Below are 142,252 nucleotides of genomic sequence, written 5' to 3' on the forward strand. Positions count from 1 at the left end.
AAGCTTGATCTCCGTAGTGGGTATCATCAGGTCCGTATGCACCCGGATGATGTTGCAAAGACTGCTTTCCGTACACACCACGGACATTTCGAGTTCCGTGTCATGCCTTTTGGATTGACCAACGCGCCGGCTTCTTTCCAAGCTTTGATGAATGATATTCTGCAGCCCTTTCTTCGCCGGTTCGTTCTCGTGTTTTTGATGATATTCTCATTTATAGCTCATCATGGTCTAAGCACTTGCAGCATGTCAAGATGGTTTTCGCAGCTACATGCTCACCAACTTTTTCTGAAGAAATCCAAGTGCTTCTTCGGTGAGCCGTCGGTCACGTACCTTGGCCACATCGTGTCTGCAGCCGGGGTTGCCATGGATCCCAGCAAGGTGGCCGCGGTGGACTCTTGGCCCCGACTGCGTACGCTGCGTGCGCTGCGCGGCTTCCTCGGTCTCTCCGGCTATTACCGCAAGTTCATTGCTGGTTATGGCGCGATAGCTGCGCCCCTAACGGCCCTCCTCAAAGGCACCTCATTCCGCTGGACGGACGACGCCGAACAGGCCTTTTCTGATCTCAAGCAGGCCCTGATTCATGCTCCACTTCTCCAGTTGCCGGACTTCACCAAGCGTTTCGTCGTTGACTGTGATGCTTCCGGTACCGGTTTTGGCGCTGTTCTGCACCAAGGTGATGGCCCTATTGCCTTTTTCAGCCATGCCGTTGCACCTCATCATGCCAAGTTGCCGGCCTATGAACGGGAGCTTATTGGGTTGGTCAAAGCTTGTTCGCAATTGGAGGCCTTACCAATGGGGGCGGGCATTCACAGTCCGCACCGACCATAGCAGCTTGAAATTCATCCTTGATCAACGGTTATCAACGATACCTCAACATGCATGGGTGAGTAAATTATTTGGGTATGATCTGATGGTGGAATACAGGCCTGGCAAGCAAAATGGGGCTGCTGATGCTCTCTCGGCGCCATGAAGATGCACTTGCTGTTCATGCTCTCTCCATGCCATCATTCGAGGTTTTTGATGCTCTGCGCCAGGAGCTTGCTGCCGATCAACGTGCCCAGGAGCTTTTTAGCTTGCTCAAGGATGGGACGGCTCCTGCTGGGTGGACTGTTGCTGATGGCTTGCTCCTTTTTCAAGGGAAAGCATTTGTACCTGACTCCTCTCTCCATTGGCCTCACTTGTTGGCTGATGCGCATGAGGCCGGCCATGAAGGTGTTCAAAAGACTCTGTATCGTTTAAGCCAGTCCTTTTACAATCCTCACATCCACCGCCTTGTTCGGGATTTTGTGAAGAGTTGTGCTACATGTCAACGCAACAAGACCGAGCATCTTCATCCTGCTGGCTTGTTGCAACCCTTGCCAGTTCCATCAGGTATTTGGAGTGACATTGCCATGGATTTTGTTGAGGGGTTTCCAAAGGTGGGTGGCAAGTCTGTTATACTCACAGTGGTGGATAGATTTTCCAAGTATGCGCACTTTATTCCACTCGGCCATCCATATTCTGCTAACTCGGTCGCTCGGGCCTTCTTTGATGAAATTGTCTGCTTGCATGGGTTTCCTTGTTCCATTGTCAGTGATCGTGATCCATTGTTCACCAGCAGCTTTTGGAAAGAACTTTTTCGATTGGCGGGTGTTCAGTTGTTGCTCAGCTCGGCTTTTCATCCTCAGACCGATGGTCAGTCAAAGGTTACTAATCGCACTATTACTATGTATCCTCGGTGCCTCGCTGGTGATCGCCCGCGTTCTTGGCTTCAGAGGTTACCTTGGGCTGAGTTTTGCTACAATTCCTCCTATCAAACTGCTATTGGTGTTTCTCCGTTCCAGGTTGTTTATGGGCGGCCTCCTCCAACCTTGCTTCAGTTTGAACCTGGCTCAGCAAAGGTGGCTGCAGTTGATGCTCAATTACGTGACCGTGATGAATTTCTTGCTGAGATCAGTGATCGGCTTGCTCTTGCTCAAGGCGTTATGAAGGGACAGCATGATAAAAAACATCGTGACTTGGTTTTTGCGGTTGGTGATTGGGTTTGGTTACAGCTGCATCATAGGACTGCTGTTGGCATCACTCCGGCGCGAGCGACGAAGCTTGGTCCTCGGTATTTTGGGCCATATGAAGTTGTGGAACGCATTGGAGCAATGGCCTATCGACTCCGCCATCCGGTCAATGCTCGCATCCATAATGTCTTCCATGTTGCGTTGCTCAAGGCTTTTGTTGGGACTCCTCCGACGGGAGCTCCAGTACCGTTGCCTGCTATTGTTCATGGTCGTGTGGTGCCGGCTCCCGTTACAGTGTTGCGCGCTCGCCTATATCGTGGCGTCTGGGAGTTACTGGTGCAATGGGAAGGTCGTGCTGCTGCTGATGCTATCTGGACGCCCCTGGATGATTTCAAGCTGGCCCATCCAACGTTTCAGCTCGCGGACGAGCTGTTCCAGGGGGAGGGGGGTAATGTTGTGGACTCCTTTTACTATCCACGTACGTATCAAAGGAGGAAAAGGAAAGAGTCCACAACGGCAACAACTTCTACACGTGGCTGATTTGTTTCTTTTTTAGTAGATATTGCTTGGGAGAGTTATATTATGTTTGTTAGGAAAGTTTGCTCGTGAAGTCAGGCCTAATACTATAAAGGCTAGTAGATTGTACTAGGGTTGTTATCGAAGAATAAAGACTCTCCCAGTTTGGGGCGAGTTATCTTCGACGGTGGCGAGGAACGCTTCCTCGCCGGCCGACGAGATAATGTCGCCGCCGTACTTGCTGCATTCGCATTCTCAAGCCGCTCTGCTCTTACGCTCTCCTCTACGCACTCCTCGCAAACCCCGTCGCCATATCAGAGGCGAGACAATGCCCATGTGCATGCAAGCAAATGAAGAAATTAATCAGATACACTATCAGTCCACTATCATGCAAGACAAATGCCCATAAGCATATTGGGAGCCCTTGCACTTCAGTCCACTATCATGCATCAAACATATTTTCTAGCAAAAGAAATCTATCATGCCCTAGGTTACTGAACTTGCATATGAATGATAGATAATTCCCAATGAACTGTGTAAGAACCACCAAGTTAGCATTTCTAATGAACTAGTCACTACTACAAAACAGGCTTTTGTTCCAGGCCATTTGTCCCGATTGCCTTTGGGTCCGGGACAATAGATGGCTTTTGTTCCGGGTCCAACAGCTAGCCAGGCCAGCGGGGGACAGGGGTCTTTTGTCCCGGGTGGAGGCACCAACCGAGACCAAAAACCTCTCTTTTATCCCGGTTGGTGGCTCTACCCGGGACAAAAGGCCCCTCAGCTCTTTTATCCCGGTTGGAGCCACCAACCGAGATTAAATATTAGCCTTTGATCCCGGTCCATATTTCCAACCGGGATAAAATGTGATGCCACCGACGGTACTCAAATTTTATTTAACACCTGCTCCCTTTCTCACCGAAAGATTCCTCTCTATCTCCTCACAGCCACATGCTTGCTTCTTCCTCCCGGTTCCCTCTCTCCATCAGCTACAAGCAGGCGGCCGGTTCCCTCTGTCCATCAGCTCGCTCCGAGCAGGCGGGGACGAGCGTGCGCCGCGCTACAGGTCGCGAGCAGGCGCAGCCGCGGGGCGGCGGGGACGAGCGTGCGTCGGGGCGCGAGCAGGTGTGGCTGCGGGCCCTGCGCCGGCGGGGACGAGCTTGCGCCGGGCAAGCCGGCGAGCTGCCGCCGTGTGCGCAGCCAGGCACACGCCGCCTGGGACAGGCCAGCAGCCGCTGCGCGGCTCGGCTTGGGCTGGGGCCGGCGAGCTGCCGCCAGGACGGGCGCGGGTGCGGCCCGGCGAGCCGCCGCCGCCGCCGGACGAAGCCAAGCACAGGGGCAGCAAGGGGCAAGGCAGGCGACGACATGTGCTCTGTGATTTTTTTTTCATTTTTGATTATGCTGGTGATGAGTCTTTGTGTAATGTGAATCAAATCGATCTCTGTGTTGTGAACTGGATCTTGTGCTTTCTGGTGTGATGTCTGTGTGATCTCTATGTGGTGATGAATCTTGATTTTGAGATTGCAATTTTGGTCACCTTTTGGATTTGGAGAAGCTAGCTCCCGGATGCGGAGCTGGCGAGCTGATTTTTTTTGTTGATGAAAAAATACATTTATCCCGGTTGAATAGCAGCCGGGACAAAAAGCATACGCACATTTGTCCCGGCTAGGTGTTCCCGGTTGAAAAACCGGGACTAAAAGCAGTTTCCAACCGGGACAAATGTGTGTTTCTGTAGTAGTGAGTTGTGGTGCTGCAGGTTAGCAAAACAGCTGTCTACTATTCAAGATCACAGAACCTGCAGTATGATGATTGATGAATCTAGAACACCGGTGGAGCATTAAAAAAATTGAAGTATTCTAGTTTCTGTGTGCTATCGTTGACATGGAAATCAAGAGGGTCAACTTAATCTAAAAATAACACTGGTAAATAAAACTCATGTCAGCCCTTATCACAAGATTGTCCTAAATTCTTCAAAAAAAAGGTGAGGATGAAGACTCACAAACATAAAAATTAGGTGTTCCTTGAGGCAACGTATTCAGGACAAACGACTAAATTGATTTAGCATGACATATGCAATCACGGATGGACTGACATCAAGATGGCTAGAGGCATGTGGTGCTCACGGGGTGGCCGTCGTCCCGCAGCTGCCGTTCCCGTTCGCTGGTCCTGGAAGGGTCACGGCCGCCCCTCGCGAGTCGCAATCTAAAACCTGCCGATGATCCAAACTCAGATGAGGAGCGGCAATCACACCTATCTATCTGAGGACCACGGATCCAAGCGCGCAGGGGCTGCTTACCAGGAGGACAGTCCGATCCAAGTCCAGATGGAAGTCCGCTCCACGGCGCCCACGGAGAGGGGCAAGGAGGCGGCGGTCCAGGCCTCTCCTCGAAGAGATTCCCAGCGTGGCCTGTAGCTGCGAGCGTGGTCGGCGAGGCGTGGAGGTGGAGGCGCGGCCGGCGAGCGGGGCCGAGGCCGACGAAAAGCAACCTGGGCCGAGCGCCGCCCTCCCATCCCCGGTCGCAGCGGCGACGACGGCGCGGGCACCCCGGTGGAGTCGGTCGCGGGTCCCAGCCGCTAGGACGAGAACTGGCGCGACCTTGTGGACGCCCGGCGGGAGCTGCACCCTCCACGGAGCAACCATGAGGCGCGGGGTCGTGTAGGCGGCCGGCAGCGTCGGGGTGGTGCGATCTGGGAGAGGAGGGAGAGAGACGCTGGATGAGTATGGGAGGGAGACTCTGGAAAAGGGCGGACGTGAGTTGTATTCCACTGGAGTTGATAAAAAATTCGGGTCCATGACTAATGGTGACGCATTTTCTGCATGTGTGTCTCCCCAAGAACACTTTCTTTATTGGAGACGGGTTTTATTGATCCGCGTCTCCTTTATACTCGTATTAGAGACACATTTTGTTATCTAAAAGTTTAGAGGATATATTGAAGACGCATTTTATTAAAACACGTCTAGAAAAATATTTTGAAGACGCGTTTGAAAATATACAGTCTCAAAAAAAATAATGACTCTAGTAAAGCCGGCCGTACGTTAGTGCATCCGCACGGCCGAATCCATAACCTGACCACACACCCACGAGTCGGAGGTCGGACAATAATATCTGTCTAGACCCACTAGCCTGTCGCCCGTCCTCCTTTCCTCTGCCTCTCTCACTCCATTCCCCATTTCGACCCGTTCCCTAGGGTTGGCGCTCCCTCTCGCCGCCGCCGCCGCGATGGACCCTTACCCGTCGCCAGCCCGCTCAGGGCACCTGGGTGAAGAGTGCGCCGAGGCCAGCGACAGTCGCCGCGGCTGGGCGCCAGGGCCAAGTCGGCGGCCGCCTGATGACGAGCTCCGAACCTTGAAGATACCCCCCCCCACCCAATCTACTGCTGCCACGCCCACCACGACATCTTCGAACTCCGACGACCTCTCCACGATTATTTGGGACACAGGTTGATTTCATTTAGCCTTCCTCTCTCTTGGCTAGGTCTCTCTCTGTATCTCTCCCTACATTCCCAGGATGGGGGCTCTATTTCTCTTCGTGTTCTCTCTAGACCCCAGCGATTTGTGAAGGGGAATCACAAATCGGAAGCAAAGAGAGGGCCACACTCGAGGTGAGTCCTTGGCTTGTGCGAATCGACTGATTTCGGAGGTTCTCTACTCAGATTTTTGGTGGATTGCAAAGCGCAAAGCCTGAGGCCGAGGGGGGATCGATGCAAGTGAAGGTTACTGCTCCTCTCGTGGTTTTATTCTATGCGGATCTTTTACCCAATCAATCCAGCAAATTAACTGATTCGAAGATATTTTTCTGTGTACATTTTAGTGGGCACGGATCGATACTTGGAGGTAGGAGCAGACCAAGACCAACACGAAGGTGAGTTTTTCTTTCGGGGTTATTGGTATTCATTCCCCATTCACACTCCCTGGTCTCTGAATCACTTGATTTTCTCTTTGTTTTTTGAATTGGCAGAGGGAATTGAAATTGGGGACAACAAGGGGAGATGGCTCAACTGGTTTGCACTGATTTTTCTAAAGCACGTGTGGAAGGAGCTGAATGCGTTGATCGGCTCAGTTAAGGTTTGAGAGCTCATTGCTGATAGTTACATTTTGTTTTGTAAGATGCGTCCTAGTTGTACATTTTGTCTGTGCAATTGATAGTGTTTTAATAATCTAGCAAAGATAAGAGTTAGGAAAATTCTAAAACTAAATATTCAGTTTTGTAATATGTTTTTTCTACATAACTGTGGCACCTCATTGTATCTTTTAGCTTTGCACTTTTTATTCAGCTTAAAAGATCATGCCATTAGGCAAAATACCATGGACCTGATTAATATAGGTAGGAATCCGGTAATAACATTTTTCTAGATAAGCAATAATATCTCATGTTTTTATGCATTATATTTCAAAAAAGTCCTTGCAAATACTGTTCTAGAATTAATTAAGCATTACTTGTTTTTGTTTCCTTTTGTTTTGTGCTCAGCGACCTGAATGCTTGGCTTCTATTCCAAAAGTGCAGTGTCGCATGTCTAGGTTCCTTATCTTGTATTCACAGATTATGACTTGAAAGCTAAATGTCTCAAATTTGTATTTTTTTCCTAGCTGAAGCATATGGATGAATACTTATGCATTATCGATACCATCGGAATAACCTTTAATTTTATATTTTCTAAGTTCTAACTGAACTAGTACAATAACCTAACTGGGAACTTAACTCAAAACGATTTAAGTTGATTGTTTTTTCTGATGTTTTAAATGCAGTGGTGAGTGAAAATCAAAGAGCTCTAGGGAGGCAGTGCACATAAAGGATGGGTCTGCTCCGATCCCAAATCTTGAGGTGTTCCTGGAGGCTGTCGCTACACATTTGTCATGGTGGTCAGGTCTCTTGGTGAAATGCCTAATGCACCTCTCAATTTATTGACACCAGGCTGATCGTAGCATTTTTATATTTTTCTATTCATCATTTTTTTGGATTTCGTGTAGGCAACTTATGGTAAACAAATAGGCAAATTATTCATTTTAGTTTAGCATTTTTTGTTTTCTGATTTAGCAATTTCATGTAGGCAACTTATGGTAAACAAACAGGCAAATTATTTATTTTACTTTAGCATTTTTATTTTCTGATTTAGCAATTTCATGTGTATATTGCTATAAGTAAAATTAATATCTCACCCTAATTCTTGGACTCTCATTTTGCAAATTGATATCATTAAGTTGCTTTATCCTTGTCCAACGTATGTTACTGTCGGTATGCATGTATTGATCTATTGGGTTCCAGTTAATGTATTGATCGGTATCCTAATTATTTTTGTGTCATTAAGTTTTTTCATTGGTCAGTAGCAGCTTGTGTAGTACAACAACTCCCTGGTTATGTGTTGTTCAGTTTCTTCAAGGGACACAATGACTTATCTTGATCTCTCTGATTCGCAGCCCGTGTAGGTAATCAGCAATAGGCCTATGAATTTTTATTTTTTATGATATAGTAGAAATCAAGTGTTTGTGAGATTCCATCAGTGGTTTAGTTTATTTGGTTCCACAGTGAAGTAATTTGGAGTCTAATGACTGATTCAGATTGTTTTTTACTGAGATAGCTAGGCAAGGTTGCATGCTTCATGTAGCATAACATCAGTAATTCAATGGCTCTTCTTTTTTCTTCAACACATGCATGGATTACAGTACCAGCTAGGCATATCTTGATAGGGGCTGGTTGTGGGCAGAATGGAGGTTTTGCTTCAAACATTCCTGCATTGATTCCTATAAAATCATAGTGTTCTAGGGGAAGCTCATTTAAATACATGACCCTGCAGCTTCTACTTTGTCTCCTACAATTCAGTAAGCAAAATAGTATTACTCATGCACTTGGGGGGGGGGGACTGCAATTCAGTAGTAAAATCTTGCAATTTACATCCTTTTTTCTCTTATGTGGTTGTCACTACATGTTACATACATGGAATCTTTTTACTGTAACATTTTTGTTAGGTGATCAAAATCAGCAAAATACAGTAGAGTCTATATTGCTTGGCACAGTATCATAAGCAGTTCAAGTAAATCAGTTGGATTATCATTCATCTACTAGACGTATGCAATGCACTAAATTGCTAGAATGTAGTTTATGCGTCATGGAGTTTGTTGTGTGTATGATTGTTTCTTATTTTTGTGCAACTAAATGAATTTCCTCTAAGCAGATTAGTGTAATACAACAGGCAATTAATTGAATTTCCTCTAGGCAGATTAGTCCAATATAGCAACCAATTAAATGTTGTTTCATAGGCAAATTGGTGCAATAGAGCAAGCAAAACAATGGATCTGCTACCTATTGTATATATTCTTTATTAATTTATGATATAGAATGTTTACTGTTTCTATTTTTGTCATGGTGCAGGAGATAGTAGGGATCAGTAAATGTTGTACAGCAAAAAATGACACGCAAGTAAGCACTAAGCAGTAGATAGTATGGGCACTTCTCCAATCAAGTTGTTTTTGGTCCCTGGATTCGCACAGTGCAGTCAGCGAAGCTTCATATTTTGTTCTCTTGGCTAGATAATGCCGTCCAACCTCCCTCCTAGTACGCAGTTCTAGTAAATCAAAATCAGTTTCTACACAGTTGTCTTCAGGCATGTTTGTAAAGTGGATCCATGAACAGAAACAAGGACATGTTCTGTGGTTTTGTAGTGATTTTGTGGAACATGTGAAACTTTTCCTTGCTATGGAAAATCTATTGGAACAATCTACTGATTTAGAGCTATATTTACGCAATATAATACTAGATCTGGGCAATTTACATGTGATGTTGTCAGTTTTTGCCAACCGCTTCTGATTTGCCTTGGTATTTCTGTCGCTGTCGCCTAGTGAATATCACCTTGACAGGCTATTTCACCCAGGCTCGTCATGGGGGCCACAGAGTTTGGTGCTATTTATTTTTGCGTGTAGAGAATCCAGAATTGCTAGAAAAGGAAGCTGCCAAAGTGCCCACGTGCAAAGATTTCCTAAAATAGTAAAGTTGTGCTGTAGGACTATATTATGGCTGGCCGTAATATAGTCAAATCCCTCAAAAAGAAGTGTCTTCTTTGATTGTTTTTTACATAGTGGGTGTCCCTTGCGCTGGAACGGATTGGATAGATATAGCATAAGGTGTCGTGTAGGTGTAGCGAATTCAGATGACGTGTGGGAGAGCGAGCAATGCATATGCATGGCTCCGAAGAAGGTATTAAGGTGACGCCTGGCCGGCAGGCAGACTGGGCAGCTCTAGGCGGTGCATCATGCTGCCATGAGAGACGACATCAGCAAGTTAAGGTGGGGGTGCCAGGACGCACGCACGTACGCCTCCGTCGGATGAACTGCTTGCGTCGCACGGCCGGACACCTACCTGTACCTGTGGTTTAATTCGGTTAAGTCGGCATCGTCGTTGTTTATTACTCGCTTCGTTTTAAAATGTAGATTGTTTTGAATTTTCTAGATTCATATATTTTGTTATATACATAAATATATGTTATATCTAGGTGTATAGCAAACATTATAAATCTAAAAAAAATATAAAACGACTTACATTTCGGAACGGAGGAAGTACTTACATTTACATAGTACTCCTTCAATTCATCGGACGAGAGAGAGGAATCGGAACAAAATAAAGTGTGCGCTGCCGATTTGCCGAAGAAGAATTAATCATGGCGGTAGCTCCGACGTCGCCCTCGCCCAAGATGCTCCCTCCGTTAGCACGCACGGAATGGAATACAACGGAGCGGAGCGGAGAAGAACAGAGCAGAGAACGAGAGTGGTGGCCGCTAGCTACTCATTGTTGACATCAAAATTGGCAGAACTAGTCTGGCCGGTGTGTTCAGGCGGCCAGACCAGTCGAGACGTCTGTAGCCATCTAGCACGACCAACTGATCTGACTGATCCAATGGATCAAGGCAGAGTTCTAGTACAACTTGTGTTTTTATATATAGTTTTAGATCTTGTAATAGGATTTCATGCGGACAAATCCACTCCACCCTATAAATATAAAAGGCCACGGCCAATTGAGAAAAAACAACTCAATAGAATCTATTAAATCAATCTATTATTTATCATCCTTACCTTTATCTTTACCGTAATTTTTCCAACCTCAACGTATTGTTCTTCCTTTTCATGACATTTGAGGATGTCCTAGCTGGCTTGCCGAGCCTAGGGCAACCAAGGTACGCCTGCCCCGACAGGGTCCCTCCTAGGCAGGCGTTCGTTGGATCCTCGTCGAGCTGCCCCGACGAGACCGGTCTGACCGGTCCACCATACCGGTCTGACCAGTTGGTGCCGTGGCACTGCAAGGAGCGTTGTTGCGTGCTGCATGTGCAAGTGCTCTCGTGTGTCGTCCTTAAATCGGCGCCAACATATTTTGGCGACTCCGCTGGGAACGAGAGTCAGGCTATCATGGTCGGTTTGTCAAACCCTAGCATTATGACATCGCATGATAAGACATTTGAGGAGTATAAACGAGAATATAGCATAACAGTCAGAAGTCTAATTTTGCCCTATACAACAGAGCAAGGTTTTGTTAAGATAAAAGAGTGGCTGCCACCATCCACCATCGACATATTGATGGAGATGCAATCCTGATACTCTATCTGGTCTTGTTCAGTATTTGATTGATCAAGAAAATAGTTCAATTCCAGTTTCTATTATTCAAAAATCAGCTAATAATTCTTTCATTATGAAATTCGGCCGTCTCAAGCCGAATTTATTGACCCAAAATCCCCTAGAAAGAGCACAAAGATTAAATCTAGTACTTCAACGCTAGGGGGCAACAAAACAAAGGCAATGGTGCAGGTTGCACTGCAACCGGTCTGACCGGCTCTCCAATCGGTCTAATCGCTTCTCTCAGAGTTTCGCAAAATAAATCAAAGCCAAAGATGGTTAGACCCAAGAAACCCAAGATTGGTGTTTGGAAAACTATTAAATCCAAAAGCCGTCATAGGCATGAAACGGAAAAGCCGAAGCCAAATAAGAAGCTTCCGGCTAAATCATGAAAGCAAAAGGATATCAAACATGCTAGTCGGGTTAAAAATTCCAAGCAACCAAAATCTGTTCCAAAACAGAAATTCCATGGTCAGAATTGGCAATGGAATCTATAAAACATATAAAGAAGCTCCCCACCATAGGTCACTAACTCTATTTCTCTCAACATGCAAGCTATCCACGTGATCATCCACTATGACCTTCTATTTATGGCTTCTATCGATTTTCTATGCACAATCGCAAGCCTTCAATTCTAGCACAAATAATTCCTCCACCACAACAAACACACATGAAAGGAGCTGAAGAAATCAAAGGCCGTCACTGCAATACAAAGAAAGTCAAAGATCGTCTCTGCAATCAGAGTTTAAATAACTCCACTCCACCTCCGGCATACCCCGCCCTACTCAGCACGGCTGTAGCTAAGGGCACCGTCGATTTCATGTTTGGCAACGCCGCCGCCGTGCTGTAGGGCTACAACCTCCATGCCCGCCGTCCGCTCCCCAACTAGAACAACATCTTCATGACACGGGCCCGGGAGGACCCCAACTAGAACACAGGTGGATCTGGCCGTGTTGCCGCCGGGGCGCCCCGCACGTACCTGGGCCGTCCGTCGAAGCAGTATACTCGCGCACCGTGTTCCCGCAATCATAGCTAGACGCGATGGTCAACCCCGTGAAAGGACCTCGGTTGTCACCTAGAAGGGGGGGTGAATAGGCGTTTCAACAAATTCTGCAAATTACAACACTTAAACCAAATTGTCAGCACACTGACCGGTCAGACCGGTCAGGCAGACCGGTCAGACACTTAGACGCGGAGCGGAACAGGCAACCAGTCAGACCGGTTGGAGAGACCGATCAGACCGGTCCTATGCAGAACCTGTACAAATCAGAGTTTTCTCCCCTCCTCGAGCTCTAGCACTAAGATAACTTGATGTAGTGTTTCTGCAGGTGAATATAAATGTATTGCAAGTCCCTGCACACACAGAAACAACACACCAAAGTAAATCGATGCGGAATTATAAAACAAATGCTAGAACACAAAGTAGTGAGGCAAACTACAAAGGAGACATAAGGATTTGTTTCCCGAAGTTCAGATTTACTACTGTGAATCCTACATCTCCGTTGAGGAACTCGTTGGGTGTGAGTCTCTTTCAACTCGATCCCTTGAGTTGGGTCTCTTTCAACCACTTCTCCGATTCCACTATTTTGATTCTTTCCACCAAGGGGGAAAGATCACGCCTGCACAAACTTGCCGCTACTCACCACACCGTCGGGAGCTAGCCGGCGACACCTAGCCGTCTAGGAGGCAATCCTCCGAGAGTAACAAATGCGATTTGAAAGCTTTGACAGATCTCAAAGGTGCTCAAGCTATGCTTGCTCACTTGCTGATCAAAATGCAGCTCTCACAATGCTCAACAATCTCACACACGCTCAATCTCTCAACCCAATCCAAAGTATGCAATCTAGATGGCTTAACTCACAAAGAGTGTTGGGGAGAGCTAGCTGGTCAAGAAAATGCTTTTAGGAGCTCAAGAAAGATCAAGGAATCAGTAGCCCATGCAAGAGGGGGCAGAGGGGTATAAATACCCCACATCTAAAAACTAGCCATTGCTCTGTCAGTGCAGACCGGTCAGACCGGTCCCCCAGACTGTAACATCTCAGGTGTTTAAAAATAATTAGTAAGGTCATTAACCATGTCATCGTGCATAATCATCAAGAGGAAATAATGCATTTCTTGTATGTCTACAAATGCATGGGTATGTATGTATGGGTACATGTGTATGTGTGCAAGTATAGTGTGACTTTTTAACTTTTCATAAACAACTCAAATTTGGCTAGTGAAATGCATCTACACATCCCTATTAACAGGGTCTACAAAAGTCTAGTTGACATCATGATCAAAATAATAATGACTCCACATGAAATGACAAATAATTTGAATCATAGTTTTTGAAAATTTAAAATAACTTTCAAATCATTGCTCGAATGAAATTTGGCTTGAAAGGAAAGTTGTAGGATTTTGAATTTTGAACAACTTTCGTGTTCAAACTTTTTCGAGCTTCCATGGAAAATTTTGAGAAAATCACGAGTCAAACATGTTGACCTCTCTTCTCTCTCTTCTCTCTCTTTCTTCCTCCTCTCTCTCCCTTCTCTGTTTCTGCACGGCAGAGCAGAGCAGCAGCGCTAGTGGTGATAGGCATGCCGCTGCTTGCTGTGTCGTCGCTGCAGCCACTGCCGGCCATGAGTGCCTCTCTTACACGCCCCGTTGACCTTTGCCCCATCCCATCGCCGCTACAGCACGCCTCCTCCACGCTGCGCCCCTGCTCGGCTTCGATGGCACACCGCGACGCCGCCGTAGCGACAAACGAGCCCGGCCACGCACCTGCCCGAGCCGCTGCCCACGGCCGGCCTTCAATGCCGCGCGCCACCGACACCCCAACCCCTCCTCCCTCTCCTCCCTTGGCTCATCTTAAAGGGCCCAGACTCCCTGCGCGCACGCCAAAGCTCGCCACAGTCCGCCATGGCCGTCCCCTAGCAGGTCGCCGTGGAGCTCCCCTCTGCCCTCTCCTCCCCGTTTACTTTGCCACCCCCCGTTCCCACTCCTCCCCTCTCCATTCCACCCCAATCCAAGCCCCCACTCCCCTCCCTGCATCCTGGAACACCGCCGCGACCACCATTGCTGCCGCCGGCCATAGCCTCACCGTGGAGGTCCCCCTACAGGCCACCGCCAAGCCAACCCAATCCAACCACGAACATCCCCTGCATCCGGCGAAGTTCATCGGCCTGCTCCTGCCCCCCAGACCCCCGCCGGACCACACTCGCCGTCGCTAGCCACCGCCGCTGCCTCCTTGCCCGCCGTGGCCGGCGCGCCACAGGCCATACCAACCCCGTCCAAGACCACCCATGAGTAGGGTTCGGCTTCCTCTTGCTCCTCCCCCTCTCCTCCCTCGCCGCCGGCGACTCAGATTGCCGGAATCCGGCCGGGATTCCCCTCCCCTTCTCCTACCTCCAGCCAGGGACCCCTGTGCGAATAGTTTTAGATTTCCAAGGGGTTTTGCGCTAAAGTCAAGGGCCTGTCTGCAAATCTCGTTTTTCAGTTTTCAGTTTCAAACAGCGAAATTTTAAATTCATTTAAAAATTGTATAAAAATCAGAAAAATGCGAGCTCAATTTTTCTGAGTTCCTCATGAGTAGATCTACACTTTTTGTTACTAGCACATTTTATTTTTGTCAATGGTTTTTGCTCTAGATTAATTGAAAGTTTATTAGTCCTTTATTTAGATCTCAAGTTATAGCCATGATCTGTAGGTCATTTTTGGACAGATTGTTGTAGAATGTAAGTGTAGAATTCTGTAAAAATTTGAGGTCCATTTGACACTCCAAACTATAGGTTTATTTAAATTTTGCTTTATGTCTTGATTAATTAGTTTTGTTTGTACTTGCTGGTTAACTTTGTTTCATGAGCTGAAACTTTTACAAAACCTTTCAATTGATGTTTAGTTGCTGTAAACAAATTTTTAAGAATTTTTAGATAAGTGGAACCACTCCAACTAATTAATAGCATGGATATTTACACTAAATCAAGGAAAATAGTTCCTATGCATGGAAAAATATAATATTTTTACCAGAGCTGTTATTTGAGTACGGTATCATTTTGGAGAAATTTGATCCTCTAAAACTCAGTAGAACTACCTGTGTAAATCATTTTCTTTTACCATAGTTGTAAATTGTACTATTTTTCATGCCCTGTACAATGCTTGTTTAATTGTGAAAATTTTATGAAAAGCTCATATTTAGGTAAACAATCTTCAGTTAAAGTTTCGTTACCATCACTTACACAGTTTGCTCTGTACAAATTAATCTTGTTCTTAGCAGTGGCTGTGTAAAATAATTATCATGCTTTTTCTGCTATATGAAACTTACTTAAATTCTTACAGTAGGATGTTAATTTAGTTTCTTACCATGTGTGAAAATTTCATGACCAGAGGATGCGGTTAACTCCACTTTCACTTTATACCTAGCTCGCATATGTTATATGACTAGGAATGAATTAGTGGTGTTTTGGAAAATCACCGTAGTTCTTTTATGAACTAAATCATGATAATTAATACTCGATAAACAATTGCCCAATGAGTTGAATAATGAAAGTGTTTTGTTTTCCAACTTGGGTTTTGTTGGATTACAACTTTATAGTGAAGTAAATAATAACTTGTTATCATCACAACAGCTCATGCATGTGTATTTCATATAGATTCGACTACTCTCGCTGACGGTACGTATGAGCTGGTGCCGGAGTCCGAGAGTGAGCAGCGTGAAGCTCAAGTTAATCTAATTGAAGTTGCTAAAGACCCGAACCAAGTTTCGGAAGAGCCCAAGGCTAGATACGCTCAGGAAGGCAAGCCCCGGAGCATGACCTATTACGTTCAACTTTATGCAACTTATTATTTCTATATACTTGTGCATTTAAGTTTGCAGGAGTTGATTGAAACCGTAGTTGCATGATCCTAGGTACCTATGTTTGAATACTAGTATGTGTAGGTCGCTAGATAGCTATGCTAATGATTCGGTAGAAGTCGAGTGATTTTTTGTCACTCGCGAGCTTATAGGAGTTGAATGTCGACTAAATGCTGCAATTATAAGGTCCATAGGTGGGGCTATGGTACTTGTTGATGCCCCGTCTGTTTAGTGTAAAATGTTAAGGCCGCAGTGTGTGGTAGTGGTGGTTAAGCGTTTGAATGTACTATCCACATACCGAGAATATGGTAATCGGTAAGCTCGGTACCTGATTGGACTGGCAAGTGGACTTCTCCCACCCTCTTGAATTCGTTCCCTGGCTAGTGCACGTGCCGCTACGACCCGACGTTGCACCGTGGTCCGTGGGGACATGTACTCGAGGGAGTGGCCCTGATCCACGACCCAGAAAGAAAGGGAAAAGGTTGCTTGGGGTGACCAATCGGTGCCCCGGGCGTGTGTGTTAGGTTTGCCTTGCAAGGTTAATAAAATCGATTCGAATCGTTCCGGCGCTCACGGACAATGAGACTGCTTAACACTTTTGCCACATAGAGTAAGAAGTGGAACAATGATGATGATGAATATGGTTGAAAGATGAAAAAAAATTATTTTCCACCATGTATGCTATTGGATAGATGTTCACTTAGAAGGGTTAATTGAACTAGAATTTTGAAGTTAAAATCGGAAATTAAGGATTTACTCTTAGTTGCTTTTCGGCGAAACAAACCCCTTTAGCCAAAAACCTTGCATGTCTAGGTAGTGGGCTAAGTATACCCGTAGTCGGATAAGCCTTGCTGATTATTAGTATACTCAGCCTTGCTTGTGGCTCAACTTTGTTTTCAGGTGATACGTTGGAAGATCAAATAGCTAGCTTGACTTGGCCGTGTACTTTACCTCCTGGTTGGTCGGTGGAGTGGGATCCGACTCCGGCCAACGATGACAATGCCGAGTGATGTCATGTACGGGCTTCATCATGACATCTTGTATCGTCGTTTAGAACTCGTTTTATTTCCGCTGTAGTTGAACTCTAAACTACTTTAAATTTGAATTTTCACGTACCTTTCTGAGATTTCAAACTTGGTTTGTAATAATTAAGCTAAGACTCGGTAATGTAATATATTTGTGAAATGTTGTAATCTCTGGACTCACCTTCGTGTGAGTTGCATGTAAGCTTTGGGTTTCGATCGACGTGTACGTGGATTATTCGGGATTTTACCCGACAGCGCTGCCGGATTACTCCGTTTGAAGTGCATGTTAACCCGTATTGCCTTTATGGAAAGGGTTAGCGCACTTGAGCCGGATTAATTCGGGTGGTTCTGCCACACAGACCTGTCAGACTGGTCTGTTCAAACTACTAGCCGTTTGATCCTAGACCGGTCACCCAGGCCGGTCAGATTGGTCTGGGATAGAGAAGCCCAAACCCAAGTTAATATCGGTCTGGGCTAGAGAAGCCCAAACCCAAGTTAATATGATTCACTTGGTCCACCAATTCAACACTTGATCATCCAAGTAGCACAAAGTCAGTTCTCATAGGTTTTCTCTCAGAATTCTCACTTAGGGTGACATATGAGCACTTTTGACCAAGTCAAAAAATCAATGATACATCCCTCTTGATAGTACGGCATACTTATACTTAAGATTAAATATCAAGCACATTCCAACCACTTGAGACTTGAATTGCTTCAGCTTTGTCATACTTTAACTTTCTCAATTTTGGAATTCCAACATTGCAGAATATTCCTTAGAGCAAATCCATACTTGAGCTAGTGACTTAGAGTTCCAAATCATTTTGCAAAACTGTCCTTGAATACTCAAGTCACTCCACAAAAATATTTGATGCATTGCATTGCTTCTCTCAATCAAGGCTTGGATATGATACTTCGAATACCCCACGGATATTAGCACTTCACCTTAGCACATGCACACATGGTAAGCCGTCACTTCACTAAAGCTTGCTTAGTCCCTCGCACTAGTCATCTCGGTTGGTTTCTTCACCACTTACGCTTGCCATGTTGAGTTAAGCTTTGCACAACAACAATGAATTTCATATATCATCCACATATTTTCATTTCTTTGTCTTGCTTTGTAATCATGAACCTTTGATCCTTTAGACAAAGCATGCTTCATTTTTTACAAGCCATATTTAGAAACCATCGAATAACTCATGAGCACTTGCTTCTACCTTTCTTCATAATGTGCTTGTCTTGCTTTGTAGTCATGAATGATAACCATATTTCAAGTATTGCAAGCTTCTAAATATAAGACCAATATGTAGCACATAAGTGTATGTCTTCTCTTTTTGTTTAACTCCATGAAGCCTTGCAACAATACTTTCAATAACTTTTTATATCTCAAATATACTTCAAATATGTCAAGCCATGAATAGAAACCATTTGTTGTCATTGCATGAATACTTGTCTCTTTTCTCTTATTACAGCATGCTTGACTTTGTCCAATAAGATTTCTTTTATTTGATTCCTTGATTCATGAGTCAATACACGAATTGATATACAAATAAATCCCTGCTCATGATATCTCATATAAAGTGTTAGTCCTTTAATCATGTTGTTATTCAATTCACCAAAATTCATTAGGGGCCTAAATGTACTTTCACCTCGTCGGGTGGATAGTCTGGGATGGAGAGTTCGTGCCCAACAAGTTCTGATCGCCGACAGCTGACGGCGGGAGGCGCTGGGATAGGTGAAATTCCAGCCAGAGGGGCGGAGGATGCAAACTAGAAATTGGAGGAAAAAGGAGATGAAAGAACTTTGGTGGTGTTTACGCTCATCTTTAAGGTGTTTTGTTTTCAATCTCCTTTTTATGGTTTTCTAATGAGGAGGACAAGAGGTGGACAAATAATAATGTAATAATAAGAATACAATGATAAGGATTAAAGGGAGAAAAAGAAAGGAAAAAAAGGAAAAGGTAGAGAAAATAAATAGAAATAATAGAATGAGAGAGAGAAAGAAAAAAATAAAAAGAAATAAAAAGAAAAAATTGTCTCATACTTCTCGAGTGCTATTTTGTCATTAATCTTCTATTTAGCTAAAATAATCTTTCTTCTATGTCTAAAGTCCCACAGCAACACACGGGGAATCACCTAGTAATTTTCCTACATCGATGCCGTTTTCATCATATGGATCCCCTATGAATATGTCATTGGGTGCTTATTTCAGTACGCTTTATTCTTGTGTACCATGATTTCATAATTTATATATCCATCTCTTCCTATATATTTGTGCCTAAATTATATTACCTATAGGGAGCCAGCAATTAGTAAGCCATCACCTATGAATAATAGCCGTTTTTTCAGAAAGATCGGTCTATACAGGAAAAGAAACACAAGGTGGTCGAGCAAGTCTATCGTGTCAAAAAAGATAGGCGATTGAATAAAAAATCAGATTTGACACGGGATAAAGAAAAGCCAACTGTTCAAGAAATATCGGCTAGTTCTATTGATCAAATTGTCCCCTGATGTTGAACATGTTTCAAATGATATGGCTGAACAACAATCAAGTTCGGCTGGGGGGCAAGACAAGAAGAAGAAGGCCGACAACAAGTTGACCAGTCTGACCGGTTCCAGTGGCGGTTTGACCGGTTTGTCCGGTCTGACCGGTGCGTCCAGTGAATCTGAGAGATCCTCTAGGAGCAAGATAAGACCGAGTTTTAAGAAACTCTTGGCCAAATATGAGAAGCAAGGAGCTACTCAGAAGAAGAAGCAACAGCCAGGTGAAGTCAAGGATATGAGATCATCATCGAAACTTTAAGAGCAATCGATTTGTTGTCCACATCAAAATAATTATGTCGTTGCGCATTATGAGCCAGTTACTCTATGGTTTTATCCTTACTTTATTTTATACACTCATGGATTATAGTAGAATACATATGCAATCATATTACATTCAATATCATCTTATGTATACAAATCATGCGTCGCCACAAAAGCCGACTCTTGCTAGCAATAATCTGGTCAAAAAATATTTTAGTTGCAGCAAGGAGAGTGGAAAAGACATCAAGCAAGATTAAAGGTATTTACAGCTGAGGTGGTGTCCCTCAGGCTTGTCTCATACCCAAAAATGAAGACTGCAATCTTTGCGCAAGCAAGAATCAATGGAGCAACAAGTGGAGGTCGAGCCAACAAAACCAGTAGTCACGAAAAAAGTTTGGAGACCGAAAGCAAGTTGCTTCATCATCAATTTGAAGAAAAGTAAGACATGACTCATAATTTTTTTTTTTGCCTTTAGCAAAAAAAATGACGGATGTATTATTGATCATCGTTCTTAGACAATTTTGGTCCAGAGGAATGTTCTTTGGCACGCAAGCTTTATCAAAGAATAGGGGAACATATGTTGACGAACAAAATTGGTAGGGACCGTTCTGACCGGTGTGTTCAGGCGGTCTGACCGGTCGAGGCATCTGTAGCCGTCTGGCACGACCAACCATGGGTCGAGTCCTAATACAGCTTGTGTTTTCATAATTTTAGATCTTGTAATAGATTTCTTGCGAGATAAGTCTACTCCACCCTATAAATCTATTTTTTTATCGTCTTTACCTTTTATCCTTACTCTAACTTTTCCAACCTCAACATATTGTTTTTTCTTTATCTTCATGGTGTTTGAGGACGCCCTAGCTGTCCTGCTGAGCCTAGGGCAATCCAAGATACGCCTGTCTGATATGGTCCCTCCCGAGTCGGTGTTCGTTGGATTTTTGTCGGGCTGCCCCCAACAAAATCGGTTTGACCGGTCCACCATACTGGTCTGATCAGTTAGTGCCGCGATGCTGCAAGGAGCGTCGTTGCGTGCTGCACGTACAAGTTCCCGTATGTTGGCCATAAATCGGCGCCAACACTCACGTACGCTGAGGCGCGGTCGTCGACGACCGTCTGCCCGATCACGGATCAAGGGACGAGCAGCACCACCGGCCGTCTCACTGGCCGGCGAGTACATGTCTGTTGCCGCCGTGGTACGTACTGCGCCGGTCCATGTGTGCTGCCCGGCCCCAACTTTGGTCTCTCTCTCGATCGAGAGAGAGATCATCCGTTCTCTTTCAGATTACGAGGACGGCACACCATACCCAAATTCACTTTCACTTTGTCCTCTCCTCACTCAAACTTATCTAATTTTGATCGGTTTATAGGAAAAAGGTACCGTTTCTACAATATTAAATTAGTACCATTAAATCCACCGCAATTTATTTAGAATTGCCAAGATTTACGTATAAAGTTGGTCAAAGTAACACAAATTTTATGTGATACTTAGTAATTTGGAACAGACACGGGGTACTTGCAGGATCTTTACTGTCATAGGTTTAGGGCCGGGATTGCAGTGCTTGCACCCGTGACATCTGTGTGACCGTGCGTGCGTCCAACATACCAGAGTTTTTCATTGGACCTCGCTAGCTAGTTTACGGTCGACCATACGGTTGGCTACCGTCGGTCTCCCGACCGGTTTTTCCTTTTTGGTAATTTTTTTGTCGTTCTGAAAAAATATACAAAAAAATTCAACAAAAATTTTGTAGGCACGAAAAAAATTTAGAGAAAAATTGGAGAGACAGAAAATTTTTTCAAGAAAACTTTTCGACAGAAGAAAAAAATTGACGAAAAAATATTTGAAAGAAAAAGTTTTACAAAATCAATTGAAAAATTTGAAGAGGAAAATTTTTACATCCAAAATAAAAAATTTCGGATAAAAGAATTTTGTTAAATTTTTTGTACCAAACAAAAAAAAGGAAAAGAGAAAAAAAAAACCTACCGGGCCCCGCTCCCGCTCCCGCCGCCGCCCTCGCTCCCGCCGCCGCCCCCGGCCCGCCGCGCCGCCCTACCACCAGTCCCGCCTTGCCCCGCCGGCCCCGTCCCCGCTCCCCGCCGCCGCCTGCGTCGCCGGCCCAAGGGGAGCCCGCCACAGCGCCGTGTCTCACCCGCGCCGCCTAGGAGGTCGCCGGAGCTCCGCCGCCCTCGCTCGCGCAGCTCCGCCGCGCCACCGCCAGCCCCGCCCCCGCTCCCCGTCGTCGCCTGCGTTGCCGACCCTAGGGGAGCCCGCCGCAACGCCGTGCCTCACCCGCGCCGCCCGGGGGAGGTCGCCGGAGATTCGCCGCCCTCGCTTGCGCAGCTCCGCCTTGCCACTGCCGGCCCCGCCCCCGCTCCCCGTCGTCACCTGCGTCACCGGCCCTAGGGGAGGCCGCCGCAACGCCGTGCCTCGCCTGCGCCGCCCGGGGGAGGTCGCCGGAGATTCGCCGCCCTCGCTTGCGCAGCTCCGCCTTGCCTCTGCCGGCCCCGCCCCCGCTCCCCGTCGTCACCTGCGTCACCGGCCCTAGGGGAGGCCGCCGCAACGCCGTGCCTCGCCCGCGCCGCCCGGGGAGGTCACCGGAGATCCGCCGTCGCTCGCTCGCACAGCTCTGCCACGCCGCCGCCGCCCGGGATCTCACGGAGAGAGAGGATGGAGAAAAAGGAGAAAGGAAAAAGGGAGCAGAGAGAGGGGAGGAGAGAAGGAAAGAAGAGAGTGGGAAAAAAAAGAGCAATAGGTCTTAGAGGGGTGGATCTACCGTGAGTTTTGAAACTCACGGGTGACTGTAAATTCAGCATTGAGTTTTTCCTGCCCTGCGTAGTTCAATTATGACAACCAGAGTAGTTTTTCACGCCGAATACTAAACAGGGCGGAGAAACAGCAAATCATACGCAAACCGATGGCCCACAGGCCGGCGCCACCTGGCCGCGAGCTCCCATATTGCTGTGTTTGTCACACGTGCGGTGCATGCTAGCGTGTCCAAAGCTGCACGTACGGACGCACAACTATTCCGAATTTGTCCCGCCCAAGAAAAGAAAGAAAATGCGCAATTTCCCGAGGCGTATATACATACTATATATGTCATCATCCCCCTGCCACGTCCAACAGAGAACATCTAAACCCATTCCTCCCATGCATCACACATGTACGGTTAGGAACGCTTTGGTACGGCGCCTCCAACAACTCCGGCACCCACCCACCAGCTTCGTTAAGAGCTCCCTCGACCAGATGCTCAAAATGTTGGAAATAAATATTTCAGTTAAAATATTGTGATCTTCACTATTAAAAAAGCGTTTAAACCATCTAAACGCGATTAAGGAAACCTAATGATAAAACTCTAATGGGCTGTGATCAGCAGGCCCATTAGGCCCGTTTCCAGAGGCTGGCCCCCAGCCCCACAGTGCCTATAAATATAATGTCGTGGTTAGCACCTTAATCAACCCATTCACGTTATTATAAAACCCTAGCCACCGCTAGTCTGATCGCTAAGGGCACTGGAGGGGTTTGGAAGGCCAAGCACTCCCGTTGGCGCCTAAAGGACGCCGATTCGCTGCTGCATCTTCTACACCGACAAGAACGCATACTTCCTCTACGGATCAGGCGTAAATGGCTGCTGCAACTGCTAACGCTGGTATAATGTTTACCAATTTATTCCGCATTAGATTGATTTGTCATGAACTAGGTTATGTTAAGATCTTGGGTTATTAGCCTCTAATGTTTAAGCCTGTCTAATTCTAACAATCGGTATCATGAGCCATCTTAACCTAGTCATGCACGGTCAATTTTGAGCCATGTTTATGCCTCTGTTTTCGTCGGTTTTAAGATGCAAACGTGCTGTGCATATTAGATCCTATTGCAAGTTTGATTCACGGTTTAGATGCAATTAGATCTTGCAGAATGGCTTTTATGTGTTAATCATGCGTGATTAGATCTACATCAAGGTTAATTAAGTTTCTGATCACGAGATTAGATCTAATCTAATTCGGTTTAGGTCAAGTTTAAGATTAATCTTGATCTGTTAATGCTAAGTGTCTCATATTAGATGCAATCATGCCTGAGTAATGAATCAGTTTAAGTTAATGTCATGATTAAGTTGAGCAATTAAGGTTTTAGGGTTTTGGTTCTTAATCTGTTCCCAAAATTAGCCCACTGTTAAGCTTTATTCCGCGAAATTAAAGCCCAAATCTATGAGATTAGATGCATCGGTCAGCAATAAAAAGAAGGGGAGTCAAATTTCAGATCGCATCTTGAAATCCCCAAATCCCGTGATGAACCCTAACCCTAGGAGAGCATCAGTCGCTTACCAGGGTTAACCGAACTGCGCGTGGTCACCAGCGCGCGGAAAGAGACACCCAGTGGAACCCCTCGACGGCATGTCGCGCGACTGGCTCGCACGGCACGCCGGAGAGAGGGCCCACGGGGCGGCATGGCGGCCGAGCTCTCCAGGCGGCGCATGAAGACGCGCAGCCGTGGCCCGCACTCACGCAGCCGGGGGGCACACGCCATGAGGAGGCGCGGCGCTACGACCATCGGCGGTAGGCGGCGCCGAGCCGCATGAGGAGCCAGGCGGCGCACGGCACTGGCTGGCACCACGCGCGTCCTGCTGGGCTCGCTGGCACCCACGCCGCGGCGGCCGGCCGGGCCCGCGCATGCTGCAGCGCGCGTGAGTGGTGGCCGGGGTCAGAGCGGCCAGCTCCCAAGGGCCGGCAGACGCGCAGCGCACGCGGCACGCCCCTACCGCCCGCGCATGCAGCGGAGCCAGCGCCCCTACCGCCCGCGCATGCTTCAGGGCTCGCGCCCCAAGGTGGCGGCCGGCCTGAGCCTGGCCGGAGGCGCTGCGCTCGCCATGAGGACGGCCGGCGGCGGCCGCACCAGAAGAACAGCTGCTAGAGGAAAGTGGTGGCTCGGGCTAAGACAGGGAAAGGGAGTAAGAAGTTAGGGTTCAGACAAGCCCTATCCTATTTATATGATGCTTGATGAGTTTGCTGCCGTCCGATCGTAACGCACGGTCAGGATCACTTCGCATTAGGGTTTGCGGGTGGCTGGGCCGAACTGGGCCGGCTGCGCGCTTTTGGGCTGCACGCATGAGGACGTTTTGGGCTGTTTAATGAGTCTTGAGCCCAATTTGAGTTATAAAGCCTTTTCTTTTACTGTTTCTTATGATTTAAGCTCAATTTTAACTGATGTTATGTTTAAAGGCTTTAATTATTTCTGTTGCACTTATTATTACCAGCATTATGTTAATTAATTTCCATGAGTTATGTAAATGCTTTTAATTATGTTTTAATTGCATTTATTCACTGAAAATTATGCTCATCCACCATAAGCAATTAAGATGCACTCTATTTAAATGGAACCATCGGGAAGTTTATTTAGAGCACTTGTAATTAATTCTGACCATCGTTGATTTAATTATGAGTTTTAATGATAAATTTCGTTTGTTTTCCCCATCGGTGATGCAAATTGAAATTTATGTATGATTTTAATCAGACCATCGTAGGGTTAATATCATACTTCTTATGCGCATCTTAATTGTGAGTTTAATTAAGTTATTGTTCTCATGATTTTTAGTGAACACTGTGATGGGCTACCTGAAATCCATTGAGCCCCTGAATGGCACCAACTACCCCGGCTGGTATAAAGATGTTCAGGTGGCCATTGCTGTGTGCGAGTATGATCTCGCCTTACGTCAAGACAAGCCAGCAGAGCCCGCTGATCCCAATGGTGATCGTACTGCCATTGAGAAGTGGGAAAGATCAGACAGGATGGCCAACATGATCATTAAGAACACGATCACTCCGGCCATCTGTGGTGCTATTCCTGATAAGGACAAGGATGGTAATGATCTGAGCACCAAGGCATACCTTGCCAAGGTGGAGGAGAACTTTAAGAGTTCTTCCAAGATTTATGCTAGCACCCTGATCATGAAGATGCTGACTTCACAGTATGATGGGCAAAGTGGAATCAGGGAGCACATTATGAGCATGTGTGACATGGCAAATAAGCTGAAGACACTGGATATGGCTATCTCTGATGGTTTTCTGGTGCACTTCATCATGACTTCTCTGCCAGTACAGTACAGTCCCTTCAAAATAAGCTACAACACTCAGAAGGCGACTTGGAGCATGGCTGAGCTCATTAGCTACTGTGTTGAGGAAGAAGAAAGGCAGAAAGCTGAAAGGATGAAGGATGCTGTCAACATGGTCAGCGAGCGCTTTGGGCGTGTTAGCATGAGCAACACTCCTAAGCATCAGGCTGAGTCTGGCAGCAGCAGGCAGCATAAGAGAAAGTTTAAGGGCCATAAGAGTAAGGCCATGTCACATAAGAAGACCTCTAATGAGAGGTTGTGCAAGTTCTGCAAGTCACCTAAACATGAGCAGAAGGATTGCCATGGATTTAAGGAGTGGCTTAAGAACAAAGGTACAATTACTGATTATGTATCTTTTATTGATGAATCATTCTTAGTGAATTTTTCTCCTAATACTTGGTGGATTGACTCAGGTGCCACTGTGCACATTTCCAATTCACTGCAGGTATTCAGTTCGATCCGAGCTATAAGAGAGGAGGAGCGAAGTCTAAGAGTGGCTGATGGCAATGAAGTGAAGGTTGAAGGCATTGGGAGCTTCAATTTGGAGTTACCAGGCGGCTTCAACCTTAGTTTGCATGATGTTCTTTATGTTCCCAGTTTGAAGAGAAACCTTATTTCTGTTTCGCGTTTAGATAAGTCGGGACATATTTGTGAGTTTGGCAACTCTGTGTGCAACATTAAATTTCATAATTTAAGTGTGGGCCTTGGTCATTTGCAAGGTGATCTTTATTTGCTCTCTCTTGATAAAGTTTATTCTGCAATGAATGTGGATGATGTATCGCATAAGCGTAAGCGTGATGATGAGACTTCTTCGAAATTGTGGCATTGTCGTTTGGGCCACATTTCGAGGGGGAGAATTGAGTGTCTCATAAGAGAAGAGATACTCCATTCATTAGATCTCTCAGACTTAGATCAATAATGCGTTGATTGTATTAAGGGGAAATTCGCTAAGACAATTAAGAAAGGAGCTACTCGGAGTTCGGGCCTATTAGAAATAATTCATACTGATATTTGTGGCCCGTTCCCAGTAAAGTCTGTTGATGGTTTTGACTCGTTCATTACTTTCATAGATGACTTCTCTCGTTATGGTTATATTTACCCCATTCGTAATCGATCCGAGTCATTAGATAAATTCAAAATATTCAAGGCTGAAGTGGAAAATCGGCATAATGTCACTATTAAATTAGTGAGATCGGATCGAGGTGGTGAATATTATGGGAGACATGCTCCATTCGGCCAAGTACCTGGACCATTCGCTAAGTATCTTGAAGAGAATGGTATAAAGGCTCAGTACAGTATGCCGGGCGAACCACAGCAAAACGGAGTTGCTGAGCGTCGTAATCGTACACTAATGGACATGGTACGTAGCATGCTTAGTTATTCTACTTTGTCTGTGGAGCTGTGGATGAAAGCATTAAAAACAGCTGCGCACATACTTAATCGTGTTCCTTCCAAATCCGTGTCAAAAACACCTTATGAGTTGTGGTTTGGGAAGAAACCATCGCTTAATTATTTGCGTGTGTGGGGCTGTCCAGCCGAAGCTAAGTTATTTAATCCACAGCAAAAGAAATTAGATGATAAAATGGTGAGCTGCTATTTCATCGGATACCCTGATAAGTCTAAGGGATACCGATTCTACTGTCCTGATCGTTTCACTAAGTTCGTTGAGACCAGGCAGGCTGTATTCCTAGAGGATGCAGGAATCAGTGGGAGCTTTCCGAGGAGGGAAATAAATCTTGAAGAAATACGGGCTGAGCTTCCCATCCCGGTGATTCAAGAAACAGTAACACCTCAGTTAGTGCCGCTGTTCGTTCCTTCCGTTCAGAGTACACCATCTGTTCAGATTACGCCTCCTGTTCAGAGTACTAGCGCTGCTCCGCCTGTTGAAGTAACTCCTGATCCTGCGAGCGAACAACAAGCTGAGCAAATGGCGCCTAATGCTGAAGTTGAGAACCCTGTCGAGGTGCCTCAGACTGCACCTCAACCAGCACCTCAGCCTGTTGAACCATTAAGAAGATCACAGCGGGCTAGGAAACAGACAGTTTTCCCTGATTGTGAGACATACTTAAGTAAAAACATGTATGATATTGGGAAAGCTGATGATCCTAACTCGTTTAGAGAGGCAGTATCATGTGAGAATTCTGCCAAATGGGTTGAGGCCATGGAAGAAGAGCTTAAGTCCATGAGTTCCAATGATGTTTGGGATCTGGTAGATATTCCTAATGGAGTCAAACCAGTAGGCTGTAAATGGGTCTACAAGACTAAACGTGATTCTAAAGGGAATATCGAACGATTCAAAGCAAGGCTTGTAGCCAAAGGTTTTACACAAAGGGAAGTGATTGATTATAATGAAACCTTCTCCCCTGTGTCTAAGAAAGATTCATTCAGAATCGTTATGGCACTAGTGGCTCATTATGACTTAGAGCTACATCAAATGGATGTCAAAACTGCGTTCCTTAATGGTGACTTGGATGAGACCATCTTCATGGCACAACCGGAAGGTTTTGTTGTGAAGGGCAAGGAATATTTGGGATGCAGACTTAAGAAATCCATTTATGGGCTTAAGCAAGCGTCAAGACAGTGGAACCTTAAATTCGATCAAGTGATTAAGAAATTCGGATTTAAGGAGAATGATGTGGATAATTGTATCTACACTAAGATAAAGGGTGGTAAATTTATAATTCTAGTGCTTTATGTGGATGATATCCTATTAGCGAGCAGTGATAAGCGTATGCTGCATGAGACAAAGGGATTTCTTTCATCCAATTTTGATATGAAAGATCTTGGTGAAGCCTCTTATGTTCTGGGCATTGAGATACACCGAGATAGGACCAAAGGAGTACTAGGATTGTCTCAAAAAGCATATATTGAGAAAATGCTGAAGAGATTTAATATGGATAAGAGTAAGGCCACACCTGTTCCATTAGCGAAGGGCGATAAGTTTAGTGAAGCCCAATGTCCTAAGAACCAATTGGAATCAGATGAGATGAAGGACATACCTTATGCTTCAGCTGTCGGAAGCCTGATGTATGCACAAGTCTGTACGCGTCCTAACTTGGCATTTGCTACCGGAATGTTTGGAAGATATCAGAAAAATCCCGGAAAGGTCCACTGGGTTGGTGTCAAGAAGGCATTACGCTACTGCCAAGGCACTAAAGACTTCATGCTCACATACAGAAGATCAGATAACCTTGAAGTTGTGGGTTATACTGATGCTGACTTTGCTGGATGTGTGGATAGTAGGAAATCTACATCAGGATATATCTACACGTTAGCTGGTGGAGCTATATCATGGAAAAGCTCTAAGCAAAGTTTAGTTGCAGCGTCGACGATGCAAGCTGAGTTTGTGGCATGCTATGAAGCAACTGGATAGGCTGTTTGGCTTAAGAATTTTATTCCGGGCCTCAAGGTAATTGACAGCATTACGGAACCTATAACGTTATACTGCGATAATCAGTCTGCAGTATTCTTTTCGAGTAACAAGTCAAGTGGTGCTTCCAAACACATTGACCTTAAGTATCGTGTTGTGAAAGAAAGATGCCAGGATCGAACCATTAAGATTGAGCACATAAGAACTAATTCTATGTTAGCGGATCCGCTCACTAAAGGCTTACCACCGAACGTGTTTAAGCAGCACGTTACTAATATGGGTTTGGTGGATAGTCTTTAGGTCCTAGTTTAGGGCCATTATGACTCCCAACTAACGAATAAGCGTTCTACCGAGGTGTTTCAGTGAGACTGTGGGTAATGGGGTCCCAGTAGTGCATCAAGCTACTGACGACGCATTGGTCCGGTACTTTCTGTTACTACTAAGGGTGAACATTAGTATGATACGAACATTAGCCTTAACCGTTCGATCAAGTGGGAGAATGTTGGAAATAAATATTTCAGTTAAGATATTGTGATCTTCACTATTAAGGAAGCGTTTAAACCATCTAAACGCGATTAAGGAAACCTAATGATAAAACCCTAATGGGTTGTGATCAGCAGGCCCATTAGGCCCGTTTCCAGAGGCTGACCCCCAGCCCCACAGTGCCTATAAATATAAGGTCGTGGTTAGCACCTGAATCAACCCATTCACGTCATTCTAAAACCCTAGCCACCGCTAGTCTGATCGCTAAGGGCACTGGAGGGGTTTGGAAGGCCAAGCACTCCCGTTGGCGCCTGAAGGACGCCGATTCGCTGCTGCATCTTCTACACCGACAAGAACGCATACTTTCTCTACGGATCAGGCGTAAATGGCTGCTGCAACTGCTAACGCTAGTATAATGTTTACCAATTTATTCCGCATTAGATTGATTTGTCATGAACTAGGTTATGTTAAGATCTTGGGTTATTAGCCTCTAATGTTTAAGCCTGGCTAATTCTAACACAAAAAACAAAGCGGCTTCCTTCTCTCGTCTTTGAATTTTTTGGCGAGTTGTGTTTCTCTCTCTTTTCTCAATTGACCGTTCTAACCGTTCAATTGTACGACGTGTTATACTAAAACCATCTCCGGCCATTTGGCATCTTTAGTTTAATGAAATCCAGGTGGAATGCTTCATCCCCTGATGACATTTGAAAAAAAAAATCGGCTTCGAGACCAAAGAAGTCGACACTGATCACACAAATGAAATGAGGCACCGGAGCCAAAAATATGAGCTCCGAATTGCCACCGCCCCTCCCTTGGTCGTTGCATTGGCGCGCGCGGTCGCGATCGGATTCATCTCCAAAAGAGGAAAGGAATGGGTAGGCTTGACGGAGGAAGGGATGAGGTATAAGAAAAACCGAAAGGAATGAGAATATAAAGATTTGTTAAATATAAGAAAGAGAGAGAATGTTCATTCTACAATTCTACTCGTTAACCAATTCATTACTTCTCCACTTCATACGAACTCCAATTGTAAGATGAGGCCAAACATGAAATTCATGGATACAGTGCAACGAAATCAAATGTCCAGAGGCATATTGGACATTTGAGCTCCTTCATCCATTCATAAAAATACGAGAGAAACCGTTGTGGCAAAAAGAAATTCAAAACGGCTTCAACTCTAAAAAAAAATCTACTTTTACTATAGTAAAGAGCATCAGCTAAAATTATTTTGATAGGAACATGTTGCGATAATAATAAGGATCTCTCTGTTCTTATTTTTCTCGATTGGTCTCACACACCATGCATGCCAACCATGTACAATGCAACCTCCGTTTTGGCATCACGCATGCATGCCCCACCAGGCTATCACGCCAACCACCAAAACGGTAGCTCACTTGGCACTGTCAGGCAATCAGCACAAACTACTACACACTTCAACCAAGAAAACCACCATCAACCATAGAATACACGTACACACATTTCGATGAGACGCGTACGTCACCCTCTCCACCAGAAACCCAACAACGGAGGTCAGCGTCGCCGCCCGCGCCGTGTCAGCCGCACGGCCGTGGTCCATCCCCATCCCCATCCGTCACCAGGAGCAGCAGCTCCGCCGCCGCCTCCTCCGCCAGCGCGTCCAGCACCGCCGCCGCGATGTCCGCGCCGACGTCTTCCCGCTCCGGCCGCGCGTCCTCGGGCCGGACCCTCGCGCCGGGCATCTCCGACGCGACGAGCGCGGCCACCGCGGTGAGGTCCCTCTCCAGCGGCGCGGCGTCGTCGTCGTCGTCCGGCTCCCGTCGCGCGTGGAGGCTGCTGTTCTTCTTCTTCCGAGCCCGCGGCCGTGGTGTCGTCGGCGCCGAGCCTCCGCCGTCGGTGCCGCGGCGGCGGAGGCGGCCGTCTTTGGGTTTGTACGGCCTGGCGTTGGCGAGGAGGTGCATCAGCGTGGTTGGTGCGCAGGCGGCCTCGAGGAGCTCGCTGAAGAGGACGAAGGCTTCTGCATGGGGTGGTTGCGATTAATGGCGCGTGAGACTTTGATGAGGCTCTGAGCTCTCGACGGGGCCGGCAATGGCGGGTGACGAGAAAGGGATGGAGAGGATAGGACAGGCCGGCTTACTCTGCGCGTGCGGCGGCGGCGAGTGCTCGAACAGGCGCTGCTCCAGCACGGAGACGGGGCTCAGCTGCTTCTTCGACGACTCGTCCTCCTCCTCTTCCTCTTCCTCCTGCTCCTCTTCCTCGTCTTCCTCCTGCTCCTCGTCGACCTCCGGGAGGTGGCCTTCGACGGCGCGCTGGGGAGAAGCAACAGTGGCGTCCGTGGAGGGGCTCGGCGCCCCCTGCTTCTCGCAGTCGGCGCAGCGCCACTCGATGGCCGCCGGCTGAGGCCGCTTCTTCTTGGCCGCCGCCGTCGCGGCACCCGGCGCCCGCGCCGTCGTCGCGCCGCTGAGAATCTTGGAGAGGAGCAGCCGGAGCACGGCGCTCCCGCTGGGCGCCTTCTTGCCCCTCGCCGCCGGCCGCCTCAGCAGCCTGCCGCCGGCCCTCCGGGCCCTCGGCCAGCACGTCGAGCAGGCGCCGCCGCCGCCGCACGCCGCGGCGTCGAGGAAGACGGGGGAGCAGCCCTTCTCGAGGAGGTAGAGGTCGAGGTAGAAGGGCTCCTGCTGCTCGCCCAGCAGCTCCGACAGGCGGCGGAAGTGGTGGCTGCTGCTGCTGCCGGACGGCGACGGTGAGTGGTGGGCCATGGCTATGAGGAGGCCAGAGCCCAGAAGCGGTGGACGAGGCGAGGTGGGAGAGGAATTGAATGGATGTGTGAAACAGCTGGGGGGGAGCGGCATATATTCGACCGCGGGAGGGAAGAGAGAAGAAAGGGGCCTTGGGAAAGGAACTTGAGAACTGATTCATTTCTTATTAATACAGCTTTGGGCCCGATTTAGATAAGCAAGATTGTAATTCTAGCTAATTCAAACATTGTAGCTTTTGGATCTAGCAGTTTCCATCTTAATTAGTCCAAAATTATATCATAACAATTTCAAGAGCTGTCTTTATTAGCTTTTTACCAGCTTGTGATTGAGAAATGACCAAACTTCGTATTAGAGAGGAGTTTACTGGAAATTTACTCACCAATTTTTTTCACATGCCCCACATCCCGGCTTACATTATAGATGGACATCTAAAACCAGTTATCCAACTCATAGCTTACAGTCCAGGGATCCAAACAGCCTCAGCTTTATTTGACAATCCGGTTTTTAACAATCCACAAAGTACAATTAAATCCAGTTTCTCATAATGTCCGGTTAATACACTGGCCTTAGAGAATAATTATGCACTGCGCTTAAAATGAAAATGTATCAAATTGCTCAAAGGACCCTGGGTAATTGACAAATTGCAAACACGTGTGGTATTTGGAACCTTCCCATAGATAATGCATTCGGAGATGGTGATGCTTAGCTTAAAGATGACATGTGGCATCATCTAAAAGCTTTTGTAGAAACCACGCAACGAAAGGTGGTGCTCTTGATGATACGTTGATTGCACTTTAAAGGGGGCCTCCTAATGTTGCAAAGAAAAAAATGGGGACCTCCTAATATCAAGGTTCGCATGGAGGAACTATTGGGTTTCTTACTTATGAGACATCTTGTAGCACAAATACAAGAGTATACTTTCTCCGTTCTAAATTGTAGATCTTTTTGGCAAATTGAAATACATAGTTTCGTTACATATTTAAATGTATAGCAAAAATTACGTATATATGTAGATTTTCTAAAATGACATACAATTTAGAACGGAGGGAGCAGTAGACTAACAGAATGTTAGTTGTTGTTGGGTACTAAGAGCAATAGGAGGAACGACAATGATTGAAGTAAAAAAAAATAATAGAAAAAATTGTGAGAAACAAATCCCGCTCTTCTGGGAGGATGGGACACTCTCAACAAGAGAGGAGGGGCAGTTATGAGTTTGACAATATAGTTGTTTATCAGAGATCTGAATTTAGAGAGCAGCTGCTTCCTTCAAGTTTGACCACTTATTTTATTAAAAAAATCATGCATAGTTGGCAATGTATCTCACGAGACCAACCTTCTCTTTGAGAGCCTCGATGGTTCCCTGCTTATTTCCGGCGGGGCACGGTGCTTTTCCCGGTTCCTTTTTCAAGCGAGGCTCGGGTGCTAGCTGCTGGATGGTTTGGTTTGTCCGCGCACGCGACGTACGGCCACGAACCCGATCGACGTGCGACGATGATGGGTCGGCGCGGGGAGGCAGCAGCGTCGCCGTCCTGCACATGTCGTCGGGTCAAATCGTCAGGTGAGAAAAGCAGGCGAGCGGAATGCCCGGCCGTCCGGCCGGCTGCCGTGCCGGCCGGACTACACTACTGGTGGTGCTCCGGCCGCCCGGCAGCAGGACATTCCGCTTCCACAGTTCCACCTGCTTTTGCTTTGGTTGCTCCGTTGTTTCGTTCGATCATTCAAACGCTGGGACAAGCAGGGAATCTAGCGCGTCCAGCCCCGGAGCTAGCTGAGGCGATCGACACCCATTGCCGACCATTGGTGTCGTTTCGAGCAATGGAACATGCTCCCCTCCTGTTTCTCTTTAAAAAAAACAATGGAGCATGCGCCCGGAGTATGATCGATTTGCAGCCGTTAACTAACCTGCTTTCTAGTACTGAACTGTACCCGTATCGTACGTACGTGGTGCGGTGCCACATCGATCGGCCGCTGCTCATTTAATTTGAAATCGCGCGGCAGCTGCCTGAGCAGCGAGCAGTGCAGCAGCTAGCGCGCCGAATGGTCGCCTCCGAGGAAGGAAGCCGTCGATTCTATATACTCGTCGCCGACGATGGAACCGCCGCTGGGGGGCGAGTCGCGACGCGACGGTGCAGGGAATATAATAGATCCGCCGTTGGTTGTTGGCTTCCTCTTGTTGCCGCGCGCGGCCGGGCGAGCACAGTCGGCTCGTGGGTGAACAGCCAACCAACGCATGCGTGCACGGCGGCCGCGCCTGGCACCTCGCGGTACGGCAGCAGCAGAAGTGGAGGTGTGCGGTGCATGCACATGCACCAACACAAAAGGAGGCCGGGGACGGGACAGTTGGACAGCAGCTCCGTGATTCTCTAGACTAGAGGAACACTGGTGGGCCCGACTAGCTGACGATGGCCGGATGATTACGAAACTGCAGATCTGACGATGGCCGGATGATTACGAAACTGCAGATCTTGCGTGGTGTTTTGCCGATGGAAACGCTAGCTAGGGTGTGTTTAGATACCCAAATTTCTCCAAACTTTCTATCACATCGAAATCACATCGAAACATTAAATATAGTAAATGACTCCATACATGGAGTACTAAATATAGTTAAATAAAAAAACTAATTGCATAGCTTTGATGTACGTTGCGAGACAAATCTTTTGAGCCTAGTTAGGTCATGGTAGGACAATATTTATCATAAACAAACGAAAAATACTACCATATACTACAGTGTCCGATGTGACTTTTTCTACCATCTTTTCCAGGGATCTAAACACAGCCCTACAGTTGCTTTGTTGTTGGTGGGGTAACGAGCTAGTAACCACAACTCTCAGAGGCAGCAGAGCTGGTCTCCTCGCCAATCGCACAGACCGCTATGAGTGTGTTTCGTTGAATCAAAGTTCGTGTACAAGTTCAAATGTTTAATACAAGACTAGTCTCAATAGAAGTTTCATGACATTACCGTCCTGTTTAGTTCCCCAAATTTTTTTAAAGTACCTGTTATATCAAATTTTTAGACACATGCATATAACATTAAATGTAGTTAAAAAATAACTATTTACACAATCTAACTGATTAGCACGAGATGAATCTTTTAAATCTAATTAGTCGATGATTGGACATTATTTGTCAAGTAACAACGAAATATGGTACAATACCAAAATCCAAACCTTTTTACAAACTAAACAGAACCTAAATGATATCATCATTTTTTTGACACGGCAAGGAGAGGAAAGGATGAAGTTTCATGGGATGTGAGGAAAGTTTTATCACTATGAAATTCATCTGGTACAGTTATCTAGTTTTCAGTCTAGGTAACGGTGCCCATAAAACTCCCACTGAGACTGGCCTAAATAGTACAATGTCATTGCATATCTCTAGTTCGACACTTTTGAGTTAGTAAGTATAATAATATCTATAAAATAACGTTTATATATATTGTAGATAGAAAATATTCTATATCAACAACGTAATTTTCTTAGTGATTTACTAATATAGGACCAATCTTGTGTTGTCAGTTTGTACAAAACTATATTATGCTGCGGCCACCAAGGTATTTAGTTGGAAGATTTTCCCCTACATCATTCCTTCAGATTATCTCGATGTTTATTACTCATCGAAAAAAAAGAAGTATGACTCTTCCAGATTTCCAAGACTTCGTGTTGAGGCGCACGCAAGTTGCTTTCAAATTCAGAAAATGTGTGCCGGGAAAATATTGTACTTCTTATTTTCTTTCCTGATATTGAACTTAATGTGAAGGATATAACATTTTTTCTTATTAATAATTTTAATGTGTGATGCTAAAATGCTAAATTATGGGTTACAAAAAATATTTATCAGATTTTTTTTCAAAATAAGTTCTTATCGTGCATACCATAAGTATAAATGTATTGTTTATTAGATTTCTATTAACGTTAATTATGTTTTTTTAAATACTTACATGCGGTATGTACATTTTACTAGTTACTTAAAAAAAACTTTATTATATCCTACCTGAAGCCGAACTGGGCTGTCATGGGCTGCAAGTACATCAATGTCCGATCAGCTCAGAGCCCAACTCCATTCTGGGCTTCAAGTACATCAAGGGTTCCCTAACTTTTAATTTTGACCTCCTAAGGCCCACAGTACATACGTCTAAAAAGATAAAAGCCCACGGTACATCTCCCCGCCAAAAGCCCATCATGACAGTTTCTCTCCGGATCAACATCAACACATAGGAAACATACATAATTTTTGTCTAATGTTTTGTCACCAAATTGTGCAGAGCATATCAGCGCCAGAGTAGAATTTTAATCTAGAGAAATGCTAAGCATGCTGATTATGCGGTCCAACAAAAGTCTATATTGAAATTTCAGTTAGTAGTCTTTATGGCAATGAAAATCAGAATATTGAGGTTTGGGCCGCCATTGCCCTTTACTCTTACATGTATTTTTTTAAAAAAACGGACCGGTTGCTACAGTAGTCTTGCTCCTTTTACAAGAGCGGATTACCTTTTAATCTGTCTTTGGGAAAAAAATAGAGAGGCTTTTATGTTTTTATAATAGTGATGATTTGCTAGGAAAAGCATAGTACATTGTTATAGCTTAATATACATTTTTCTAAAGGAAATAATATTCAATGAGGTTGTATTCTATATGTATTGATTTTCATCTTTGTGATTTTGTTTTTCTAATGCACAAACGAATAGATAGCAGACAAGCATATAAACTAGATTTTCTAATATGAACTATCTAATATATTCGTGTAAAATATGAAAATATTTTTTAAAAATGGAAAGTTACCAATCAGCTTCCATTCTTATGCAAAACCTGCCATCTAAACGTGTGCCAAAAAAAAAACCGTGCCTGAATCAGTTTTGAAGTTGGGGAAAATCAGCCTATACCATTTCCTCGAATACACAAATATAATAATAAAAAAGAAAAACGAAAAAGGAAAAGAAAAGAAAAGAGGAAAAAAACCAGAGTACCCTTCCGTTGAAAAAAGCCAGGGAAATACTAAAAACCGCAGAAAACGAAATGAAAAATAAAACAAAATCCAAACAGTCTAGGGTTTTGCGTCTCCCGTGCGAGTTATCCCCAGGACGCGACGCGCCGCCCCGCCCCTTCCCCTTCTTCCCCTGCGCCCTGCGCCCTGCGCCCTTCGCCCGCCGACCTCGTCGTCCCCACTCCCCCACGCGGCGGCGAGCCGGAGCGTCTCGGCTGTTGCCGCCCGGGGCCCGCGGAGCTCCGCCGCCTTGGCGCCATCCGCCCCGCGGGCCGTGGCGCCGGCTCCCTCGGCTTTGGCGGCGGCCGTGGCGGCGGAACCGGGAACCCTAGCGGCTGACGAGGTCAGTCTTCACTCCCTCTCCATTGACGCCCGCGCTATCGCGCGCGGCGGTCGCCGGTGTCTCTCGCGGGGCGTTCATTTGGATTGGCCGTCTGCGGGCAATGGGAAGGGCCGCGGGGGAATCGGGGTCGGCGCTGGAATTTCGAAACCCTAGATGTGTTGATTTTCTTTGGTTTCTTGATCAGGTGAAGCGGTGTTTATCTTACGCGCGGCGGCGGGACAAATTGCGTTCTTGCGGGATGTTATAGGTTGGAAGCCCCTGTTTTACGGGGCACCATAGATTCCAAATCGAGGTCTTTTGCGGATTAGTTGAATTGGGGATTGGGGGTGCACTGTGATTTGTAGGATACTAGGTCTTGGAAAGATTGTGTTCCTGTCAACGAATTGATGCCTCTTGATCCTGCCCTGTGTCTAGTAGGGTAACCGGCTCAATTTAGGGGTACAACTGTACGAGTTTGCAAGATTTCCTGCTCAGCTGGGCTGGTAGTCTGTAGCAACTAGCAATCCCAATTGAATACTGATTTGCTTCAGTTAGGTTGAAGTCATGGCTTTGCATGGTGCTTTAGATTCGAATTGCGGTCTTGCGAGGTTTGGGTTCCAATAACGGGCTTCCATTTCTGAGGTTTAGTTATAGATATGAAAAATTGGCCAACTGGGACTGCATGGTAGTATGTAGGGTATTAGTCTTGCCAGGACTGTGTTTGTTCAGGAATTAGTGGCTCTTGATCCTGTCCTGTTGACTAAATGACTAGTAAGGGTAATTGGCTTGATTAGTAGCACAAGTTTGCAAGGCAGGTAATTAGTAGCAACCCTGGTCAAGTGAGTCTTGACTGGCTTGAATTAGGCTGAAATCATGACTTTGCAAGTTGCCATAGATTGAAATGTCATTGTCTTTTGAGGTGTGGGTTCTAATAACTGATTACCACCATTGGGATTGGCTATACAAATGAGTAAGCAGTCGGTTGGGATTGGGGTGCATGGTTGTAGGGTATTAGTTGATTCAAGGATTGTGTTCTCTTGTTGTTAACTGGCTCGAGTTAGGGGTATGAGATTGCAGGATGTTGTGGTCCTGCTCTGCCAGGTAGGTAGTCAGTAGCACTATTGGGTCTGCGAGGTGGGGATGGAGAACACTGGAACCGAAAGGAGGATGAATTATTTTGTGTAGCTGATCTGGCTAGGTTTCAGTTTTTTAACTTTTTTATTGCTCTGGATTAATTATTAACAGTGTGATGCTTCATTTTTTTTAACAGATAGTAGGATTGTATTGGGCTTATCTATTCAATTCTTAAATTTTGAGTAGTACATACCATGTCTATAAGATAAAACATCACGAAATGTTTAAGTAATTGGGCATGGTTGTGTATTATTGTGTCATATTGCATTGCATACTATGACAGCATGCCAGTATTATTTTCCAGTTTTATGTTCAGTCCTGGAATTTAGCTTGAGTGTTTGAAACTTTTAATGCACATGTCATCCTGTACCTTACTTTGAAGTGTGCCATACCATCCCTTTTATTTCTTGGTAACTGTCATAACACCAGGTGTATCTTCTCCATTCAGAGACTGACTAGGAGTTCATCGAAGTAAATTGTTCGCCAAGTTGTTTTTAATATAAATAAGTGCGCCTACATGGCTATGGTGCCAAGTGATTCGTCACATCATGGAGTTGTGGACAATAGCCCCAATGGCAGGACCCTGGGTAGGCGTGAGGAAGCCAGGAAACTTGGTCCGTCATGGTATTTCAGTAGAAAGGAAATAGAAGAAAACTCTCCATCCAGGAGGGATGGCATTGATTTGAAGAGAGAGAATGGCCTTCGAAAGTCGTATTGCAATTTTCTACAAGAGTTGGGCATGAAGCTTAAAGTGTAAGATTGGATACATTGATTTACTTCTACATTTGTTGGCTATCTTTGCATTTCACTTTCTAAATTCTAAGAACACTCTTTTAAATGAAGTGCTACTTAAGTGTGGCCATAATGCTAAAGTTTTTTGAATATATGTTTGGTATATCAGCTTATGTTTGCTCATTTTATGTAGTTATTTGGGGTGACATTGTTATGGGATGCACATATCTACATTTGTTTATGGATCAAGATATTTTATCTATTTCCCCTCTAGATAACTGTAGTTTGAACTTTTGATCAGGCTGTTCATACTATCATCATGAAGAGAAAAATTTCTGTAGCTACTATTGTATAATTTAAATTTTGTTATTCTTGGTAGTCTGGCATTCAAATATGGATCGAGATTTTGCTGATCATGGTTTTGAAAGCGTTAAGGCGAGGCGAGCCACCACCGCCTTATCGCGTAGGCGGGCCAAGGAGGGATAAAGCGGACTAAGGCGACACCTTAGGCGAGGCGAGCCACCACCGCCTTGTCACCTAGGCGATGCCTTAAGGACGCCTTGAAAACACTGTTGCTGATGTTCATTTTTTTGTGCATGGTTGATCTTGGCTTTTGCATGCTAAAGCATGACATTTTCCTTGGTGGTCATAGTCTTGACGCAAGTTGTATTGCAAATCCATCAATGACTTTAAGTATTAAATAAATGGATTGTTTTGTCATCGGTTTTGCTGAAGCTTTAGGTCATCCTTTTATCTCATAAAGTCCACCCCCCATTTGTTTGCTGTTTGTAGGCCTCAAGTGTCAATTGCTACAGCTATGGTATTCTGTCATCGTTTTTACCTTCGACAATCCCTTGCAAAAAATGATAGACGGGTAAGTGTTATTCAATGCCTGTCTCTAGTTGTTTTCCAATGGTTGATGCAGTTTGCCTTGAGCTTCCAGATTGCTACTTAGTTTAGTTTAAACTTGCCTTTTCCATTTTGTATGCCTGATCAGTATTGACAGGATCTTGATGCTTGACAATGGATTGACAAACTCAAATTTTTTACATTCCATTTTGGTAATGTTAGAAACCAAATACAACTATGATGTAAACTCTTTGCTGGTGACATACATAGATATTAGTGTACTCCTTCAAGCTAAATTTGATCCTGTGCAGTTATTTTTTTTAAAAAAAAATCTGTATCTGTAGAATATGCGCCAATGGTTCTGAATCTAATATCCATACAGATAATTGCCACAGTTTGTATGTTCTTGGCTGGAAAAGTTGAAGAAACACCTAGACCTTTGAAGGATGTCATCGTGGTTTCTTACGAGCTTATTCATAAGAAGGATCCTAATGCTGTTCAGAGAATCAAGCAGCAGAAGGTGATGGATTAGGTTGTCTATATATTGATCCAGAACATGACTTTGTCCTGCATGATTATCACTATTCAACTTCATTGTTGCATACCTTTACTTGGGAACCAGTATGTGTTTAACTTTGTAACTTGTTTCATCATACACTGCTAGGCTATAGTTATATTCTTGTATAAGCTATTCATTCATTAAATTTAGCTGATTTAAGAAAACAGTAGATTTTTGTTATATCTAGATTCAAATCTAACTCTTAAATCTCGATGAAAGTAGTTGAGATCCACTTTTTATTCTGGATTTGAGGACCACATGCTCCTAATATAAATGTTTAACAGTTTATGATGCTTAATAAACATTTTGTAATCTGAAAAAATAAATATAGTCAACAGCTGTTGCCTTTATGCGCTTCCGTTATCAGCTTGTGGTTGCATAAAACAACCTCAGGTGCTACCAAAGCTGAAAATTCTGAAAATACATTTTTTTAAAAAAAATTATGCTCCTTTTTATCAAGAGTGAACATTATGATAGTTCTCTCTTTCTCTGCTTCCTGTTTCTGAATCTACTTAGGATTTATTTTCTTCATGCACTAACTCTTATTTGATTCAAAAACGGTATTTTCCCGTTTATATAATAGTTATTTCTATTAGTGCTTAATATTTCCTATTGCAGGAAATATATGATAAACAAAAAGAACTTATTTTACTTGGGGAGCGAGTTGTACTTGTAACACTTGGGTTTGACCTGAATATTCATCATGCTTACAAGCCCTTGGTTGAAGCAATAAGGAAATTCAAAGTTGTTCAAAAAAGTGCACTTCCTCAGGTTGCCTGGAATTTCGTAAATGATGGGTATGCTATTGCTACCCTTGCTGTCTTTTGAAATTGCAGTTCACAGTTGTGTATCTACTATACTACACTTTAAAAATGTTGTGCACTGTACAGGCTGCGTACTTCGCTTTGCCTGCAATTCGAGCCTCATCATATTGCAGCAGGTGCCATCTTTTTGGCTGCTAAATTTCTCAAAATGAAGCTTCCAGCTGAGGGTGATAAAATTTGGTGGCAGGATTTCGATGTCACACCACGTCAGCTTGAAGGTTGGTCCTTATTTGGAAAGTCTGATGAAATGTTTCCACTTGCTCTATGCTGTTCATTTGTTCAGCATATTAATTTGGCCTCCATTTGGTTGAATTGTCAGCATGAGTTTATTGTGTCAAACAGATTTTTGTTCCTGTGAAAATCTTGGGTTTTAAGGAATTTACAAACTTCATGATACTTTAACTTGATAATTTGTATTTTCTTTAACTAACAGTTATTGGTATAATCTTCATTGAACTAGTATTTAGGCTTAAATAGGATACTAGGATGACATCTTTCTCCATGACATTAGTTTTATCCTACATGTCCATGGCTTATTTTTCTTGTCATTGTTTCTAAAGATGAAAACACATTATACAATTTGAATTGTTAATGTCATAACTTTTTCGGGCCTCAATTCATTACACAATTTAATTCCAAAAAACTGCACATATTTGCTATTTGCATGCCTGAACCAATTCATTTTCCTGTCGCGAGGAAAGTAGCATAGTTTCAAGGCTATTCTAAGAAAAATAGGTACAACCAAAAGTAAACATAGTTTAGCTATCCTATAAAAAGGGTGGTCAATGAGGGCTTTGCATTAGGCAATTTTCTGGACATATCATGCTATTCTACCCCAAGATATGGGCTTGTTTTTCTCTATTGGGAAATGGAGCACCTTGTTGCAGCTTGATATTTCTAGGTGCTACGTGTCTGTCTTGCTACATTGCTGCCTTTTTCTTGGTGAGGTATATTGAAGTTTATAAATGGGATTTTGATAGTGTACACATTTCTTTTGTATTTTTTTTGTTAATATTTACCTTGCAGAGGTATGCTGTATCTTTGTAAGAGCACTGTTTCAAACGCAATTAGGTTTTAATAATTCACAAAACAATGATAATCTTCTAGCTTTATTGGTGACTTGTCACATAAACCGTTGTGCTTGTGAGGCCAAGTTCCTGACTGTTTGGTAGAAACCAAGAAATTACACAAGTACCAGCCAGCCGACCAGCAATCAAATTCTATTAGGTCTCACTCTGTATAGTTTAATATTAACTAGGCACTACATGGAAATTCTTATTTACTAATCCTAACTATTAGTTATTATTTTATTATCACAATGTGGTCTGAGATGCCCATATCTCATCTGACAAATAAAACATTTCTGTCGTCCATGATTGCAGAGGTAAGCAATCAAATGTTGGAGTTGTATGAGCAAAACCGTACGCCACAGGCACAACCATCACAGGGAAGTGAAGCTGAAGCGAGTTCTGCTGGTGTGCGCAATCAACATTCATCTGTAAAATCTGAAGGAAACTCTAAGGAACCATCTGCCAAACTGTCAAATATGCAGCATTCTTCCTTGACAGGTGCTCCAGGTCTTCATGATGTTCGACACTTGTATTCAGACAAGCATATTTCTGGCCATAAAATGCCTCAAAATGACAATGGTAACCATGGTGGCAGCAAAGATAGGAGCAGCAAGAGTGGAATTAAATCTGATGCTGTTATGGACAGGTCACATCATGACAAAAAATTCTCCCCAGGACATCATTATTCCAAGTCCAGTCACGAGTTCCGTAATCAAATGGAAGAAGACAAGCCACATCGATCACATGATAATTCTAATGAAACAAGAGATGGTGTTCTTGGTGGCAATGAAGCTCCTGGTGTGTCATCATCAAGGATGGATGCGATGAATAAAATTGACAAGGATAAGGTAAAAGCAGCAATGGAGAAGCGAAGAAAATCAAAAGGTGGAGTTGCTGCAAATGTTAATGTGATGGATGATGATGATCTACTTGAGAGAGAGCTAGAACATGGTGTTGAATTGGCTGTTGAGGACAAGAAGATCAAGCAGGAAGAGCAGACTTTGTCCCATGATAGCATGCCACCAGCAGATCTTCAACATGTTGACCATGTAATGGAGAATGGTCACCATGGTGAGAAGAGCGTGCCAACAACTGCTGAAGATGGGGAGTTTCCAAGGGACAGTAAAGAACAACAGCCTCAATCATTTGATAAACGAACTGATGATTCTGAGAACAAGTCCCAGCAGGTTGATCACACATTGAAGCACAAGGGCCACGATGATGCTCACCTTGCTGGAAGATTTGAGCAGGATGGACGAGATGACTATAAAAGGCCTAAGCTTGAAGGCGTACTTGATAACAAAGTGTGATTGTGGACCGGTTTGCTTGAAACTGGTAACTACATGCAATTTGGCACGGAATTCATTGTATGATAAGGTTACACATGTTCCTGTAACTGCCAGTGCCTGAGGATGTTGCATTGTGATGCAAAAACTGCAGTGCTGTGGAACGTCAAGATGTCCATAGTTTTTGTGCGTATTTGTCTCAAGTAACTGATGGCAGTTTAAAACTGGTCCTAGATCTGCACCATAGAATCGTGAAAGTCGTGCTAGCAATATCAATGTTCCAACGAACATTGGAATATATGCACTGAAACACGCTGCAGATAACAAATGGATTCATTTCTTCTATGTGATGTTTCAGTTAAAGTGGTGCAAATGTTTTGTTTTTGCGTAATGGTCTTTGCTTGTTGCGGTGAATATAACCGGTTTTTGGGTGTTTGCATTTTGAAGTTCATATTCTGTAGGTATTTATTTAAGTGACGTACATATTAAACTTATGAGTTTAAAATGAAGATTTAAATCAGCTTATCTTTAGCAGCTATGCAAACTTTGAGTTACATAATGCCACGTCTACTTTTATGTTTTGGTCTAAGTCTTTTTAGTATACTAACTGATTGGTGTCAAATGTAGCACAATGTTGAGCAACTTATTTGTGAAACTGTTAGAAGCAAATTTATGGTAAGATGACTTTTTGAGACGCCTCCAGAGTTTAATTAGAAATGCGCTTCATTTTCGTTTTACAATGGCAGCTACATACGCAGGGGAATACTCACTTCTCATTCTCAGATGTATCAACAATAAAAATGTGCTATAATAATCTGATATAAGCAAAGGATGCATGAAATTCCCCAAGACTCCCCAAATTGGCATGGTCAAACCTTCAAACAAAATGTCTCACGGGAGATCAAAATGTCCAGCAGCTAAATGGAGCTCAAACTGAAATATCAGCGACAGTTTAACTGAGCATGAATAGAGTGGAGCTAAATGCAACAATTGGTAGTGTTATCATAAATTTCTGGAATGACGCTCCTTTTGATTTGGGGGTTCATAAACACGAAATCTGACCAGCGAAATATTACCACCACCAAACTATTATGTGAGTTGCAGCGCAACAGAATTAAAAACTCGGCCGGGTGGGGAAAGACCGCCCCACCGGTATTAACTTAAGAAGAAGCCTCGGCTTCCCTGACCGAGAAAATCTCCGAACCCTGACCCCGCCCTGACACTGGGAGACGTAACCCCCTGAGAACTGTGCCTGGGCCATGTAAGGGTCCTCAAGCCGACTTGGGCCGTCTCACAACCAGTGCTTTGACACACAGGACCAGCGAGGGGATTTTTTTATCCTTAGCCTGAAATTCGCTCCCACAGGGAGTCGAACTCAGGACCTGAGGGGTGCCGCCGGAGTGACTAACCAACTGGGCTAGCATAAGAGCTTGGTAGGAAACAATCAAAATACCTAAGAGGATCATCAATAATATCCATTTCGGTTCCAACAACATGCATAAGAGCTTTTGGATCAATTAGTATCTTCACTCCTTTATCTTCAAAGCTATTAGAAATTCAGTCCTACAAGCAAGTGATAACTAATTGAGTCAACAACCCAAGTTAGCAAAGCAGAAATGCATACATATTAGTATTTCGGTAACTTTAACCTTTTTGAGCAGTTTACAGTTTTTGCAAAACAGTAGGTTTGGCATTCCATTTTTCCATCTTTTTAAAAAAGAAAAGATGTACTTAAGTTGCTTATTGTATTCAAAGAAACATGTTTTAATACATAAATATGTAGGTCGTTATGACTTTTCTAGGTTCATAGATTTTACTATGCATCAAGACATACATTATATGTAGATACATAGCAAATAGTATGAATTAAAAAAGCCAAAACAATCTACATTTTCGAACAGAGAGAGTCTTATATTAGAGAACTTAATCTTTTTGAAAGTGTAAAACTGCAAAGAAAATTGTTTTAATACTCCAACCTAGAGCGTAATAGCACTAGTCCTAACTCCTAACTAACTATATTGTCAAATGTCAATACACAAGAATAGGTGTTCCAAACTAACACTTAAGAGTATATTAGAATATTGCTTAAAACATACAACAGTTGATAGAAGAGTAGAAGAAATATCATACACAGCGCAACTTCAGCGGAAGAAAATGTGAACAGTACACCATCTAAATTGCATTTATGTACTCAGCTGACAGTACTTAAAGGGATTGAGTGCCACTTTATTTGACATATCCCTTTCACATGGTATAGTAAGTTCACGACAATCATCACTGACCTTAACAACTTAGCATAGAAGCCCAACTTTTTATGATATATGGATATGATAAAAGAACAGCGACAGATTCCCAGCTAAGGATTGCATTCACAACCACCTTGCCATAAGTTTAACCAACACAACAAGAGCAAACTTCTCTATATCAAGATCTTACCGGAGAACAGAACAGCGTGCCAGCATAATTTACTGTGTATGACAATCCATTGCAACGACGTGCCTTTACACCAAGCTGAAGATAAGTATGTTACTGGAGGCCAAGTAGATGGCGCGCCCTAGATTCCACTGCAACAGTCACTATCACAGCCTGCCTATGGATGGCAGGCCCTGCCTTCTCTGCCATTGTCTTCAACACAGAAGAAGCCACGCCCTTATATCTAGCTCTCCTGTTCTAATGAAATTCCAATTTGGTTAAGACTTCCTGAGACTAAAAACGAATGGATGAATGAGGGATTCATGTCATCTCTCCAAATAACCATGAGCCCAAGGAAAAAAAAATAGGAGTCTCGTGTTAATGTGTTATTCACCTGTAACTAAAATCTTTAGGGCATGCTGAACGGCAGAATGTCACATTACAGATATGCTTATTTCTTTTGACGTGTGCTTGATCTAGAACTTCGTCTAATCAGCTCCATCCATAGATGCAAACAAATCAAAGACAGATGTTTTAGGAACGTGATTTCATAACCCAAGTGTAGATAGATATATCCAATCCGGAAGGCCATGGTCAAATCCTAGCCTGCAGATCCTAAATCCAGTGCCGTCATCTGGCATCAATCTGGTCGCGTTGGACGCCGACCGAATCGGAGGCACGGATGGATGATTTAGCTGAGCGATCCACCATGGGGCCAAAGGAGTCCATCGCTAACCGAAGGAATGAACGCAAGATTCAGATTTGGTTTCTCAGAGCAATTACGATAGCATTGGGAACAAAGAAATTCCTCATAAAAGAATATCCCCATCCAGGCTAGTTGGGATTCCGTACCTACGAAAGAAACCAACGCCAGGTGCGGATGGAGATGACCACCGGACTCAAACGCCAGCCCAACACCGACGGTGAGGAGGTCGACGGCGGCGCGCTTCGGTTCGGTGGTTGGAGGCGGATCTGGCCGCGGCGCCGCCGACGAGCCAGCGATTTTACCTGTTGTTATTAGACCGTCCACAGCCACAGCGATAGGAGGAAATGGAAGAGTAAATCTACTGTTTGGCACTGTAGATGTACTGTTTGACACTGTAGACAGAGAGGGCGTGGGAAACGAGGCAAGAGCAAATTTGCTCTTGCTCTTGCCATTGTGGACAGCCTTACAGGAGAAGGAAAACTCGCCTGATATTTTTTTTCCTTGTTTATTTTCCTGGGCCTGTACAGGGCCACTAATTGGGTAATAAAGCCCAACATCATCTTCGTCACCAAAATTAGGATCAGGTGCCTATTGGAATTCGGCCCAAGATCAGCCAGCCACATTTTCGCAAAATTTAAAGCTTATGTAATAAATTAAAGTGGATGAAAGACTTGTATTTAATCTAAAATAAGTAAAAAGGACCTAATTACTTTTTTGATAAAAAAATATAATCCAAGAATGGACCTAGAGTTGAGTTGGTGCTCTATGAAACGGACCCTATTTTAGTTTCATGGATACAAGATGATCTACCAAATTTTTTATCAACAAGATAATAGACTTATTAGGTAAGCAAACACTCTTATAAAACATCAAATGTTAAAAAGCATCAACAGAAGAGCCAAAAACCTAAGTGCTATTTTTTTTGTCAATCATATTTTAAAGGCGTCATACGCAGCATGAATGCATTTATATGGTGAAAAGTATAGAGTAAAATGCACCCAGGGTCCTCAAACTTTTGGGGACCTCCCATCTACGTCCTCGAATTATAGAAGCGACTATTTAGATCCCGGATATATTGTTGGCGCGCACCAAAGGTCCAAAACTAGCCACGCCAGCGCCAATAGCTGACGTGGCCATGCCACGGTGGCAGCCGGTCAACATGGCCATGGAAACTTTTAAAAAGTCCTGTCCCATTTCTATTTCTCACTCCCGTACCCGAGCCTTGCCGTCGCCGCCGTGGCACGCGGGCGCGTGAGCAGGAGACGACAACCATGGGCAGGTGCTGCTCGCCGCGGCCTTGGGCGGGCTCGACGCGCACTGGCGTCGCTCGACTCACCGTGGAGGTTGACGATGGCAGCGCCGGGTGGTGGCGGGTGGCCAGCACAGGGCCGCTCCGGCGAGCGGCGCACGCGGCCAGTGGGTGGAATCGAGGGAGGAGGTCGCGGGGCTGCTACTGGTGCAGGGAATCGGAGAATGGCGGAGTGAGGTCGCCAGATTTCAAAAGGGGCGGAGCTCGCCTCCTACATGACAATGGCGCAAGCGGCGACGCCGAGCTCTCGCGTGGGCGCGGCGTGCGATGCGCGGGTGGCGAGGCAGGTGTGCGTGTAGTGGACGACAAGGCGCAGCAGCAGGGAGGGTTGGGGTGGCTTCCCGCGGTGTCAGATGGGGCCGCCGCCGCCACCGCCGGGCGAGGCGAGCCGTCTCTCGTGCGCAAGCCGCTGCTCGCGCGCCCCTGCCGGCTACCACGCACCATCGCTCGCGCACCGTCGACCGGTGCGCATAGCCGCTCGCGCACCCTGCCGCCGCTCGTGGCCCCACCTGCCACCGCGCGCAGGGAAAGAAAGGAGAGGCCGCAGGGGAGAGGTGGGTGTCCGATCGGCTCGTAATTAGGCCGGCCGCGTGGCTGGTCGCTAGGACCGGGGTGGTCGCCGGTGAGGGTGGGGTGGCGGTGTGGGGTGGAGCTATGGGGGATGGTGGGAGGAGGAAGAAACGCCCCGCCCGCCCTGCTGCCGGTCCGACCCCCCTCCCTGCTTGCACCGATCTACGCCGGCCGAGCCTTTGCCGCCGGGCCCTCGCGCCTCCGCCACCGCGTGTGCACCGCGCACCACCCCTGCGCCGCCGCCTGCTCCGCGCCACCGCCCCGCGCCGCCTCGCCATTGTGCGGGTCCCTCCGTGAAGCGAGGCGGGCGTGTGCGGGACGTTGCCGCCGGCTCGCAGCTCGGCGCTCCTCGCACCCTCGCGCGCCCACGGTGGTCTTTTGTCGGCGTCTCGATGTCACTGCTGCCGTCGCCATCGCTCGCATGCCTTGATGTCAGGCTGCAGCCGCGCTCACGACCCTGCTCCCGTGGTTGCCCATTGCAACCTATCCCTCATGGAGCCTGAGCCGGGTCTAGGTCCTCACAGGGCCTGTGCACCCCACCGACCGGTCGGTCGCCGTCGTCGAATCGGGCACCAGCCTGGCACTCCCCCTGCGGCCCTGCTCTATTTGTTCAAGGAGAGGAAGGAGCTAGAATTGAGAAACCGAAATGGGATCGAACTTTTTTGAAAAGTTTCCATGGCCATGTTGACCGGCTGCCACCGTGGCATGGCCACGTCAGCTATTGGTGCTGGCATGGCTAGTTTTGGATCTTTGGTGCATGCCAGCAATAGATCAGGGATCTAGATAGTCGCTTCTATAGTTTGAGGACGTAGATAAGAGGTCCCCATCAGTTTGAGGATCCTGGGTGCATTTTACTCAAAAGTATATGATGGATAAAAATCTCCAGCCACTTACTCTCGTTAGGTCACCACTGAGTGACTGGTTTATAAGAATACTGTTGTTAACTTAACTATACATCCAAATCACTAACATTTTTTTTCAATAGTACCTTTCAAATTACTATTTAATTTAGAAATTATTACATTCCAAACAACCGATGCTAGCTGCTGAAGTTGCCACTACTCTATGAACACAGGACAGGTAGAAGAGAGATGGAGAGGGAGAGGGAGAGGGAGAGGGAGAGGGAGAGATCAGAGAAGGAATGGGCAGCAAAACATCCAATCCTGTCTTGTCCTGCTTAGATGAATAAAAAGATCATGCATGGCTCCTGTGACATCTCGACACAGGGCTTAATAGGATTAATAGGATACTCATGTCAACAAGTTATAACTTCTTTTCCGGATGCCGGTCTCCAAAGAACTCCGAGGTTAAGCGTGCCTGGCTCGGAGAAATTTGGAGATGGGTGACTGACTGGGAGGTGATTCCCGAGTGCGCACGAGTGAGGACAAAGTGTGCAGAAAAAACTAGTGTTGGTCTGTGAGGGCTGTCTATGTCCCTGATAAGCTGCCAGATGTGAACTGGCCCAGCCTGAGGAGGCACATTACACCTAAGCCTGACAGTGGGCCGTGAAAATCCGAGGGCCTCGTGGGCCTCCAAACTCATGGGGCCAAGATTTTAGGGCTCGTTACGGGCTTTCCAGATAAAGGGTAGGATTGGATTGGGTCGTTCTTCAAAAGGATCGGGGGATTGGATTGGGTCGTTCTTCAAAAGGATCGGCGCAGGCCGGATTTTAGACTTGGCCCATGCTAGCCCACGGACAGGAACTATGGATCTGGCCCGTGGATATTAGGAAAGGGATCCTCATCGTCGTGGTAGGGTTGGGCGAGGGCACCGCCGCCGTCGCTGCTCACGTGCGCTCCGCGCCTCTAGACCTCGCCGTCTGCACCTTCTCAGGTGCCACGGCCGGTGAGGAAAAGGCTGAGATCCTCCCCAATCTTTTGATTACATGCTACTGCTCTTGATCCTTGCGCACATTCAACCGCCCCTAATTCTTTTGATCTTGATGTGCAGGCTGTCGGCGGCGGCTGTTCTTGCTTCACGCTCAGAGGGAGCTGGGGCTTTCCTCCTCCATCACGCCAAGCCTTCGCCCGTCGAGTGGGGGCTTGCCACCTCCTATCCTCCTCTTTCTACCGGTGCTGGGTCGGCGTGGCGTGGAGATCCACCTATCGTTTTGCTAATATGTAGTAGCCTTTTGGTACTGCTTGCTGGTCTAATTTATGTGAAGGACTTCACATTGAGACCCGAAACTCCAAAGATGATTGAAATAATAGAAGAAATAATAGTAGTGATAGTCTTTTTTTTGCTTTGCCAACTGATGGACTGCTGCTAGGACCATTTCAGTGATTGTCGTCTGGTTTTACCACTAGATATTAGCTTTGTTGAAAAAGGATGATTAGTCAGGACACTAGTTAGTAGATTTTACTACTAGACAGTAGCTTTTGCTGCCAGACAATAACTTAGTTTTTTCCCATAATTTAGAAAGGCACACAAGCAGTATCTTACTATGTTTGCCCTTATTTCCTATATTATCTTAATATGCTATACAAACTGAGTTTTATGTGCTGCCGCCTTCAATTTCTGATGGCTTCTTGCAGTATCATTACCGGTTAGAAATGGAAGGGGTTTCAGCAAATCCAAAACTTGTTGGAGAGAGTCATGAGTCTATGTCAACCAATGAGTCGAGTCGGTCATCTAAAAAGAGAGCTAAAGTTTCACTACAACACATATGGGCTTCTGCGACGTTTCATTTATGTCACTAAAAGTGGTATTTTCGTCGTCTTTCATAATCTATGACATTTACGTGACGAAAATCAGTTCGTCGCCTATACCATGTCATAAAAGATCTTCTGCCACGAAAACACATTTTTTCGTCATAAATCTTATGACAATAATTCTATCATCACTAATTTGTGACGCTCATTTTTTTGTCATAATCAATACCAAGCAACGTCACAAAATTGGGTATTTGGATGACCGTACATACACCACGTAGGATAGAAAACGTCATAAATTTTTTACCTTATGCGATGTGGCGATGACTAAAATATGACGTGTCACCTCCATTATGACAATTTGATTTGTCATAAATATATAATTCAGCCTATTTTTCAATATTATTATTTGATATGTGCTGAGATTTAATTGTTAACAAAGCCCAATATTTTTTTCAATGCCCACTCCATTTGATCCTTAATGCTCAATTTGCACATACTAAACAAAATCTCAAGTAGCAGAATACAGTATCACAATTACAAATATTGTGTGACAACCACAAATTAGCATACACACTTATTACAAGTATCCAACTCATCCTACTAACCAAAAGTTTGTCTAGATGATCTGCTTCTGCACGCTTCTCTACCTCAAGCTCTTCGTACAATTAGGAAGATCTGTTCCGGTTGTGGTAATTAGAACATAAGGAGGGTCATCCTGTTAACAAAAATGCAAAGGTCTCTTACTGCAAAGATAGAAGCTAGAAATCATATGAAAGTTTGGAGTTCAAACTTAACAAGAGGAAAGTGCCGAAGGTATGAGAAATCTTACCAAAACAGCAAGCCAAGCAAAGATTCATTAGTTCTTTGTTGCCATGGCACATCATAAGAAGCCATCCATTTTGAGTCAACCCTCAACAGACCTGCCACAAAAGCCAACTGATTAACTTTATTACTCTAGTGGCTTAAGAACAAAAGTCAGATTGAAACAAATCATAGCCTTACATATTTACTTCAATCAAACAATTCATTAGTGCATCATGTGTTATAGTAGACCAAATGTGCTGTCCATAGGCAATAAGCAAAGAATGTTTGCTTGTGGCAATCTAGTATTGACAGGCCGTGAAGCAACATAATAGAGTGGTAGAATTAAGAAGCCTTGTTAAATGATACATTAACCACAGTAGGAGAGCACATAGATAGCCAGACCAAATTCTCACATCCAACAGGCATAAACTAAATCATGTGGGGAGTCATCTTCTAACATAATTACTACAGCCAGGGACTTCCTTAGATCAGGGGCAGAAGGTGAACATTATTCAGTATAATTTTTTTCTGGTTTCCGAATGCTCATGAACAAATATTTCAAATGAGAAAAAGACAATTGAAATAGACCTACTCTTGTTTTATTCCAGGTTTCTTTTCTTTCAGACTAAGATTTTCTGAGAATAAAGGTTGAGACAACGTATCAATCAACAACATAGCACTGTTGAATCGGACTACAGGAGGCCAGCTGGCTTGAATTTTAGTCAGAAGCATGTTATTCAGAGATTAACACATTCATGAAATTTAGAAGAACTAATTAAAGTCAATCTGATGAAACAGAGCTTCCTGCATAAATGAAACTATAGTAATAACATTTTCTTTAGATTGATAAAGATAAGAGACAAAAAATGCATAATAAGTCGCATGCTTGCATCTCTGACCATTGTTGTAGAATGAAGAACAGCGCAAACATCACATGCTTCAGTAATCAGATCTTCAGTTATCAAAAAATTAAATTTGGACAAATATGCTTTTGGTGCATAAATTTCTTACAGGTTCCTCTTTCTTGCCCATAGCAGATGAGCATCTTAAAGCCATAAACCATAGTATAGGACAATTCATGGACTAAATGCCATGGCATATACGGCATAGAAGGCTTTGTGCAACCAAAAATTAAGTGTGCCCCAATCTGTAGATGAAAATATCACACAAATTTCTGATTTTGACACTCAAATAAACACATACATACATCCCTGAAGTTGACTAACCATAAGTTCAGTGATATTACTTGAACAAACAGCACAAATTGATTACTGTTGACCTGAGGATATGGCTATAACTATTATTTTCAAGAAAGAGCCATTTCAACCAACATCAATTGAGAAACTAGAGCAGAACAATAGAAGCACACGGGTTTGGGGTACTGTATTTGGAGCACTTACCTGTGAGTTAGGGCATGGCAATCGACGCCAGAGATCTACCACAGCAATTGTCAGGGCTAAAACAGTCTCCTGATCCCAAACCTTAGATCAGGATCAAACAATTTGGGGGAAAGAGAATGAGGCAGATATATATGGGAGAAAGGGAAGGTGTACTACCTAGGATGAAGGATGGTATTGGCCGGCGGGGGCATACCTGCAGCAGCACACATCGGGATAATAACCAAATGCCTCCCGGTGGAGATCTCCCGCACTAACGCGCTGCCCGGCACATCTGCAGCGGGAGCTCTACCGACGGCCGCAACTGGGTGCCGGGCTAGCGCCAAGGCCGGCCGCGCCCGACTGAGACCGGGAGAAGTGCCCAAGCTACTAGGGGACGCAGCAACGCCCGAACCATGGACGCTCTGGTGGCCGTGTCGAAGCGGATGCAAGGTTGCAGCGGCACCTAGGTGCCGTGCTCGAGCCAATGCTGGCCGCGCCCGCGACAGGCCGGGAGATGTGCCTCGGCCGCTTCGGGACGCAGCGGCGCAGAGCTGTACATCAATTGGCTCCATTGTTGGGTGGAGCACTGCAAAATTTGAAGTATTTGGAAGCTAAGATTTGGATGAACCATGGGAGGAGGAGAGTGGGGATGGAGGGGCGGGCGGCGCGGATTGCTAGAGGGAGGAGCCGACTGCTAGGGTTCGGGGGGAAGGGAATCTTATTTTTTTGAGTGGATGGATCTCGGCTGTCAATCTTGATGGTCGGATGACTGAGGGCAAACCAGGCCAATCAATTTGGAGGATTGGGCTGAATTGAGATTTTGTTGGCCCAATACTATTTAGTGCTTTTCCTTTTTATTTTGATGAATGAATGTCATGGTAAAAAAGGTATCGTCAATAATTAATAACTATATTATTTACATAGACTAGACTGCTTGCAGAAACATGCTAGTTGAGTAACTAAGAGAACTATATTGTAAAATAAAAATATGCTCGTCAAGGTTTTATTAATATTTGAAGCCAAAAAGATAAAACTAACTGCTAGTTACTTTAAGAAACTTGCTAGAGAGGATACGATTGACAACAAACATGTGCTTTGAAATAAACATGCGTTAACAATTTATTATACTTTAGTAATGATTATTTTTATCATCAGATCTCTAAATTAAGAAAATTTGATATCCGTCCATCCTATTTATATTTTTTTTCACTTGACTCACCTAGATAACTAGTAGGTCACACTTAACTTTTCCTAAATACGCACATGAAGGACCTAGCGGTGCATGTGGGTCCTAAATAACCATGTAACGGTGGGACCCACCCCATAGGTGGGCCATGCTTGCTACCAAGGGTAACACAAGCATTTCTTTAAATATAGAAAATTATGACGAACAAAGTATCGTCATAAACTTTGTCACAAATATGATACTGGAATAAGTTACGACGATTCTTGATTGGTCTTAGTGACGCATATCACATTTTCGTCACTAAATTGTATTGACTTCTACAAAACGTCATAAATAGAACTATTTAATGACAAATAGCTCTGGTGTCATGAGAAATTCATCGTAGAAGGTCATATATGTTATAGTGTTTGGAAACACATAGAGTCAAAAGTAGTAGATGGGGACAATTATCTTTGGTCTCCGGGAAAGGGACATCTCACCTAAATAGGCACATCGGATACCACTGCTCTCAGATTACACAAGAAGATAGGGACAGATTCTTAGCAACATTGAAGACAAAGACTAGTGATGGAGACCAGCTTGTCTTTGATCCTGTAGTCTTTCGAGGTCTTGTAGCCAAGTACTTCATTAGCACATAAATCACGTTTCGAAAAGATGAAGATCCTGCTTGGAAGGAAATGATAAATTATTGCCAACCACCTTTTAAAGTAGTTGGTCGGCAGAGTGTGCGGGCAGATTGCCTTCTATTGTATGAAGAGGAGAAGCTTATGTTGACTGAACAGTTCTCAAAGTTGAAATCCCATGTTAGTTTGACAACAGACTTTTGGTCTTCTAACCTAAACTTGGGGTACCTTTGTGTCACAGCCCATTTCATCAATGAAGAGTTTGAGCTTCAAAAGAAGATTATTGCATTCAAGCAAATTTCTTTCCCACATACATCATATGCTGTGCAAGATGGCATTACTTATTGCTTGATGGAGTGGGAATTGGTTGGTCAGCTGTTCACCATAACATTAGACAATGCTAGTGTGAATAACAAAGCCACAAAAGACATGTGCGATGCTTTAGGTGATGAGGTGTTCTTTAGAGGTCACCTGCATGTGAGGTGTGTTGCTCATGTTCTTAACATAATGGTTCAAGCTGGCCTAAAGGTGATTCCTAATGCAATCGGGAGTGTCCGTGATATTATCAAAGTCGTGACTTCATCACCATCTCGCATGCAGATTTTTAACTCCATTGTTTAGTCACTGGGCTTTAGAAGCAAGTCTGGACTGGTTCTTGACGTCCCACATCGTTGACATGCTACATATGTTCTTGCAATTCCCGTGAGCACAGTGTCCTCAGAATCATCCTTTTGTGCTGCTGGGTGAATTCTTGGTAAAAACAGAACATCACTCGCTCCAGAAACCCTTGAAGCTTTAATCTGTGCTAAAGATTGGTTCATCGGATTCAATGACGATGATGAAGGTGAGCCAATGAGTGGACAGAGGATGTTTGCTTTAGATGAGGAGGAGGTTTATGGCACTTGATCTAGGAGAGCATTTTTATTATCTGATTATGTTAGAGAAATGCCAAAGAATAGCAATATGGATGCATGGTTGTTTGCTGCTGGTTTCCATGATTGCAGACCTCTTTTTTACTTTGCACCAAGCATGTTCTTTGCTTCTATTCAATGCTCGTGTGATACTGAAAGCTTCCAATGTGTACTTTATTAACTCTAGATCATTTTGATTATCTAGGATCTGTTGTTCTCATACAATGAAGGAAAGGTTGAACAAATTTGTTGTTTGGCTGAGAACATGTTCCAATATTTTTGGTTTATGCTTTAGGATAGCTAAAAGTGTGGTGCTAAGATTTGTACTTGGTTTCCATTATGATTTTGACAAGTGATACTTGATGCTATGCCCATTCTTCTGATGTAAAATTTTTGTTCTGGTTTTTACACACTAGCGAGGGTTTTTTTATGCCTTTTGCCTTTGCTCTACGTGTTGAAATGGGTGTTGCTTCGTGTTCTATCGTAATAGCTGAGACTAATTTGAATGTTGGTCTGGTTGTTTTGCTTAGATCATGTTACAGGTAACATGTCTATGCTTCTATAACAGGTAGCGTGTCAAGTACCATGGCTAAATGCATCATTGATGCTGCGAATAGTAGTTATCCTAGCTGCTGGAAGGATGGGCCCGAGGGCCATAAAACGGGCAGGATTGGAGCATGGCTTTAATGCTGAAAGGATAGGGCTGGATAGGATAAGAATATTATTCAAAGGATTGGATAAGGATTAGGGCTAATCCCCAAAGTAATAGGGTCGGGTTGGGGTTAGGGCAGGGCTATGGCCCATTGTCAGGCATGGTTACACCAGCTCCGGATGCAGGCAACTAGGCACTTTGTTCTTGACCCAGAGGGGGAGGCGAGGGAGAGAGAAGGGAGGGGAGGGAAGGGAGAAAGACCCTCCTCACTCCTGCATCGGTTGGCTCTATAGGTTCCAGATTCTTCCTTGTTCCATCACGTTGCCCAAGGCCTAGAAGAGGCAAAGACACTAACAACTGCAGCAGTGAGCGTGCTAGAAGTGGTTGATGCCTAGTTGTGGTGTTTGAAGAAAAACCAAGAAAGGGTGAACAACACTGTTCTATTTTCTAAGTGTTAAATTAACTTGTCACTTCTAAGCACTATCTTAGTGATATCATCAACGAATTTCAATGTCCAAGGCCTGTGACTCCATTGGTCCATACATTGCTTCACCACTTTGCTAGCTTCAGTATCGACCACTTTTCATTCTCATGAGAGGAATGATGAACAACCATCATGAAAATAAGAATAATCATGATGGTGGTTAATTCCTCTCATAACAGAGTTACTCAATTGCAGATCATATATGAACAACCTTAGCCACCATAAAATAGTATTAGAGGTCTTGTATTTGTTGAGGTCTTTGACACCAATTGACGTAGGAAAAATGTTTGCGGTTTACCGCTATTTGTGAGAATTCATGACGTTGGATGCCGTGGCCCATTTTCGTGGTTGTTTTGCTCCATGAAATTCCGGTTTTCTAGTAGTGCTTGTAGAGGTAGCAAGGTTGGAAGTAGTGATGTGGTGCAATGGATGGATTTTCGACATGTGTAGAGGTGGAACTAGGAGGTCTCGGTCTTTCAGATAAATAGAGGGAAGTATATGATTTGCAATATAATTGAGTAACATCCCTGTACTCCCTCTATCTTGAAATATATGGCACTGGAGGATTCAAAAATTGTACATCAATATAAGATATTCTAGGATTTTCGGACAAGTAAAGGAAATTATTTTATTTTCATTGGCTCATAGCTTCAGACTTGCCTTTTTTGTTCCTTCTTCTGCTGCTTAATCTTAGGAACAACTTTATTTTTTATTACAGTTGCTGAACCAAGAGCTCTCGGAGGATACATGCGTTTTTTGTTCTCTCCCTTAATATGTCATAGAATTGCTAGAGTGCCTTATATTAGAGGATGGAGGAAGTATGCCTCTCCCACCTCACACTACCCCAGATAGGTTTTTCCGTGATGATAGATCTCATTAGGGAAAGTACCATAAACTGTCACGGATGATATATCCTGAAAGTAACAATCAGGGATGAGCTGTCAGGGACTGACTGTCACAGAAAGTCAACTTTTGTACTGTCAAGAAACCCTTTTCGTGTTAGTGCTTTGGATAACCCTTAGGGGTACTTTTCTTAACAGTTTGTCTGCTCATCAGGAGAAGTTCAAACAGTAACCATCGGTTGCTCCCATTGGGAGAAGTGCGAAACCTTCTCGTCGGCTGCCTACCATCTCAGAAAGTGCGAAACCTGCCCTGGGCTGCGTCAGGGAGCAACTTTCACAATAATTTGCACATTTAACAAAGCTCATTAACCATTCAAATTGGTGACTATCAGTTCATTTCACCAATCAAATTCCTGCGGCGATAGAAGCAATGGACAACATAATCGGTGAAGATAAGGAAGAGAGAAGAAAATAAAAAAAAGGAAAAAAGGAAGAATCAGATAGAAAAATAAGGGTATATGGTCATTTGACTTAAAAAAAGAAAATAATAAAAAGACAAGAGTAGTATCGTAATTTGACCTTTTTTTTTTGTATTATCTAACATACAATATGTATCATGTAGAACAAGCAACAAAATAGCACACAAAGATCTAATTATATTTGAACATCATGTTATATGTGCCCATACATGGATTAAACATCTTGTAGACAGACTAAAAGATACCTCACTGTACAAGTTGTCTGTTTTATTGTCTATATGCAGTATTCTATACACTTACAGACAGCAGTCGTCTGCACCATTGTACATGCCCTAAGTCCACTAGGCCAGTCTATTGTACACTTACATGTCACAGTTATTAAGACTAGAAACTAGATAACTGTGCCAAGTGAGTTTTATGGAGATGAAACTCCTCTCTCATCTTATAAAACTCCCTCATTCTCTCTTCTTGCCATATCAGCAAAACTGATGATGTAGCATAAAATTTACACTGCTAGAAAAAACCACACTAGTACCGGGTAGGAACCTCTGGTTAGTACTGGTTGCTCACCCGGTACCCATTCATCGGTACTAAATAGACAAGCATTTAGTACCGGTCGGAGCGACCGGTACTAAATGGAGTGTCTGTACCGGTCGATAACACCGACCAGTACAAACTCTTTCCCCACCGCATCACCCGTAGCTTTTTTCCCCTTTCTTTTCTCATTTTCTTTTCCACAAGGCGCATGCCACAATCACATGAATCACAAAAAAATCACAATCACATGAATCACAAGAATCACAAAAAATTCACAATCACATGAATCAATGAACCAGTTACAGATTTCACAACAATACATGAATCACAAAAATCACAAATAAATTACAATCACATGAACGAGCTAGTTACAGATTTCACAGACTTCACATGAACAAGTCAAAGTTTCAAAAGAACAAAAAAAAACACAACATGGAGCCTCCCTACGCGCCCATGGTGGTCAGCGGCACCACGCCCTTGGTGCCTGGTGGCTTCCGCGCTCCCCGCTCGCCGTCCCCTGCTTCCTGGCGGCCGGGGAAGGCCCTCGCGGCATGCGCGCTGGCGGCCGGCGGCCTGGTGGCGCAGCCAGGCGGCGCCGCCCGCGCGCGCCTCCGTCGCCGCGGTCTGGCGGCGCCCGCCCGCGCGCCTCCGCCGCCGCGGCCTGGCCACGCCGCCCGCCCGCACCTCCAGGATCCTGAGCTCGTGCCACAGGGGCTCGTGTAGCGTGCGGAGCTTTGCCACCCACTGCCCCCAGCGATCCAGGGACTCCTCCGCTGGCCAGCCATCGAAACTCGCCCGGATCCAGCCGCCGAGAACGAGATCCGGGCTGCTGGGCTAGGACGGCAAGTCTGGAAGACGGCTTCCGCCACTCGCGCGTGGAAGCAGGAAGCGGGGCGACGACTGGCCGACCGTGGCAGCGGTAGATCCCCGCAACAGAGTAGCCTTGCCGTTGGCCATGGCCTTGCGCTGCGGGCTGCAGCTTGGAGAAGCGAGACCGAGTGCGAAGGCGAGTTGGGGTTCTGGGGGATGGGGAAAAGGAGAAGGGTTGAAGAGATAAAGACCCTGGCTGGCCGTTCATCTGCGAGATATTTTTTTGGCATGGTCTGTTTGTACCGGTTGCAGGCTCCGCCCGGTACTAATAGGATATTTTTTGTACCGGGTGAAGCCTCTGCCCGGTATTAAATATTCTGGGTGCTATTTAGTACCGGCTGGAGCGACCAGCCGGTAGTAAATGGTTACTTCGTGGCGTCAGTGGTGCACTTTTAGTGCTGGCTGGTGGGCACTGTAGTCTAGGCCCGGTACTAAAAGGCTCCCGGGAGCACTGTAGCCTAGGCCTGGTACTAAATTGGCAGTTAGTACCGGATCAAAGTGCGCCCGGTACTAACTGCCGCGGACGAATGAGCCGTTTTCTAGTAGTGTTAATGCCATGAAACTCTTTATGAAACACATTGAGTTTGGCTTAAGTAGCCAATTGAAACATTACCAGATTGTGAACAGTACACAAGGTGGTTGTAACTAAACTAGTTTTGTTAGTTCCTGAGTGAAAACGTAAAACAACAATACAATAGGGGACTGGGCGAGGAGGTAGAGTCAGGTTTAGATGTCGAATGCCCTGCATGAAGTTAGAAAAATCATTACAATTTGTACCCAATTAAAAAAATCATTCATAGATTTATTGCATTGTTTGCACATCGTATGATGAAACTAGCAAAGTTATTTTTCCAGTAATTAAGTCTCAAGCAATTTAAATACCACCTAAGATTGGAAAATGACAACATTGCAAAGATGTCAAGTATGTAACTTAGTACAATAAATTGTTCTAACATGCAATTCATGATACCTATAACACATGTTTCTTGCCCCATCGGTTGACAATTTATTGTCAGGTTGTTCTCATGCAGAAAACTTCTCTATATAAAAAAATCTCCTGTCACTTACTACCTATTTTTTAGACCAAAGGCCACTTTGGCACAACTTTATATTGAAAGCTAATATATTATGCTGGGGTTTCCAGATCTTACAAAGTACCATCACAGAGTTAAGAACACACACACCTGAGCTCTTTATAAGTGAAAAACTAGTGGGGGTGGGGGTGGGGGGTGGGGGGATAGATTAACTCCCTCTACTTTTAAGATCGAAAGGAACTAGTACCAGTTCTCTCTACAGATAACAGCGTTCAGAAAGAACAAATATTCTTGCTTCTATCTTCTTCATCAGTCAGGCTGCAAGTATGAGAGCTGTAGCTTCAGTTGTCACTATCTTGGGCATGGAGGGTATCTGGAACTCGCCAACAACCGCGAAGCAGTATCCTACATTATTGGGCGTGCAACCATATTGATACATTACCACTCTCGCAAGATGGAAGTACAAAGTACTTCACAAATGTGGCCAATCTCCGATCCGTTGATCCATCATCTGTAACCCTCCTATGTAGTAGGATGGTCGGATCGAGTGCGGATGTGTGGTTCATGTACTTGTCTGCGATCATTGTTGCTGCTGCTTCACTACTATGACATTAGAAAGCTACTTCATTTCACACCTTTGGGAGCGAGGTTCTTCTAGTTCACTATAGTTTAGGTGAGGATTGATCTGAGCAGCCTCTGGACGAATACATTAATTGACCATTGAGTACTGAGCTAGATCTTTTGCTCCGATCCCTCACCCATCTGTATATGCGTTTCCTTCCCTCGGTTCCCACAGATGCATAAACGTCCAAAGATTTCTTAGATAATCTCTCATTCGCGAACATCCTATTTTCTCACAAACAATCTTTAATAATCTTCTCATTAATCTAAAAAATACTTCAATCTTCTCGATAGGGATCCCTCTATTCCTTGTAAGGCACGCACCTGGAACTAGCTATGTGCAAAGAGTTTACGTGAATGATTCAACATACCCGGCCCTCTGCTTTCATCTTTTGCCTCTCTGTACATCTTTTCTCTTTATCTTCCGTGCAGTTATGAAAGTTTGTACTCTGTAAATACTGTATGAGCAACACAAGTTCGTCATTTCCTGGTCATATAAAACATAGCGTGGTTGTTGCATTTTGTAATTTGCTTCTCTTGGTCATCTAGTTGAAAGAGAAGAGTAATAAGGCACCCCTCGGTTGTTAATTAGCCGCCGTAGGAGTTGAAGGTACCACTGACGACTCGTGAACCATTTGAACGTGTGAGCAGCTGTATGAAAGCCAACTATATGAGAAGAGTTGATATGTGAGTTATCCATCACATCCTCTGCTTTCATCTCTCGCCTACGTACATGTTTACTACAGGAGTACATGTCTTCTTTTTATTTACCGGAGTCTGAACTCTGTAGTTCCTGGACAAGATTTGAGTCAAACATTGGGAATATAAATCATGAATAACTTTTAAGTTATTGAATTTGAAAAAGTAAAAATTATATGAATAGATTTGTCTTAAGAAACACTTTCATAAAAATATGCATATATCACTTTTCAACAAATATTTTTATAAAAATAAACAGTCAAAGTTATGCTTTGAAGACCGTGTCACTGTCCTAAACGTCATCTATTTCCTATATGGAGGGAGTAGATCTTTAGCAACTACTTATGCAGCACTACTACGCTTATGGAGTTGTGCGTGCGTGGGTGCCGTGGGGTGGGGTCAGGCGATGAGATACTTAGGGCATCCGCAGTGACCTTTTTACATGAGTTGACTCATGGAGTCCACACAGACCATCATTTTCTCTCTCCGGTTGTTTCATCGACTAAATAATAAGCAATGGGACCCACTGCATAATTAAAAATAACTATCCTTTCCTTTTGCTCGGTGCCGCTCCTCACAACAACAGCAGCTGATGGGACTTCTTCTTTCTTTATTCACCGAGGAGTAGACTCCCAAAGAGGAATCGGTTCATCTCTCTCCTCCATGATTCGTTGCCTGCAGTGGTTGCATCGATTTCTGACGCTGCCATGTAGGATGAGGAGTCGGCCACTGGAGAAGCCCTTATGGGATTGATTTGATTTAGGCCCATTTTCTCAAGTGTGCTGTTTGGGAGATAAATTGTGTAGTTAAATTATGCAAATAAAGCTCCTGATGACATATAGATAGCCTATGTACTATGTAGGGACAACATGTCTCCGTGAAAATTTTACTGAAACTAAATAAGTTTGTCCAACTAGGAAAAAACCAAGTAGAAATATTGACCCCTTGTTTCTCTGACAGCAACAAGTTCAATTTAGATGTGGTATCTGAAACATTAGTGATGGGCAATTGAATTCTAACATGGGCCATGCCATCTAGTACGTTGCCAGAGTATCTTTCATTACTGAATCAGCTAAATGATTCCGACCGACTGCCACCAGCAATTAACTTCCACCATCACATGGCTACCATATTCTCCTTATTAGGTGGCCGCTGTGCTCGCTGGCTCGGTGGCTCTCATGATAAAAGCCTTTTCGGTCTAACTACTAGCTACCTTATTCTCCTCCTCAGATATATTTCTCTTATATCACCATACATCCATTCGCATTTGCATGCCTAGCTAGGAATGAGAGGTATCAGCAAGTTCACCAACCCTTGTGGTTCAGCAAGCTCATTAGGATGGACGCCAATTCATCCTGGAGTATAAAACTTAGCGTTGTCATTGCATTTTGTAATTTGCTTCTCATACTCATCAAGTTCAAAGAGAAGAGTAATAAGGCACCCCTCGGTTGTTAATTAGCCATTGTAGGAGTTGAAGGTACCACAGACTCGTGAACCCATTTGAACGTGTAGCAGCTCTATGAAACCCACAGCTATATGAAACGAGCTCATATCATATGTGCGTTATCCACTACATCCTCTGCCTTCGTCTTTCGCCTACATACTTGTATATACTACAGGTCTTCTTTTTAGTTACGAGAGTCCGAACTCTCTAGTTACTGAGTACAACACAAGTAATTAAGCCATTTTCTAGCAAAAAAACCATAATCTGGCTATCCATTGGGTAGTTTGTTGGTTGCCTTGCCATGCATCAATCCAAGGAGATGATGAGAAATGGATCTTTAGCAACTACTCATGCAGCACTACTATGCTTACGGAATTGTGCGTGGGTGGGTGGGGTTGGGGCTTGGTGAGATACTTGGGTTTGATTTGATTTGGGCCCATTTTCTCATGTTTGCTGTTTGGGAGATAAATTGCGTAGTTAAATTATGCAAATAAAGCTCCTGATGAGATATAGATTGCCTATGTAGGGCCAACATGTCTCCTTGCGAATTTTATTTGAAACTGAATTTGTCCAACTTGGCAAAAACAAAGTAGAAATATCGACCATTTCTTTTGACAACAGCAAGTTCAATTCAGATGTGGTAGCTGAAACTTTAGTGATGGACAATTGAATTCGTGCTTTCTAACAGGACCATGTCATCTAGTACGTTGCCAGAGTAGCTTTCATTACTGAATCAGCTAAATAACTCCGACCGATTGCCACCAGCAACTTCTTCCACCATCACTTCGCTACCGTATTCTCCCTGCTTGCTGGCTCAAGTGGCTCTCGTGATAAAAGCCTCTTCTCTCTAACTACTCTCTACCATATACTCCTCCTAGATACGTTTCTCCTATATCTCCATACATCCATTCACAATCGCATGCCTAGCTAGAAATGAGAGGTATCAGCAAGTTCAGCAACCCTTGTTGTTCTGCCGGCTCGAGTAGCGATAAGGTTGACTCAACATGTGCCATTATCTACTCACCTGGTTGGACGCTGGTTTGTCCAGAAATAGCAAGAAGACCTTAGGTCGTCTCTGAACGTGCATACATGATCGGGTAATTATCTGCATGCAGACATCAGGCCAGTAACTGAATCAGCATATGTACACGTGGACATGTATATAGGTACTGTGAATTCTGATGTTAGACACACCCCGTCCGTAGGGGTCCCGGGTCCATCATGTATGCATGCCGGCTTATGAAGAGCATGGACATTTTGTAACATGTGACTGAGATTCATCATTAATTGCATGCTTAGATGGTAGAAAAGTATTATTATCTGTAATTTGTCTAGGATATTATCTTAATAAATTATTATAGGATAAAATGGGGGCATGAAAAAAAAGAAAACGAAACTAAACAAAAGAAAAATCTCTTAACACCCATCGAGCCGCCCTATAACATGGAATGGAAAAACTAGAGTTTCGGATTTGGTTTCTCCTAAAAGTTATGATTGTATTGTATTGTATTGTATTGGGAACAAAAATTTCTGGTCCCTCACAAAAAAATTCTGGTCAAACATATTGGCATCCCAGCCAGTTGGGTCTCTGTATCTATGAAACAAATCAACGCCAGGTGCTGGTTGGCGAACAACACCCCGCTCAACGCCTGTCCACAACAGTGATGGTGAGGACGACCCCAATGATGCGTTGCATGATGATGCTTGTATCGGGATGCTAACACCTCTAAAGCTTATATTAAGTGATGTCTCAAAACATCCTTTGTTTATCTTCTGGACAGTGATCCCTTGGTATGCGTAAGTCAACTCCCAGTTAGTTGTTAGTCCTTGTAGGAATTGCATTCGAACCATTTGAACACGCGCATGGGAAACTCAATGTGAGAAGAGTTGACGTGTGTTGTCCGGTCCACCACATCCTGAGAAACTTGTGAGTACAACACAAGTTTGCCATTTTCTGGTCAAATAAAACATATATGGTTAATTGATTTTGTATTTTGGCTATCGATCTTGCTATCAAGTTCAAGGAGATGATTATAAATCGATCATGCATGAGCATGTGCACGTGCAGCAGCACAACTAAATTCAATTTATTTACTAGTCTCCAGCAACGAAGGCAACCACAAGGCCCAAGACTCCTTTTGCATCTGCCCTCTTTGTGTGTATATATATCGCCCTCCAGTTGCTCTGTCCACTCCACAGTTAATTTCACTTTCTCACCCCTGCACATATCTATATATATACTTCCCTCACCATGCTCACTCGAGCGCAACCACTCCTTTATTTGGTTCTGCTGGATACTTGTCAATGTCCACCATCTCCTAGAGTCCTTTATATCATGCCACAACTCGCTTGGTCCTTATAAGTTGTAGCCTATAGGAGTGGAAGACATTAGGAGCTTGCTAATGCGCTAATAAGCAGCATTACGGAGAGAACATGCTGACAATTGGACGGGGTGCACAGTAGCTGCGTATTCAAAATCTGCTAACGATCGTGCAACCTAGGCACACACTCCTAAGAAGTTTTTAGATTATGGTGTGAGTCGCAACCATGCGGTTGTATAGGCTATGTGTTCTTGAAGTCCAGCATCTATTGTACGAGGATATGCAGAAACTTGCGATAGCTAACATCAGGTTTCTTGAGAGCAATGTTTTAAATAGCAGCCTAAGCCAATTAGCAGTGGATTTTCCATATTCTTTAAAATAAATATTACACCGGGATATAGCGGAAGCTATTCTATTAAGCAGTTCAGGAAAAAAGTATGAAAAAGTTGAATTATACATGCATAAAATCATTGACTCTAACCCTAATGGTAATCCTTATTTCAAAACCCATTAATTATGCAGAGCACCCACCACTTTCTTGCATACGCAACTTTGTACATTCACCTGAGTTGAGCTGACCCCATGCGAAATATAAAACTTCAAGACAAAGAGATTAATTATTCAAATTGACTGATCAGCTGGCTATATGATGTAGACGCATATGCAAGAACTGTCGAAGCACGTAACAGGAAAGGCTCATCGTATCCTTAGTTCCGACGGACCGCTTTCAGTTACGCTTATTGAAACGCATAACTTCAATATAATGAACGAGTGCCATTTGTTTGCCGTCCACTGAAATGTTCAACTGCATATCGGTAGCAACTACCAGCATCCCCTGCCAACAACGAAACATACAAGTTCACCATTCAACAGCATGTAGGAAGCTTCTCCTCTGATACCGCCTTAACCCAAGTCCAGGCACACTGTATGTACTTGATATGCAAAATAGTTGCTCGATGCATTGTAGAGGGTGTTTACACAAAACCAAAGAGGTGGACGGCGGTTGAAGACGCCAAGTCGTGGAGGCACGGGCGTCGGTCTCGGGACTGACGGAGGCGACGGGCGTCGACGGCGTCTAGAGCCTCGCTGCGGGCGAGGAGGTGACGGGCGTCGGGCGGCGTCTAGGGCCGTCAGAAGGCCGAGGCGGGAACGACGTCTAGGGCCACGGCGTGGAGGCGGGAATCTTCCCGCGCGAGGAGTTTTGGCGGTTTTCTCAAAACCAGCCACCTACCCTAGTTTCGCGGACCCTCCAAAACCGCGGACCGGAACTTCGTCGACGTGGCGACATCGCAGCAAAGACTTCGAGTCGAAGAAAGAAACTCCGCCGTCAATCGAGGGTGTACAGCGGGCTGCTGCAGACCCGACCGGTCTGACCGGTCCCATGGACCAGTCTGACTGGTCTGGCCGCAGCAGCTGGGTATAAATACCCCCACCAGCCCGTGGCTGGTTGAGCCTCTTGAGTCTTTTGTATTCTCTTCGTTTTTCCTTTTCCCTGCCCCTGCTCCAGGTTAGTGCCAAGGTTTCCAATGCAAAGGGAGGTTAGATTATAGCTAATCTCTTCAATTTAGAGGGTGGATGATGGTGTGGTCGGCTCTAGCCTTTGTATAGGTGAATTCCTCTGTGATTTACGAATGAAATTGTTTTGAGATTCACCCGTGTGTGCTGAGCTTTTCGTCCTCCCCTTCCCTTTGCGTTTTGGACTTGATTTCTCCTCTTTTAATGTGTTTCGTGTTTGGAGGAGTCAAGTTCTTCGATTCGTGGTTTGATAGACTCGTTGTGACGATTCTAATCCATCTAGCCTAGTGCCAAACCCGCAGGAATCGCGAGTTCTCATGAATTGGGATTTTTGGGTTCTTGAGAAAACCCCAATTCTCTTTGATCTTCCCACATTTTCTCACGATCTGTTAATCTTTTGGGAAAGATCTTTTGGGGATATGTTCACGGGGTAGATGCGAAGCTATCCTCCAAGTTTCGTTGGATTTGGAATTCGTTTGCTCGAGATTTGCGTTTGAAGCTTTGTTTGCGATCTATCTGGGTGCAACCGGTTTGACCGGTCTCTGAAACCGGTCTGACCGGTCTGGGTTTTTGAACTCCAGCCCGACCGGTCTGACCGGTTGGAGAGAGCGGTCTGACCGGTCCGAGTCTGACAGGTCTGCAGATTTTCTCGTTCGCTTCCGTGTTTTCTCTCGCACGTTCTAGGGGTGTTTTGTGTTGGTTTAGCTCTTCCATAGCTATTCCAAACTTCACCTAGAACTCTTGAGGGCTCGTGGTGATTTTGGGATATATGCCGACGGATCAATTTCGAGAGAAATTTTGATCGCCTCCCATTAACCCCCCTCTGGTCGCCAGTTTCGGTCCCTCAATTGGTATCAGAGCTTGGTTGAGGTTTTCAGTACCTTAACCGGTTCGAAAACCACTTAGTGACCATGGCGAGTCTTGGGAAGATCCCGGTGTTTTCCGGCGAGGACTATGCCTACTGGAAGGTTTGCATGAGAGCCTTCTTACAGAGCATGAGAGCCGAGGTCTGGGATATTACCAAGAACAAGGCTTACGTGGTGCTTGCCGCTTGGGTCACTCCTCTTCAAGTGACTGAGCACGAGGCTAACGCCAAGGCTGTCAATGCCTTGTTCGCTGGCGTTTCTCGTCCGGAGTTCTCACGCGTCCAGGGTTTTCAGGAAGCCCACAAGATTTGGACGTGCCTTGAGAACTACGACGAGGGCACACCTCAGGTGAAGGCCAAACTATTCGAGACTCACCGGCGTGAATACGAGAACTTCACACAGGAGCCGGGTGAGAGCATTGACTTGATGTTCAGTCGTTTTCAGTCGATTGTGAACAAAGTCAATGCGAACAGATCTGCTGAGGTGGATAACTAGACACGAGCCAAGCTCAATGGTGCCCCTCCTTCCAAGAGTGTCGCTCTTGTGACTGGCCCAGGTGGATCGAGCTCTAACGCTAACTCTGCTCTTGGTTTTTCTCTTGCCTCTTTGCCTTCTGTTACAGATGAGCAGCTGGAGACGCTGGGCGACGACGACTTGTGCCTCCTCATCAGCAAGTTCCAGCGCGTCTACCACAACAGGCAGAGGAAAAAGAACCCCGGGTGCTACAACTGCGGCGATCTGAACCACTTCATCGCCGATTGCCCCAAGAAATCCCGCGGTGGCCAGAATAACCACTTCGACTACTACTGCCACCGCGACGGCGACAAGGGAGGCTCCAACAAGGAGCGTCGGCGCCACAAGCACCGCAGTCATGACCGGGGAGGACGCTTCGACAAGGAGTCACTCAAGAAGCGCTTCCAGTACAAGGCCAAGAAGCGGGAGAAGGCCTTCTTGGCGCAGCTCAGCGACCTCGACAAGAGCTCCGACACCGACCGCTCTTCTTCACCGACCTCTGACGACGACGACAAGAAGAAGAAGAAGCGGGACAAGGAAGCCACCGGCTTCATCGGCCTGTTCTTGGCGGCCGGTCGGCACAAGGGTTTCTGCACCATGGCGGGCGAAGCCGATGGTGCTCGTGCGTCTTCGAGTGGACATGCTACACCGACGCATGTCAACTCTTCTCCTGGATCCGAGAGTGATTCAGAGGTAAACTCCACGATTGACCTGCTAGATACAGAGGTTAGAGAGTTGTACGCCGCTCTCGACAACCAGAAAAGGCTGCTTAAGGAAGCAGCTAGAGAGCGTAGAAAGCTTAGGGCTGAGCTGGCTTGTGCTAGGGAGAAATCTAGTGAGGATGAGTGCGCTGGCTGCATATCTCACATGAACGATCTTGTTTCTCTCCATGCCAAGCATGATGAGAACGTCGCGAACTTAGATGTTGCTAAGATTTCGCTTGCCGACGTGTCTCATGAGCTTGCTAAGGCCAAGCATGAACTAGAACTGGTTAAGGACGCTCCTATTGTTAGCGATGTGCTTGAATATGATGAGTGTCCTATCTTTAAGTCCGATCTAGCTTCGTTGCAGTCCAAGTTTGCTACTGTTGTGTGCGAGCTAGAGGAGATGAAGTCTAGTCCTGTTCTGCTTGGTGCTTGCAAGCTTTGTCCCACGCTTAGGTCGGAGCTAGATGAGAAAAACGCTTTGATTAAGTCTTTGGGGAAGACTAAAGTTGTGGAGTCTAGCTCACCTATTGATTGTCATGTTTGCCCTGGTTTAATCTCTGATTTGGATAATCTTGCGGTAGAGAAAGCCAACCTGGAGAATGAGAATACCTATCTTAGGGCGATTCTTAGTTGGGTTTCTGCTAGTGAGCCGCAGTTGGGCATGATGATCAAACAATTTAAGCGTGGTGATGGGTTTGGGGTCGGTTACACATACACGAAGTCAGACTTTGACAAGTTGTATGGTAAGATTGGCAAGGCTACTGGAAACACTGCTAGTACGAGCACGCAGCCTTCGCTTGTTGAACCCATGGATGGTGTGCTTAAAGAACCACCGAAAGCACCTCCGCAGAAGCAGGTTTGGGTTCCAAAGCCCAATGAGCTGAGGAATCCCCTCGACACGCTCCCTGCTGCCGCAGTCCAAGTTGCCCAGAAGAAGGGGACTGCTCCTCCCCGTCCGCAGGCTAGGCCTCCACCTCCCAAGCGTGAGGTGAGGTACCACTGCGAGTTTTGTGACAGAGAAGGTCACCTGGAGGAGTTTTGCTTCAGGAGGAAGCGGGCTATGAGGCGAGAGCAGGAGAGACGAAACGCGGACATGTACTCTGCTCGGGTGCATGGTCCTTCTCTGCTTGGTGGTAGGCAAGATGCTAGGGCGCGCCGTGTAGGTGGAGGTCAGGGAGACGGTGGTGGTTACCGTGCTCCAGTGGGTGGTCGCTTTGCCGGCCGTGCTCCTGGTCGTTTTCAGTACGGCTATGGACCACGGAATCGAGGCCTTGGAGGAGGTTTTGAGGCTCCATGCTTTCCTCGCGGTGGTGTTCGTCAGTCATGCGGTAGACGGGATGGGGGATATGCTTTGCCTAGTTTTGCTAACCCTTCTGTAGAGCAAATGGCTCGACACTGGTTTGCTTCTCACTTTGCTAACCCTAGTGTTGAGACATTTGCTCACCCTTTGTCTCACTACTGATGTGTAGGTCGGAGGCTTGGAGAACAGGTGGATCATGGACTCCGGTTGTTCGCGTCATATGATTGGGAATGACAAATGGTTCTCCAGCCTCACCCCGATGCACTCAAAGGAGTACATTGTGTTCGGGGATAATGGAAGAGGAAAGGTACATGGACTAGGCGCTGTTCGAGTTTCTGATCGCTTTACCCTGAGAGAGGTTGCTTTGGTTTCAAACCTTGGGTTCAATTTGCTCTCTGTTTCACAACTTCTTGATGAGGGGTTTGAGGTTCGCTTCAAGGAGGGTTGTTCGCGTGTTTTGGATTCCAGAGGAGATTTGGTTTGCCGCATTACACCTCGCGATCGGGTTTTCTTGGTTGACTTCTCTGGAACTCTTCTTGGCCCTTCTCGTTGCTTGTTGGTTGGTCCTTCTTCTGATTTATGGAAGTGGCATAGGAGACTGGGACATTTGAGCTTTGATCTGTTGTCTAGACTGAGCTCATTTGGCCTGATCCGAGGATTGCTCAAATTGAAGTTTGAAAAGAACCTTGTTTGCCTTCCGTGTCGCCACGGGAAGGTGATTGCTACTTCACATCCACCTGTTAATCAGGTGATGACCGCTCACCCTAGAGAGTTGCTACACATGGACACAGTTGGTCATTCTAGGGTGATGTCTGTTGGTGGGAAGTGGTACGTTCTTGTGATCGTGGACGACTTTTCTCGCTATTCTTGGGTCTTTTTCATGAGAACCAAGGATGAGGCTTTCGAGTTTGTTCGAGACTTGATCTTGAGGTTGAAAAACGAGCCACCCCAGGCCATGCGAGCGATTCGCAGTGATAATGGCACAGAATTCAAAAACACTCGTTTTGACGCCTTTTGCAGTGATCAAGGGCTTGAACACCAGTATTCTTCTCCCTGCACTCCACAGCAGAATGGAGTTGTAGAGCGGAAGAATAGGACGCTGGTTGAGATGGCGAGGACGATGCTCAATGAGCATAGGACTCCTCACAAATACTGGGCTGAGGCGGTTAACACCGCTTGTTACGTGTCCAACCGCATTTTCTTGCGTGCTTTCATGCACAAGACTTCTTATGAGTTGCGGTTTGGACGCCAGCCCCGTGTTGACCATCTCAGAGTTTTCGGTTGCCGGTGCTTTGTGCTGAAAGATGGAAATCTTGATAAGTTTGAGTCTCGCTCGTCTCACGGTATTTTTCTCGGTTATGCTTCTCACTCTAGAGCATACCGTGTGCTGATTATTGATACTAACATTGTCAGAGAGACTTGTGAAGTCACTTTCGACGAGACTGCACCGTGCAATGCTTCTGTCTTTGAAGTTGAAGGAGATGATGAGCTCGGCACCTCCATCTTTGAAGATGAGGAGGAAGAAGCTGCGGAGGGCGAGGCTGAGGCTACCGCGCGTGCTGTGGACCCAGTTGCCTCCGCCACGAGCTCGGACGATGATGACGGCCCCGATCCGACTACGTCTACTTCACGGGGGCCGATCGAGGAGGTGACTCAGGCTTCACCAGCTGCACCTAAGGAGACACCAAACTTGGTTGAGGAGGAGGCGACTTCGACGCGGGAAGCACCTCAACATATTCAGCGTCGTCATCCACCTCAACAGATGCTAGGTGATCTCAACGAGCGAGTCACCAGGTCCAAGGTAACAAGTATCGCTGGCTTTGCTCATTTAGCGTCTGTTGCCTCTTTTGAGCCCAAGGATATTGGACACGCTCTTTCTTATTCTAATTGGCTCAATGCCATGCATGAGGAACTTGAAAATTTTGAAAGAAACCAAGTTTGGGTTTTAGTCGAGCCTCCACTTGCTTGTAATCCCATCAGAACGAAGTGGGTCTTCAAAAACAAGCAGGGTGAGGATGGGTTGGTTGTTCGAAACAAGGCTCATCTAGTTGCCCAGGGGTTTTGCCAAAAAGAGGGTATTGATTTTGAGGAAACTTTTGCCCCAGTTGCTCGTTTGGAAGCTATTCGAATCTTTCTTGCATTTGCTGCTTCCAAGAGTTTTAAAGTTTTCCAAATGGATGTTAAATCTGCCTTCTTGAATGGTTTTATCGAAGAAGAGGTTTATGTGAAGCAACCCCCTGGTTTCGAAAATCCCAAGTTTCCAAACCGTGTTTATAAACTTCAGAAAGCACTTTATGGTTTGAAACAGGCACCCAGAGCTTGGTATGATAGATTGAAAACTTTTTTGCTGGTTCAGGGTTTTAAAATGGGATGTGTGGATAAAACTTTGTTCCTCATGCGGTCTGGCAATAATTTCCTATTAGTTCAGATATACGTGGATGATATTATCTTTGGTGGCTCTTCTCACGCTATTGTCTCCAAGTTTTCTGAGCAGATGTCCAGGGAGTTCGAGATGAGCATGATGGGTGAGCTGCAATTCTTCCTCGGACTGCAGATCAAGCAAACTCCTCAGGGCACGTTCGTCCATCAAGCCAAGTACACCAGGGACTTGCTGTGGAAGTTCGACATGAGCGACTTGTCTCCTCAGCCGACTCCGATCAGCACTTCGACGGCGCTTGATGAGGACTTGGATGGCGAGGAGGTGGACCGGAAGGAGTATAGGAGCATGATCGGTTCTCTCCTGTACCTGACAATGACGCGGCCGGACATTCAGTTTGGCGTCGGCCTTTGTGCGCGGTACCAGGCCTCTCCGCGCACCTCCCATAGGCAGGTGGTGAAACGCATCTTCAGGTATTTGAAATTCCCCCTTGAGTTTGGTCTCTGGTACTCTGCGGATTCTTCTCTGGTGTTGGTGGGCTTTTCTGATGCCGATTTCGGTGGGTGTCGGTTGGATCGCAAGTCGACATCCGACACTTGTCAATTTCTCGGTACATCTTTGGTGTCTTGGTCCTCTCGCAAGCAGGCTAGCATAGCGCTTTCTTCCACAGAAGTTGAGTATGTTGCCGCTGCTAGCTGCTGCTACCAGATCCTTTGGATGAAGCAAACCTTGCAGAATTATGGTTTGAGTTTCGGTAGGGTTCCCATCTTTGTAGACAACAAGTCAGCCATTAGCATTGCAAAGAACCCTGTCCTACACTCCAGAACCAAACACATTGATATCAGATTCCATTTTCTGCGAGACAATCATGAGAGAGGCCACATAGACTTGATCCATGTCCCTTCAGAGAGGCAAACCGCAGATATCCTAACCAAACCGCTAGAGCAGGACACATTTGCTCGCTTGCGAGGGGAGCTTGGGGTTTGTTACCCCTTTTGATCGCTGACTTTTCTTTGGTTAGCTTTGTATGTCTTGTTTGCTCTTCTTTCTGTTTTCTAGGTTTGGTAGTTGCATTGCGCATATGCATTGTACATGTTTGCATTTAGCATTGCCTCACTTGCACCAGCATTCTTGTATACATTGCTATGATCTTCTAGTGCCTGCTAGTGTGAGTTGATAAATTTGATCATGTATAGCTTGCTCCACTGTGTATATGACATCATCTGAGTTAAACTATTTTGATTTGAAAATCTGAAAACATGATCACCCTGTCTTGGCTACTAGCATGTTAGGGCCTGTTGATATGCTTTGCTATCTCATTCATGCTAGTGTAGCTTTTAGTTCAGCAATTCATACTTGAAATGATCTAAAATTGATAAAATTGCTTGAACTGTTCTTAAAATGGATTGAAAAGATCCAGGTGGGATTGCTTGTCGCACTGATCGAGCTTTTGGGACAGCTCACTTTGCACTTGTGAGGACCCGGGCAAGGCTGTGCATGACTGAAACGAGTGTCTTAAGCTTCTGATTGTCTTTGGCTTAGGCTTGGCCTCGTTGCTAAGTAAAGCTTGACAATCTTTCAACCCCTGGCATTGAGAATTGCTTGATATATTTCGATTGAAAAATGAATGTTTGCAACATGCTTTGGCTGTTTTGGCTTACCTGTATGAGTATGTTTAGCACTGCTTTCAATTCCCTACTTGTTAGTGCTAGATCTTGGGTGATGCTTTTATTTCTCCTAAACTGAACTTACCTAGCTCTAGATTGATTTGATATACCTTGTTGAGCTAGATGCAGGTCTTGTTTATGGAAGCACACGTGCTTGTGACTAGATGTTGCTCATATCATTGTATCCCTGAATGCTTTCACTTACACCTCCTACATTGCATTCATTGCATAGCATCTGTTCAGGGGGAGTTTCAGCTTCAGGGGGAGCTTTAGGTCTTTTTAGACTTGATGTGTGCATGTGCCAACAAGGGGGAGAATTTGGGAGAAGTGATCGAACAAGGGGGAGACTTGTTTGATTTTTGAAAAACTTGTTGTGCATAGGGCTTTGAGAGTGCATCATTTTGTGAGAGTTGCACTTGTGACAGGGAAAAGCTTTGGTTTGGGAGTGTTTGCTTTATTTCTGGCTCCTAGTTTTCTTCGTTTTCCTTCCACTTCCAGCATGACTGCGTCGAGCATTACCTCTGTCTTTGAGGAGTCATGTTTTGGCTTTTGATTGATTGCGCCGAGCCGTTGCCCTTGTCTTAGGGAATTGTCGGTGTCCCGACCCGGGGGCCTGGATCCCAACTAGTAAATGCTGTGTGTTTTCTCGTCCCAGATGATGATGCAAGAGGCAATACAGTAACACACAGTTTATCCTGGTTCCGGCCGCGGGGCCGTACGTCCAGCAAAGGAGGTGTGCGAGGGCACTGTATTATCTTGCACCCGACGTGCTTGTAGTAGGGGATACAAGCGAGGCGAGAGAGCGAGGAAGGCTCCCAAGTCTCTGCTAGAAGAGGGGTTGAACGGGGCGAATAGGGATGCCGGAGCGCGGGTGATGATGGATCTCGTCTAGGAGCGTTTTAGTGTCCTCCGAGAGAGAGAGAGAGAGAGAGAGAGAGAGAGAGAGAGAGAGAGAGAGAGAGAGAGAGAGAGAGAGAGAGAGCGTAAGAGAGTGTCAGAGCCCGTCTACCGGTAGCCCGCCTCATCCTTTTATAGTCACAAGGAGGGGCGGCGCACATGAGTGGGCGTGGAAGTCATCGTTTTCCCCCGAATCACCGGGTACAATGGTCAGATACTGTAGGAAGTACACTGTAGGGCATGGCGTCAGGCGCGGCAGTCGTCCTGGATATCGTCCTTGGTCCTGCGGAGATCATGCCGGTCGTCCTGCCAGCCCCTGCTGGCGGCATGGTCGTCGCTGGTGTATGGTCTTCTATATACGGCGCGGTGGCGTTCAGTGGGCCCTGTGGGCCAGGGTCCTGCACGCACCAGCAGTAGCGGCAGCGGGGTGCACGGTCCCGGACCCCCTAGTCGGAGCGCGGTCGCGTGCACTAGAAGGTCCGGGGGACACGTGGAGGTCCCGGACCCCTTGAGGGGAGGTCCGGGACTCCGCCGTGCGTGCTGGGCGCCCCTCTCTGGGGAAACACATGGCGTCACCGGACCCCTTCCCAAGTAGGAGGTGGGTCTGGATGGCCGGTGTAGGCAGAATAGTAATCGGGAGCAGTGTCGAGCCTGTCTTGTCCCGCGTCGCAAGTCACACAGTGTTGCTACAGCATCCGGCATGGCGGGGCGGTGACTGAAGTCGGCAGATGAGACCCCGGTCACATCGACTGTGGGAATGGCGGCCCGACGCCGCCCGTCCTGGGAGTCGTGGAGGAGTGGCTGGCTTTTAATGCCTCCGTACGGCGAGTGGTTGAGCGGCGGGGCCGTTTGTCCCTTATGCCGAGAGGTGGCCTCGAGCAAGGCGGAGATGAGTTACACCCTCGAGGGTAGGTTTGCTACCCTCGAGCGAGGCATAGATGTTTTGCCCGCTCAAGGGTAGGTGCGCTACCCTCGAGCGAGTCGGAGATGCGGGGCGCAGTTGAGGGGTCTCGACGGGGACCCTCGAGCGAGGCGGAGATCGTCCCGCGGGTTTGAGGGGGATGCGAATGGGCCGCACGCTGTGCTTCTTCGAGTCCTTTCCTTCAGATTGGAAGGAGGCCGTGGGCCTTCGTGGGCCCAGTTGCCTTAGCATGTGTTTGCGTTTTAAGGCGATCTTAGTACTCCGATTAGGGTGTCCCTAATCGTGGTACCCGACAGTAGCCCCCGAGGCTTTGGTCGAGTCAGGGGATTCGGCCAAAGGGTGATTCAGCGACTTCTCCCTTGACGTGATCAGTCAAGGTCGCGCACCCGCCAGACGCACCTGAGCGCCAGCCCGGCGGATGTGACAACACGCCGGTCGGGGTAGTGCGCCCGCAGGAGGAGTACTTCGAGGCGCACGCCTCTTTGTTTGTTTGTTTCAAGGACAAGACGTGTCCGCGTGCTGAGGGGGGCCAGGGTGACGACGGCGTCTGCTGCTTGGCAGCTGGCGCTTCCGTCGCATTGTCCCGCACTCAGGGCCTTGGCCCTGTCCTTCCCTGGTTGCCTGGCGGCGCGCCGTTCGAGGGCGGTCGGCCTGGGCTGATGCTGCTCCGCTCAGCGTCCAGGGACTCAGCTCCGCTTTATTTCGTTTGGTCACGTCTTGGCATGGTGACCGAAGGCATCTTTCTTTCGTGGAGTGCCGCGCCGTCATGGGCGATCTAAGCCTCCACCCTTCGATAGGCTTGAAGCTTGGTGCCCGGCGCAGCTATAAATAGGGGTCGTGGGGTTCCCTTTCCTCTCCAACCTCCCAGCTCTGTCTTCTAGCATTACCCAAGTCTTAATGTTTTCCTTTCCCTTTCGTGGCCAGCCCCCAGATGGGGTGGCCTGGCTTTTTTAGGCCTTGGCGCCAGAAGAATGCTTGCGAGCGGTGGGGGAAGACCGGAGAGGGCGTGCGCACTATCTCTCAGCTTCAGTGGGATCAGCAGAAGAGCATTGGGCCCATGGGGTCCTGCTCCTGCGATGTCCCCTAGCCTGAAGGAGGATGGAAATGCCTGACCGTGGTGCTGGCGCCAGGTCCGGCGGCTGTTCTTCGCATCGTCCCCCTCGGCAACAAGGTTGCTCTCGGGGAGATGGCGCGGAGGGCGCTGTCCGCCAGCTCGACCCCCCGCGGAGTCTTCGGTGGAGGAGACACTAGAAGAAAGCTTGCGAGGAGAGTATCCCGCTGGACCCGTGCGGCCTGGGGGCTGCTCCTCGCATCCCTAGCAGCCTGGCCGTTGAGTCAGCCAGGGGCTCGGTGTACTTTCTTCGTCACTCGTTCCTCCCCAAGACAGGGAAAATTGCTACGTAGGTGGCAATGTGTTTGTATCTTTCGATGGCTTCGCGCCAGTAACCCTTTGTAATCCTTATTTGCATTTGAGCAATAAAGTCCCCTTTCTCCTCTACGGGGAGGATGACCGAGGATATAGGGGAGTACAGAGAGTTACGATCCCTCGAATATGTGTGAAGTCTCCTTCGCGGGGGCGCGTCAGCGCACCCGCGGGTGTAGCCCCCGAGGCCTTGGAGGAGAGTTTGTGCTCGTCCAAGGGCTATAAACGTTGTCCTACTGGGTTGCCTCACCGGGGTGGCTGTGCAGTGTCTTTTTCAGCCGGCATCGGCACTCTTTCAGCCGGCCTCGGCATTCTTAGTGCTGGTACAGCGGCTCGGCGTTCAGCTTAACCATCAGGAGAGCGCACGTTAACAGCGGAGGGTTTGGTTAGACACGTGGAGCTTCACAATTGACGGTCGTCGACTTATTCGAGGGTGCGGTTTTAACCATGGTATGCGAGGAGCCCCCGAGCCTAGGCCTGTGTGAAGGCGTTCAGGGGGACCCTCGACTTTGATTACGACCCTCGTCGCCGTTCCGCAGAGAGGAGGGGTGAAGCGCACCATGCTACCCATGCCCGGGCCGCGAGCTATGGCTGCTTCGGTGAGCTGTTAGCGGGTTGTTCAAGCGGACGTCCAGTGCCCCATTCGATAGGGGTCGGCTCGTGGTCCATAGACACGTCACATAAAGCGCTTGCGAAGGTTCGCTAGGCGGGGCTCGGACCCATTCGATAGGGTCCGAGGGCTCGATGCTCTCCCTCGATGGGATCCCCCTTCTAGGCACCCTCGACTGGCCTTGAACACTGTGTAGGATGTCTCGAACTCCAAGCTCGACGGTGGCTTGTACGGCACATCCCGGCAGTCCCTGACTCTGGTGATCTGCGGCGCCTGTCGAACCCCCCGAGGGACCAGGCTTCGAACCCCTGATCAGTAAGGCCTCGAAATGTGATTCCTTCGAGGGTAAACGGACCCCTGAAGGAATATTCCGTCTTAACTCGAAAACGACGCAGAGTCGCGAGTCACGCACGCGGGTCTTCCACTGGTAGTGGGCGACGTGGCCCGATTTGTGCGGTGCGGTGCGGGCGCGCCTTTCCAGGCGGCAGCCTCGGGCAGACGAAGCGGCATGGGCGGCGGCTGACGGATGGGATAGTGCAACAGTCGCTCCGCGCCTGCCGGTTACCGTGCCGCAATTATTGCTGCGTGCGCGTGTGGGAGACTCCGCGGTCGTGGGGCCCAGCCGTCAGCGATAGCGAAATCTACCGCATTCAATGTGGTAGATTCGGGCTGTGGCTGCGGCTGCGCTCGTCACGGTGAAATAAAAACGAAGAGAAAGGGGGTGTTTGGGCTCACCTGGCTGTTTGCCTTCGTCTCCCTTTGCCTCATCTGCCTCCCCTGCATCCTGAGCCCGCAGCCAAGAGCGAAAGGAGGAAGAAGAAGGAGAGAGAGAGAGAGAGCACACCTTAGCCACCCCGAAAACTTCACTCCCGCACCCCCCTCGACTCGCAGAGATGTCGGACATCCAGGAGCCATTGCCATGGGGGAAGTCCTCCGCCACCGTGGCGGTTCTGGAGCAGCTGGTCGCCGACCGTCTGCTGCCGCGGATCACTGACTCGGGGGCGCCTGCGTGGATTTCCCCGCACCCGGACGAGACCGAGCCGAAGCCCCCGCAAGGCTACGTCGTGAGCTTCGTGCGCCTCCACGAGCGAGGCTTCGGCGTCCCCGTCAGCAGGTTTATGCGGGCGTTGTGCGACTATTACGGAGCGGAGCTGCACAACTTCAGCCCCAACGCCATCTCGCAGGCGGCGGTCTTCATCGCTGTCTGCGAGGGGTACCTTGGGATAGAGGTGCACTGGGATCTCTGGATCCACCTGTTCCGCGGCGAACTCTTCGTCGAGAGCGGGCGGGGCCAATCGAGGCGGTTCGCGCGCGCCGGCCGCCTGACGTTCCACGTGCGTCACTCCCGAAGGAACCTCTACATCCACAGCAAGATGATGACAAACAACGCCAGGTGGAGCCGATGGTGGTTCTATCTTCAGAACTACAGCGGCGCATTCCCGGCGTTCACCAACAGGGTGCTCCGGGAGCGACCACCGAAGTGGGATTGGGGGGTGTCGCCCCCAGCACAACAAGACAAGCTCGAAGTCCTCACCGACGCGCTGGCGCATCTGGCGAGGAAGGGGTTGATGGCAGTGGCCGTTATCGCAAATTTCCACCAGCAGAGGGTGATCCCTCTCGTGGAAAGGGCCCTGCCGATCTTCCAGCTCACCCCCGGGAGCCAAGTGGAGGGCTCAAGGACATCGTTCAAGCTGCTCTCCCACACCGCCGCCGCCCGGAGGGCAAAGTACGCGGTGGCGGAGTTCCCCCAAAATCCCAAGGATCTTTGGAGGATCAAGATGCGCCCCGAGACGGGGTACATTTCTCTTGTAAGTTTTAATTTCGCATCCGCTGTGTGTTGTGTAGCCCCCCTTTTCCTGACTCCATCTCGGGCGTGCTTTGCAGGGATTGAGGTGCGGTACCTCGAAGCCCCGGTCCCGGAACAATGCCTGATCAACCGCCTCCATGCGGAGAAGATGAAAAGGCGGAAGGACGCGGCGGAGGCAAAGGTCGAGAGGAAGAGGAAAAGGAAGGCGAAGCACGACAAGGCGTGCAAGCTTGCTCGCGCGGAGGGGAAGCCGCGGCCCGCCACGCCCGAGTCCTCGGAGGAAGACGAGGAGGAGGCCTCGGATGCCGAGGACCACGCTCTGGGGAGCGACGGGGCGGCAGCGGGTGCGAGTCCCTCACCGACCTACCAGCGGTACGATGACGAGGGGGCGCCCGCTGCGCCAGAAAAGACGAGAGCCGTGGTGGAGTCATCGGCGAATCCCTCCCTCGAGGGTGCCGAGCGGGAGTCATCCCCGCCGGCAGCCGGTGAGGAGACGCCCGCGCCCCAGGTGCTGATCCGTGGCGACGAGGCTGCGGCGGGCGAGGAGTCGTCCGTGCTGGCAGCCTCGAGTCACTAGGCCGACACGAAGGGGTGCCCTCGGGGCAGTCTTCGAGGGGCGGCACGGTGCCACGGGCCCGAAGAAGCGCCACGAGGAAGCGGAGCATGAGTGCAGCTTGCCCCGGCTAAGGCCCTTAAGACCGGGGCATGCAGCACGCCGCACACGGCGCCGCAGCCCCTGCCTGCCGTGGACCTCGAGGCGGCGGCCGCGAAGCTACGAGAGGCCATGGCTCGAGGGGCCCAGGCGGCGCAGCAAGCTCGGGCACAGGAGGAGTAGGGCGACGCCGGCCAGAGCGGTGCCGAAACAGCCGCTCAGGCTGCCGACGCCGAGGAGACTGATCGGGGCAGCGTGGATGACGCCGTCCTGGCAGTCACTGAAGTCGAGGCTGGTCAGGGCGATGCGGTTAGCGCCGCTCGACCAGACACAGGAGGAGAGACCGGCGGGGGCGCGCAGGAGTGCCCCGCCGACCAAGTAGAGGAGGAGACCCTCGTCCTCGAGCCCCCGAGGGCCGAGGGCGAGGGTGTCGCAGAGGAGGAGACGGCGTTGAGGGCGCTGGGGGCAGAGGGAGCCCCTGTTTCGGAGCCCACCGAGGCCCGGGACAAGGGCACCGTCACGGTGGTGCCCGCGCCGACGGCGCAAGGGAGCGCGGCGGTGGTGGTGGAGCTGCCGGACAGTAGCGAGGAGTATGGGGACTCGATGGAAATCGACCCCGCTGCTGCGGCAAGCGCCACCGCGCACATCGCCGAGTTCGCATCGGCCAGCGCGGGTGTGCTCGAGGCGGGGACGTCCGAGGGTCCCATCACTGGGCGATCGTCCCGTCTGGGCCCCCCTCGGAGTTTCTCCGCAAGGAGCAAGAGGAGGAGGAGGCCTGGAACGCGCAGATGAGCGTTGGTCGCGAGATCTTGCAAGTCCTCGACCGTGCCTTCCAGCTCCACCAGAACACAGATTACCAGGTCAGCCAGGTAAATACTTCCCCCGAAAATTGCTCGGATTCGGTTTATCTTTAATGTGTCTTCACCCACGTCTTTTCTCTTTCAGCGGCTGAGGGAATTCTCGTGCGAGAAGAGCGCTGAGATGACCCGGATGTACTCTCAGATGAGCCAGCTTGGGCAGCACAATGCCGAGCTAGTTCTCAAGAACATCGAGGCCAATACTAAAATGGCGGATCTGGGAGCGCGTCAGCAGGCGCTTGAGGAGGACTTGGCACGGGTAACCGGTGAGCGGGATGTTCAGAGGGCCGCGGCGGAGCAGAAAACTTGGGACGTCGAGGCGCAGGCTGCCGAGCTGCAGGGCCTACGGGCGGCGCTCGAGGAGAAGGCTCGGGAAGCCGAGGCGCAGAGTGCCGAGCTGCAGCGCCTCGGGACAGCACTCGAGCAGCAGAAGGCCGAGCTCCTCCACAAGGAGGTGGCCATAGCTGCACTCACCGGCGCCCTCTGGGAAATGGGCGAGGCCCTCGAGGGAAGGAGGTGGCCCTCCAGAACGTGGGGACCGCCCTCAAAGAGAAGGAAGCCTCCTTGTCCTCACTCGCAGAGGCCGCCCGAGCCCAGAGGGAGGAGGCGCAGAGGAACATCACAGGTGAGTACCTTCGAGTTTTCGTCGATTTGTTTCTTTTCGTAGCTGACATTGATTTCCTTTGCTCAGAGCTGAGACAGAAGGTGGCGGACGAGTCCGCGGCGAAGGAAGCGGTCCACACCGCGCTCACGGCGGCACATATGGAGTTTGCTGAGCTGGAGAAAACCGCCGTGAGCGTGTGTCAAGAGCTCGAGGGGGAGGGTGTCGTCTCGGGCAGTTCGGTGATCAGCCGCCTGCGCGCGCTGGGTGGTCGGATTACCGAACACGCCAAGAGCACCTTCCGTCTTGGTGTCCTGCGGGCCCTCGCCGTGGCCTCGACGCATTACCTCATGGATCTCCGAGGGGTGAGATGAAGAGGAGGCCGGCACCGGCGCTGGTTTTCATCACCGATCCGTCGAAGTACACAGTCCAGCATTCGCCCTGGATTTGCGGTGGGGGTAGGTGAATGTCCGTCCATTCAGCCACAAAATCGGCCAAGATTTGTGACTTGATTGCTTTGCGGGGGGCGTAGGTAAGAGTTTCTCCCATCAGCTCCACGGACCATTTGGCAATCCAACCCTCGGCTTCCCGGTTGCGGACTATCTCTCCCAAAGGGAAAGACGAGACCACGGTGACGGGATGGGCCTCGAAGTAGTGGCGTAACTTACGCCGAGCCAAAACCACTGCGTAGAGCAGCTTCTGAATCTGCGGATAGCGTGTCTTAGTTTCAGACAACACCTCGCTGATGTAGTACATCGGCAGTTGGACGGACAGAGCATGGCCCTCCTCTTGTCTTTCGACCACGATCACCGCGCTGACCACTTGGGTCGTCGCAGCTACGTACAAATAGAGGGGCTCGCCATCCATGGGTGGCCTGAGAATTGGGGCGCGAGTGAGCGACGCCTTCAGCCTTTCGAGGGCTTCTTGGGCTTCGGGGGTCCACGTGAAGCGTTCGGTTTTCCTCAAGAGTCGGTACAGGGGTAAGCCTTTCTCGCCGAGACGCGAGATGAACCGGCTAAGGGACGCTAGTCATCCCATGACCCTCTGTACCCCCTTTAGGACTCGGATCGGTCCCATCCAAGTGATGGCCAAGATTTTGTCAGGGTTGGGTTCGATGCCCCGCTGGGAGACAATGAAGCCCAAGAGCATGCCTCGAGGCACCCCGAACACGCACTTCTCGGGGTTGAGTGTTACCCCCTTGGTCCGTAGGCAATCGAATGCGACCCTGAGATCGGCAACCAGGTCGTCCGCCTTCCTGGTTTTTACAACGATGTCGTCGACATATGCCTCTACGCTGCGCCCGAGATGGTCTCCGAAAACGTGGAGCATACACTGCTGGTATGTGGCTCCGGCGTTTCTGTGGCCAACGGGCATCGTAACGTAGCAGTACATGCCGAAAGGTGTGATAAAAGAAGTCGCGAGCTGGTCAGACTCTTTCATCTTGATTTGGTGGTAACCGGAGTAAGCATCAAGAAAGGATAGAAGCTCGCATCCCGCAGTAGAATCTACAATCTGATCAATTCGTGGCAAAGGAAAGGGAACATTCGGACATGTCTTATTTAAACTAGTGTAATCTACACACATCCTCCAGTTTCCACTCTTTTTCTTCACTAATACTGGATTAGCTAGCCACTCGGGATGGAATACCTCCTTGATGAATCCGGCCGCCAGAAGTTTCTGTAACTCCTCGCCGATCGCCCGGCGCTTGAGCTCGTCGAAGCGTCGCAGGCGCTGCTTCACCGGCTTGGAGTTGGGTCGGACATCAAGGGAGTGCTCGGCGACCTCCCTCGGTATGCCAGGCATATCCGAGGGGCTCCACGCGAAGATGTCAGTGTTGGCGCGGAGAAAATCGACGAGTACCACTTCCTATTTGCCATCAAGGGTGGCGCTGATCTGCAACGCCTTGTCGTTGGGGTGGCTCGGGTCAAGGGGCACCTTCTTGATACCCTCGGCGGGTTCGAAGCTCCCGGCGTGTCGGTGCGTGGAGTCCAAGGCCTCGCTTGCCATTTTGTCGAGGGTGGCTGCGAGGGCCTCGTCCTCTGCTTGAGCCTCCGCGCGCTCAACGCACTCGACGTCGCACTCGTAGGCGTGCTCGAGCGAAGAGCCGATGGTAATGATGCCCTTTGGACCCGGCATCTTGAGCTTGAGGTAGGTGTAGTTGGGGACGGCCATGAACTTGGCGTAGCAAGGACGACCAAGGATGGCATGATAGGATCCTCGAAACCCCACCACCTCAAAAGTGAGTAACTCCTTGCGGAAGTTGGCTGCCGTACCGAAGCATACAGGCAGATCGATCTGGCCGAGGGGTTGGACGCGCAACCCCGGCGCAACACCATGGAATGGCGACTTGCTGGGTTGAAGCTTGTCTAGTCCGATCCCCACGAGCTCCAAGGTGTAGGCGTACATGATGTTGAGGCTGCTGTCTCCGTCCATGAGCACCTTGGAGAAACGGGTGTTGCCGATGATGGGATTGACAACGAGCGGATACCGTCCCGGATGCGGGACGTAGTCGGGGTGGTCCTCGCGGCCAAAGGTGATGGTATCCTTCGACCAATCGAGGTAGGATGGCGTGGCTTTGGTGATGGAGAAGACCTCCCGGCGCTCACGGTTGCGTTGCCGAGATGTCATGTTTGTCGTTGCTCCTCCAAAGATGAAGAAGGCGTTCTCCACTGGGGGGAAGGCGTTCTCCACTGGGGGGAAGTCGTCATCTCCACCTTTGTCGCCCGCATCCTTCTTCTTATCTTCATCGCAATGCGCGACGCGGTTGTAGTATTTCTTGAGCATCTCGCACTGCTCAAGAGTGTGGTTGATCGGGCCCTTGTGGTAAGGGCACGGCTTCTTGAGCATGTCATCGAACTGGCCTCCGCCACCTCGAGGGGGGCCTCGAGGTCCTTTGCGGTCCGGGGCGGCAGCGAAGGCCTCCTCGGAGTCCTCTGCCTGCCCCGACCCACGCTAGTTCGGTGGGACCGGCTTCTTTCCCTTCCTCCCCCGCTTCTGTTTCTTGGCGGGGGCGCTGGGTTTGACGTTGCTGCCCTCCGCATGCGCATCGTCCTTGCGCTTGCTCGACTTGTCGTCGAAGATGGCACCAACAGCCTCCTCGCCGGCGGCGTAGTTGGTGGCAGCGTCGAACAACTCGTTGGTGTTGGTCGGACGGCTTCTCGCGAGCTCATGCACCAGGTTCCTGCACGTCGTACCCTCGAGGAAGGCGTTGATGACCTCGACGTGGGTGACGCTGGGGAGCTCGGTGCATCGCTTGGAGAAGCGCCGCACATAGTTGCGCAGGGACTCGTTGGGCTTTTGGCGGCACCCTTTGAGGTCCCAGGAGTTCCCAGGGCGCACGTATGTGCCCTGGAAATTGCCCACGAAGATCTGGACCAAGTCGGCCCAGTTGTGGATCTGATCCGCAGGCAGATGCTCGAGCCACGTTCGTGTGGCGTCAGCAAGGTGAAGAGGAAGGTTGCGGATGATGACCGCATCCTCCGTCGCCTGGACTCCGGGGCTTTCGAGCACATACGAGACGCAGAACTCTCGACCTGCTGCACGGCAGCTTGCTCGATGAGCTCCTGTGCCTTGCGGCGCAGGTTGCGGCCCAAAGGCGTCGATGGCTCGGGCATAGCTTGGAGTAGATAGGCCGCAGCGACGAGTTTTTCGCCGGCCGTCATCAGTTCTGGGGGTTTGTCGACGTTGTCGTCGGCCAGGATGCGCTCCCGGGCAACACGTCCCGCCGCCTGGACGTGTGCGCCGCATGCGGTATGCTGCTGCTCTAGTGCAGTGTGCAGCTCCTGAGTTTGCTGACGATGCTCGTCAAGCTTGGCCTGAAGCTCCTTGAGCTATGCCAGCTGTGCTTGCCGCGCCACCGAGCTTGACGAGGAAGAAGGGGCTGCAGGTGGCACCACCGGTGGGATCGCCTGCGCGTCCGCCCCGCCATTCCCGTCGTCACCCGGGGCGTTGTCGTCTTGCCCGTCCGCGAGTTGGACCATGAAGCACTCCCGGGAAGGATCAAAATCCCCCTCGCTGGAGTCTTCAGAGCAGGTAAGGCAGTAAGCCGTCGTCAGCTGGAACGAGCGAAGAGCGTCGGGGTCGCAGACCCCGGAGTAGTCCTCGTCCTCCTCGGCCATGAAGTTGTTCATGAAGAAGTTGATGTCATCGGCGATTGAGCTCGCCGTCTCGGGGTAGGATTCGCCGGGAGACGATGCGATGAGGCTGCGGATCGACAGAAGATGATGACCTGACAGATCCTCATGCTTGGTGAAGATAGTGCTGATCGAAGAGGCGTAGGTGCGAGCGGCAGTGCTGCTCATCCCAAAGGGGAAGGGCGAAGGCGAGGTCGAGCCCCCCCTTGGAGGCGCTGGTGCTGCAGCAGATAACAGTGCCGGCGCAGATGACGCCGAGGCACGTGATGATGAGGCGATGGCCCCGTTGGGCGCGATGCTGGGTTGCGACATGCCAGCCTCAACCCACGTGGGGGAGCTGTGGCGTGCCGCATGGCGCCGCTCTGCGTGTGCTTGTCGCGAACGGTGGCCCGAACGCCTATTGCGCTGGGCTGGTGGTGTCGGAGCGACGAGGTTGCGTCTGGGAGAGAGGAACTACATGAGGTAACCGTTGCCGGTCGCTCTGAACTCGAGACTCCCGAACCAGATCACGAATCCCGCTGGGAGCGGATCCGAAACACCCATAGGGTATGGGTTGGATCTGCCCGCCATCCCTGGAGATCAAAATGGGAACAAGAGAGAAAATGTCACGCAGTAGTCCCCTACCTGGCGCGCCAACTGTCGGTGTCCCGACCCGGGGGTCTGGATCCCAACTAGTAAATACTGCGTGTTTCCTCGTCCCAGATGATGATGCAAGAGGCAACACAATAACACACAGTTTATCCTGGTTCCGGCCGCGGGGCCGTACGCCCAGCAAAGGAGGTGTGCGAGGGCACTGTATTATCTTTCACCCGACGTGCTTGTAGTAGGGGGTACAAGCGTGGCGAGAGAGGGAGGAAGGCTCCCAAGTCTCTGCTAGAAGAGGGGTTGAACGGGGTGAATAGGGATGCCGGAGCGCGGGTGATGATGGATCTCGTCTGCTGAGAGAGAGAGAGAGAGAGAGAGAGAGAGAGCGTAAGAGAGTGTCAGAGCCCGTCTACTGGTAGCACACCTCATCCTTTTATAGTCACAAGGAGGGGCGGCGCACATGAGTGGGCGTGGAAGTCGTCGTTTTCCCCCGAATCGCGGGGTACAGTGGTTGGATACTGTAGGAAGTACACTGTAGGGCATGGCGTAGGGCGCGGCAGTCGTCCTGGATATCGTCCTTGGTCCTGTGGAGATCACGCCGGTCGTCCAGCCAGCCCCTGCTGGCGGCGTGGTCGTCACCGGTGTATGGTCTTCTATATACGGCGCTTTGGCGTTCAGTGGGCCTTGTGGGCCAGGGTCCTGCACGCACCAGTAGTAGCGGTAGCGGGGTGCGCGGTCCCGGACCCCCTGGTCGGAGCGTGGTCGCGCGCACTAGAAGGTCCTGGGGACACGTGGAGGTCCCGGACCCCTTGAGGGGGAGGTCCGGGACTCCGCCGTGCGTGCTGGGCGCCCCTCTCTGGGGAAATACATGGCATTGCCGGACCCCTTCCCAAGTAGGAGGTGGGTCTGGATGGCCGGTGTAGGCAGAATAGTAATCGGGAGCAGTGCCGAGCCTGTCTTGTACCACGTCGCAAGTCCCATAGTGTTGCTACTGCATCCGGCATGGCGGGGCGGTGACTGAAGTCGGCGGATGAGACCCCGGTCACATCCACTGTGGGAATGGCAGCCCGACGCCGCCCGTCCTGGGAGTCATGGAGGAGTGGCTGGCTTTTAATGCCTCCGTACGGCGAGTGGTTGAGCGGCGGGGCCGTTTGTCCCTTATGCCGAGAGGTGGCCTCGAGCGAGGCGGAGATGAGTTACAACCTCGAGGGTAGGTTTGCTACCCTCGAGCGAGGCGGAGATGTTTTGCCCGCTCGAGGGTAGGTGCGCTACCCTCGAGCGAGTCGGAGATGCGGGGCGCAGTCGAGGGGTCTCGACAGGGACCCTTGAGCGAGGCGGAGATCGTCCCGCGGGTTTGAGGGGGATGCGAATGGCCGCACGCTGTGCTTCTTTGAGTCCTTTCCTTCAGATTGGAAGGGGGCCGTGGGCCTTCGTGGGCCCAGTTGCCTTAGCATGTGTTTGCATTTTAAGGCGATCTTAGTACCCCGATTTGGGTGTCCCTAATCGTGGTACCCGACAGGAATCGATCTGTGCTTGAGTAAGTGACTATTCTTGACTTTCTGAGCTTTTTGTCACTTGCTTAAGTTCTTTGCCTTTTTGTTTCTATTTTATCACTTCTCTGTTTTCAGGTGGAGTGTTGACAATGCACTCATTAAGGGGGAGATTGAGGAACGAGAGTACTTTATCCTGCCTGTGATGAGTGAATTGTCAACCGTGCGGTGTGATCGTGCGCTTGGTCTTTGGATTGCAGGTACACGGGCGTCGAGTGTCGACGGTGAGTTGCCGTGGAGAAGCTCGGGCCGGGCGGCAGCTGTGGCGTCCACTCCTGGATCGAGGGCGCAAGCGGCGGGGGAAGGCTGGTTTCTTGGTTTGCGCCACAAAACCAAGGAGGCGGACGGCGGTTGAAGACGCCAAGTCGTGGAGGCACGGGCGTCGGTCTCGGGACTGACGGAGGCGATGGGCATCGACGGCGTTTAGGGCCTCGCTGCGGGCGAGGAGGTGACGGGCGTCGGGCGGCGTCTAGGGCCGTCAGAAGACCAAGGCGGGAACGGCGTCTAGGGCCACGGCGTGGAGGCGGGAATCTTCCCACGCGAGGAGTTTTGGCGGTTTTCTCAAAACCGGCCACCTACTCTGGTTTCGCGGACCCTCCAAAACCACGGACCGGAACTTCGTCGACGTGGCGGTATCGCAGCAAAGACTTCTAGTCGAAGAAAGAAACTCCGCCGTCGATCGAGGGTGTACAGCGGGCTGCTACAGACCCGACCGGTCTGACCGGTCCCATGGACCGGTCTGACCGGTCTGGCCGCAGCAGCTGGATATAAATACCCCCACCAACCCGTGGCTGGTTGAGCCTCTTGAGTCTTTTGTATTCTCTTCATTTTTCCTTTTTCCTGCCCCTGCTCCAGGTTAGTGCCAAGATTTCCAACGCAAAGGGAGGTTAGATTATAGCTAATCTCTTCAATTTAGAGGGTGGATGATGGTGTGGTCAGCTCTAGCCTTTGTATAGGTGAATTCCTCCGTGATTTAGGAATGAAATTGTTTTGAGATTCACCCGTGTGTGCTGAGCTTTTCGTCCTCCCCTTCCCTTTGCGTTTTGGACTTGATTTCTCCTCTTTTGATGTGTTTCGTGTTTGGAGGAGTCAAGTTCTTTGATTCGTGGTTTGATGGAGTCTTTGTGACGATTCTAATCCATCTAGCCTAGTGCCAAACCCGCAGGAATCGCGAGTTCTCATGAATTGGGATTTTTGGGTTCTTGAGAACACCAATTCTCTTTGATCTTCCCACATTTTCTCACGATCTGTTAATCTTTTGGGAAAGATCTTTTGGGGATATGTTCACGGGGTAGATGCGAAGCTATCCTTCAAGTTTCGTTGGATTTGGACTTCGTTTGCTCGAGATTTGCGTTTGAAGCTTTGTTTGCGATCTGTCTGGGTGCAACCGGTCTGGCCGGTCTCTGAAACCGGTCTGACCGGTCTGGGGTTTTGAACTCTAGCCCGACCGGTCTGACCGGTTGGAGAGAGCGGTCTGACCGGTCCGAGTCTGACAGGTCTGCAGATTTTCTCGTTCGCTTCCGTGTTTTCTCTCGCACGTTCTAGGGGTGTTTTGTGTTGGTTTAGCTCTTCCATAGCTATTCCAAACTTCACCTAGAACTCTTGAGGACTCGTGGTGATTTTGGGATATATGCCGACGGATCAATTTCGAGAGAAATTTTGATCGGCTCCCGTTCACCCCCTCTGGTCGCCAGTTTAATTATCAGGAAACATCTCCCCGTATATATGCACCCACACACACACACGCACGCACGCACCCACCCACCCACACACACAATCTATCTCCTACTACTTTCTATCTATATTACACATACATAAGATAACCACTGAGGGATTAATTAATCTAGTCCTGGGCATTGGAGGCATCTGGAACATGCCAACAACTGTGATTTATAGACGGACCACCGTGAATCGGTCACACCATTTGGCAGACTATGAGATCGTTGCGCTCTATGCCACTCTTGCAATATTCAAGAGCTAAATCACTGAGAATCTATACCATTCTGATCCTGAGGTTAAATTTTGCGTTGATCATTAATTTGTAGCAAGGATCACATATGGATCATGTTCTTATTTACCTTCACGGTTGTTGGCACTTTGACTATACATTAGAAAGCTACTTCAATATTGGTACCTCTAGGACCAGCTTTCAGCAGTTCACTAGTTTGCACGCAGATTAACCTCAGCATCCTCCAGTTGAATGCGTTCACTGTTGAGTATGGATCAGCTGCATCTTGTGCTCCCGAGTAATCTGCTTTACCATTTTAATTTTTGTAATTCACCCCTCTATATATATGTTCCCTTGGCTAGGTTTCCATCGATGCTTACGGTCGGGTTACGCCTTCAAGGTGATGTCTCATGTTAATTTTTTTATAGTTATCCCTTTTGCTCATTGTAAGACACTTAGCCCTTGCAGGCGTCCAAGCTTCCAACGAACTGAGAAGTAAGAACCGTTTGAACGTGTGATGAGAAGCTCTAAGAAAGCTAGCTCAGTGCGATGATTTCAATCCTCTGCTTTTATCTTTTGCCTCCGTATACATGTTTACTTAGTGTCTTCTATTTAGTTACTAGAACATGTGGCAGGCTTGGGATTCGATCCGAATTGACCGAATCTCATTGAAATTCACCTATCTCGAAAGGGTCCGAAATGAATTCAGTGCTTCAAAATTTGAATATTTTCAGGAAACATGTAGTCCTAAAGTTAGTGGTTAATATTTGCTACGTAAGATTTGTTGGCCAATCGTCACTTAAATACATATGCATGAGCACACAGATTTAAAAAATATAAGAGATGTATCGGTGGCACTGGCAGTGAAAGTGCCCACCAAGCTTGTCTCGATTTCCGCTATGTTCATGTCAAATGAGAAGCACAACATCACGAATCTAAACTTCTTCCACTAACGCTACTAAGAGCATCTCCAGCAAATTTGGTAAAACTGGATACCTAAATTTGCTTTTAGGTACATGAGAGAGAAGATTTAGGTTATGGTTTTGTGCTACTCTCCAGCAGATTTGGTATAACTAGATACCTATAAAGCGTTCTCAAAATACTCTTATTCTGCAGGGGATTTTCGTAAAAAGTTCAAGACACAGAAAAACTATAAAAAATTATATGCTTCATGGAGGGCCTTTTTGCAAAACATCCCTTACACATAACAAAAATCCCCTTCTTCCTCCTTTCGTGCCGGCCGCCTCCTCCCATCCCCGACCCATCCTCCTCCACCTCCTCCTCTCCGGTGGCGGCCCGCGCCGCTGCCTCCACCCCTCCCGGCCCCTCCTCTCCGGCGTCCCGTGCCTCCTCCTCCTCCTCCTCTCTTCTCCCGGGCCTCTCCCCCACCTCCTCCTTCTCCTGCTCTCAGGCGCCCGGCGTGGCCTCCGGCATCCCCCGTCGCCTCCTTCTCCCCTCCCGGCCCTTCCTCCTCCTCCACCTCCTTGAATGCCAGATCTACTCGAGGAAGAGCGAATCCACGCCAGGATGGGAGGCTGTGAGGCCACTGTAGGGAAACGGGCACCGAAAAACAAAATTTTCTACCCATACCCAGGAACTACTGCTGTTATAGATCATGTGATTACCAAAAGACGCGCGGGTACGAAACTTCTGTAGCGCGTCGGTGTAGTGCAGATGGAAGCCGGTAGTGCAGTTGTGAGATCCTCCTCACGTGCGGCTCGTCCTTGTGCAGCAGATGCAGCACCTCCAAGGTATTCACACGTATGGGAAGAAGCGTCGCGATCCGGACTGCTAGGTCCACGAGAGCGACCTAGGGCTTCGGTGTGCAGGAGGGGAGCAAGAGGGGGCGGCGACCAAGGAGAGGGGCTAGGGTTGGACCCCTTGGGCGCCCCCTAGGTGGGCTCCCCTTGGGCCCCACCTAAGGCCCAGTCTAACTTGGATCTCATCCTTATCGGGCTTCTTTCCCTTCAGTGTTGACACCGTTTTTTGACACGTGTTAAGGAAGGTGATTTCGGTGAAGGAAAGGTGGCCGACTCAAAAGAAACCAAAAGATGCACAGAGTTGGGATCGGCCGATGGGAGTTCGTCCGATGGACCAGGAGAATATTCTGTGAAGATAATGATTAGTCCGCTTTGGTACTCGACCAATGGAGAGTTGCCGATGAAGTCAAGGAAGGAGGAGAGGATCCAAGACTCTGCGAGGATCTTGATGATTCGGTTATAGTATTTAAAGTAGTTTATCTTTAGATAGTCTTTTCTTTAGGGTCAAGTAATGTTTGCCATAATCGGCTAGGACTTGATAGCGCTAGGCTATAAATACGAGTTGTAAGGGACCGGAAAAACTTGATACACATCCAATACAACAAACTTTACAATTCCTTTGCACTTTTTCGGCGACTTCGCCTTTTCTCTTCTTTTTTCGACGAGTTCTTTCAAGTTGATCAAGGATGCCTCACAATCGAGCGACTTGATTTGCTGGTGAGTTTTAGTTTTACCGAGTATATTTGAGGGTTTAGCTACCGGGCGCATCGCTGTGGCTTCATTCAAATCTATTCAAAAGTTATCGAGTTTATCTAGACTTTGACTTCCGGGTGCATCGCTGTCGTCTCGTCTAGATTTATTCACCAATTATCGATATCGGCTAGATTTGTAGGTTCTCCTATGTTTTTGGCCATTATCACATCTTAAAACATACTGGATCGGCTTTAGGTTTTGGAGTGACACTTTTGTTATCTTAAGAGCCGGTTTAGATCTGTTTTTAGCTCACATCATCTAAGTTACACATTCGTAGCTTAGATCTTGTCATACATATACGATCGGCTATTCGAAGCCGGTTTTGTCATTTAGTGTATCGGCTGATCCTGCCGATGCGTTCTTTACTATGCGCTTGTATTTAATATCCTTTTATCGTCTATAGTATCGGCAAAACTTGCCGATACGCCCATCTGAGAGATATTCGGAATCCTAGCCGATACGCTCTCGAATTTGTCTTTGTTTTCTCCCTTGTCAATTTCAGGTCAAATTGACTGGCACGCTTGGTTGACTTTCCGTGACTCGGCGAACACTTGCCCTCGGATTCCAGTGTGTTGATTTTTGCGTCAACACATCTTTTGGCACGCCTAGTGGGACACGAAAGTTTCAACATGGTGAAACTTACAGATAAATCTGCATTTAGTGAAGAAAACCAGATTCCTGTTCCTGAAGATAAACTCAAAGAAGAACAAAAGAAGGAATATGAAGAGCTGGTGGAGAAATTCAAATGTGAATGCCTCAAGTCGTACAACGTCAACAGATATGGTGAGGTGATCAAGAAGTTTAATTTTCCATCTTTCCAGCCATCGATAGAGACTCAACGTGAAAGCAAGATAATAGACGCAGTTGGCCAAGCTGTGGCACAAGCCTTCATCAAGAGTGCAACAGTCATGGGCAACACGGTGCACAATGCAGTGGTCAAGACTTTCGCTGAAGGCACGTTACTAGGGTGCATGGGTCGTTGCTATATACAACAAGATCAGATGCAATATACTCCCTTGGAGGTGTCTATGGCAGCAGCCTTATCGGCTCAAAATAGCCAGGCAGGAACAAGCAACAGTCAAACTCCACCCCAGATGACTACTGCAGCATCGGCGGGTACAACAGATACTATCTACTCAACCACGCCGCCGATTGCTACAACTGTGCAAGATGGATCTGCGTCTGTATTTTCTAAAGGATGGAATCCTGCTACCGGGTATGGTATGCATCCGGATTTTTTTCTACGCCACCCAAGATGCAGTTTAATGCGTCGGCTACTCAGCCGATAGCCTCTCAGCCTGATCCATCGGCAGAACCCGATGGGTGCACAGCAGGATGCATCGGCAATACAGCTGAATGTACAAGGCGCATGGACTCCACAATAGATGGCACAAGCTAATGCATCGGCGCCACCGCCGATGACCCCACAGCAGCGTCTTGCTGTCCTGCTCCAACCCCAGTCTCCTTCAGAAGTGTTGTTATCGCAATCTCCGCATCAGAAGGGAATCAACTGGGTATTCCACAACCAAGCAACTGGACAGATACGGTGTGTCAATGTGCCATACATAGATATTGCTGGTCAACAATCGGCTAACTCATCAGCTACACAGCCGACGATGACTCAGCAAACATCCAATCGGGTAGCACATCAAACACATCAGATGCAATCGGCTAGACAGCCGATGAACCATGTAGCTCAACAACTTGCGATGATGACCAATGCAGCGAGTACGGTTTCCCCTCAGCAAATGCCAATAGTTGAGCCGCAAGTTAATTAGAGCACAAAGATAGCTGAAGTGATGAGGGAGTAGTTTGGTTTGAGGCCAAAGCAACAATCTGTTATGTACAAGACTCCCTATCCTCCGACTTATGATCATATCCCTCTCCCACACAAGTACAAGATACCTAACTTCACAAAGTTTTCACGGCAGGGAGAAGTTTCTACGATGGAACATGTTAATAGGTTCCTTCTATAGTTGGGAGAAGCGGGCAACCAGGATGCACTCAGAGTCCGTTTGTTCTCCTTGTCTTTGTCTGGATCGGCCTTTGCTTGGTTCACCACTTTGCCAGCGAACTCCATATTATATTGGGTCGATCTAGAGAGACAATTTCATCAGTTCTTTTTCTCTGGGATTACTGAGTTAAAGTTGACCGATTTGACCGGCTTAAGACAAAGAAATGATGAATCGGTTGTGGCTTTTATCCAATGGTTCAAAGATGTCAAGAACCAATGTTACAGTTTGGTTCTATCTGATCAGCAGTTGGCCGATGCAGCATTTAATGGGCTCTTGCCGCACATTAAAGATAAATATGCATCGTAGGAGTTTGAAAGTATTAGCCAAATCGTGAGTTGGATGACAGGGGAGACTCGATCCTACGAGTCCAAGAAGCCTTTTCAGAAGAAGATCAACTATATGGAATATTCTACCAATGATGAGTCTGAAGAGGAGCAAGAAATGGTCGCATCGGCTGAGTGGATACAGAACAGCAAAAAGCCGATGACGTGTCCATTTGGGAAGAAAGAGCCTGAGTCGTATGGGTTTGATGTAGCAGCGCCGTCCAAATTAAACCAGCTTAAATGCATTAACCATCATCTTAATACTTAATCCAGTTACTGTGCACTTAAAACGGTGTAACCTGACAGGCTGTCGGGTAAAATCCCGATTAAACTACTGTACTCCAGGATCACAATTGCACTTAGACCCGTACGAAGACGAGCACAGGTGTTACCAGCATACAGAAATCTTCAAATTAATTTACAACACCAGTTTTACATAAAAGTCTTAAATACAAACAACAGAGTTCAAACGCACAGCGGAAGTTTAAAACTGAGTTCGAAATACAATACGATAGCTACGACGACGATAAAAGGTGAGCTCCACATCCTGCCCACCGATGTGACGCCAACCTGCCCAATCTTCACGGGGAAGACGGGGCCCACTCGACGGTCCAACCTGGAGGAAGCGGCTGTCCAATCCAGGACGCACAGATCTCCTCGAAGTCCGCAGGGACACAACCTGCTCAGAAGGGTTACAACAACAACCCTGAGTATACTAATACTCAGCAAGGCTTACCCGACTCTGGGTATACTTAGCCCATTACCTAGACATGCAAAGCTTTTTGGCTCTGGAGTTCTTTTGCTGAAAAGCTGCTAGAAGTGAATCCTTACTTTCAATATTTTAGCTCCATTTAGTATACCAAGTATTACTAAGTTCGCCTATTCATCTAAACACACATGGTGGAACAGATTATCTTTTAGCAACTTCCAAACCAGTCTTTTCCATCCCGTTTTCAATTCAACTTCTTACTACGATGTGACAAAGTGACCAAGGTTCTCTTAACCGAGAGAGATGGCGAATCGATCCGATTTAACCTTGCAAGGTGGACCTAACTCACACGACACGCGTAAACCCCGTCGGGCCACACACGTCAACTGTTCCCATCATCACCCCGACGTCTGAATCACGCCTGCCAAAACCCGGGTGAAGGGTCCCTCACAGCGAACTCCCAGAGAACTAGGAGGCGACATACACTCCCACACCCGCCATCATTCCACTCCCAGAGTAGCAGGTCGCGATTCAAAGTATCGTTGCAAATCAGGTAATTAGCTTACCGGTTTCGACTACCTCCTACTTCCGGCATGTGGTTAGTACTGTTCAAACTCAGTCATCACTGCCAACAACGGAACGGTCCTCAATCGACACAGGCGGAGATTTCTTTTCATCCATTCTATACCATTAATCCAACTCACTTCCGCCCGGTCTCCAATTCTCTTACTCAACAAAACATTTCAAAGCCAAGGCTAAGGGATCAAGATCCTAAACTCGCGAGTGACAGTAATCACTCGACTTCTACCGAAATCCTATTTAGCAAAGCATTTCTATCGACACCTGCATACTAGTATAGGCCCACGGTACCTAGGGAAAACATGCATACTATGGTTCCATTCAACTCCTAGAACATAAATGCACAATACTTAATTAAACAATGCATAATTTAAATTATGGTTATGCTCCGGGGCTTGCCTTGCAGGTCAGCGGGGTTAACTAGGTCTCCGGGGGCGTGCTCAACGGCGTCCTCCTGCTGCGCTCCTGCTCGTGGCTCCTGGACCGGCTCAGCAACTAGCTCGTGGACAGCGTCGGTCGTGGCGTCTACACGAATAAAATATGTCATGCAACCGTTAGGACACAGAGCAATGCATACGTGCTTACAATGCGAAAACCAAAACTCAAACATTTAGCCTGAAGTGTTTTCTTTCAAAAACAACTACTGACTTTGCTTAGAGCAGCAAGGATTAAAACCGGAGTTTATTTTGTTAAGGTACACATGCATGAAACAAATTAACTACCACACTAAAATAAGGAAAAGAGCATAGTTAGGGCAACTATAAGCAAAACCCTAACTTGCCTACAAGCTCTAGCTCAAGAATTTACCAGCTTAACTTGAAAGTAGTAAGCATGCCACCCAAATTTTTCTAACGTTTAAAGATATAGAAACACATTTCCTTTAACCCTAGAAAAGGAAAACAAACACTAACAGGTAGACAACCAAGCATATAGGCTAAGCATCTGAAAATTTTATAGTGGATTACACATGCAAGAAATAAGCCACTGCAAATTTTTCATAATTTTTAGAGCAACAGAAAAAGCGGTAACAAATAAACTAGCTCTAACATAAACTGAATTTTCATCAGGGGCAAAAGTGGTATTTCACATGCACAAGTATTTTTCTTCTGAAGATCTTGATTTTAGAAACCCAACAAAATTGGGTTTGCATTTTTTAGATTTTTCTACGATTTAATAAGCATTAAAGAAAATATCAGCCGAAATAACTAAATAACTGGAAAACATAAAAAGGGGGTGGGGGCGCTGACAGCCGGGCCCCACACGTCAGTGGGAGCCCAGCTCCCAATCGCCCCTTCCCCCTCCCCTGTTTCGTCCAGGCGCGGCCCGCGGCGGCGCGCGGCGGCGCGGCACAGGCCGGCCGACGACGGCGGCTGGTCGAGCCGCGGCCGGGGCGCGGGGCGGCGTGGCCGAGCGGGCGCACATGGCGCGGCGCAGGGGCGCGCGCGGCACGGCCCAGAGGCGCGCGCTCAAGGCGACCCGCGGCGGGGCCGAGACAGGGGCGGGGCGGCGCGGGTCTTCCCCCGCCGGCGGCGTGGTCGGCCGGCAGCGGACGGGGCGGTGCGGAGCTCAGGGAGGCCGAAAGGCTCCCTGGTGCGCGGCTGTGGCTCGCGGGGAGGCGCAGAGGCGCTCCGCGGCGGCGAGCGGCGGCGCACGGCCAAGGGCGGCGGTGGCGCGCTGCGTTCCGGCCGCGGCAAGGCCAAGAGGCGGCGGGATGGGGCGGCGCAGGCTTCAGTGGGTCCAAGCGGACCTAGGGCGCACGACGGCGGCGCGCGAGCTGGCGCAGGGAGGGCTGGCGGCATGCGCACGCGGCGCTCAGCGCGTCCGCGGTGGCGCGGCTTCGAATCGACGGCGGCGGCGCCGATTCGGGTGGGGAATAGGTCGGGGAGTAGGAGGAGGCCGCGATTGAGCTCACCAGGGTTCGATTTGAGGCGGAGGATGGCCGGAAGAGGTAGCTCGATGTGAGGGGCGAAGCTCGGGGCGGAGCTTGACGAGGGCAGCAATGGCGGACGGCGTCTGGGCTTGACTTCGGCCGGGTAGGGCACGGCCGCGCTCGTGGAGGGATGGAGGAGCTTCGGGGCGAGGTCGCGCAGCTCGGAGTGCGACGGATTGAGGTGGGGCGGCGAGGGTTGGCCGGAGCGACGAGCGACGGCGATTTCGCTCGGTTCTGCTCGCTCGAGCTCGACCTAGCTCAGAGGAAGGATGAAGGAGGATTGGGACGGCACGGGAAGCTTCGAGGCGTCCGTGAGAGGAGAAGAGCGGCGTCGGGCACGATTGCCGACGCGTGGACGCGCTCGCCGGCGACCACGGCGGCGGTATGGGCGTCGGGGCACAGTGTCGAGCACAGGAGGGGCACTGTTGGCTCGTTTAATGATTTTAGCCCGAGTTTGTCAAGTTGAAACTCAATTTTTCATATAGGAACTTGAAATTTGGCCAAAATAAAAGTTGTAGAGAAAAAGAAGATCTACAACTTTCGTTTTGGGCGAAAGTTGATTTGGAGCTCGGATCAAGGACAAAAACGAGATCGAAAACGGCTAAGACAAGGATTAAATCGCGGACTCGGTTAACGCTAACGACAAATTTGAGTCCACGATTAGCGAGTTAACTCGTGATTAGCGAGACGATTAACACAGGGGTGTTACAGCCTTCCCCCCTTAAAGGAATCTCGTCCCGAGATTCACGCACGAGAGAATTTAAACAGGCGGAAAGGGTTCGAAGATGTAGTACCTGGATGAGCGTTTAAAAACTCCGGATACTTGGATCTTAGGAATTCTTCCTTCTCCCAAGTAGCTTCATCTTCGGAATGATTACTCCATTGAACTTTGTAGAATCGGTTGGTTGTGCGACGAGTAACTCGATCCTTGCGATCAAAAATTTTGATAGGATGCTCAGGATAGGTGAGATCAGACTCTAATTGAATCGAGTCACTTTCAACAGCTTCAGTCGGAACTCTAAGGCACAATCTGAGTTGCGACACATGGAAGATGTTATGAACTGCAGAAAGATTTGCTGGAAGATCCAACCGATAAGCCACAGGACCGCATCGTTCCACAATTGGATATGGACCGATGTAGCGGGGAGCTAACTTCCCTTTTCATCCGAGTCCACCAAAATCGTTGCTTCAGGTCTTGGTACATCTTGTTGCTACCCGGATGAATTGATAGTCGTGAGGTATGGGCTTCATCAAAGATTTGTTTTCTGAGCTCAAAGTTCTTAGGCACCACTAATCGGTTCTTGAACCATAGTACATTCTCAGTATCCTGGTGGAAGCAATTCACCTTAGGGTCTCCTTCTGACAGTCTTCTCTGAATTTCCTTCACCCCTTTATCTTGCTTTTGTGCCGCTATGATGAGATCGCGAAGAGTAGGAGTAAGCTCTAGATGAGCCAATGTGCCATGTGGTACAATACTTAAGTTCAGCTTTTCCATTTCAAAGCAAAGAGACTCGCTTAATGGTATAGCTGAAATGCAATGATAGTGAGCTTTGCGACTTAGCGCATCGGCAACCACATTTGCCTTGCCAGGATGATAATGCACTTCGAGTTCATAATCTTTAATCAACTCAAGCCATCTTCTTTGACGCATGTTCAAATCAGCTTGAGTGAAAAGGTATTTGAGACTCTTGTGATCCGTATAGATGTTGCATAATGAACCTAAAAGATAGTGTCGCCAGATCTTCAGAGCATGAACCACAGCTGCTAATTCAAGGTCATGCGTGGGATAGTTTTCTTCATGCCTCTTGAGTGATCGAGAAGCATAAGCAATCACTCGGTTCTCCTGCATCAAGACACAACCGAGTCCTGTGCCTGAGGCATCACAGTAGACATCAAAAGGTTTTGTAGTATCCGGCTGGGCCAAGATTGGGGCTGAAGTGAGAAGTGTTTTCAATTTCTGGAAAGCTTCCTCACATTGGGCACTCCAATAGAATTTGGCACCCTTTTTTAGAAGTTCAGTCATCGGCTTCGCAATTCTGGAGAATTCTGGGATGAACCGACGATAATACCCAGCTAATCCTAAGAAACTGCGGATTTCAGGGACTGAAGTGGGGGCTTCCCAATCGAGTACATCTTGTACTTTACTGGGATCCACAGAGATGCCCTCAGCAGATATGACATGACCGAGGAATGGCACTTCCTTCAGCCAGAAGTCACACTTGCTGAATTTGGCATAAAGCTGGTGCTCTCTCAGACGCTGAAGTACGATGTGAAGATGCTGGGCATGTTCTTCCTCATTCTTGGAGTAGATCAAGATATCATCAATGAAGACCACGACGAATTTGTCTAACTCCGGCATGAATACCGAATTCATGAGGTACATGAAATAAGCTGGAGCATTGGTTAATCCGAAAGACATTACCAAATACTCGTAAAGACCATAACGAGTAGAGAAAGTTGTTTTTGGTATATCCACCGGTCTGATTTTGATTTGATGATAACCAGAGCGTAGATCTATTTTTGAGAATACTTTAGCTCCAGCTAGTTGATCAAAAAGAATATCAATACGAGGAAGTGGATATTTGTTTTTGATGGTCACTGCATTCAGAGGTCGGTAATCCACACATAACCTCAAACCGTGATCTTTCTTCTTTACGAACAGAGCCGGGCAACCCCAAGGTGAGGTGCTCGGTCGAATAAAACCTTTATCCAGCAACTCTTGTAGCTGGATTTTTAATTCAGCTAACTCACTCGGAGTCATTCGATATGGCCTTCGAGATATGGGCGCTGTGCCAGGCTGTAACTCAATGACAAACTCAATATCCCGATCGGGAGGCATGCCTGGCAAGTCCTCCGGAAACACATCGGGGTATTGACAAACCACCGGAATTACTTCTAGAATTTTTCCCTCAAGATGGTATATAACAGTGGCTGGAATTGCATGCTTGGAAAGATGAATATCCGTAGAACCATATGTGGGGGAGTTAATCCGAATGACACGAGAAGAAGTATCAAGGATAACACAGTGTTCCTTCATCCAATTCATTCCAAGTATGATATCTATCCCTTGGCTTGGAAGGACAATGGGCTTAGTTTGGAAGATTTTTCCACCCAATTCAAGGGACACACTCGGAATTATTCGATGGGTGTGCAACCGTGCACCCGGTGTACAAATAGCATAAGGTCTTTTTATTTGAATTTCTTGCAAGTGGAGTCGCTCTACGCATGCTTGACTGATTAAGGTATGGGATGCTCCCGAATCAAATAGCACAGTAACAGGGCAGTGATTAACGGAGAACGTACCCGCCATCACTTGGGTGCCCTCCGGAACTTCCTCCAGAGTAGTGTAGTTCACACGACCAGTCTTGGCAGGTACAATCTTCTTTTTCTGATCCTTCTGGCTGGAACCTTGACTCAGTGCTGGAGTCTTGTAGATGTTCTGCCGAGGTGGCAGACGGCAGTCTCGTGCAAAGTGCCCCAGATTACCACAATTGTAACAGGGGTAGTTGTTGGGGCGTGGAGCTTGTAGAATTAGGGGTCTCTGCTGCTGTGTCGGGAAACGAGGTACCCACGGCTGCTGTTGCTGGGGTGGCCTAGCGACCCAACGGCCCTGCTGTGGAGGACGGTTTGAAGCCTGCTGATTCCCTGTCTGAACCAGCTTGTATCTCTGGGGTGCATTGCTGGAGGATCCAGCAGGTGCCTTTCTCTTCTTGTCAGCTTTGTGTGCCAGCGTGGCATCTTCCTGCGTGATGGCCTTATTAACCAGATCAGTAAAGTTGTTGCAAGTAGTGAGAGCCAGTTTGTCCTGGAGCTTTGTACTAAGTCCCCTTCTGAAGCAATCCTGTTTCTTCTCATCAGTGTCCACATGAAAACCGCCGTACTGAGATAGCTGATTGAAGGTTTGAGCATATTGCAGCACGGTGTTGGGCCCTTGTTTCAGGGCTAGGAACTCTGCCATCTTTCGCCTCATTAAGCTCGTAGGGATGTGGTGAGCTTTAAACGCTGCCACAAACTCATCCCAAGTGAGACGTGTACCAGCGGGAAGTAGAGCCTTGTGATTGACCCACCATATTTTTGCAGGTCCTCGCAGCTGTTGCACTGCAAAGGCGGCTTTGTCCATCTCTGTGCAGTTGAGGATGCTGAACTTATCCTCAATGGTGCGAATCCAGGCATCAGCCTCAAGGGGATCATCGGCCTTATGGAACAGAGGTGGCTGGGTGGCCAGAAAACCGACATAGTCAGTTTCTGCTGGTGCTAGCGGGGGAGCGTGTCGACCTCTGTCGGCATTGACTTGGGATTGCACCAGTTGCCTTATTAACTCCGTCTGCTTGTTGCGGTCAGCGATAAGAGCTGCAACGGCTTGAGCCAAAGAGGGAGGTTGTTGGGGCAGTGCTTCGTGATTATCATTGCCATGATTATCACCCATCTGCAAAATAATTATTCCCCTGGTTAGCCATTTCGCTATCAGGACTAATTCATGCAAATAAAGAATGTGCATATATAATATGAACACACGGCATGAATCATTTCCCCTGCGATCTGGTTCACCAAGGGAAAAATAAAATGGTTTACTTCAGTTGAAACCGCGTCTACGCAACTTGAACCATAGATTGGTAACTCGGGTTACACGATTTCTGACCAGAATAGCTCTAGCGTAGGTAGCACTGAACATCTCTGAAAAAGGATTTTAGATTCGTAGATAACCAAAGCACAGTTCCTCACTAGAGTTCCAAAATTTTCACGTAACCGCAGAATAATTTTTTCAAGAAGCGCCACAGTAAAAACATGGCGATCAAGAATAAGTTTTTATGAAACGCAACCGTAAACAACACAACAATCAACCAACTCGGGTATGCAGGATGCAAGATGCATGCCACGTTCTAGCGTTTCTCACTCAAACAAGTACCAAAATATGGTATACGAGAGCAATCGGTGGCACGTTTACGTACTCTCCCTATATATAGACTAGTCGTTCCTACGATCAAGGATTTTATAACGCGCTTACGGAGTTAGTTTCCTGCAAAAGAACACAGAGACAGATATAAATATCCATTTCTGGACCCTTCGTGCCAGCACACACGAACGGCCCCCATGTGTCCTACGCCACACGGGTAACGCATATGCAGTTTCCCACATATTCACACATACATTACCATCCACTATAGAGATGGCACCCAGACGTTCGACGCTGAATGGGCAGCGCTGCATATGTCATAAAAAAACGTATTCACTTCCCGTACACTCGCCTTACGGGACATCCAAGGGTAGACGTGTCCCAAGGGTCACGGTCATGGCCAACCGCATGACAGGTTTACATCTCGTAACATTGCCTTACGAAATGGCCGAGATCGCAATCACACGGCATGAAATCCGCACTCCATATCAGGCGGCAGATAGTGCCAGGCTCAATTGAATTGAGCCTTATCACCTCCTCGTATGCTCAACATACGGGACCCGCGCACGTATGAAACACGTGGGCTATTCTAAGGACTACCAGAATGCTTACCTTGCTTACCTTAACGGAGGTGCGTCGTTACCGAAACAAGGTTTAACAAAAAGTAAAAGCTGGAAGTGCTGGAATAAAATAGATACTTAGTTGCCACCTAACTTATACAACATAATTAGGGCATACGAACTATCTATTCTATTCCTTAGCGCATCTAGCGTCAACTTTTCGAAAACCCGAAATCGTTGCAAGGTAATCACCCCAGTGCAATTTAGAGCTCTGATGCCAGCTGTAGCAGCGCCGTCCAAATTAAACCGGCTTAAATGCACTAACCATCATCTTAATACTTAATCCAGTTACTGTGCACTTAAAATGGTGTAACCTGACAGGCTGTCGGGTAAAATCCCGATTAAACTACTGTACTCCAGGATCACAATTGCACTTAGACCCGTACGAAGACGAGCACAGGTGTTACCAGCATACAGAAATCTTCAAATTAATTTACAACACCAGTTTTACATAAAAGTCTTAAATACAAACAACAGAGTTCAAACGCACAGCGGAAGTTTAAAACTGAGTTCGAAATACAATACGATAGCTACGACGACGATAAAAGGTGAGCTCCACATCCTGCCCACCGATGTGACGCCAACCTGCCCAATCTTCACGGGGAAGACGGGGCCCACTCGACGGTCCAACCTGGAGGAAGCGGCTGTCCAATCCAGGACGCACAGATCTCCTCGAAGTCCGCAGGGACACAACCTGCTCAGAAGGGTTACAACAACAACCCTGAGTATACTAATACTCAGCAAGGCTTACCCGACTCTGGGTATACTTAGCCCATTACCTAGACATGCAAAGCTTTTTGGCTCTGGAGTTCTTTTGCTGAAAAGCTGCTAGAAGTGAATCCTTACTTTCAATATTTTAGCTCCATTTAGTATACCAAGTATTACTAAGTTCGCCTATTCATCTAAACACACATGGTGGAACAGATTATCTTTTAGCAACTTCCAAACCAGTCTTTTCCATCCCGTTTTCAATTCAACTTCTTACTACGATGTGACAAAGTGACCAAGGTTCTCTTAACCGAGAGAGACGGCGAATCGATCCGATTTAACCTTGCAAGGTGGACCTAACTCACACGACACGCGTAAACCCCGTCGGGCCACACACGTCAACTGTTCCCATCATCACCCCGACGTCTGAATCACGCCTGCCAAAACCCGGGTGAAGGGTCCCTCACAGCGAACTCCCAGAGAACTAGGAGGCGACATACACTCCCACACCCGCCATCATTCCACTCCCAGAGTAGCAGGTCGCGATTCAAAGTATCGTTGCAAATCAGGTAATTAGCTTACCGGTTTCGACTACCTCCTACTTCCGGCATGTGGTTAGTACTGTTCAAACTCAGTCATCACTGCCAACAACGGAACGGTCCTCAATCGACACAGGCGGAGATTTCTTTTCATCCATTCTATACCATTAATCCAACTCACTTCCGCCCGGTCTCCAATTCTCTTACTCAACAAAACATTTCAAAGCCAAGGCTAAGGGATCAAGATCCTAAACTCGCGAGTGACAGTAATCACTCGACTTCTACCGAAATCCTATTTAGCAAAGCATTTCTATCGACACCTGCATACTAGTATAGGCCCACGGTACCTAGGGAAAACATGCATACTATGGTTCCATTCAACTCCTAGAACATAAATGCACAATACTTAATTAAACAATGCATAATTTAAATTATGGTTATGCTCCGGGGCTTGCCTTGCAGGTCAGCGGGGTTAACTAGGTCTCCGGGGGCGTGCTCAACGGCGTCCTCCTGCTGCGCTCCTGCTCGTGGCTCCTGGACCGGCTCAGCAACTAGCTCGTGGACAGCGTCGGTCGTGGCGTCTACACGAATAAAATATGTCATGCAACCGTTAGGACACAGAGCAATGCATACGTGCTTACAATGCGAAAACCAAAACTCAAACATTTAGCCTGAAGTGTTTTCTTTCAAAAACAACTACTGACTTTGCTTAGAGCAGCAAGGATTAAAACCGGAGTTTATTTTGTTAAGGTACACATGCATGAAACAAATTAACTACCACACTAAAATAAGGAAAAGAGCATAGTTAGGGCAACTATAAGCAAAACCCTAACTTGCCTACAAGCTCTAGCTCAAGAATTTACCAGCTTAACTTGAAAGCAGTAAGCATGCCACCCAAATTTTTCTAACGTTTAAAGATATAGAAACACATTTCCTTTAACCCTAGAAAAGGAAAACAAACACTAACAGGTAGACAACCAAGCATATAGGCTAAGCATCTGAAAATTTTATAGTGGATTACACATGCAAGAAATAAGCCACTGCAAATTTTTCATAATTTTTAGAGCAACAGAAAAAGCGGTAACAAATAAACTAGCTCTAACATAAACTGAATTTTCATCAGGGGCAAAAGTGGTATTTCACATGCACAAGTATTTTTCTTCTGAAGATCTTGATTTTAGAAACCCAACAAAATTGGGTTTGCATTTTTTAGATTTTTCTACGATTTAATAAGCATTAAAGAAAATATCAGCCGAAATAACTAAATAACTGGAAAACATAAAAAGGGGGTGGGGGCGCTGACAGCCGGGCCCCACACGTCAGTGGGAGCCCAGCTCCCAATCGCCCCTTCCCCCTCCCCTGTTTCGTCCAGGCGCGGCCCGCGGCGGCGCGCGGCGGCGCGGCACAGGCCGGCCGACGACGGCGGCTGGTCGAGCCGCGGCCGGGGCGCGGGGCGGCGTGGCCGAGCGGGCGCACATGGCGCGGCGCAGGGGCGCGCGCGGCACGGCCCAGAGGCGCGCGCTCAAGGCGACCCGCGGCGGGGCCGAGACAGGGGCGGGGCGGCGCGGGTCTTCCCCCGCCGGCGGCGTGGTCGGCCGGCAGCGGACGGGGCGGTGCGGAGCTCAGGGAGGCCGAAAGGCTCCCTGGTGCGCGGCTGTGGCTCGCGGGGAGGCGCAGAGGCGCTCCGCGGCGGCGAGCGGCGGCGCACGGCCAAGGGCGGCGGCGGCGCGCTGCGTTCCGGCCGCGGCAAGGCCAAGAGGCGGCGGGATGGGGCGGCGCAGGCTTCAGTGGGTCCAAGCGGACCTAGGGCGCACGACGGCGGCGCGCGAGCTGGCGCAGGGAGGGCTGGCGGCATGCGCACGCGGCGCTCAGCGCGTCCGCGGTGGCGCGGCTTCGAATCGACGGCGGCGGCGCCGATTCGGGTGGGGAATAGGTCGGGGAGTAGGAGGAGGCCGCGATTGAGCTCACCAGGGTTCGATTTGAGGCGGAGGATGGCCGGAAGAGGTAGCTCGATGTGAGGGGCGAAGCTCGGGGCGGAGCTTGACGAGGGCAGCAATGGCGGACGGCGTCTGGGCTTGACTTCGGCCGGGTAGGGCACGGCCGCGCTCGTGGAGGGATGGAGGAGCTTCGGGGCGAGGTCGCGCAGCTCGGAGTGCGACGGATTGAGGTGGGGCGGCGAGGGTTGGCCGGAGCGACGAGCGACGGCGATTTCGCTCGGTTCTGCTCGCTCGAGCTCGACCTAGCTCAGAGGAAGGATGAAGGAGGATTGGGACGGCACGGGAAGCTTCGAGGCGTCCGTGAGAGGAGAAGAGCGGCGTCGGGCACGATTGCCGACGCGTGGACGCGCTCGCCGGCGACCACGGCGGCGGTATGGGCGTCGGGGCACAGTGTCGAGCACAGGAGGGGCACTGTTGGCTCGTTTAATGATTTTAGCCCGAGTTTGTCAAGTTGAAACTCAATTTTTCATATAGGAACTTGAAATTTGGCCAAAATAAAAGTTGTAGAGAAAAAGAAGATCTACAACTTTCGTTTTGGGCGAAAGTTGATTTGGAGCTCGGATCAAGGACAAAAACGAGATCGAAAACGGCTAAGACGAGGATTAAATCGCGGACTCGGTTAACGCTAACGACAAATTTGAGTCCACGATTAGCGAGTTAACTCGTGATTAGCGAGACGATTAACACAGGGGTGTTACATTTGACATCACCAAAGCCGACAAGATCTTTGACTTGTTATTGTCAGAGGGGTTAATCAAGTTGAAGCCACATCACAAGATTCCATCGGTGGACGAGCTCAAAAATATAAAGTACTGCAAGTGGCACAACGCCACGTCGCATGATACAAATGAGTGCAAGGTCTTCCGACAGCAGATTCAGATGGCTTTCGAACAAGGGAGGTTGAAATTTGGGGCTCCCAATAAGGCGATGAAGATCGACAGACATCCTTTCGCCACAAACATGGTTGATGTGGCTAGAGATGAGGGTTCTCCTCAAGCCAAAATTCTGATGTCATCATCGGCCAAGAAATCTGGAGCTGTTGATCCTAAAGCGCAGATAGCGGCCGATGACGTCAAAGAAAAAGGTCCAATGAAGGACGCTGAACATTCATCGGCACCACATAGACGTGTAACGTCTCAAATGTTGTTGAACAAGTTTCGGCGTGATCGTGAAAGGCGGCAACGTAGAGAAGAAGAGGAGCAACTCGAGCAAGATCATTGGAGGTGTCCTTTCTTTGTCTACTACTGGGAAGAAGGGTTGACATTGCCATCGGCATATGATTATCCCGAATGCAATAGTCAAGGCAGCCGATCATATGAAAGGTCATGTCATGAGCCCTATCGGCGTGAGCGCACTCCGGTGCATGATCGGCTAGGAAAAAGGGTATCGGTGCATGATCGACTGGGGGCAGGACAATGCTACGTGATCCTACTGGGGGAAGAGTGCATGTACACGATCGGCTAGAACAGGTGGCCGATGGCAGAGTACAGGATGATCAGCTGATGCGGAGAGATCCAGAACATGAGCCTGATCGCATGGATCAATCTCAATGGTGTCCAGGGGGTTTGACCAGGTCTCAGAAGCGACGTGTTCAGAGGCTACTCCAGCTGGAGATCATTGAAGAAGAGCGAGAACAGACTCTGAACAAGAAAGGAGTCAAATCACAAGTCTAGCATGTCAAGGTTAAGGCCGATGGTGAATCGGCCAGTAACAGTTCCACACCGATCCAAGCAGTCGGTTCTTCAGAAAGTTCCTGATGGATGAGTTCCTAGAGGAAGAAGGGAAGTTGGGGCATGGGTTTACGTCGGCTGATTTACTAGAGGAAATTGATATTGGAGATGGTGATAGACCAAGGCCGGCGTTTATTAGTGCCAATTTGGATCCCAAATACAAATAAAAATTAAAGAGTTTATTAAAAGAATACAAGGATTGCTTTGCTTGGGAATACTATGAGATGCCTGGCTTGGATAGATCTATTGTGGAACATCATTTACCTATAAAACCGGGATATCGTCCATATCAACAAGGAGCGAGGCGATGTAATCCTAAGATTTTGCCAGATATAAAGGCCGAGATCATGCGGTTAATTGAAGCTAATTTTATTCGGCAGTGTCGTTATGCCGAATGGATTTCTAATTTGGTTCCTGTTTACAAGAAGAATGGCAAACTACGAGTGTGCATTGATTTCAGGGATCTCAACAAAGCTACGCCGATGGATGGTTATCCTATGCCGATAGCTGATATATTGGTAGATGCTGCTGCTGGGCACAAAGTGATCAGTTTTATGGATGGCAATGCTGGATACAATTAGATTTTTATGGCTGAGGAAGACATCCACAAGATTGTGTTCAGATGTCCAAGACATCTCGGTTTATTCGAGTGGGTAGTCATGACCTTTGGATTAAAAAATGCCGGTGCTACGTACCAGAGAGACATGAATTATATCTTTCATGAACTCATCGGCAAAATTGTGGAGATATACATTGATGACGTGGTTGTGAAGTCAAAGGGGCACCAAGAACATTTGGCCGATCTGCGTAGAGCTCTGGAATGCACCAGAAGGCATGGTTTGAAGATGAATCCAAATAAGTGTGCTTTTGGTGTATCAGCTGGCCAATTCTTGGGTTTTATGATACATGAACGAGAAATTGAAATTAGTCAGAAGACTATATTAGCTATCGATAAAGTTGAAGCCTCTACGATGAAGGTTGAACTTCAGTCATTGATCGACAAGATTAATTTTATTCGAAGATTCATACTAATCTGTCAGAAAAAAATCAGCCATTCAGTTCTTTACTGAATTTGAAGGCCAATCAGGAATTTGTATGAAGAGAGGAACATCAGAAGGCATTGGATGAAATCAAACATTATCTGGTAAATCCTCCGGTGTTGGTTCCTCCCCAAAAGTACAAACCGTTTAAATTGTATTTATCGACTGATGAGTGTGCTATCGGATCGGCCCTTATTCAAGAATTTGAAGGAAAAGAAAGAGGTATTTATTTTGTGAGCAGAAGGTTGTTGATGCTGAAACCAGGTATTCTCATGTCGAGAGATTGTGTCTTTGCTTATACTTCCCCTATACCAAGTTTAGACATTATTTATTATCGGCTGAATGTGTTGTTGTGAGCAAAGATGACGTTATTATATATATGCTCTCATTGCTGATTTTAAAAGGGAGAATAGGGAAGTGGATTTTGGCTTTGTCAGAATTTGATTTGAGATATGAATCGGCTAAAGCAGTTAAAGGTCAAGCCGTAGCCGATTTTATTGTGTAACATTGTGGACCAGAGCTAAACATGGTAGATCTTGTTCCTTGGACATTATTCTTTGATGGATCTTCATGTGGGAATGGTTCTGGAATTGGTGTGGTGCTGATTTCCCCTCGGGGGGCAAATTTTTAGTTCTCATTTCCGATTGAAGCCTCTGCAATCTATAATCAAGCTGAGTATCATGCTATTCTCAAGGGAATTCAATTACTTCGAGAGATCAAAGCCGATGCTGTCGAGATTTTTGGAGATTCTATGCTGGTGATTAATCAGTTAGTGGGGGAGTATCAATACAAAGATGATATTTTACAATTATATCATGAAGAATATCTCCAGCTCCTGAAAGAATTCAAGAAGGTAACCATCGAGCATGTTCCCAAATTTTATAACAGTGATGCAAATCGGCTGGCTCAACATGCTTCAGGGTATCGGCCGATGGAAGGAATAATGGCCTTGGAATTAACAACCGATGATTGGAGGAAAGAAATTATTGATTATTTGAAAAATTCATCCAAGAAAGTGAGCAGAAAAATCAGATTCCATGCAATCAAGTATGTATTGTTGGAGGAAGATTTATATTATCAGATAATTGATGGGGTTTTGCTCAAATGCATTGATAGAGAAGAAGCAAAGGTGTTAATGGGTGAAATTCACGAAAGTCTCTGTGGATCCCATCAATCGGCCTATAAGATGAAATGGGTGATCAGGAGGAACGGATATTTTTGGCCGACGATACTGGAAGATTGCTTCACATATTATAGAGGTTGCCAAGAATGTCAGAAGTTTGGGAGCGTGCAAAGAGTTCCTGCGTCAGCCATGAATCCCATAATCAAGTCGTGGCCATTTAGAGGATGGGAAATTGACTTGATCAGCCAGATATATCCTCCATCCAGTAAAAATCATAAGTTTATCTTGGTGGCTACCGATTATTTCACCAAGTGGGTTGAAGCAATTACTCTGAAAAATGTTACATCAAAAGAGATGATTGAATTCGTCAAAGAACATATTATATATCAGTTTGGTATTCCACAGACCATTACGACTGATCAGGGTACTATGTTTACGTCAGATGAATTTGAGGAATTTGCTACTGGAATGGAGATTAAATTGCTAAATTCTTCTCCATATTATGCCCAAGCTAACAGTTAGGCAGAAGCATCTAATAAAGGGGTCATCAAATTGATCAAAAGAAAGATTGATGAATATCCTAGAAAGTGGCATATTGTACTTCATGAAGCTTTATGGGCATACAGAATGGCTTGTCATTGCGCTACAAAGGTGTCTCCGTATCATTTGGTGTACAGGCATGAAGCTATTCTCCCATGGGAGTTGAAACTTGATTCACAACGTGTCACATTTCAGAATCAATTGACGGCCGATGAATATTCTGCTCTGATGAAAGATGAATTAGAGGATTTGGCGGCCATCGGCTGAAGGCTCTTATATATGTTGAGGCAAATAAAGCTAGAGTTAGCCGATGGTATGATAAAAAGGTAAAAGCCAAAACCTTTAAGCAAGGAGAATTGGTTTGGAAGTTGATACTGTCGATAGGAACGAAGAGTTCAAAATTCAGCAAATGGTCACCAACATGGGAAGGACCATTCAGAATAAACAGATGCGTTCCTGGCAATGCTTATATTTTAGAGACACTCGAGGGAGAAGAGTATTCTAGAGCTCTTAACGGAAAATATTTGAAGAAATATTACCCTAGCATTTGGGTAGATGCATAGCCGATTAAGTAAAAAGATCGGTTGAATTCAAGATAGCCAATGCAGGGAGTGTATCATCTTTAGCACGAAAAATAAGAAAATGCTTGATCGTATCATAATGCGTTCAAGTGTTTTCTTGGCCGATATGACATGTATCGCCCTTAGATCAAAAAATCTAATCCAGAGATGCATGGTTTAGGTTTGACTTGGTTTTTTTTGGTTCAATTGTGATCGCAAGAAGGTATTGGTATATTTGGAGAGATTGCAAGATAGAAATTAATACAAAATACAGAAAAGACAAAAGACAAGAGCCAACGAGGGGAGCCATTCATTGATTATATTTACAAAAGCCAGAATACTCTGTTACATGCGAGAACCTAGTTTGACTCTTCCCCGAAGAGGTTGCTAATGACCCCATCCGAGTTGACGTCACGGGCGACAGCATCAGCAGGGTAGTAGAGGTCCTCAACAAGCTCCTCGAAGGCATCGCGCCGCGGCCCTGGCTCGGGGAAGACCGGTGCCCATTGCCGGTAGTCCGCCCTGGACATGGTGGAGACGACAGCGATGGCTCTGGCGGCGCCCTTGTGAGCCCCATACTCGGCAACCTCGGTGATGCGGGCTGGAATGTTTTGGAGGCGCGCGGCGATGGTGTCCCCTCTCGCATTCACCGAATCAATGGCGACTCGGGGCGGCGTCCAGCGTAGACTGGACTTGTGCCTCCATCTCTAAGAAAGAGGAAGGGATTAGAGTGGAAGATCTGAAGGTCATTAAAGAAGACATGGTTCCAAAACTTACTTGCGGCCTTGGTGTCGGCGCTGGTGAGTTGGCCGCGGATGATGACCTGGTCCGTCCGTGCCCGGTCGAGGTCGCTACAGGCCTCGTTGAGCTGGCGGAGGAGGTTGCGGATGTACTCCTGGGTGCCTACGTCCAGGATCCGGAAGTTTGGGGGGAGTTCCATGGCGGCATATCTATAGAGAAGATGAGATGGTCAAAAGCAGATCAGAGATGCAGCATTGATAGAGAAGAAAACAATGACTTACCCCAGATGGGGGCGGAGCGGTGGAGGAGCATCGGAGGAGCCCTTGCCGATGCGCTTGTTGTTGGCCATCTGTCTTGAAGAAGGAGAGGAGGCTAGGGTTTTTTGGGCTGGAAGAAGAAGAAGGCAAAGAAAGCTTTGGCCGATGAACAGAATACAGTGCCGATGGGGTGATTTATAGCCTAAGGCAGGGAAGGTGAATCGGTTGCGTACCCCGGCATGGCCTTTACTCTTGATCTAATCGAGGGATGCGGGGGTTAAAAGATGGAAGGTGAATCGGCAGATTCCCATTGTGCGGACGAAAAAGATGAAGGGTTGAGGGTAAAGAAGAGATTTTCACTCGGCACCCGCACGGGAAGCGAAGCTGCAGTAAGTGAAAAGACCGTTCGGCAGCATAATCATGACAAAGGTTTAATTTCAAAGTAAAAAGGACATTTTTACTCCGAAATTGAGGGGCATGTGTTGACACCGTTTTTTGACACGTGTCAAGGAAGGTGATTTCGGTGAAGGAAAGGTGGCCGATTCAAAAGAAACCAAAAGATGCACAGAGTTGGGATCGGCCGATGGGAGTTCGTCCAATGGACCAGGAGAATATTCTATGAAGATACTGATTAGTCCGCTTTGGTACTCGGCCGATGGAGAGTTGCCGATGAAGTCAAGGAAGGAGGAGAGGATCCGGACTCTGCGAGGACCTTGATGATTCAGTTGTAGTGTAACACCCGGTTTACAAAAAAGACATAAACCGAGCAATCATATACGTGCCAGGATCAAGTCACACATATATACAACAGAATGAACAGTATATCACAGTACATATCACGTAAAAGATATAATAAAGCGAGTACGAATGTTATTTATTACATTAATGACAAAATGTCTGATACCAAGTATGCGGAAGCATAAAACATGTACGAAACTCTCGGAAGCTGGGCGCCACAGGGACGTCGACTGGGAGACGACATCCTAGAAGTCCTCATACTCCTGGTAGCTCCGGGTGAACTCCTCCACGTCGCCGGGAACGGAGCAGCAGTAGGGTGTCCCCAAAGAGAACAAGAGGAAAAGAGTAGAGTAGGCAAGAGTGAGTACACAACTTGTACTCAACAAGTATAACACAAACTATGAGGCTCTAAGGTTGGCTGACTCAACTGCATTAGCTTTTAAGTCTTGGCAAAGTTTTATTAAAACTAATTACTACAAGTGGATGACTTACCATAAACCCAGTTACATAGAAATTAATCAGAATTAATTATGAACTACTGAGAACCGAACCAAACCAAACCACCTGGGGAACCCCCCTAATCAAAGGAAGATAACCCCACTAATCAAAAGGAGGATATGGGCCGCTCATGATCGTGAGCACGGCTAGTATACCAGTTTTACACTCTACAGAGGTTGCACATCTTTACCCACAAGTCGTGAGTTACACTAGTTGTTCATCACACTTCCTTAGGTGAGATGACTAGCAAACACACTACGAGGCCGTTACAAAGAATCTCATTGGTAAGGTGTAACCGCGAAGAGTTGGATCAGCGACGATGGGGCCCACCTCATGGGAGTACAAGACACATAGCACAGACCAAGCCGGAGGAGAAGGGACCATTGAAGCTTACCACCCTTGCCCCGCAGGTAAGTTACTCCAAACCAAAAAGATCTAATTAGTAAGCCAAGACCGTCTCATTCCAGTCTTGTGGTAGCGCTGTTGTCCCAGATTGTCGCTCTATGAACCGGTCCTTAGGGAGAGTGGCCAACCAAGCACTAAGCACCGTGCTGGCCCCCCTAAACCATGTTTCTAGAAAAACCAATTTTTAACGAGATGTGAGCCACTCAGGCGGGCCACTCCCAGAATTAAGTTGCATATACCACTAATCAAATTAATTAAAAAGGACCAAGTGTGTTATAGCGCGGCACCTAGCACAACTACCAAAATGCAACCCCAGGGATATATATATATATATATATATATATATATATATATATATATATATATATATATATATATATATATATATATATATATATATAAAGGCTATAAAGTGGCTAGGAAATCCTTATAGGCATACAGTATTAAAATGCACTATGAAATTGTATTTAAAGGTGATAGGTGGTGTTCATATTATACTTGCCTTCCTCAAAGTGCTCCTGCTGCTCAAAGTGTCCCGTGGAAGGTGGCTCCTGGTACTCCTCCGAAGGATCAACGTCTACTCACGATCGCAACGCCAAAACAAGGTCCAGCACATACACATACATACAAACAAAGTCAAACACTAAGAAATGGTACAACAATACATAACAACAGCAAACAAAACTAAGCTAGAACTATTCTACATGTTACAACGATCGCGTGGACATAAAGAACGCCTAAAACGGAGCTAGAACGCAAAAACTAGGCCTAAAACAAGATCCTGAAACTAAACTGTAAGAAAAACTGAGTTCTAGGGGCTTCTGCGCAGAAGCCAGGGGTTAAAACATAATTAAAGGATAGATCTAGAGTCTAACTCGCAAAACTACAGGGACTGGACGGCGGGTTCTATTTCTGGAAAGCTCAGGGGTCTAAACATTAAAAACAGGACCTATCTGGAAATTCTTTTGAACTGAGGAGGACCGCGTGTTGATTACTGGAAACTATAGGGGCTCTTATGCAAAAGGGGCTGGCGCTGACCGTTATCCCCTTGGTTGACTCAGGCTGGATCTGTTCTGGGCCGTTGATCTGCGATCGGACGGCCACGGTCGGTTGGACGCGCGGGGCGGCGGCGCGAGTCGCCGGAGACGACGCTACCGCGGCGGAGGCTCACCGGAGATGGCCGAACTCGGCCCTCCGGGGTTCAAATCGACCCGGGCTTGGGCCAGGCATGATCAGCGTGACACGCGTGATCCACCTGGGCCAAGAGCGGGGGTCGGGGATGGCTGGAGCGTGGAGCTCGGCGGTGGAGGCGGAGCGCGGGTGAACGGCGTTCTGGCCGTTTTGGTGGGCTTCGGCCTACTAAATCTAGCGCAACAAGGACAGGGGCAACAGCTGGTGCTCACCGAGGCCCGGATTCGAGCAGGGAGGTCGTGCAGGGCGTCAGCGTCGAGGTCCGGCGGCGGTGGTCGATGTCGCTCACGCGGACAGATCGACGCAAGGGCTTCCCGGGCTGCTGATCCACCGGGGAAGGTCCGCGGCGGTCCTGCGGAGGTGCAGAGGGGGTCAAGATGGTCCAGTGATCACCGGAGGCAAGGATTTGCAAGGGCGGAGGTTCTCACCGGTGGTGATCTTGGTCCAAAATTGCGGCGCTACACCGGTCGAGGTCGAGAACTGAGGCCTCGAGAAGGTTTCTAGTTGCACTGGGAAGCTGTGGCGGGGGTCGGTAAGGGTAACGGGGTGGTGGTGCGGCGAGTGCACGGCGGCGCAGAGGTGAGGTGCGGCTGAGCACAGCGGAGACGCTAGGGTTCAGGCGGCTGCGGCTGCGGGGTGGCGCGGTAGGGTTCGGAGGAGGCCGGGGATCCTACTTATAGGGCGGCGGCATGGCCTGGCGTGCGTGTCCGGTATGGAAAGTGCGGCGAAATCCTCGGCGAGGATCGGGTGCGGCCGTTGTGCGACGCGGGGAAAGCGGATCGTACATCGGCGTCCGCGTGAACCAGGCTCGGAGGGGAGCTTCTAGAAGGTCGAGGGCGCGGGGCGGCTGGCCAGTGGGTCTCGGGTGCGCGCACGGGGCCACGGGGCAACGAGGGAGCGCGGTGAGAGCGGAGCAGAGGGAGCCGGCGCGGGGAAGAAGAAGGAAAGGAGGAGGGAGACGTTGACGAGTGGGACCGGCGGGTCGGGGCGGGCGACGCGCTAGCAGGCGAGCGCGAGCTGGGTCGCGGCGAGCTGGGCCGAGGCGTGGAGGGAGCTGGGCCGGCCAAAAGGGAAGGAAGGTCGGACCGAGCCGTGGGGAGGGGAGAGGGAGAACTGGGCCGGGGGTTTCTGTTGGGCTGGATCGCCTGGGGTTTGGGCTGGGTTCTGGTTTCTAGTTTCTTTTCCTTTTCTTCTTCAAACTCAACTCAAATCTAATTTGAATTCAAATAAAACTTGAATTCAACTCCTATGCACTCAAACCAAAATAAAACCATGCACCAGCATGAATGCACAAACATATTTATCCTAGAAAAAATTTAATTCCTTGTGAAGCAAAATTAGATTAAATGCAAGACTAATCATAATAAATCTTAGAAAATTAAACAAAGCCAATTAAATTTATTATTAAATATTAAAATTTAAATTAGGGCGTTACATGTAGTATTTAAAGTAGTTTATCTTTCGATAGTCTTTTCTTTAGGGTCAAGTAATGTTTGCCGTAATCGGCTAGGACTTGATAGCGCTAGGCTATAAATATGAGTTGTAAGGGACCGGAAAAACTTGATACACATCCAATACAACAAACTTTACAATTTCTTTGCACTTTTTCGGCGACTTTGCCTTTTCTCTTCTTTTTTTGACGAGTTCTTTTAAATTGATCAAGGACGGCTCACATTCGAGCGACTTGATTTGCTGGTGAGTTTTCGTTTTACCGATTATATTTGAGCTTTAGCTACCGGGCGCAACGCTGTGGCTTCGTTCAAATCTATTCAAAAGTTATCAAGTTTATCTAGGCTTTGACTTCCGGGAGCATCACTGTCGTCTCGTCTAGATTTATTCACTAATTATCGATATCGGCTAGATTTGTAGGTTCTCCTATGCTCTTGTCCATTATCACATCTAAAAACATACTAGATCGGCTTTAGGTTTTGGAGTGACACTTTTGTTATCTCAAGAGCCAGTTTAGATCTGTTTTTAGTTTCACATCATCTAAGTTACACATTCGTAGCTTAGATCTTGTCATACATACACGATCGGCTATTCGAAGCCTGTTTTGTCATTTAGTGTATCGGCTGATCCTGCCAATGCGCTCTTTACTACGCACTTGTATTTAATATCCTTTTATCGTCTACAGTATCGGCAAAGCTTGCCGATACGCCCATCTGAGAGATATTCGGAATCCCAGCCGATATGCTTTTGAATTTGACTTTGTTTTCTCCCTTGTCAATTTCAGGTCAAATTGACTGGCATGCTTGGTTGACTTTCCGTGACTCGGCGAACACTTGTCCTCGGATTCCAGTGTGTTGATTTTTACGTCAACAAGTGTATGACCCTATGGGTCACATGCGAATAGACATTGCCCGAGTACTCTTACACAGCCCAATAGTAGACAGCGGCCACTAGCAAGACATGTCAACTCCTATACGCACGCAAAGATCATATCAGACGAGCCGTCACAATGTCATATACATGTTATTCCTTTTGCCTCACAATATTTGGTCTTGTTCTAAGCTGACCTCTCTTTCTCGATGTCGTGATTCAGATCTTTGGTTAACACTTAACCTCAGTATGGCCATGCACTTCTTGATCTGACTCACTCGAGGGGCCCAGAGATATCTCTCTCAGGTAGAGAGGGGCAAATCCCATCTCGACTGTCCATGTCTCACAGCATGCTTCTTGGCAAATCCGAAAACCACCTTTATAACTATCCAGTTACGGAGTAGCGTTTGATAGCTCCTAAGTAAGTCAATTCACATCTTGAGTACATGCGACAATCTCAGGTCTAAGGACACAACTCACATATTTTGTAATGAGAAATCACCATCTCTTGTGTTGGGTTAGTTCAGACTCATGTCCTACATGAGTTCACACTATTAGTTTGACATCTCCATGTCCACGACCTGTGAAATATAGTCATCAACTAATACATGTGCTAGTCTAATATTCATGTGTGTCCTTGCATGAACTCCGACTAGGAACATCTTTAGAATAACCATACAAGTAAAGAGTTTCACAAACAATTCACATAATCGTCAATCAATACAAGTTGCCTTTCATGGATATTTAATGAACACTTTATTAATCATGAATACAAGAAAATATGATCATCTCTATGATTACCTCTAGGGCATATTTCCTACAGCCACGACGGCGCATGGCTGCGGCGCCCAGTAGCCATGGTGGGCTGGAGCTCATGCGGTGGCGCTCTCCTGCGCCTCGAGCTTGCCTGCAGGCCCCGCGCCGGCATCTCGGGGAGACGGTGCAGCGGCCGGCGGGGAGGCGGGGAGCAGCGGCCAGCAGGCGGCAGGAGCAGCGGGCCGCGCGGGGAGGCGGGGAGCGGCCGGAGGTGGCGCGGAAAGCTCCGACCAGGAGCAGTTGGTCCCTCCCGCCACATGCCTCCAGTTTTAGCAAACCAGCCTTTTGTTTGGTATATTTGGGTCAAGGAGAGAGAAATTTAGGTATAAGTATCCATATACCAAATCTGCTGTAGGTGTTTTTAGTGGATTTTAGGTATCCTGCCAATTTTTAGTATTTAGGGATAGGTATACATTATAGCAAATCTACTGGAGATGCAGTAAGTCTATAGATGAACGTTTTGAACTTTAACAAAAATAAAAAATGGTGCAACATTTCTTCAGTAATACAAACTTATTTTGCTAGTGACTGAAAACCATGTAAAAGATCTCTGAATCTTAGTGATATATTGTGCACCACTAGAGGCCAAAAGTCTAAAAAAATAATATATAAACAAGTTCATATACCTATTGAGTATAGTTGTCCAAATGGGCTCAGCCCGCTGGGCCAGCATGGGCCCGGACCGAAAAAGCACGGCCCAAGCCCGGTGTAGCACGGCACACGTCGTGCCCGTGTCTGGGCCGCGACTTCGGCCCACTGTGCCGGGCGGGCACGGTACGGAAAATGGGCCGCACAATGTGTCTCATTGATTTCCTACCGTTGGATCTCTTTAGATGAGTAACAACCGTTGGATCAAAATCGTATCTGTAAAACATCTCTCCACCATCTCCCCCAGCTCCTCCAGCTCCCTCCGACTCGCACGCAGGCCGCAACGGCACTCGCGCGGCCACGACCGGGGGGCGGTGGTGTTCCTGTGGGCTCGAGCGCCTTGCCCGCGGAGTTCACGCGGCCTCGCCCGCAGCGCTCGCGCGGTGGCGTCATGCCCGTGGCGGTGCTCGAGCAGTGGCGTCTCGCCCGCAGCCTCGGCGGCATCTCTCCTGCGGCGGCGTCTCGCGCATCGGCTGCAGCGGCGGGGCGTCTCACGCATCAGTGGCGGCGGCGTCATGCCGACGGACGGCACAACCCCGGCGGGCCGCCGTGCCCATCAGCACGGCACGAGTATTCATAGTACCGTGCCTGGGCTGGGATGCCGCACGGCAGCACTAAGCGGCACTGCACGACAACACCGTCGTGCCGCATCGTGTTGTGCTTCGCCGTGCCAGTGCCGTGCCGTGATTGGGCGGCCCGTTTAGCCAACTATACTATTGAGAGAGCAGGGACCAAGTGGGGTAATGTGGGGGCTACCACGTGGTGTTCCTGAGCTCATGACCTCCGACTCGCGAGCCAAGCTGGAGGCCAGGGCTAGGAGCTCCTGACGCCACGCGTCAGCACACTAAGGCAAGGTGAGTCCGGAAACACGGAGAGAGCGGTAAACAGCACTTTGTTTTAATTAACCCAATTACGAGAGTAAACACAAATTCGCTATTTTCTTGTGAAATAAAACATAACCTGGTCATTTGATTTTGTAATTTGGTTTTCTTGCCATGAAGTTCGAAGAGGGGATTATAAATCGATCATGAGAAAAATACACACGTGGTCGATGGACTATTATTTTGGCTGTGAAGGAAAGACCATGCCCGAGAAGCCTAGTTGTAGGGGGAAACAGCTCAGGTTTTCCTCCTAATCATGTTATTAATGCAATATGGTTTATGTTTTATTAGTTTTTAAAAAAATCACGGTAGGCACATATTAACGAATTTGATTAAAAATGGTGTATTACAATTCAACAATTTAGAAATTCTTGTTCTATATGATCCAAAATTTTCCAAAAGTTGATTAGAAAATTATAAAGAAATTCCAAATTTTACAAATAACTAGTTTAAAAATTTTGTGATGAACTTTACATTAATAATAAACAGTAGAATACGATAGTGTGAAAATGAAAGTCATACATTCTTGTACGTATGTATTTACAATGAATTCATTGAAACTCATATATCATATATACTTGTAAGCTCGAATGAATATATTAACTGATAGGTATAAGTGCTTATGACAAGTGAAATTTTTGAGTGCAAGGGTTTTAAATCTGTCGGCATGTTTCATTCGGATTGGTTCATTTTTGATATCCACATATTTTATTGTTCATACCCCTTTCTGCTTTTCCTATTTCCTATCTCCCTTTTGAGAAAAATCCAAAAAAATGATTAGTTGCTTTATTTTTAATTGTCACCCCTAGTACCAAATTTCAAAATAGTTGTAGTTCCGTGATACATGTCGAAATACTGGGAGTTTCTTGATTTTGTTCAGGTAAAAATAATAGTAGTCAATGAAGAAATTTACTCTTTGATTTTTAGCAACTTCCTATTCACTAAGTCTGGCTGCAGGTTATTGATCTCCTGGCACCAATTAAATTCACTCAATTATTGTACTCCAATGCTTGCGTTCCTCCCAACTGGCTCCTGCAATCTGATGTGAAAAACAATGCCAATTTAGCAATAGAGATGCATATATAATGAATTTTCTACCCATAAGAAAGTTTTTTTCTTTGCTCCTGGAAATAAGTCAATATCACCAATAATACCTGGTACTCTCATATATGAGCCTTCTTCACATGCTTGTGGGCTTGGTTATGGGTAAGCGGTCCTCTGCTATTGTCGCTGAGGCACATATATGAGAATACCAGCTATAACTAAATTCAACCACCATCTCTAGAAGAAAGTGTGTGCTGGATCCTCCCGCACTGACACCCCATATTGGTGCGTGTCACACCCTAAAATTTTAATTTTAGGTTGTGAATATTTTTTCAAATACATTTATCCATAATTCAGAGTTTTTCTCAAGAATTTACCAGATTTTCCTGGTATTTATTTTCAGTTTTCTATAGAAAATCCATTTTTGGAAATTTCTAGAAAGATAATTTTAGAAGTTCCAATTATTTTAGTTGGACTCGTCACTGTCCAAAATATTTTTGAGATTTTTCTCATAATTTCAAAATGAGTATGAACATTTTCTTAGTTCAAAATAAATTATTTAGACTTCTCTAGATTTGTCCTAACGGCGTGGGCCAGCCCAGCTGAGCCCGACCCGACCTGCAGCCACCATTCCCTACAAGAGCCTCTCCGCTGGCCACTCGAACATAGCCAACCCCTGCATAGCACCACCTACTCCATCTTAACTCGTGCACCACCGACGTCGGACCGGGGGCTGCTGCCCACCTCCGGCAACCCGACGCACCGCGGCTGTCGCAAAAGCAGCCAAGGTGAGGCCGCCATGAGGATCCCCAAGCCGATCTGCACCTCCTCCATCTCTCTACACAACATCGTTCCCTCTCACCGGACACTGCCGCCCATGGAGCAGAGGAGCCGCTGCCACCATCTTCTCCTTCCGGCCGAATCTATCCATCTCCGCAACGGGTAAGTGGTAGAGCGGATTCCTCTCATCGCTCTCTCCATTTTTACCCACTTCCCGAGCCTTCTTGCACACATCAAGTTGCCGGGAATTTGAGCTACAATACCCACCGGCGTCTGTGAGAGCTGTTCTTGAGCTCCCGCGTACGTATTAGCCCCTATCATCTATGTTTTATCGTGCTTAAGCCCCTAAAATCCTATGTAGCTCCGAGCTTGCCATTTTAGCTTTGTTTAAATTCGTTCTTGTTGCATCAGTTTGGTTTTAGCGTGAGCTGTCAGTAACATTTACCGCAGTTCTCCTTTCATAATCAAATTTGGAATTAATATGATTAAAGACTATTTAAACTAGTTTTGTAATTAAAACCAAATTAGAGTTCTACCTCAGTTTTCATAATAAATATTAAATTGATTAACTACCAACTAAAATATATCTTTTAATATAACTTGCTATAGAAATAGAGCAAATCGTCACATATGTTACTAGCTACCGGTTTATAAACATTGTTAAAACAGGAAATGTGATCTAGTTTTGTTCGTATCGTCGTATAGAACACAACGTTGTCATCAGTTCTAGCAACTAAGATACTATAAAGATGAAAAAAAATATTTTTATGGATAAGCATCATTCAATAAAAAAACATCTGAGGATGGGAAGGATGGAGGGGGCATGTAGATGTGGGCCATATGTACAGCGAGCCGCCGATGCTGTTGCGGGCATCATGTTGCTAGGCTAATGTATTTTGCTTTGGACGAGGAGGAGTAATGGGTAGGGCGCTCTCCTATAACGGGCCACCAGGGCAGGGTTGACAATTTGGGATGGAATTTCGCGAAATTCCGAAAATTTTGGTTTTATAGACAGGTCCAAAAACTATTTACCGATTGAAATTAATTTTTAAATATTTTTCATACAAAATAAACTAGAAATATTAGAAAAATAAAAATAAAAATACAGAAATTCCAAAATTCCCGAAATTCCGCATTTATCGGTGGGGTCCGAATTTTTTTTTTACTGAAATTAAAAACCCTGACCAAGGGAGGAAGACGAGCCTGCTGGGCTGAACAGTTACGCGATCGTACAGGAGCGTGACTAGTCGCAAGATAGATTTTTCCAATAATAATCTCTGCATACTCAGGTCACATGGATTGGGCCGGGTTTTATTCTACACAATTGTGGGTTGTAAAGATATTGACTTTTCATGTAACTAGGGTCAACTAGTCTATCTATCTATCTATACTATCTATAAGGATCCTCTCTTAGCGGACCCACCTGACAGCTGAGGAATCGGTCCGTCGGACTGCAGACCGACGAAAACTCAACGTTCTAAAATGTTTCCGCTAAAACTGATTTTTTTTTTCTACCACGAGCGATTATAACCGCCCGCCCGCGTATACCCAGATTCATCTCCAGCAAAAAATCACGCCTGCTCGATGATTCAGTCCCATCTCTTTCCATCCGCGTGCCACCCATTCCCTCCACATCCCATCCATCCCTCGCTTTCCATGGCAGATGCAGCGGCCCGCCTCCTTCCTTCCATCCAGGCGCGGAGGAGCTCCAAGCATGGGCTCGCGAAGTGGCGCCCGAGCACCCTGGCTCCCTCTCCCCCATTCATGCCCCGAGGGCAGCACCCGTCCTCCCCCTCCCGCACCCCCGTCGGCCTCCTGCGCAGTAACGGCGCATGGCTGCTCTGGCAACACCACCGGCGGCAGTGGGAATAGCACCGGAGGAGGAGCCGTGAAGCGATCCGCCGGGCATCTGTGCCCGATGTGGGCGTGGGGCTGCATCGAGCTCGTGGCCGCCGGCCTCCTCGGTGGCCCCCTCGCCAGTGGGGACCGCTCCAACACCGCCGTAGCCATCAGGGTCTCGGCCGCCAGCGGGCTCGTAGTCATCGTCTGCTCCCGCAGGTCGGTCGCCCCCCGCCCCCGCGTCCCGCTCCCTGCTCCCACATCCCCCGGAGTCCGCCCCGTGGATTTGTGTTCCCTGGATTTGGGCCAACTGTTTTTGATACACATTTTAGGATTCGGCCGCTGCTTTGCTTGCTTCGTGATGATGCAGCTATACGATTGCTGTCGAGCTTGGATTTTATTGTTCCATGGGTTTTATTGTCCCATTAACTGCGAATTTAGTTGGTTGCCACATCGGGACATTTTTCTTTTGCCAATTTGGTCTGCTTACGGATTATGGATCGTCCTACGTAGAATCCAAATGCATTTGTAGCTTTGTACTCTCTTCTATAGGTTTCCGTTTGTAACAGTGTAACCACTATACGGACATCTGGTTTTGTTTCATAAATTCAACTAAGTTAATTTGCTTTGAATGTAATGCTACTCGATTAGTGAACGGAATGATCTGTCCTTCCTTACATTTGTAATGATCGTTTGTTCCAGAATGTGGACGCTGCCTGAGGCAAGCAAGATTGCTAGACGAAATGCAAATGTAGAGGGAAGCAACATGCCGGTTGCTGCAGAGTGCGGTTCTAAGAAGGTACATCGTTTCTATCCCTCCTAATTCTTCTCCAAGCATTCCAGAGCAGTAGACTTGTCTGTTCATGCCTTTCTATTGTGGCACCAACCGGTCGACCCCCACAAGTAACCAGTGTTATAAAATTCAGTACTAGCCAACCCCACAGAAGTGAGTTACTGAAACTAAAATTTTCGTGTCAGTAAAAAACCCACAGAAAAATTAGGCACCCACCCACATGGAAAAATTGGTTTTCAAGTAGTGCTAGTACTATTACTTATTTATTTCCCCAGAAATCAAAACACATTTGTAAAGCGAATTTAATTTATGCTTGCTTACTTCCATTGTTGACTTGTGCGCTGCAGAGGTTTTGTACGTCGTGTTCGGTGGCCAAGTGCTTCTGCGATCACTATGTAAGAAAGCTTTATAGGAGACGTGAGTTAACTCACATAGGAGACGTGTTTTTTTACATCTCTAAATTTGCGTCTCCGATGTGAAATCATAGGAGACACAGTTTTCCGTGCATTTTTACAAACCCGCATCTCCAATGACCCTCACATAGGAGATGCGGATTGTTAGCCCGCATCTCCTATGAATTCACATAGGAGACGCGGGTTGCCAACTGGCGTCACCAATGATGAATTAAAAAAAGAAAAAAAGAAAAAAAAGGACATAGTATACCCTTATATACATCACATATACACATATTTTATCCATTCTTTACATCAAATTCACATTCTTTATCCACTATATAGAAATGCAGTCCTAATCCATTGAACTCATACAAATCCACTATTATCTTGTGCATAAACGAAAACAAGACAACATATCACTCGATGCTGATTTCAGCTGAGAGCCAAGTCCAAAAAATCCTATTCCCATTTCCTCTCTAACTGCTTTGACCTATAAGAACATGCAAATTCTAAAGTGCTATCATAACTGTAAAGAAATGCATATCTGTTGCAGAAACAATTGGAAAAACAAAGGTTAGAAGGAAAATTTGAGAGCAAAGAACATAGCCAAGCAAGTTAATCTGACCTGTTGCATGATCTGTTGCAGACTGCTGCATGGCAACTTCAAGAAACCTCAATCTGGCACTGAATAAAACACGCACAAATAGAGGCATCAATCTGGAAATTAAAGACAAGGCAACACAATCTGACAGTGCACAAAAGACATGTTTAAATTAACAGATGCGTACTGATCACTGATAAAGCAATACCGTAAGCAAGTCCTACACCGTTGCCGCTGCCATCGTGTGGGTGACCCGGAGGGAGCCGGAGGTGCCCGAGGAGGGAGGAGACTGGATGAGGAGGGAGTGGAGCAGGACGAGCTACCTGTGGAAGACAGAATCCGAACCATCGCGGAGGGAGGAGGCGGGGGGAGGGGTGCGGGGGAGGAGGAGGCTGCGGTGGAGCGCGGAGAGGGATCAGAGGCGGCGCACGGTGGTGGGGAAGAGTGGAGGCTGCAGCAGCGGGGAGCGGATTGGAGGAGGGGAGGGGGGTGGGGACGGATGCAAGAGCATTCAACCGGATTGCACAAAAAGTTAGGGTTTAGCTACACGCAAAGAGTCCTATAATTGATGAACTTATTGGAGACGCGGGTTTACAACATGCGTCTCCTATATAGGTACATAGGAGACGCAAGTTATTCGTGAGAGTTTTCTGGCAGACTAATAGGAGACGTGGGTTGTTAACAAGTGTCTGCAATGAACTATTGGAGACGCATTTAGAAACCACGTATCCTATAATGGTGTCTTCTTTGAGCATTTCTTACATAGTGGATGACAAAGTAGCGACAGGGAAGTTCCATCAAAAGTTTCTCCTGGGATCTCTGAAGAGGTGACAATGCATGGCTTCGACGGGGCAGGCGAGGAAATGGACCTTCTGACTTTGCTATTTGAGAGCTCGAGTTCAATCAGGAAGGTGACACTACATGCTACAGCGGAGCCTCCCGCTGGTTCCTCTCATCCTTTGAGACGGATGGTGGAAGAAGACGACCAAGGTGGCAAAGAGCCTACGGAGAGAAAACTCATAAACATCCCTTCTACTGATGGGGGTTGTTGGAAAATTGGGGAAGCTGTACACACTTGGACGTGCTAATCAACACTAGTTCATGGTGCGCCCTATTAAAAGTTATTGAGTTAAATACACCAGTGGTCCTCAAACTTGTCCTAAGGTGCCACTTAGGTCCACGAACTTGCAAAATCGAAATCTGGCTCCCTGAACTTGTTAAGTTGTGCCACTTAGATCAATATCTTTTGAGATGGCGTCACGTGGCATAAATATATGCAAAAAAACCTCCAAAGTTGCTATCTTCTACCTTCACCCCCTCCCTCCCATTCTGTCTCTTTCTCTCTCCCCACGCCTCCTCTGCTTCCTCCGCCAGTGGGTGGAGTTCGCCGTCGCCCCCTGCCTCCTCGCCTTCCACTGGAGCTCGCGGCCGCCGCCGCCCCCTGCAGCTTGTGGCCGCCGCCCCTGGAGCTCGCGGACTCCGCGCTCGCCGTCCCCACCTAGAGTTCGCGACCTTCGCGGCACGCCGCCCCTGGCTCGCCGCTCCCTCTGCTCCACCTTGGCCGCCGCACACGCCGAAGGAAGGAGCTCACGCCGGGTCGAGGAAGACGAGAGGCGGGACGGCGGCCCGCGCGAGGCTCCCCCGCCGGAGCCAGTGAGGAGGCGCGACGGAGGGAGCAGGGCGCTCGAGCAGAGCAGAGCAGCCCGGCCCCCGCCGCGCAGGCTTGCCCCACCCCGCCCTGGGCCGAGCAGCACCCCCGCCGCGCGCAGGCCGGCCCCGGCGCTGCCCGCCCGCCGTAGGAGGAGGGAGAGCAGGGACGGGGGCGCCGCCGCGAGATCCACCGGGGAGGCGCTGACGCTGGGGTGCAAGGGGCGGGGGAGCATGCGCGCGGCCCTGCTCGCCGCCGGAGAGGAAGGAGGCACTGGCAGAGGAGGCAAGGAGAGGCGCTGGCGTGCGGAGCAAGAGGGCTCGCCGCCGGAGAGGAGGGAGGCGCTGGCGGAGGAGGCAAGGAGAGGCGCTGGCGTGCGGAGCAAGAGGGCGGCAGCCGTGGTGAGGCGAGCTCGAGCCGGAGCAGGGGCGCCGCGGCGGCGGCGAGCCCGTGCGCCACCCACGTCCGCCCGCCCGCTCGGCCCACGCTGCGCGCCGCGCCCGCCCGCGCAGACGCCGGTGCGTGCGCCTCCGTCCGCCGCGACCGCTCCTCGGCCCGGCATGCGCAGCCGAAGGCCCGTCGCCATGGCGGGGCCCTGCTCACCTCATCCCTGTCGCAGCCGAAGGCGCTGCTGCGGCCATGGTGGGGCTCTGCCCGCGCCGATGCCCGCTGGCCACCCATGCTTCGCGCCTCGCCCCTAAGCGATTTAGGATGGATGGGGCGGCCGAGGAGGGGACTGGCCGGAGGAGCTGGCGTTGCAGATCCGGCCTGCGGGGATGCGCACTACCATGGCCGCCGCTGCGACGAGGCAATAGGAGGGTGTCGCCGGACACCACGGGAGGAGGTGCGCTGGCCGCCGCGGTCTCTGGTGCGCACCGGCCGCCGCGCGGCGGCCGTCGCCTACGCGAGAGGGAAGGGAGAGGGAGTGGCACGACGATGAGGGGCGGCGCCGGCTGGAGGAGCTCACCGAGGGACACAGAGCTGTGGACGCGGGGGCCGGAGTGGTCGCCGGCGGTGAGAGAGAGTTGAAAGAGACGAGGATGTAGATATATAAGATGATAAAATTTAAGGGGTTTTTTTGCATATATTCATATCTCTTGACGGGTTATGGAACTAAATAGCACAACTTTACAAGTTCAGGGTGTCAGATTTCGATTTTGCAAATTCGTGGACCTAAATGGCACCTCAGGACAAGTTCGAGGACCGCTAGTGTATTTAACTCAAAGTTATTTGTTAAGTATTATTTAGCAATTTCTGTTACAATAGTGATATTCTACATCTAGTGCAGTGAATATTCTGCACCAGCAATCAAATTACTGATAAACTAACTGATTAGAAATTATTAAACCAAATTGCTGTACTACTAAACCATGTTCAGTAAAACACCATCAGTAATCGTGCGCAGCAGTCGTTACTGAAAAAATATTCAGAAATTAGTTGGGCGTAGCTACACATAGGATGTAGAGTAGAACGTGGGTTTGTGCAATGTAATTCAAGATGATTTGGTACCATTGCCGCAAAATTGGGAGAGATGAATCTTGCAAAGCATGACATACTAAGGTCTAGGAGGTCTGCTTATCTCCAGTGCAGATCCTGAGGTTCGCGATGTGCCAGTCAATTTAACCTAACAAGAAATAAAATTTAATCAGTAATTAATAGGAAATCTAATTGCTAGTTTTTGGAATGGTTCCTTAAAAAGAGCATCAGCCAAGCTGTCCGATGTACGAGTGTGATCATCAGCTACAACAAATCCATTGGACCTGACCGAGACATCACTAACAGACATCACTAACAGCCAAAGCGATAAACTAAACCAAACTTGCCGATGAATCTAATTACAAAAAGGTTTATTCTTAATTCACAATTGTCATAAGCCAAAAATAGCCAATCGACAACTTAAGTTATAATAGATGGAACAGGATCCATAAGATTAACCTGACTGCACAATTCAACGATTGGACCTAAATGAGACATTCTGATTGAAACGGTAAAATCAGGTTAAACGGACCAGCCGATAAGATTAATATAACAAGGTACACGATTTGATCCATTATTTTTAAATGAGGATTACCAAACCTATAAGCTATCAAGATTCTGCAAGTAAAAGGGTTAGAGCATCTCCAAGAGCTTCTTCAAATCATATTAGCCAAATTCTATTTTAGCTAACCATTTAGCTAATATCTCATCTTTATATTTCACTTCTCTCCAACAAACAAGGTAAATTTCACTCTTCATATCCAACTCTCCTCTCTCCTTTCTCATCTCTCCAACTCTCTCTAGGTGGGGCCGGACCAAGGCCCCGCCGCCACCCGTCGCTTTCAAGGCGAGCCGATGCCGCCACCAGCCGGCCTCCTGCTGTTCGCTGTCGCCTGGCCTCCCGTCGCTCGTCGGAGTCCGCCAGGGGTCGTCGCGCCCTGCTCATCGCAGATCGACTGGAAGGGGGCAACGACGGGTGGCCTCGGATAGCGACAGTGGCGGCAGATTCTCCCTACCCTTCCTGTTTCCCATCAGAACAGACACACAATGAGCATTGCAGGAACCAACTAGGGCCTGAATGATGACTAGTGTTGCTCGAAAATCACTAGAGATGATGTCTCACCGCGAAGCTCCTCACCGGCGGCAATGGAGATAGCGGAGCTGCACAGCACTGCCTCTGTAGCAGAGGAAAGGTCCCGCCGGGGCAGGAAATCAGTCGAGGGGCTAGAGGAGCTGCTCGCGATAGAAGGAATTGAACCGAGATGGACTGGAGCACGCAAATTCCGGCGAGCGGCAGCAGCTGCCGAAAAACAGAGAGGTGGAGGAAAAGCGACCTCAGCACGGCCAACCAGCACAGCGCTCCGCGTGCGCATTGGACAGCAGCAAGGAGGACCTCGGCGGAGGCAGTGCAGCGGTGATGGTGTTCGGGGACGGGGCGGCGGGAGGAGGAAGCACGCGCCGGAGGCCGCAGGACCACGCACGGGAGACCGTGGACGGCGAACGAATCCGCCTGGCAAAAATAGCGCATGGGAGACCGACGATAGCGAATAGGATAGATTAGCGAAGCTGATGGAGAGACCGTTGGATGTCGTTTTTTGCTGTTTTTTTTTTCATTTTTACATATCTAGACAGATTTAAAGAAACTCTTGGAGTTGCTCTTAGGTAGCAGCCTATCTGCAAGTAAAAGGGTTAGGTGGCAGCCTATAAATCTGTAATTATTGTAGGATAAATTATGAAATTTTATAAAAACTCTATCGGCCCTAACCGAGATAGTTTTATGGGTAATTAAGGAAGTTGATAACTTGTGAACTCAATTAAATCATAAAACAAACAAGAGATTGAAGCAATAGTAGTCTTACTTGAGTTAAAAGAGATTGGATAAATTCGTAGATTAATAAATGAAATTACAACTATGCGTCTGTAATTAAAGCTTAGTGAATCTGATAAGACGATGCTTACGAACAAACCAAAGATTGAAGCATGCAACCATGTTACTCTACTCCTACTCCTATGGTTTTGGCGTGACGCTAAAGAGATGTGTATTGATTGATGATTATTTTTTTTCAAAACCCTGTACTATTTATAGCCTAATACTAAGACTCCTAGATTATCACAACTTTAACCAACTTGATCAAAAAAGAAAACAGCTAAATCTACTATATTTACAAGGACCTTCCAACAAAAATCGGCTTGCTAGATCTTTTGATATGCATTCCTCTCATTAGCGTCATGACCAATCGCTGCGGCACCTTTGACCAGTCCATGACCGTACCTCGATCATGCTTGCGTCAACTCTGACCAAGTCCTCTGACAGCTTGGGCCGAACAGGCCATCGGCCTTCTCGAGATTCATCATCGACTCCAATTTTTCTTACCAAAGTTATCTTCGCAAAATTTAAGCATCAACAGGTACCAAGTAATTTTTTAGACTTTGCTCATTTATTCTTGCTAGTATATTATTACATTGCTGGTGGTCGCGCCCAAATTTCTGTTGGCAACTTGATTTACGACCGCATCAATTATTCCATATGGGTTAGTACCAAAGATTAGCAACCAACTAGTTGATAAGAGCAACTCCAACAATGCTCCTACTCAAGCACATACTCAAAAATTCTGGATCGAGGACAAAAAACCCCACTCCAGCAAGACCCCTACTTAAGTTCCAAGATTAGAGAGGCACCCAAATTTCACTTTTCAGTCTCATCTCCCACGAATGGCTAGGAAAGATCCTACTTTTGCGTTGTGCCCGTTTCATGCCTCCTCCACTAGCGTACCTGCCTGAACGAGCCCACAGTTGGGTCCCTGCCACGCAGTCATCAGGCCGCCGTAGCGTGGCCATGAGGTGCGCGACGGTCTCACAGATGACCCATGCCGAACTGATGAGCTCAATCGACGAACCGATGCCACACCTACCCAGTCCCCAGCAATGGCGAGCCTCGTGCAGGAGGCAGCGCGCGAGGGCTGTTGCGGGAGCTCCAAAGCGGTGGCATACAAGGCCAGTGGCGAGCCTCGCACGCGCAGGTGGTGGCGATCGCCAGGCCGGCGGCTGGAGATCCGGGGGCGGCAAGTTCTACATGGTGTTGCAGTAATTTTCTGAATGTTGCAATGATTTATTCGAGATGTTGATATCGAGATCCATGTTATCATGGGGTGTCCTGGTTGCGGGTTTATTTCGCGGAGACAACTTTTTTCATGTTGCACATGTATGAATTTGATGTTGCATGATTTTTGAATGGATGTTGCATGAAACCACGCTATGATGTTGCGGCGGGAATCGATGTGTTTGATGTGTTTTGGTACTTGCTTTTTTGACGTTGCAGATATTGATTTTGGATGTTGGCAAGCATGTATTCTCAATGTTGCGACAGAGCATCCAATGGGTAATTTTCTAACGGATGTCCGGGCACTAGCAGCGCCTTATTTTTTTTATTAAATCTAGAACAAATGTTCTATGCTTAAGGGAAAGCAAGAACACAAGGAATATTACCATTGAAACTACATTTTTACAAATGTTCATGAGTGTCACATACTTGCATCTTTGTTTTTAATGACAAGACTTAAATATCAACAAAGCTCTTTCTTTTGCAAAAAAAGAAAAATAGAAGAAACTTCTGACCTTCTAAATGTCGAACTGGATATGGTCTAAGCTTAGTACTTCCAACTCACATACGGTTTACTAGCTAGTTGGAATACAATACAAGTAGTACAACGTGTTACGTGTGTCAAGCAGTTTCTCAATCCGTCAATCAAAATCTTGCTGTGCCGGGCAACAAAACAAAAGGATGTTTCATGCCCACGGGCGGTTGTCCGATCCCCATCAAGGCCATCATGTCGTCCTTGGCCGGCGATGTCGACCGGATCAGCGCCCTCCCCGACGAGCTGCTCCACCTCATCCTGACCTTCTTATACGAAGCGAAGGACGTCACGCGCACGGCCGCGCTGTCCCGGCGGTGGCGGCGCGTGTGGATCCACGCACAGCACCTCGTGATCTTCGACACCAGGTTGCGCCGCAGCAGGGAGCGCGGCGGCCGGTACGTGAGTTTCGTGGACTGGGTGCTCGCCCAGCGTGGCGACGCCGACATAGGATCCCTCGGCATCAATGCCACGCCGGCGTTGCCCTCGTCGGAGCAGGTCGGCGGGTGGCTCCGCTACGCCGCCCGGCGCGTCGTCGAATCCCTCCACCTTCACATCTGCCTCCGTTATCGCAGGGATTTGTCCTCCGCCGCCGCCGCCGCCGTCGTGCTGCCCGACCAAGGGAGGATGACGCGCATGGCGCTGTCTCTGTCACGCTGCAGGCTCCAGCTCCCGGCAGCGGCGGAGGCCAGGTACGAGGCGCTCACGGACCTCAGGCTCGGCAGCACGACCTTCTTCTCCAGCGCCGGGCGCACCCTCGGCGACTTCGTGTCGTGCTGCTGCCCTCGCCTGCGCACGTTCGAGATCTCCGGGTTCAAAGGGTTGCCCCAGCTGGCCCTTCGCTCCGAGGCGCTCCAAGAGCTCAGGATTGACTTCGCGGAGGACCTGCGTGTGCTGGACGTGACCGCACCCAACCTCCGTGTCCTCAAGCTCGAGCATTGCTTCAGCGATTGGTGCCCGTGGAACAAAGCCGGCGGCGCCGGCGGCCACGTCGTCCGTGAGTCGCTCAGAATTGCGGCGCCGAGGCTGCAGGAGATTGGCACCGACACTTCCTCCTTCTCCAGGCGTCCGGACCTGGACATACATGACCTCACAAGTGTTCGCTGTCTCAGCGGCCTCCGGCTCGACATGCACGGGCAGTACTGCGCCGCCACGGAGGTCGGCTTCTGGCTGCTGGCGAACAGCCCCGGCGCTGACCACGTCGGCGTGTATCTCCAACACAGCAGTGTCGCCGCCCAAGCAGAGGGCGGTGCCGGTTATGTTGTTGATCTGACGTCGGAAGGCGCCTCGCCGTTCGCCGGTGTCCGGAGAATGGACATGATCGTGGATGTGGATGAGTTTCCAGAGCATCACCTGGTGCCCAGTGTGTTTGCTCTGCTTCTGAGGTGCCCTCGCCTGAGATCGTTGGACATCCACCTTTTCGTTGAGACAGTCACGGTACGTAATTTGGTTTACTACTAATGTCAAATTATTATCCAATGGAAGTTAAAACATTGCATCTGCTTTGCTTCGTTTCTGTATTTATGTGTGCTTTTTCTTTAAAAAAAATCTACAGAGCAGCAGCCGGAGGCGGGGGTGCTTCTGCGATGAGCTGCTTCCATGGACAGATAACCGGGAGATCTCCTTGGGATCACTTGAAGATGTGATAGTAAGCGGGTTCACAGAAGCAGACGAGGACGTCGACCTTGTGAGCCTGTTGTTTGCAAGCTCGGGCTCTATCAGGAGCATGAGTTTATCCTCAAGCGCCAAAGGAAAGGCTTCTGATGGTGCTGTTTCTTTGAAGCGGATGATGACGACGGAGGACGATGATGGCATGGGGACTGTCCGACGGAAACTAATGAGCATCCCTAGTGCTGGTCGGGGGCGGTGGCACTTTGGGGACAGCGTGTACACATGGACGTGCAGCGCAGCAGAGAGCTAGCTAATCTGTATGTTAAACATATCGTATTATGCTAATCATAGTGATTTATTTGTTATCAAGTGTGTGAATCCGTTTTCAGTACGTGTTATGATGTTTAGTATACACATGGATCTGATCTGAAAGAAAAAAATGGAGGTAGTTATTAGATGCTACTTTTTCCCAGACAAATTAACATTTTATCCACAGTTGGATTGATAATAACATTTTCTGACAAGTAGAAACAATTGCTTCTGGTTCATCAAGATTTACATTCACTTATTTATTTCTGTGTGATCTATCTATAGGACAAGAACCGGAAAATGTGCATATGTGATGCCTTAGAAGCTGGGAGAAGTCAGAACAAATTCTTCTTGGAATACTTTGGCTGCGGTGAAAATAATTGGTTTCCCATGAGCACATAAGGGGAAGGCCATGCATGTTCGTTTCTTATTTGGGAGCTTGAAATTGATCAAGAGCGTGACTCTAATTCAGTGCGTCTAAAGAGATGCCAATTGCCACATCTGCTGTTTCTTTGTTGAAAGTGACGGATTTTCCGAAAACACTGTGCTGTAAACGGTAAAACTTGTCTCCTTCCAATCAAATGCACCGGACAGTAAAAAAGCAACTTGTTTGTTTCTAGCTATAGGGAAAGAAAGCCATCGGTAATTCTTTAAACACAAAATAGAGCTGGAGTACTAGTATACTCAATAAGCATTTTTAACCTTTGGATCCTCTGATGCTTTCCCTGCCTACATGATGTGATGACAATGCATGACTCTTATCGTGAGTAATAAGGGCATTGCGTGGCCCTCGGCACCAGAAGCCATATGGATCGAATTCGTTTCCCCTTGGCTAGTATTTCCTCCGTTCCAAATTATAAGTGGTTTTAGTTTTTCCAGATTCATATATTTTACTATGTACCTAGACATTATATATATCTACGTGCATAGCAAAAATTATGCATTTAGAAAAACCAAAACAACTAATAATTTAGAATAGAGGGAGTAGTAATCAGCCTCAACTTTAATTTCTTGGAAAATTTAAGTTCTATATAGGTTTACTATTTGAATTGGACGGAAGAACTCAATACTAGATAGTCGACCGCCGCAGTTTCTACCCGACCGCCGCGACGACCAATGGACGAAGCCGCGCCGCATGCCGCCGCCGTCCGGGCCCCACTGCTCAGAGAGGAGAGGGAGAGGAGAGGGGGTGGCGGCTGTGGAGAGGGAGTGGGCGTGCGTGCGTCAGAGAGAGAGGGGGGTTAGCGCTGCCGCCGCCAGAGAGTGGACTGGGGGGATGAGGATAGAGCTAGGGTTTTGGGAAGGAGTATATATATATATATATATATATGTTAACAACTGGGTTTTTTGGGCTTGCGGGCTGGGCTTGATTTACCGAGGCGGTTGAGTTACAATGAACGCCTCGGTTAATATATTTACTGAGGCGGTTATGTTAGGATGACCGCCTCAATTAATATAGATTAACCAAGACGGTCAATTTAGGGAAAACCGCCTCGGTTAATGTATTTTGCGAGGTAGTTTTTTAAACCGTCTCGGTTAATAAAAAATGACCACCTCGGTTAATTGCAGGCATTAACCAAGGCAGTTTTTTAACGTGCCCGCCTCCGAGGCATTTTCAAAACGCCTCGGTTAATAAGTTTTTTTAGTAGTGATAAGAATAAAGATGGTTTTGGATCGAACGATCCCTGATTGGCTAACAGTTCCTGAGGGAAGGAAGGAAGCGATGTGGCAACTGTTTAGCAAAACTTTTATTTTTCCAAGAGGAACTCAAGATAAAGTCAAGCATTATGCTAAGAAGATGTTGGGTGAAAGTTCCCGCCGGTGGAAGAGTGAACTAAATACCAAGTATGTGCAGAAGGGCCGAACCATTTGCAGATTATGGGGGCATCACACCAACACAATGGGAAGAGTTTGTTCAGCAAAAGAACTTTGATGAATCTCTAGCTCTAAGCAAGAGAAATAGAGATCTAGCAATTTGCAACATACATAAAGTCCGTCTTGGCCCGGGTGGATACCAAAGGAAGGCCGATCAGTGGCAGCGTGAAAGAGAGGCTGCAATAGCCGCAGGGCAACCTGACCCTTTTGCTGGCCTTACTAAGCGTGGCTGGTTCTGACTTGAAGCAATGAAGCCTAAGATAGTGGATGGCAAGCCACATTTTGACAAACCCAAGACCGAAGCCGTCGCACAAAAAATATAAAAACTTTCCAAACTTCAGAATCAAGGAAAGTTCAAAGTCAAGAGGGACAAGTATGTGCTTAGTATAGCCCTTGGGTCCAAGGAGCATGGAGGCCGCGTTAGAGGCGTGTCCTCTAAGTTGTCCTCTAGGGATGGGTTCCAGGAGGACTGGTCTACCTACAAGAGGCATGACCGCTACAAGGATGAGATGATAGAAGCAGCAGAGAAAGTAGTGGAATCAAAGTTTAAGGAAATGTTACCACAAATTGCATAACAGCATCAGTCTAGGAAAATATGGATGAATCCATTGCAAGTGGGGCAGCAGCAGTCCGGCCAGATAGTGACGATGCCCCCTCCGGTATTAGCCCAAGCAAATACGACATGTGCTTAGAGCAGTGTCGCCTCAACCACAGCAGAACCATGCTTGGTAGATTCTATAGCAAGTACTACTCCATGTATGTTGATCTATTCGAATGGCAGAGCTAGGAAGACAAAAGAAGTTGCCAAGGCCCACGTGGATCCTTTTGGGGGTTTATTTGAGGAAAACAAATCCCGACCCTATATGCATGCGTGCGAGTGCAGGAGCTCCTGAAATCAAGCTATGAGAACAACTAGATAGACATCCCCACTGCAGAATGGGAAGACCACGCTAGGACAATGCGTTGGCATTACCATTCTGTGGCACAAATGAGATATCATATTGCTTGTTTTACCAGATCTTACCTTGCCATCACCACAGCAGACTCTACCATCTCTAACATATCTACCGGCCCCGCCATCATCGCCACCTACTCCAGCATCGCCACCAGCTCCAGCATCGCCACCACAAGCTCCAGCGTTGCCACCAGCTTCAGCATCACCACCACCAGCTCAAACATCACCACCACCAGTTCAAGCATCATCACCACCTGCTCAAGCATCACCACCATGAGTGCACACGGCACCGGCTCCGCCGCCACCACCACAACCACAACCACAACTTGGGCAGTTGTATGTACCACGAGTGATACAATCTTACCAGAAGGAAGACTCAGAGATTGTAGATAAATGGCACACAACAAACACCAAACAGAGGTCAAAGGGTAATCCAAAGGCTAAGTCAAAGGATGTTTCAGATTCTAGTTCCACCAGACGACCGGGCTTTTCCTTGCCCTGCACTGACCACGAGTTCCGTCATTATGTTGGGGTCGATGACATAGCAGATTTACCAGATTGTCCGATAAAGTTTGAGTATGGTAAACCATTTCTACACCACTTTATGTTGGAAGGGGTTCTAGGTTTTATGAAGAGGATGCATAACTGGTACATGAGGGCATGTAGACTTGGCGTCAGAAGCATTTGGGCTCAGTATGATCCTGATATTTTCGGATAAAAAACTGACGGCGTCAATGATATCATGTTCGATTTTGAAGACATCCATGGCATGTTCTGGCTTAAAGAACTAAGCATAGAAATCGTCAGACTCTAGTGTATGTAAGTGTCGCATCCAAACTAATATCTTATATGCAATGGCCTATGATTATATATGCATACATATCTAATTAGTTGTGATATTTTATTCTACAGGATGCAACAACGACAAGCGGATGTTCTAAAACATAAGATCGTCTTCCTTGACCCGGTAGCTATTTGTGAGTCTACGCATTACGGGCCAATGTTATGAAAGGATGACCACGATGCGCTAAGCATGTGTTCAACGCGCAAGGAAAAACTTGATAAGCAAAAAAAGGCACACAAAGATATCGTAAGGATAATTGGTGCCTACATATCGCTTCAGATGCAACGGTGGCAGGATAGAGATGTCATATGGACACCATACCACTTCCAATAAGTGTAGTCTCAATCATTTGTTATAATATGCACTTGCTTCGAGTAAATGCCTAAGAAATCATATATGATATTTTTGCAGAAGACACTGGATTGCATTTATAATACAGCCAAAGCAGGGAAAAATGCTTGTATTGGACTCCGCTGATTTTGCGCTGACCAGATATGCTGAATTCGTATCCATCCTCAACATGTGTTAGCAAAATTGTTATCCTCTACATGGACATCATACTAAATCTTCCAGATATAAATAACTTCTTATTTCTATTTTTTATAAAAAAATAAGGCTTACAAGCACTACATTTTCAAAGGAGGAATTCATCCCCCAGAGAGAAAAGAAAAAATAGTGATACGCACAAACTTTCCATGCCACAAGCAACCTGCAGGTTCTGTGTAATGTGGATGCTACATGTGCGAGCACATGAGGGAGCCCGGGAGATACACAAAAGATTCTGAATGTGTAAGGGTCTACTCTTTGCTAAGGATAGATGCATAACTGCATATTGTTATTGCTTGCATCTCACACTTGGCTGAATTTTTCTATGGATTTTTTATTTGCAGGATCAACGGGAAACCCACAAAGGTCCACTCCATGAGCAACAACTTCTCCATATAGTCGACGATTTATGTCATTTCATTTTGCATAAAGCGGTCCATATAGATGGAGATTTTGTTCACTCTGAACATGAATTGTCAACTAACAGAAAATATGAAAGCCCCCGTCAGTGGGAGAATCAACAACTCCATGCCGGCTATAGTAGCGTTACTTAGGGGAAATAGGACAAAATCATGCATGTATTCTATGTGCACTTTGATGATGTATGTACTCTAATGATGCACTGCAATGATACTTCTATATGATTTTATTTTGAATTTGTAATTAGTTATATTTAAGAAATATATTCAACATCGGTCACAAAAACCTCAATCACGCGCTAGCTTGATAGATGAAAATTGGCGGGAAGCAGAAATTTAAATAAAGCGGAAAACAAATGTGGTGAAAATTGGCGGAAATAGAAATTTAAATAAAGCAGAAAACAGATTTAGTGAAAATTGCAGGTGAGAGGGGGAGTTGTTTTTAGGAGTTTTAAAGGGCTCAGGCAGGGGGATCCTTTATCTCCCCTTTTGTTCAATGTTGTGGCTGATGCTTTTTCTAATTTGTTAACTGCTGCTAGTAGAGAGGGTGTCCTGGAGGGTCTAGTTCCTCACCTGATAGAAGGAGGGCTTACACATCTGCGATATGCAGATGATACCATCATTTTCCTGGACAATAGTGAGACCAACTTTGAAAATTTGAAATTCTTGTTGCTCTGCTATGAGTCAATGTCTGGGATGAAGATCAACTACAATAAGAGTGAGGTTTTTGCTATTGGGATAGAGCAAGATGAGCTTGTTAGGATAGCTGTAGTTTTCGGATGTAAGGTGGGTCCTTTCCCAATATTGTAACTTGGATTGCGGGTGAGTGATCGGAAACTATCCAAGAATCAGTTGAGTTTTGTGGAGAGGAAAGTCGCTAATAGGCTGAGTTCTTGGAAATGTGACACCTTGTCATCAGGTGGCAAAGCTGTGTTGCTACAGTCTTGTCTGTCTAGTATTCCACTTTACACAATGGGAATTTATATGCTGTATGAAGGGAATTTTCAGTGTTTGGATACTTTGCGTTCCAGATTTTTTTGGCAAGGGATTGGGAAGAAAAAGAAGTATCACATGATTAAATGGGAAGCTCTGAGTCGTCCAAAAGAAGCTGGTGGTTTGGGATTTCTGGATGTGAGAGCTATGAACGTGTGCCTCCTTTCAAAATGGATTGACAATCTGGAAAGAGGGGATGAAAGTATGTGCTGTGATTTATTAAGAAGAAAATATTTAGGACAGAAGAGTATTTTCCAAATTAAACGTTCCAGTGGTTCCCAATTTTGGAGGGGACTCCTGGAAGCTAGAGATTGGTTCAAAATGGGCAGGATGATGAAAGTTAAAAGTGGTTGTCAGACTGATTTTTGGGGTGATTGTTGGCTGGGCCTGTGCCCTTTGAGAGTAGAGTGTGCTAAGCTGTTTGCAATTTGTGCTGATCCGGTGATCTCAGTGGCAAAAGTGTATGAGGGAGGAGCTTGGAATATCCGTTTTCGGAGATCTCTGCACCC

The 142,252-nt window shown here is 47.5% G+C and overlaps 6 protein-coding genes and 1 long non-coding RNA gene across 20 annotated transcripts; 4 read left to right on the forward strand and 3 right to left on the reverse strand.

Moving 5' to 3' along the window:
- The first annotated feature begins 24,520 nt into the window (after positions 1 to 24,520).
- Positions 24,521 to 26,562, forward strand: LOC120701014. Its single transcript, XM_039985190.1, has 3 exons — positions 24,521 to 24,707; positions 25,345 to 26,193; positions 26,307 to 26,562. Exons 1-3 carry the CDS (start codon positions 24,521 to 24,523, stop codon positions 26,360 to 26,362), a joined length of 1,092 nt encoding a protein of 363 aa, XP_039841124.1. The 3' UTR covers positions 26,363 to 26,562.
- Positions 26,563 to 30,940: 4,378 nt separating this feature from the next.
- Positions 30,941 to 32,557, reverse strand: LOC120699484 (chromatin-remodeling ATPase INO80-like). Its single transcript, XM_039983483.1, has 2 exons — positions 31,828 to 32,557; positions 30,941 to 31,707 (listed from the first exon to the last, which is right to left on the reverse strand). The coding sequence occupies exons 1-2, from the start codon at positions 32,537 to 32,539 to the stop codon at positions 31,268 to 31,270; spliced, it is 1,152 nt and encodes a 383-aa protein (XP_039839417.1). The 5' UTR covers positions 32,540 to 32,557; the 3' UTR covers positions 30,941 to 31,267.
- Positions 32,558 to 37,448: 4,891 nt separating this feature from the next.
- LOC120699486 (cyclin-T1-4-like) lies at positions 37,449 to 44,637 on the forward strand. 3 transcript variants are annotated; one of them, XM_039983484.1, is made up of 7 exons: positions 37,449 to 37,769; positions 39,331 to 39,635; positions 40,407 to 40,488; positions 40,846 to 40,983; positions 41,641 to 41,819; positions 41,913 to 42,064; positions 43,229 to 44,637. In XM_039983484.1, exons 2-7 carry the CDS (start codon positions 39,400 to 39,402, stop codon positions 44,224 to 44,226), a joined length of 1,785 nt encoding a protein of 594 aa, XP_039839418.1. In that variant the 5' UTR covers positions 37,449 to 37,769; positions 39,331 to 39,399; the 3' UTR covers positions 44,227 to 44,637. The 3 variants fall into 3 exon arrangements, with proteins under 3 accessions (XP_039839418.1, XP_039839419.1, XP_039839420.1); XM_039983485.1 differs by having other exon boundaries at positions 37,567 to 37,769; positions 39,312 to 39,635; XM_039983486.1 differs by lacking the exon at positions 37,449 to 37,769 and having other exon boundaries at positions 39,619 to 39,635; positions 40,859 to 40,983.
- Positions 44,638 to 45,180: 543 nt separating this feature from the next.
- LOC120699487 lies at positions 45,181 to 47,633 on the reverse strand. Of its 2 annotated transcripts, XR_005685449.1 has the most exons (3): positions 47,467 to 47,633; positions 46,639 to 47,345; positions 45,181 to 45,765 (listed from the first exon to the last, which is right to left on the reverse strand). It is a non-coding gene; the product is annotated as an uncharacterized LOC120699487 (long non-coding RNA). The 2 variants fall into 2 exon arrangements; XR_005685448.1 differs by lacking the exon at positions 45,181 to 45,765 and having other exon boundaries at positions 46,494 to 47,345.
- A 4,666-nt stretch (positions 47,634 to 52,299) lies between these two features.
- LOC120699488 lies at positions 52,300 to 54,757 on the reverse strand. 11 transcript variants are annotated; one of them, XR_005685456.1, is made up of 4 exons: positions 54,251 to 54,757; positions 54,058 to 54,126; positions 52,683 to 52,773; positions 52,300 to 52,568 (listed from the first exon to the last, which is right to left on the reverse strand). XR_005685456.1 is itself a non-coding variant. In XM_039983489.1 (3 exons), exons 1-3 carry the CDS (start codon positions 54,606 to 54,608, stop codon positions 52,572 to 52,574), a joined length of 474 nt encoding a protein of 157 aa, XP_039839423.1. In that variant the 5' UTR covers positions 54,609 to 54,757; the 3' UTR covers positions 52,300 to 52,571. The 11 variants fall into 11 exon arrangements, 2 of the variants coding, with proteins under 2 accessions (XP_039839423.1, XP_039839424.1); XR_005685455.1 differs by having other exon boundaries at positions 54,214 to 54,756; XR_005685452.1 differs by having other exon boundaries at positions 54,058 to 54,138; positions 54,251 to 54,755.
- A 70,624-nt stretch (positions 54,758 to 125,381) lies between these two features.
- LOC120699489 lies at positions 125,382 to 127,276 on the forward strand. The gene is made up of 3 exons (XM_039983491.1): positions 125,382 to 125,865; positions 126,349 to 126,445; positions 126,787 to 127,276. The coding sequence occupies exons 1-3, from the start codon at positions 125,471 to 125,473 to the stop codon at positions 126,916 to 126,918; spliced, it is 624 nt and encodes a 207-aa protein (XP_039839425.1). The 5' UTR covers positions 125,382 to 125,470; the 3' UTR covers positions 126,919 to 127,276.
- A 3,035-nt stretch (positions 127,277 to 130,311) lies between these two features.
- On the forward strand, positions 130,312 to 136,171 carry LOC120699490. Its single transcript, XM_039983492.1, has 2 exons — positions 130,312 to 135,628; positions 135,747 to 136,171. Exons 1-2 carry the CDS (start codon positions 134,348 to 134,350, stop codon positions 136,110 to 136,112), a joined length of 1,647 nt encoding a protein of 548 aa, XP_039839426.1. The 5' UTR covers positions 130,312 to 134,347; the 3' UTR covers positions 136,113 to 136,171.
- The last annotated feature ends 6,081 nt before the right edge of the window (positions 136,172 to 142,252 follow it).

This window comes from Panicum virgatum, chromosome 3K (assembly GCF_016808335.1).
Source record: "Panicum virgatum strain AP13 chromosome 3K, P.virgatum_v5, whole genome shotgun sequence".
NCBI classification, from domain to species: domain Eukaryota; kingdom Viridiplantae; phylum Streptophyta; class Magnoliopsida; order Poales; family Poaceae; genus Panicum; species Panicum virgatum.

What these genes read in the sequence shown, in the direction of transcription:
- LOC120701014 (XM_039985190.1), top strand. Translation starts at nt 24,521, where the DNA reads ATGCAGCGGAGCCAGCGCCCCTACCGCCCGCGCATGCTTCAGGGCTCG. An exon ending in ACAGGGAAAGGGAGTAAGAA is followed by an intron (nt 24,708 to 25,344) that starts GTTAGGGTTCAG and finishes CATGATTTTTAG; the next exon opens with TGAACACTGTGATGGGCTAC. An exon ending in GGAGTGGCTTAAGAACAAAG is followed by an intron (nt 26,194 to 26,306) that starts GTACAATTACTG and finishes AATTCACTGCAG; the next exon opens with GTATTCAGTTCGATCCGAGC.
- LOC120699486 (XM_039983484.1), top strand. Translation starts at nt 39,400, where the DNA reads ATGGCTATGGTGCCAAGTGATTCGTCACATCATGGAGTTGTGGACAAT. An exon ending in TTGCAAAAAATGATAGACGG is followed by an intron (nt 40,489 to 40,845) that starts GTAAGTGTTATT and finishes ATATCCATACAG; the next exon opens with ATAATTGCCACAGTTTGTAT. An exon ending in AGAGAATCAAGCAGCAGAAG is followed by an intron (nt 40,984 to 41,640) that starts GTGATGGATTAG and finishes TTCCTATTGCAG; the next exon opens with GAAATATATGATAAACAAAA.
- LOC120699489 (XM_039983491.1), top strand. Translation starts at nt 125,471, where the DNA reads ATGCAGCGGCCCGCCTCCTTCCTTCCATCCAGGCGCGGAGGAGCTCCA. An exon ending in GTCATCGTCTGCTCCCGCAG is followed by an intron (nt 125,866 to 126,348) that starts GTCGGTCGCCCC and finishes CGTTTGTTCCAG; the next exon opens with AATGTGGACGCTGCCTGAGG. An exon ending in CAGAGTGCGGTTCTAAGAAG is followed by an intron (nt 126,446 to 126,786) that starts GTACATCGTTTC and finishes TGTGCGCTGCAG; the next exon opens with AGGTTTTGTACGTCGTGTTC.
- LOC120699490 (XM_039983492.1), top strand. Translation starts at nt 134,348, where the DNA reads ATGCCCACGGGCGGTTGTCCGATCCCCATCAAGGCCATCATGTCGTCC. An exon ending in TTTTCGTTGAGACAGTCACG is followed by an intron (nt 135,629 to 135,746) that starts GTACGTAATTTG and finishes AAAAATCTACAG; the next exon opens with AGCAGCAGCCGGAGGCGGGG.
- LOC120699488 (XM_039983489.1), bottom strand. Translation starts at nt 54,608, where the DNA reads ATGGAGCCAATTGATGTACAGCTCTGCGCCGCTGCGTCCCGAAGCGGC. An exon ending in CCCGATGTGTGCTGCTGCAG is followed by an intron (nt 52,774 to 54,250) that starts GTATGCCCCCGC and finishes CTTTTGTGGCAG; the next exon opens with GTCTGTTGAGGGTTGACTCA. An exon ending in TTGCTTGGCTTGCTGTTTTG is followed by an intron (nt 52,597 to 52,682) that starts GTAAGATTTCTC and finishes CTATCTTTGCAG; the next exon opens with TAAGAGACCTTTGCATTTTT.
- LOC120699484 (XM_039983483.1), bottom strand. Translation starts at nt 32,539, where the DNA reads ATGCCGCTCCCCCCCAGCTGTTTCACACATCCATTCAATTCCTCTCCC. An exon ending in GCCGCCGCCGCACGCGCAGA is followed by an intron (nt 31,708 to 31,827) that starts GTAAGCCGGCCT and finishes CACCCCATGCAG; the next exon opens with AAGCCTTCGTCCTCTTCAGC.